The sequence below is a fragment of the Rhinoderma darwinii genome, chromosome 1 (genome assembly GCF_050947455.1).
Source record: "Rhinoderma darwinii isolate aRhiDar2 chromosome 1, aRhiDar2.hap1, whole genome shotgun sequence".
NCBI lineage: Eukaryota > Metazoa > Chordata > Amphibia > Anura > Rhinodermatidae > Rhinoderma > Rhinoderma darwinii.
The window spans coordinates 636,614,381-636,758,559 of record NC_134687.1 but is presented as its reverse complement, the minus strand read 5'-3'; the positions used below and the strand labels follow the sequence as shown (position 1 = coordinate 636,758,559).

General features: G+C 40.9%; 1 protein-coding gene and 1 non-coding gene across 2 annotated transcripts; one reads left to right on the top strand and one right to left on the bottom strand.

The window, feature by feature from the left end:
- The first annotated feature begins 52,784 nt into the window (after positions 1 to 52,784).
- LOC142658064 (uncharacterized) lies at positions 52,785 to 117,562 on the top strand. Its single transcript, XM_075833803.1, has 10 exons — positions 52,785 to 53,081; positions 58,893 to 59,056; positions 74,636 to 74,809; positions 74,894 to 75,017; positions 86,405 to 86,502; positions 87,295 to 87,468; positions 87,553 to 87,676; positions 113,527 to 113,624; positions 113,771 to 113,885; positions 115,994 to 117,562. Exons 1-10 carry the CDS (start codon positions 53,003 to 53,005, stop codon positions 117,154 to 117,156), a joined length of 2,313 nt encoding a protein of 770 aa, XP_075689918.1. The 5' UTR covers positions 52,785 to 53,002; the 3' UTR covers positions 117,157 to 117,562.
- Positions 117,563 to 135,784: 18,222 nt separating this feature from the next.
- On the bottom strand, positions 135,785 to 135,857 carry TRNAT-UGU (transfer RNA threonine (anticodon UGU)). Its single transcript has one exon. It is a non-coding gene; the product is annotated as a tRNA-Thr (tRNA).
- Between the last annotated feature and the right edge of the window lie 8,322 nt (positions 135,858 to 144,179).

Here is a 144,179-nt window from a genome sequence, read left to right as displayed (position 1 = left end):
CTGTAATATATGATGTATATAATATAATCGTTACAGCCGCAGTAGTCACATGATGGCGGTGGTGAGATGACGTGTTACATGTGGAGTTACTGTAATATATGATGTATAGAATATAATATAATAGTTACAGGCGCAGTAGCCACATGATGGTGGTGGTGAGATGACGTGTTACATGTGGAGTTACTGTAATATATGATGTATAGAATATAATATAATAGTTACAGGAGCAGTAGTCACATGATGGCGGTGGTGAGATGACGTGTTACATGTGGAGTTACTGTAATATATGATGTATATAATATAATCGTTACAGGTGCAGTAGTCACATGATGGCGGTGGTGAGATGATGTTACATGTGGAGTTACTGTAATATATGATGTATAGAATATAATATAATAGTTACAGGTGCAGTAGTCACATGATGGCGGTGGTGAGATGACGTGTTACATGTGGAATTACTGTAATATATGATGTATAGAATATAATATAATAGTTACAGGCGCAGTAGTCACATGATGGTGGTGGTGAGATGAGGTGTTACATTTGGAGTTACTGTAATATATGATGTATAGAATATAATATAATCGTTACAGGCGCAGTAGTCACATGATGGTGGTGGTGAGATGACGTGTTACATGTGGAGTTACTGTAATATATGATGTATAGAATATAATAGTTACAGGCGCAGTAGTCACATGATGGCGGTGGAGAGATGACGTGTTACATGTGGAGTTACTGTAATATATGATGTATATAATAGTTACAGGCGCAGTAGTCACATGATGGCGGTGGTGAGATGACGTGTTACATATGGAGTTACTGTAATATATGATGTATAGAATATAATATAATAGTTACAGGCGCAGTAGTCACATGATGGCGGTGGTGACATGACGTGTTACATGTGGAGTTACTGTAATATATGATGTATAGAATATAATAGTTACAGGCGCAGTAGTCACATGATGGCGGTGGTGAGATGACCTGATACATGTGGAGTTACTGTAATATATGATGTATATAATATAATCGTTACAGGTGCAGTAGTCACATGATGGCGGTGGTGAGATGATGTGTTACATGTGGAGTTACTGTAATATATGATGTATATAATATAATAGTTACAGGCGCAGTAGTCACATGATGGCGGTGGTGAGATGATGTGTTACATGTGGAGTTACTGTAATATATGATGTATATAATATAATAGTTACAGGCGCAGTAGTCACATGATGGTGGTGGTGAGATGACGTGTTACATGTGGAGTTACTGTAATATATGATGTATATAATATAATAGTTACAGGCGCAGTAGTCACATGATGGTGGTGGTGAGATGACCTGTTACATGTGGAGTTACTGTAATATATGATGTGTATATAATATAATAGTTACAGGCGCAGTAGTCACATGATGGTGGTGGTGAGATGATGTTACATGTGGAGTTACTGTAATATATGATGTATAGAATGTAATAGTTACAGGCGCAGTAGTCACATGATGGCGGTGGTGAGATGACGTGTTACATGTGGAGTTACTGTAATATATGATGTATTGAATATAATATAATCGTTACAGGCGCAGTAGTCACATGATGGTGGTGGTGAGATGACGTGTTACATGTGGAGTTACTGTAATATATGATGTATAGAATATAATAGTTACAGGCACAGTAGTCACATGATGGCGGTGGTGAGATGACGTGTTACATGTGGAGTTACTGTAATATATGATGTATAGAATATAATATAATAGTTACAGGTGCAGTAGTCACATGATGGGGGTGGTGAGATGACATGTTACATGTGGAGTTACTGTAATATATGATGTATAGAATATAATAGTTACAGGCGCAGTAGTCCCATGATGGCGGTGGTGAGATGACATGTTACATGTGGAGTTACTGTAATATATGATGTATAGAATATAATATAATAATTACAGGCGCAGTAGTCACATGATGGCGGTGGTGAGATGATGTGTTACATGTGGAGTTACTGTAATACATGATGTATAGAATATAATAGTTACAGGCGCAGTAGTCACATGATGGTGGTGGTGAGAGGACGTGTTACATGTGGAGTTACTGTAATATATGATGTATAGAATATAATATAATCGTTACAGGCGCAGTAGTCACATAATGGCGGTGGTGAGGTGACGTGTTACATGTGGAGTTACTGTAATATATGATGTATATAATATAATAGTTACAGGTGCAGTAGTCACATGATGGCGGTGGTGAGATGATGTGTTACATGTGGAGTTACTGTAATATATGATGTATATAATATAATAGTTACAGGTGCAGTAGTCACATGATGGCGGTGATGAGATGACGTGTTACATGTGGAGTTACTGTAATATATGATGTATAGAATATAATAGTTACAGGCGCAGTAGTCACATGATGGTGGTGGTGAGATGACGTGTTACATGTGGAGTTACTGTAATATATGTTGTATAGAATATAATATAATAGTTACAGGTGCAGTAGTCACATGATTGCGGTGGTGAGATGACGTGTTACATGTGGAGTTACTGTAATATATGATGTATAGAATATAATAGTTACAGGCGCAGTAGTCACATGATGGCGGAGGTGAGATGACGTGTTACATGTGGAGTTACTGTAATATATGATGTATAGAATATAATCGTTACAGGAGCAGTAGTCACATGATGGTGGTGGTGAGAGGACGTGTTACATGTGGAGTTACTGTAATATATGATGTATAGAATATAATATAATAGTTACAGGCGCAGTAGTCTCATGATGGAGGTGGTGAGATGACGTGTTACATTTGGTGTTACGGTAATATATGATGTATAGAATATAATATAATCGTTACAGGCGCAGTAGTCACATGATGGTGGTGGTGAGATGACGTGTTACATGTGGAGTTACTGTAATATATGATGTATATAATATAATAGTTACAGGCGCAGTAGTCACATGATGGCGGTGGTGAGATGATGTGTTACATGTGGAGTTACTGTAATATATGATGTATAGAATATAATAGTTACAGGCGCAGTAGTCACATGATGGCGGTGGTGAGATGACGTGTTACATGTGGAGTTACTGTAATATATGATGTATATAATATAATAGTTACAGGTGCAGTAGTCACATGATGGCGGTGGTGAGATGACGTGTTACATGTGGAGTTACTGTAATATATGATGTATAGAATATAATATAATAGTTACAGGTGCAGTAGTCACATGATGGCGGTGGTGAGATGACATGTTACATGTGGAGTTACTGTAATATATGATGTATAGAATATAATCGTTACAGGCGCAGTAGTCACATGATGGCGGTGGTGAGATGACGTGTTACATGTGGAGTTACTGTAATATGTGATGTGTAGAATATAATATAATCGTTACAGGCGCAGTAGTCACATGATGGTGGTGGTGAGATGACGTGTTACATGTGGAGTTACTGTAATATATGATGTATAGAATATAATGGTTACAGGTGCAGTAGTCACATGATGGCGGTGGTGAGATGACATGTTACATGTGGAGTTACTGTAATATATGATGTATATAATATAATAGTTACAGGAGCAGTAGTCACATGATGGCGGTGGTGAGATGACGTGTTACATGTGGAGTTACTGTAATATATGATGTATAGAATATAATATAATAGTTACAGGCGCAGTAGTCACATGATGGCGGTGGTGAGATGACGTGTTACATGTGGAGTTGCTGTAATATATGATGTATAGAATATAATATAATAGTTACAGGTGCAGTAGTCACATGATGGCGGTGGTGAGATGATGTGTTACATGTGGAGTTACTGTAATATATGATGTATAGAATATAATATAATAGTTACAGGCGCAGTAGTCACATGATGGCGGTGGTGAGATGACGTGTTACATGTGGAGTTACTGTAATATATGATGTATATAATATAATAGTTACAGGCGCAGTAGTCACATGATGGCGGTGGTGAGATGACATGTTACATGTGGAGTTACTGTAATATATGATGTATATAATATAATAGTTACAGGCGCAGTAGTCACATGATGGAGGTGATGAGATGACGTGTTACGTGTGGAGATACTGTAATATATGATGTATATAATATAATAGTTACAGGCGCAGTAGTCACATGATGGCGGTGGTGAGATGACGTGTTACATGTGGAGTTACTGTAATATATGATGTATAGAATATAATAGTTACAGGCGCAGTAGTCACATGATGGCGGCGGTGAGATGACGTGTTACATGTGGAATTACTTTAATATATGATGTATGGAAAATAATATAATAGCTACAGGTGCAGTAGTCACATGATGGTGGTGGTGAGATGACGTGTTACATGTGGAGTTACTGTAATATATGATGTATAGAATATAATAGTTACAGGCGCAGTAGTCACATGATGGCGGTGGTGAGATGACGTGTTACATGTGGAGTTACTGTAATATATGATGTATAGAATATAATATAATAGTTACAGGCGCAGTAGTCACATGATGGCGGTGGTGAGATGACGTGTTACATGTGGAGTTACTGTAATATATGATGTATAGAATATAATAGTTACAGGCGCAGTAGTCACATGATGGTGGTGGTGAGATGACGTGTTACATGTGGAGTTACTGTAATATATGATGTATAGAATATAATATAATAGTTACAGGCGCAGTAGTCACATGATGGCGGTGGTGAGATGACGTTACATGTGGAGTTACTGTAATATATGATGTATAGAATATAATAGTTACAGGCGCAGTAGTCACATGATGGCGGTGGTGAGATGACCTGATACATGTGGAGTTACTGTAATATATGATGTATATAATATAATCGTTACAGCCGCAGTAGTCACATGATGGCGGTGGTGAGATGACGTGTTACATGTGGAGTTACTGTAATATATGATGTATAGAATATAATATAATAGTTACAGGCGCAGTAGTCACATGATGGCGGTGGTGAGATCACGTGTTACATGTGGAGTTACTGTAATATATGATGTATAGAATATAATAGTTACAGGCGCAGTAGTCACATGATGGCGGTGGTGAGATGACGTGTTACATGTGGAGTTACTGTAATATATGATGTATAGAATATAATATAGTTACAGGTGCAGTAGTCACATGATGGCGGTGGTGAGATGACGTGTTACATGTGGAGTTACTGAAATATATGATGTATAGAATATAATAGTTACAGGCGCAGTAGTCACATGATGGTGGTGGTGAGATGACGTGTTACATGTGGAGTTACTGTAATATATGATGTATAGAATATAATATAATAGTTACAGGTGCAGTAGTCACATGATGGAGGTGGTGAGATGACGTGTTACATGTGGAGTTACTGTAATATATGATGTATAGAATATAATATAATCGTTACAGGCGCAGTAGTCACATGATGGTGGTGGTGAGATGATGTGTTACATGTGGAGTTACTGTAATATATGATGTATAGAATATAATATAATAGTTACAGGCGCAGTAGTCACATGATGGTGGTGAGATGACGTGTTACATGTGGAGTTACTGTAATATATGATGTATAGAATATAATATAGTTACAGGCGCAGTAGTCACATGATGGTGGTGGTGAGATGACGTGTTACATGTGGAGTTACTGTAATATATGATGTATAGAATATAATATAATAGTTACAGGCGCAGTAGTCACATGATGGTGGTGGTGGTGAGATGACGTGTTACATGTGAGTTACTGTAATATATGATGTATAGAATATAATATAATAGTTACAGGTGCAGTAGTCACATGATGGTGGTGGTGAGATGACGTGTTACATGTGGAGTTACTGTAATATATGATGTATATAATATAATCGTTACAGGCGCAGTAGTCACATGATGGCGGTGGTGAGATGATGTGTTACATGTGGAGTTACTTTAATATATGATGTATATAATAGTTACAGGCGCAGTAGTCACATGATGGCAGTGGTGAGATGACATGTTACATGTGGAGTTACTGTAATATATGATGTATATAATATAATATAATAGTTACAGGTGCAGTAGTCACATGATGGCGGTGGTGAGATGACATGTTACATGTGGAGTTACTGTAATATATGATGTATAGAATATAATAGTTACAGGCGCAGTAGTCACATGATGGTGGTGGTGAGATGACCTGTTACATGTGGAGTTACTGTAATATATGATGTATATAATATAATCGTTACAGGCGCAGTAGTCACATGATGGTGGTGGTGAGATGATGTTACATGTGGAGTTACTGTAATGTATGATGTATAGAATATAATAGTTACAGGCGCAGTAGTCACATGATGGCGGTGGTGAGATCACGTGTTACATGTGGAGTTACTGTAATATATGATGTATATAATATAATCGTTACAGGTGCAGTAGTCACATGATGGTGGTGGTGAGATGACCTGTTACATGTGGAGTTACTGTAATATATGATGTATAGAATATAATATAATAGTTACAGGTGCAGTAGTCACATGATGGCGGTGGTGAGATGATGTTACATGTGGAGTTACTGTAATATATGATGTATAGAATATAATATAATAGTTACAGGTGCAGTAGTCACATGATGGTGGTGGTGAGATGACGTGTTACATGTGGGGTTACTGTAATATATGATGTATAGAATATAATATAATAGTTACAGGCGCAGTAGTCACATGATGGCGGTGGTGAGATGACGTGTTACATGTGGGGTTACTGTAATATATGATGTATATAATATAATATAATAGTTACAGGCGCAGTAGTCACATGATGGCGGTGGTGAGATGACGTGTTACATGTGGAGTTACTGTAATATATGATGTATAGAATATAACAGTTACAGGCGCAGTAGTCACATGATGGCGGTGGTGAGATGACGTGTTACATGTGGAGTTACTGTAATATATGATGTATAGAATATAATATAATAGTTACAGGTGCAGTAGTCACATGATGGAGGTGGTGAGATGACGTGTTACATGTGGAGTTACTGTAATATATGATGTATATAATATAATAGTTACAGGTGCAGTAGTCACATGATGGTGGTGGTGAGATGACGTGTTACATGTGGAGTTACTGTAATATATGATGTATAGAAAATAATAGTTACAGGTGTAATAGTCACATGATGGCGGTGGTGAGATGACGTGTTACATGTGGAGTTACTGTAATATATGATGTATAGAATATAATAGTTACAGGCGCAGTAGTCACATGATGGTGGTGGTGAGATGACATGTTACATGTGGAGTTACTGTAATATATGATGTATAGAATATAATATAATCGTTACAGGCGCAGTAGTCACATGATGGTGGTGGTGAGATGATGTGTTACATGTGGAGTTACTGTAATATATGATGTATAGAATATAATAGTTACAGGCGCAGTAGTCACATGATGGTGGTGGTGAGATGACGTGTTACATGTGGAGTTACTGTAATATATGATGTATATAATATAATAGTTACAGGCGCAGTAGTCACATGATGGTGGTGGTGAGATGATGTGTTACATGTGGCGTTACTGTAATATATGATGTATAGAATATAATAGTTACAGGCGCAGTAGTCACATGATGGTGGTGGTGAGATGACGTGTTACATGTGGAGTTACTGTAATATATGATGTATATAATATAATAGTTACAGGTGCAGTAGTCACATGATGGTGGTGGTGAGATGACATGTTACATGTGGAGTTACTGTAATATATGATGTATAGAATATAATATAATCGTTACAGGCGCAGTAGTCACATGATGGTGGTGGTGAGATGATGTGTTACATGTGGAGTTACTGTAATATATGATGTATAGAATATAATAGTTACAGGCGCAGTAGTCACATGATGGTGGTGGTGAGATGACGTGTTACATGTGGAGTTACTGTAATATATGATGTATATAATATAATAGTTACAGGCGCAGTAGTCACATGATGGTGGTGAGATGACGTGTTAGATGTGGAGTTACTGCAATATATGATGTATAAAATATAATATAGTTACAGGCGCAGTAGTCACATGATGGTGGTGGTGAGATGACGTGTTACATGTGGAGTTACTGTAATATATGATGTATAGAATATAATATAATAGTTACAGGCGCAGTAGTCACATGATGGTGGTGGTCAGATGACGTGTTACATGTGGAGTTACTGTAATATATGATGTATATAATATAATCGTTACTGGCGCAGTAGTCACATGATGGCGGTGGTGAGATGATGTGTTACATGTGGAGTTACTGTAATATATGATGTATATAATAGTTACAGGCGCAGTAGTCACATGATGGCAGTGGTGAGATGACATGTTACATGTGGAGTTACTGTAATATATGATGTATATAATATAATCGTTACAGGCGCAGTAGTCACATGATGGCGGTGGTGAGATGACGTGTTACATGTGGAGTTACTGTAATATATGATGTATATAATATAATAGTTACAGGCGCAGTAGTCACATGATGGTGGTGGTGAGATGACCTGTTACATGTGGAGTTACTGTAATATATGATGTATATAATATAATCGTTACAGGCGCAGTAGTCACATGATGGTGGTGGTGAGATGATGTTACATGTGGAGTTACTGTAATATATGATGTATAGAATGTAATAGTTACAGGCGCAGTAGTCACATGAATGCAGTGGTGAGATGACGTGTTACATGTGGAGTTACTGTAATATATGATGTATAGAATATAATATAATCGTTACAGGCGCAGTAGTCACATGATGGTGGTGGTGAGATGACGTGTTACATGTGGAGTTACTGTAATATATGATGTATAGAATATAATAGTTACAGGCGCAGTAGTCACATGATGGTGGTGGTGAGATGACGTGTTACATGTGGAGTTACTGTAATATATGATGTATAGAATATAATAGTTACAGGCGCAGTAGTCACATGATGGCGGTGATGAGATGACGTGTTACATGTGGAGTTACTGTAATATATTATGTATAGAATATAATATAATAGTTACAGGCGCAGTAGTCACATGATGGAGGTGGTGAGATGACGTGTTACATGTGGAGTTACTGTAATATATGATGTATAGAATATAATAGTTACAGGCGCAGTAGTCACATGATGGCGGCGGTGAGATGACGTGTTACATGTGGAATTACTTTAATATATGATGTATAGAAAATAATATAATAGGTACAGGTGCAGTAGTCACATGATGGCGGTGGTGAGATGACGTGTTACATGTGGAGTTACTGTAATATATGATGTATAGAATATAATAGTTACAGGCGCAGTAGTCACATGATGGCGGTGGTGAGATGACGTGTTACATGTGGTGTTACTGTAATATATGATGTATAGAATATAATATAATCGTTACAGGCACAGTAGTCACATGATGGCGGTGGTGAGATGACGTGTTACATGTGGAGTTACTGTAATATATGATGTATAGAATATAATCGTTACAGGCGCAGTAGTCACATGATGGCGGTGGTGAGATGACATGTTACATGTGGAGTTACTGTAATATATGATGTATAGAATATAATATAGTTACAGGCGCAGTAGTCTCATGATGGCAGTGGTGAGATGACGTGTTACATTTGGTGTTACGGTAATATATGATGTATAGAATATAATATAATCGTTACAGGCGCAGTAGTCACATGATGGTGGTGGTGAGATGACGTGTTACATGTGGAGTTACTGTAATATATGATGTATATAATATAATAGTTACAGGCGCAGTAGTCACATGATGGCGGTGGTGAGATGATGTGTTACATGTGGAGTTACTGTAATATATGATGTATAGAATATAATAGTTACAGGCGCAGTAGTCACATGATGGCGGTGGTGAGATGACGTGTTACATGTGGAGTTACTGTAATATATGATGTATATAATATAATAGTTACAGGTGCAGTAGTCACATGATGGCGGTGGTGAGATGACGTGTTACATGTGGAGTTACTGTAATATATGATGTATAGAATATAATATAATAGTTACAGGTGCAGTAGTCACATGATGGCGGTGGTGAGATGACATGTTACATGTGGAGTTACTGTAATATATGATGTATAGAATATAATATAATCGTTACAGGCGCAGTAGTCACATGATGGCGGTGGTGAGATGACGTGTTACATGTGGAGTTACTGTAATATGTGATGTGTAGAATATAATATAATCGTTACAGGTGCAGTAGTCACATGATGGCGGTGGTGAGATGACGTGTTACATGTGGAGTTACTGTAATATATGATGTATAGAATATAATATAATAGTTACAGGCGCAGTAGTCACATGATGGCGGTGGTGAGATGACGTGTTACATGTGGAGTTGCTGTAATATATGATGTATAGAATATAATATAATAGTTACAGGTGCAGTAGTCACATGATGGCGGTGGTGAGATGATGTGTTACATGTGGAGTTACTGTAATATATGATGTATAGAATATAATATAATAGTTACAGGCGCAGTAGTCACATGATGGCGGTCGTGAGATGACGTGTTACATGTGGAGTTACTGTAATATATGATGTATATAATATAATAGTTACAGGCGCAGTAGTCACATGATGGCGGTGGTGAGATGACATGTTACATGTGGAGTTACTGTAATATATGATGTATATAATATAATAGTTACAGGCGCAGTAGTCACATGATGGAGGTGATGAGATGACGTGTTACGTGTGGAGATACTGTAATATATGATGTATATAATATAATAGTTACAGGCGCAGTAGTCACATGATGGCGGTGGTGAGATGACGTGTTACATGTGGAGTTACTGTAATATATGATGTATAGAATATAATAGTTACAGGCGCAGTAGTCACATGATGGCGGCGGTGAGATGACGTGTTACATGTGGAATTACTTTAATATATGATGTATGGAAAATAATATAATAGCTACAGGTGCAGTAGTCACATGATGGTGGTGGTGAGATGACGTGTTACATGTGGAGTTACTGTAATATATGATGTATAGAATATAATAGTTACAGGCGCAGTAGTCACATGATGGCGGTGGTGAGATGACGTGTTACATGTGGTGTTACTGTAATATATGATGTATAGAATATAATATAATCGTTACAGGCACAGTAGTCACATGATGGCGGTGGTGAGATGACGTGTTACATGTGGAGTTACTGTAATATATGATGTATAGAATATAATAGTTACAGGCGCAGTAGTCACATGATGGTGGTGGTGAGATGACGTGTTACATGTGGAGTTACTGTAATATATGATGTATAGAATATAATATAATAGTTACAGGCGCAGTAGTCTCATGATGGAGGTGGTGAGATGACGTGTTACATGTGGAGTTACTGTAATATATGATGTATAGAATATAATAGTTACAGGCGCAGTAGTCACATGATGGCGGTGGTGAGATGACGTGTTACATGTGGAGTTACTGTAATATATGATGTATAGAATATAATCGTTACAGGAGCAGTAGTCACATGATGGCGGTGGTGAGATGACGTGTTACATGTGGAGTTACTATAATATATGATGTATAGAATATAATATAATAGTTACAGGCGCAGTAGTCACATGATGGCGGTGGTGAGATGACGTGTTACATGTGGAGTTACTGTAATATATGATGTATATAATATAATATAATATAGTTACAGGTGCAGTAGTCACATGATGGTGGTGGTGAGATGACATGTTACATGTGGAGTTACTGTAATATATGATATATAGAATATAATAGTTACAGGCGCAGTAGTCACATGATGGCGGTGGTGAGATGACGTGTTACATGTGGAGTTACTGTAATATATGATGTATATAATATAATAGTTACAGGTGCAGTAGTCACATGATGGTGGTGGTGAGATGACGTGTTACATGTGGAGTTACTGTAATATATGATGTATAGAAAATAATAGTTACAGGTGTAATAGTCACATGATGGCGGTGGTGAGATGACATGTTACATGTGGAGTTACTGTAATATATGATGTATAGAATATAATATAATCGTTACAGGCGCAGTAGTCACATGATGGCGGTGGTGAGATGACCTGTTACATGTGGAGTTACTGTAATATATGATGTATAGAATATAATAGTTACAGGCGCAGTAGTCACATGATGGCGGTGGTGAGATGACGTGTTACATGTGGAGTTACTGTAATATATGATGTATAGAATATAATAGTTACAGGCGCAGTAGTCACATGATGGTGGTGGTGAGATGACGTGTTACATGTGGAGTTACTGTAATATATGATGTATAGAATATAATATAATAGTTACAGGCGCAGTAGTCACATGATGGCGGTGGTGAGATGACGTTACATGTGGAGTTACTGTAATATATGATGTATAGAATATAATAGTTACAGGTGCAGTAGTCACATGATGGCGGAGGTGAGATGACGTGTTGCATGTGGAGTTACTGTAATATATGATGTATATAATATAATAGTTACAGGCGCAGTAGTGACATGATGGAGGTGGTGAGATGACGTGTTACATGTGGAGTTACTGTAATATATGATGTATAGAATATAATATAATCGTTACAGGCGCAGTAGTCACATGATGGTGGCGGTGAGATGACGTGTTACATGTGGAGTTACTGTAATATATGATGTATAGAATATAATAGTTACAGGCGCAGTAGTCACATGATGGCGGTGGAGAGATGACCTGTTACATGTGGAGTTACTGTAATATATGATGTATAGAATATAATATAATAGTTACAGGCGCAGTAGTCACATGATGGCGGTGGTGAGATGACGTGTTACATGTGGAGTTACTGTAATATATGATGTATATAATATAATAGTTACAGGCGCAGTAGTCACATGATGGTGGTGGTGAGATGACGTGTTACATGTGGAGTTACTGTAATATATGATGTATAGAATATAATATAATAGTTACAGGCGCAGTAGTCACATGATGGCGGTGGTGAGATGATGTGTTACATGTGGAGTTACTGTAATATGTGATGTGTAGAATATAATATAATCGTTACAGGCGCAGTAGTCACATGATGGTGGTGGTGAGATGACGTGTTACATGTGGAGTTACTGTAATATATGATGTATATAATATAATCGTTACAGGCGCAGTAGTCACATGATGGCGGTGGTGAGATGACGTGTTACATGTGGAGTTACTGTAATATATGATGTATATAATATAATATAATAGTTACAGGCGCAGTAGTCACATGATGGCGGTGGTGAGATGACATGTTACATGTGGAGTTACTGTAATATATGATGTATAGAATATAATAGTTACAGGCGCAGTAGTCACATGATGGCGGTGGTGAGATGACATGTTACATGTGGAGTTACTGTAATATATGATGTATAGAATATAATATAATAGTTACAGGCGCAGTAGTCACATGATGGCGGTGGTGAGATGACGTGTTACATGTGGAGTTACTGTAATATATGATGTATAGAATATAATAGTTACAGGCGCAGTAGTCACATGATGGCGGTGGTGAGATGACATGTTACATGTGGAGTTACTGTAATATATGATGTATAGAATATAATATAATAGTTACAGGCGCAGTAGTCACATGATGGCGGTGGTGAGATGACGTGTTACATGTGGAGTTACTGTAATATATGATGTATAGAATATAATAGTTACAGGCGCAGTAGTCACATGATGGCGGTGGTGAGATGACATGTTACATGTGGAGTTACTGTAATATATGATGTATAGAATATAATATAATAGTTACAGGCGCAGTAGTCACATGATGGCGGTGGTGAGATGACGTGTTACATGTGGAGTTACTGTAATATATGATGTATATAATATAATAGTTACAGGCGCAGTAGTCACATGATGGCGGTGGTGAGATGACGTGTTACATGTGGAGTTACTGTAATATATGATGTATAGAATATAATAGTTACAGGCGCAGTAGTCACATGATGGCGGTGGTGACATGACGTGTTACATGTGGAGTTACTGTAATATATGATGTATAGAATATAATAGATACAGGCGCAGTAGTCACATGATGGCGGTGGTGAGATGACCTGATACATGTGGAGTTACTGTAATATATGATGTATATAATATAATCGTTACAGCCGCAGTAGTCACATGATGGCGGTGGTGAGATGACGTGTTACATGTGGAGTTACTGTAATATATGATGTATAGAATATAATATAATAGTTACAGGCGCAGTAGCCACATGATGGCGGTGGTGAGATGACGTGTTACATGTGGAGTTACTGTAATATATGATGTATATAATATAATCGTTACAGGTGCAGTAGTCACATGATGGCGGTGGTGAGATGATGTTACATGTGGAGTTACTGTAATATATGATGTATAGAATATAATATAATAGTTACAGGCGCAGTAGTCACATGATGGCGGTGGTGAGATGACGTGTTACATGTGGAGTTACTGTAATATATGATGTATATAATATAATAGTTACAGGTGTAGTAGTCACATGATGGCGGTGGTGAGATGACGTGTTACATGTGGAGTTACTGTAATATATGATGTATATAATATAATATAATCGTTACAGGCGCAGTAGTCACATGATGGTGGTGGTGAGATGACGTGTTACATGTGGAGTTACTGTAATATATGATGTATATAATATAATAGTTACAGGTGTAGTAGTCACATGATGGCGGTGGTGAGATGACGTGTTACATGTGGAGTTACTGTAATATATGATGTATATAATATAATAGTTACAGGTGCAGTAGTCACATGATGGCGGTGGTGAGATGACATGTTACATGTGGAGTTACTGTAATATATGATGTATAGAATATAATAGTTACAGGCGCAGTAGTCACATGATGGTGGTGGTGAGATGACTTGTTACATGTGGAGTTACTGTAATATATGATGTATATAATATAATAGTTACAGGTGCAGTAGTCACATGATGGCGGTGGTGAGATGACGTGTTACATGTGGAGTTACTGTAATATATGATGTATATAATAGTTACAGGTGCAGTAGTCACATGATGGTGGTGGTGAGATGACGTGTTACATGTGGAGTTACTGTAATATATGATGTATATAATATAATAGTTACAGGTGCAGTAGTCACATGATGGTGGTGGTGAGATGACGTGTTACATGTGGAGTTACTGTAATATATGATATATAGAATATAATAGTTACAGGCGCAGTAGTCACATGATGGAGGTGGTGAGATGACGTGTTACATGTGGAGTTACTGTAATATATGATGTATAGAATATAATATAATCGTTACAGGCGCAGTAGTCACATGATGGTGGTGGTGAGATGATGTGTTACATGTGGAGTTACTGTAATATATGATGTATAGAATATAATATAATAGTTACAGGCGCATTAGTCACATGATGGAGGTGGTGAGATGACGTGTTACATGTGGAGTTACTGTAATATATGATGTATATAATATAATAGTTACAGGCGCAGTAGTCACATGATGGTGGTGGTGAGATGACGTGTTACATGTGGAGTTACTGTAATATATGATGTATAGAATATAATATAGTTACAGGCGCAGTAGTCACATGATAGTGGTGGTGAGATGACGTGTTACATGTGGAGTTACTGTAATATATGATGTATATAATATAATAGTTACAGGCGCAGTAGTCACATGATGGTGGTGGTGAGATGACGTGTTACATGTGGAGTTACTGTAATATATGATGTATATAATATAATCGTTACAGGCGCAGTAGTCACATGATGGTGGTGGTGAGATGACGTGTTACATGTGGAGTTACTGTAATATATGATGTATATAATAGTTACAGGCGCAGTAGTCACATGATGGCAGTGGTGAGATGACATGTTACATGTGTAGTTACTGTAATATATGATGTATAGAATATAATAGTTACAGGCGCAGTAGTCACATGATGGCGGTGGTGAGATGATGTTACATGTGGAGTTACTGTAATATATGATGTATAGAATATAATAGTTACAGGCGCAGTAGTCACATGATGGTGGTGGTGAGATGACCTGTTACATGTGGAGTTACTGTAATATATGATGTATATAATATAATCGTTACAGGCGCAGTAGTCACATGATGGTGGTGGTGAGATGACGTGTTACATGTGGAGTTACTGTAATATATGATGTATATAATATAATAGTTACAGGCGCAGTAGTCACATGATGGTGGTGAGATGACGTGTTACATGTGGAGTTACTGTAATATATGATGTATAGAATATAATATAATAGTTACAGGCGCATTAGTCACATGATGGCGGTGGTGAGATGACGTGTTACATGTGGAGTTACTGTAATATATGATGTATATAATATAATATAATAGTTACAGGCGCAGTAGTCACATGATGGCGGTGGTGAGATGACGTGTTACATGTGGAGTTACTGTAATATATGATGTATATAATATAATAGTTACAGGCGCAGTAGCCACATGATGGTGGTGAGATGACGTGTTACATGTGGAGTTACTGTAATATATGATGTATAGAATATAATATAGTTACAGGCGCAGTAATCACATGATAGTGGTGGTGAGATGACGTGTTACATGTGGAGTTACTGTAATATATGATGTATAGAATGTAATAGTTACAGGCGCAGTAGTCACATGATGGCGGTGGTGAGATGACGTGTTACATGTGGAGTTACTTTAATATATGATGTATAGAATAGAATATAATAGTTACAGGTGCAGTAGTCACATGAATGCAGTGGTGAGATGACGTGTTACATGTGGAGTTACTGTAATATATGATGTATTGAATATAATATAATCGTTACAGGCGCAGTAGTCACATGATGGTGGTGGTGAGATGACGTGTTACATGTGGAGTTACTGTAATATATGATGTATATAATATAATAGTTACAGGCGCAGTAGTCACATGATGGCGGTGGTGAGATGATGTGTTACATTTGGAGTTACTGTAATATATGATGTATAGAATATAATATAATAGTTACAGGTGCAGTAGTCACATGATGGCGGTGGTGAGATGACATGTTACATGTGGAGTTACTGTAATATATGATGTATAGAATATAATAGTTACAGGCGCAGTAGTCCCATGATGGCGGTGGTGAGATGACATGTTACATGTGGAGTCACTGTAATATATGATGTATATAATATAATATAATAGTTACAGGTGTAATAGTCACATGATGGCGGTGGTGAGATGATGTGTTACATGTGGAGTTACTGTAATACATGATGTATAGAATATAATAGTTACAGGCGCAGTAGTCACATGATGGTGGTGGTGAGAGGACGTGTTACATGTGGAGTTACTGTATTATATGATGTATATAATATAATCGTTAGAGGCGCAGTAGTCACATGATGGCGGTGGTGAGGTGACGTGTTACATGTGGAGTTACTGTAATATATGATGTATATAATATAATAGTTACAGGTGCAGTAGTCACATGATGGTGGTGGTGAGATGACGTGTTACATGTGGAGTTACTGTAATATATGATGTATATAATATAATAGTTACAGGCGCAGTAGTCACATGATGGCGGTGGTGAGATGACGTGTTACATGTGGAGTTACTGTAATATATGATGTATATAATATAATATAATAGTTACAGGCGCAGTAGTCACATGATGGTGGTGGTGAGATGACGTGTTACATGTGGAGTTACTGTAATATATGATGTATAGAATATAATATAATAGTTACAGGCGCAGTAGTCACATGATGGCGGTGGTGAGATGATGTGTTACATGTGGAGTTACTGTAATATATGATGTATAGAATATAATATAATAGTTACAGGTGCAGTAGTCACATGATGGCGGTGGTGAGATGATGTGTTACATGTGGAGTTACTGTAATATATGATGTATATAATATAATAGTTACAGGTGCAGTAGTCACATGATGGCGGTGATGAGATGACGTGTTACATGTGGAGTTACTGTAATATATGATGTATAGAATATAATATAATCGTTACAGGCGCAGTAGTCACATGATGGCGGTGGTGAGATAATGTGTTACATGTGGAGTTACTGTAATATATGATGTATAGAATATAATATAATAGTTACAGGCGCAGTAGTCACATGATGGCGGTGGTGAGATGACGTGTAACATGTGGAGTTACTGTAATATATGATGTATAGAATATAATAGTTACAGGCGCAGTAGTCACATGATGGCGGAGGTGAGATGACGTGTTACATGTGGAGTTACTGTAATATATGATGTATAGAATATAATCGTTACAGGAGCAGTAGTCACATGATGGTGGTGGTGAGAGGACGTGTTACATGTGGAGTTACTGTAATATATGTTGTATAGAATATAATATAATAGTTACAGGCGCAGTAGTCACATGATGGCGGTGGTGAGATGATGTGTTACATGTGGAGTTACTGTAATATATGATGTATATAATATAATAGTTACAGGTGCAGTAGTCACATGATGGCGGTGGTGAGATGACGTGTTACATGTGGAGTTACTGTAATATATGATGTATAGAATATAATATAATAGTTACAGGTGCAGTAGTCACATGATGGTGGTGGTGAGATGACGTGTTACATGTGGAGTTACTGTAATATATGATGTATATAATATAATATAATAGTTACAGGCGCAGTAGTCACATGATGGTGGTGGTGAGATGATGTGTTACATGTGGAGTTACTGTAATATGTGATGTATATAATATAATAGTTACAGGCGCAGTAGTCACATGATGGCGGTGGTGAGATGACGTGTTACATGTGGAGTTACTGTAATATATGATGTATAGAATATAATATAATAGTTACAGGTGCAGTAGTCACATGATGGCGGTGGTGAGATGACGTGTTACATGTGGAGTTACTGTAATATATGATGTATAGAATATAATAGTTACAGGCGCAGTAGTCACATGATGGCGGTGGTGAGATGACATGTTACATGTGGAGTTACTGTAATATATGATGTATATAATATAATAGTTACAGGCGCAGTAGTCACATGATGGTGGTGGTGAGATGACGTGTTACATGTGGAGTTACTGTAATATATGATGTATATAATATAATAGTTACAGGCGCAGTAGTCACATGATGGTGGTGGTGAGATGACGTGTTATATGTGGAGTTACTGTAATATATGATGTATAGAATATAATATAATAGTTACAGGTGCAGTAGTCACATGATGGCGGTGGTGAGATGACGTGTTACATGTGGAGTTACTGTAATATATGATGTATAGAATATAATAGTTACAGGTGCAGTAGTCACATGATGGCGGTGGTGAGATGACGTGTTACATGTGGAGTTACTGTAATATATGATGTATAGAATATAATAGTTACAGGTGCAGTAGTCACATGATGGTGGTGGTGAGATGACGTGTTACATGTGGAGTTACTGTAATATATGATGTATAGAATATAATAGTTACAGGCGCAGTAGTCACATGATGGTGGTGGTGAGAGGACATGTTACATGTGGAGTTACTGTAATATATGATGTATAGAATATAATATAATCGTTACAGGCGCAGTAGTCACATGATGGCGGTGGTGAGGTGACGTGTTACATGTGGAGTTACTGTAATATATGATGTATATAATATAATAGTTACAGGTGCAGTAGTCACATGATGGTGGTGGTGAGATGACGTGTTACATGTGGAGTTACTGTAATATATGATGTATAGAATATAATATAATAGTTACAGGCGCAGTAGTCACATGATGGTGGTGGTGAGATGACATGTTACATGTGGAGTTACTGTAATATATGATGTATATAATATAATAGTTACAGGCGCAGTAGTCACATGATGGTGGTGGTGAGATGACGTGTTACATGTGGAGTTACTGTAATATATGATGTATAGAATATAATATAATAGTTACAGGCGCAGTAGTCACATGATGGTGGTGGTGAGATGACGTGTTACATGTGGAGTTACTGTAATATATGATGTATAGAATATAATATAATAGTTACAGGTGCAGTAGTCACATGATGGCGGTGATGAGATGACGTGTTACATGTGGAGTTACTGTAATATATGATGTATATAATATAATAGTTACAGGTGCAGTAGTCACATGATGGCGGTGATGAGATGACGTGTTACATGTGGAGTTACTGTAATATATGATGTATAGAATAGAATATAATCGTTACAGGCGCAGTAGTCACATGATGGCGGTGGTGAGATAATGTGTTACATGTGGAGTTACTGTAATATATGATGTATAGAATATAATATAATAGTTACAGGCGCAGTAGTCACATGATGGCGGTGGTGAGATGACCTATTACATGTGGAGTTACTGTAATATATGATGTATATAATATAATAGTTACAGGCGCAGTAGTCACATGATGGAGGTGGTGAGATGACGTGTTACATGTGGAGTTACTGTAATATATGATGTATATAATATAAAAGTTACAGGAGCAGTAGTCACATGATGGCGGTGGTGAGATGACGTGTTACATGTGGAGTTACTGTAATATGTGATGTATATAATATAATAGTTACAGGCGCAGTAGTCACATGATGGCGGTGGTGAGATGACGTGTTACATGTGGAGTTACTGTAATATCTGATGTATATAATATAATATAATAGTTACAGGCGCAGTAGTCACATGATGGTGGTGGTGAGATGACGTGTTACATGTGGAGTTACTGTAATATATGATGTATAGAATATAATATAATAGTTACAGGCGCAGTAGTCACATGATGGCAGTGGTGAGATGACATGTTACATGTGGAGTTACTGTAATATATGATGTATAGAATATAATAGTTACAGGTGTAATAGTCACATGATGGCGGTGGTGAGATGACGTGTTACATGTGGGGTTACTGTAATATATGATGTATAGAATATAATAGTTACAGGTGTAATAGTCACATGATGGCGGTGGTGAGATGACGTGTTACATGTGGGGTTACTGTAATATATGATGTACATAATATAATAGTTACAGGTGCAGTAGTCACATGGTGGTGGTGAGATGACGTGTTACATGTGGAGTTACTGTAATATATGATGTATAGAATATAATATAATAGTTACAGGCGCAGTAGTCACATGATGGCGGTGGTGAGATGACATGTTACATGTGGAGTTACTGTAATATATGATGTATTTAATATAATAGTTACAGGCGCAGTAGTCACATGATGGAGGTGGTGAGATGACGTTACATGTGGAGTTACTGTAATATATAATGTATAGAATATAATATAGTTACAGGCGCAGTAGTCACATGATGGTGGTGGTGAGATGACATGTTACATGTGGAGTTACTGTAATATATGATGTATAGAATATAATAGTTACAGGCGCAGTAGTCACATGATGGCGGTGGTGAGATGACGTGTTACATGTTGAGTTACTGTAATATATGATGTATAGTATATAATATAATAGTTACAGGCGCAGTAGTCACATGATGGCGGTGGTGAGATGACGTGTTACATGTGGAGTTACTGTAATATATGATGTATAGAATATAATATAATCGTTACAGGCGCAGTAGTCACATGATGGCGGTGGTGAGATGACGTGTTACATGTGGAGTTACTGTAATATATGATGTATAGAATATAATATAATCGTTACAGGCGCAGTAGTCACATGATGGCGGTGGTGAGATGATGTGTTACATGTGGAGTTACTGTAATATATGATGTATAGAATATAATATAATAGTTACAGGTGCTGTAGTCACATGATGGCGGTGGTGAGATGACGTGTTACATGTGGAGTTACTGTAATATATGATGTATAGAATATAATAGTTACAGGTGCAGTAGTCACATGATGATGGTGGTGAGATGATGTGTTACATGTGGAGTTACTGTAATATATGATGTATAGAATATAATAGTTACAGGTGCAGTAGTCACATGATGGCGGTGGTGAGATGACGTGTTACATGTGAAGTTACTGTAATATATGATGTATATAATATAGTTACAGGCACAGTAGTCACATGATGGCGGTGGTGAGATAACGTGTTACATGTGGAGTTACTGTAATATATGATGTATAGAATATAATATAATAGTTACAGGTGCAGTAGTCACATGATGGCGGTGGTGAGATGACGTGTTACATGTGGAGTTACTGTAATATATGATGTATAGAATATAATAGTTACAGGCGCAGTAGTGACATGATGGTGGTGGTGAGATGATGTTACATGTGGAGTTACTGTAATATATGATGTATATAATATAGTTACAGGCGCAGTAGTCACATGATGGCGGTGGTGAGATGACGTGTTACATGTGGAGTTACTGTAATATATGATGTATAGAATATAATATAATAGTTACAGGCGCAGTAGTCACATGATGGCGGTGGTGAGATTACGTGTTACATGTGGAGTTACTCTAATATATGATGTATAGAATATAATATAGTTACAGGTGCAATAGTCACATGATGGCGGTGATGAGATGACGTGTTACATGTGGAGTTACTGTAATATATGATGTATAGAGTATAATATAATAGTTACAGGCGCAGTAGTCACATGATGGTGGTGGTGAGATGACATGTTACATGTGGAGTTACTGTAATATATGATGTATATAATATAATAGTTACAGGCGCAGTAGTCACATGATGGCGGTGGTGAGATGATGTGTTACATGTGGAGTTACTGTAATATATGATGTATAGAATATAATATAATAGTTACAGGCGCAGTAGTCACATGATGGTGGTGGTGAGATGACGTGTTACATGTGGAGATACTGTAATATATGATGTATAGAATATAATAGTTACAGGCGCAGTAGTCACATGATGGCGGTGATGAGATGACGTGTTACATGTGGAGTTACTGTAATATATGATGTATAGAGTATAATATAATCGTTACAGGTGCAGTAGTCACATGATGGCGGTGGTGAGATGACGTGTTACATGTGGAGTTACTGTAATATATGATGTATAGAATATAATATAATAGTTACAGGTGCAGTAGTCACATGATGGTGGTGGTGAGATGACGTTACATGTGGAGTTACTGTAATATATGATGTATAGAATATAATAAACCGAATAATGCCCCGAATGATACTAGTGGTCCTAGTGACTAATTAAAACTAAACCAGAACAAGAAACAAGTCACGACCAGGAGTTTGAAAAAATACAAATAATCTTTATTAAAGTCAATTAGACACATGGAGACAACATATAACACTTAGACATAATAAAATGCCATGGACCCTCGAACACAAACGGAATCCGAACGTAAAAGCAGAGTAGCCCCCCAGATGTAAAAATGGTCTGACACAACCTATATATGGCTAAAGTGCATAAGTACATATTGATAAGCAGGTACTAGGCATGGTACGCTTTGCACAGATGAACACATAAATAAGTATAGAGAATATATATAAGGTACAATCTAAGTAAAAACGACATGTAAAGTAGTATACCTACACCTGCGTATAAGAGGATAAATAGGAGATCAAGACCAGAAGGGGGACCTCTGCTTAACCCAACGCGCGTTTCGCTGGTGCTTCGTCAGGGGTTGATGTCCAAATGCCCCAGTTACCCCATGATATACCTTCCTCAATGATGTTTTACCGGTAAAATCACAGCTGTTTCCTATCGGGTGGTTAGGTGTTCAGCGTCGGTCACCAATGACAGACGGCGATACATCCCGCCCACCCACGATAGCGTCCTATCGTGTAGTCTTGTGTCAAAACAGTCCTCCTCCCAGAACCGCCTCCATCGGCATAACCACACCAGGCCGGCGGGGGAATGAAATCAGCCCGCCGGCTCGATGTGGAATCACCGAAGGTCAGAAGCAGGGATATAAAGAGGAATGAAATTAGAAGTTTTAGTGGCAATCCAGTTTTGGCCCAAGGTAGAACTATCTATCCTGATCATTAAGGTGAAACAATAGGTTAAAAAAGGTTAAAAGAAGGGCCCAGCCGATCTCATTAAACAGCAGCAGCGGGACAAGGCGTCCCGTTGCTAGGTGACAGTCCAGCGTGAGAGCAGCAGTTGCTGTTAAACACGCTGGAGAGCATAGCAAAGCATTAAGAGCCGAGGTCGCTGTCCAACGTGCTGAAATACTCAGCACAGCCGTCAAAGCTAAATAACCGAGAGAGTTGGAGCAGTCACTGTCCAAGGTGCTGAAGCTGACTATCCAAGTCCATATCACACTTCAGAGCTGAAACACAGTACCGGAACTAACCAGTAATGCTGTGAAAAGTAAAAAATGAAAAGAGGAAAGAAAGTAAAAGTGACCGAGGATATACCTACATATACCTACACACACATACATGAACACACATATATATATATATATATACATACACATACATACACATATATACACATATACACACACACATATGTACCAACATATACACAAAATACATATGATCACAGTGAGCGGTTGTGAATGTGAGAGAAGTGAAGAAACGTGAAAAAATATCAACACAAATGATTAGAAAGTAGAATAACACAACAAGTGTATATTGATTAATGCTGAAGAGGAACAGAACAATATAATTAGTATTGATGCAGCACAACAAACCGTACATCTAGCCCGAAAATTGTGAATATGCGGTAAATAAAACCAAAAGTGAGTCAAATGACAATTTCTTTATATCCAAAATTAGTATACATAAAAATATACATAAATCTAATTAATTTTAATCCAGTAGTGCAGGAATAAGAGCAAAGTGCACAAGTATGTGCTAAGACTATAGTTGCCAACCACACAATTGATGTCAGTAATATTAAACGTGATAGGTGAGGCAAGAAAAATGGAGGGGGAAACAAAAAAGGGGGGGGGGGGGGAAATAGGGAAGGAGAGAATGAGGAAGGGGGGAGGAGAGGGGAAGGAAAAGGGGGAAAGGGAAGAGGGATGTGGACAAACACAAATTATATTACAATGAGTGACCAAGAAAATTTAGTGATGGGAAGATGATTAAAACTACCAAATGACTGAACGTGACAGTGACTACTGCTATAAACATTTAGTAAACCAAACCTCAATTACTAGGTTAAATAATACATGGTGACTGTAATAAACAAGAAAAATAAAAAAAAAAAAAGGCTGAGAGCCTGACTAACTCAATACAATTTATTGTGTCAATCTGTGCAAAAGTACCTATGACGAAAAAGCCAAAAGTACAGACTTGATCGTAAACCAAAAACCAATGTAACAATGATCAAATGTTAAAGGGTCGATGTGAAAAGGATTTGACTGTAAATATATATACACAAGTGATCAGAAAATCCGAAAATTTGGCCCACCAATGGCCACAGGACGAATCTGCCGGATGTCACTCTAAATTCATAACGGGGTCATCACGGAGATTTGAACTGGATCCAAAAACTTCATGCTGAATAGTATGGCAGGAATCATGCTGTAAAACAACAGAGATCTTATAACAAGATAATAATTTCTTATCAAGTTGTGAACAACTGGGATAATAGTTGACCTCAAAAATAAAGATCAATATCCACGTATGTCTAGATAGAAGAACAGGGCATAAGGGGAATGGCAAGTAGAAAACCCAATGTACAAACACATAAACATAAAATTAAAAAGATAAAAACAATGACAACAAGTTAAAAAAAACAGGGATAAAATATTGGTGGACACCAATAGGAGAGTGGCAATGCTCAAACCAAAGAAAGTAACCATGACTTAACTATGGCGATTTCAAAGAAATGGTGCGAAGCTGTTGTACTCATTAAGACCATATGGATGTAAGGATCCCAACCTCATAATCCAGGTAGTTTCTTTCTGTCCCAAGGCCTTCTTCCAATTACCACCCCTTGGACCAATCAGTACGCGATCGATAGCTCTCACTTTCAAAAGTGATGCGTCACAGTTGTGAAATAACCTGAAATGACGAGGGATCGTATTAAGTTGTGATACATCTTCAATTCCCATAGCCGCTTGAATGCCCAACACATGCTCTCGTACTCTCCTACGGAGTTGTCTAGTCGTCATTCCTACATAAATTTTGTCACAAGGACAGATGGCAAAGTAGATGACACCCATAGTGGTACAGTCAATGTGATGGGTAATCTTGAATTCGTGTGTATGGTCAAAATCAAAAAATGTAGTTGCCTGTTCGATGTTTGGACAAGCTACACAGCGTCCGCATTTAAAGCAACCCCATTTTGGACCTTTAGATCCAAAAGCATACTGGGGTTGTGAGCCCCGGTGGTAACTATGTACTAAAAGATCCTTCAGGTTTTGGGCTCTCCTAAATGTAATGGAAGGGACAGATGGTAACAGTTTGCCTAGCGTATGGTCCTGCTGGAGTATTGGCCAAAATTTTTTCATTATCACCAAAATTTCCTCGGATTTACAATTAAAATTCGTAATCATGCGGACCTTATTATCAGTGGCGGTTTGTCGAACAGAGCCCTGTAACAGCGTCGTTCTTTGACTGCTTTTTGCCCTATCATAGGCTCGCTGGATAGACCGATTGCTGTATCCCCTTTCCTTGAAGCGCTTTTTAAGATCTTGAGCCTGCACTTCAAAAGTGTGTTGGTCTGAACACAAGCGTCTTGCTCGTAAGTATTGGCCAACGGGGATATTTTTAATAAGGTGTCTAGGGTGGGCTGATGAAGCGTGTAATATCGAATTGACCGCAGTCTTCTTTCTATATAGGTCCGTGTGTATCAATCCCTGATCGTCCACCCGAATTTGAATGTCGAGGAACTCAACTGCAGTTCTACTATATTGATATGTAAGTTTGATATTGATGTTGTTGTGGTTCAAATGGTTAATGAAAGTTTTGAGTTCAGCTGGTGTTCCCTGCCAGATAAACACAACGTCATCAATATATCTAGCCCAAAGGTGTACTCTATCAATCAAAGGGACAGGATTAGACAGAAAGATATCCCTCTCCCACAGCCCCAGGAAAAGATTGGCATAGGAAGGTGCGCATGCTGCCCCCATAGCCGTTCCCTGGAGCTGTAGGTAGAAGGACTCTTTAAAAATAAAAAAATTATGAGTCAAGACAAATTGGAGGGCTTTCAATAGAAAGTCTTGATGACTCCTATCCAGATTTCCCATTGCCAGAAACAACTGCGTTGCAGTAAGACCATCCCCGTGTCGAATCGAAGTGTACAAAGATTCAACATCACACGTAACTAAGTACATGTCTTGTTGGAGATGTATCCCCTCAATTTTTCTCAGGATATCGTTGGTATCCTGGACAAAAGATGGAAGAGTTTCAACCATGGGTTTCAGAAAGTGATCGATATACTTACATAATGGTTCTAAAATGCTGTTGGATCCGGACACAATTGGACGTCCTGGGGGGTTACGGGCATCCTTATGTATCTTTGGCAGCAAATAAATTGTTGCTACTGTAGGTTCCAAAATCAGTAATCCATCCGCTTGTTTCTTAGTGACAATGCCATCTTCACATGCCTGTCCAATGAAGGTAGACAATTCCTGTTGGTATTTGGATAACGGATTAAATGTAAGCTTTTTATAACATTCAGGCATGCGTAGCTGACGAAACACTTCTCTCTCGTAAGACACAGTGGGCCAAAGCACTATATTCCCCCCTTTGTCCGAGGGTTTGAAGACTATCTCTTTCATGGAAGTCAATTCCCTGATAGCCCTTCTTTGATTGTAAGTGAGGTTGTCATTCTTAATGTAGTCAGAAATCCTCTTGAACTCCTGGGACACTACATTAACAAATAAGGATATTTCTGGGAATAGACTAAGAGAGGGAAATTTGGTGGATTTAGGTAAGAGGTGTTGTGGGTACCCACCTTGAGAAGGTTCATTTTGTTCATCCAACAAGTCTTGAAGGGCATTCAAAGCTTCCAACTCCAACGCCGAAAGGGAAGAAAACATAGGGTCTTTTTTGGCATAAATCTTTTTAAAAACCAATTTCCTGGCAAACAAGTGAAGGTCTTTTACTGCGGAAAAAACGTTAAACTTAGCAACAGGTGAGAAAGTCAGGCCTAATTGTAAAACCTCAATTTGGGCAGATGTTAAGACTTTATCGGAAAGGTTAATTACCTTGAGAGGATTAGTAGAACTGGATTCTGATCCAGATGCAAAGGTCCGCTTATTGGCATGTTGACGAAAGTCTTGTCCTCGATCCTGATCGCCTTTACGTTTACCGTGTCGTTGTGGGTATCTTCCTGGTCTGGGGTTGGAGGTGTTAGAGGTAGTACTGGCCGAAGATCGTGAAGTGATGGAGGCCGACCGTGCCCGTTCACCACCCATCTTCCACTGCCATTTATAGATACGTTTGTTTTGGAAATCGTCCACATCTCGTTGGTACTTCTTCATTTTAATAGAGGAGATTTCTTTCTCCCAGGTGGTGAACGACTCATTCAGTTGTTTATTCAAGTTATCCAGTTCATCCTTGGAGAACTCAGTATGTACCCGTGTCTGTATTTCCTCGATCTCTTTATCCAGAGATTCCAACGACACCCCATTATGGCTCACCAGGAGCTCCATAAAATTTTTAGAACACATCGCACATGACTCTTCCCATTTAGTAGTAAAGGCATCATCTTCGATGGGAAAAGATGGAAAGACTTGAACCCGTAGCCCACGTGGAATTAACCCCTTACTCAGATATTGCTGCATATAGGTTTTGTTCCACCATATTCGAGTACGCCGATGTAATAAATTAAATAAGGTTTTCTTTATTGCCACCCTCTGAACGGATTCCGTCAGATACGAAGGTTGGTTAGAGAATACATTTGCAGCCTGTGCTGACCAGGAGATCTCTCTGCTCCTGTAGTCCATGATATGGAAGGGGTTATTTTGAAACTGCTGTAATAAATACAGAAAAGACAATTTAACAAACCGAATAATGCCCCGAATGATACTAGTGGTCCTAGTGACTAATTAAAACTAAACCAGAACAAGAAACAAGTCACGACCAGGAGTTTGAAAAAATACAAATAATCTTTATTAAAGTCAATTAGACACATGGAGACAACATATAACACTTAGACATAATAAAATGCCATGGACCCTCGAACACAAACGGAATCCGAACGTAAATAGTTAGAATATAATAGTTACAGGCGCAGTAGTCACATGATGGCGGTGGTGAGATGACGTGTTACATGTTGAGTTACTGTAATATATGATGTATAGAATATAATATAATAGTTACAGGCGCAGTAGTCACATGATGGCGGTGGTGAGATGACGTGTTACATGTGGAGTTACTGTAATATGATAGAATATAATATAATCGTTACAGGCGCAGTAGTCACATGATGGCGGTGGTGAGATGTGTTACATGTGGAGTTACTGTAATATATGATGTATATAATATAATAGTTACAGGCGCAGTAGTCACATGATGGCGGTGGTGAGATGACGTGTTACATGTGGAGTTACTGTAATATATGATGTATAGAATATAATATAATCGTTACAGGCGCAGTAGTCACATGATGGCGGTGGTGAGATGACCTGTTACATGTGGAGTTACTGTAATATATGATGTATAGAATATAATAGTTACAGGCGCAGTAGTCACATGATGGCGGTGGTGAGATGACGTGTTACATGTGGAGTTACTGTAATATATGATGTATAGAATATAATAGTTACAGGCGCAGTAGTCACATGATGGCGGTGGTGAGATGACGTGTTACATGTGGAGTTACTGTAATATATGATGTATAGAATATAATAGTTACAGGCGCAGTAGTCACATGATGGCGGTGGTGAGATGACGTTACATGTGGAGTTACTGTAATATATGATGTATAGAATATAATAGTTACAGGTGCAGTAGTCACATGATGGTGGTGGTGAGATGACGTGTTACATGTGGAGTTACTGTAATATATGATGTATAGAATATAATAGTTACAGGCGCAGTAGTCACATGATGGAGGTGGTGAGATGACGTGTTACATGTGGAGTTACTGTAATATATGATGTATAGAATATAATATAATAGTTACAGGTGCAGTAGTCACATGATGGCGGTGGTGAGATGACGTGTTGCATGTGGAGTTACTGTAATATATGATGTATATAATATAATCGTTACAGGCGCAGTAGTCACATGATGGTGGTGGTGAGATGTGTTACATGTGGAGTTACTGTAATATATGATGTATATAATATAATAGTTACAGGCGCAGTAGTCACATGATGGCGGTGGTGAGATGACGTGTTACATGTGGAGTTACTGTAATATATGATGTATAGAATATAATATAATCGTTACAGGCGCAGTAGTCACATGATGGCGGTGGTGAGATGACGTTACATGTGGAGTTACTGTAATATATGATGTATAGAATATAATAGTTACAGGCGCAGTAGTCACATGATGGTGGTGGTGAGATGATGTGTTACATGTGGAGTTACTGTAATATATGATGTATAGAATATAATATAATAGTTACAGGTGCAGTAGTCACATGATGGCGGTGGTGAGATGACGTGTTGCATGTGGAGTTACTGTAATATATGATGTATATAATATAATAGTTACAGGCGCAGTAGTGACATGATGGAGGTGGTGAGATGACGTGTTACATGTGGTGTTACTGTAATATATAATGTATAGAATATAATATAGTTACAGGCGCAGTAGTCACATGATGGTGGTGGTGAGATGACGTGTTACATGTGGAGTTACTGTAATATATGATGTATAGAATATAATATAATCGTTACAGTCGCAGTAGTCACATGATGGCGGTGGTGAGATGACGTGTTACATGTGGAGTTACTGTAATATATGATGTGTATAATATAATAGTTACAGGCGCAGTAGTCACATGATGGTGGTGGTGAGATGACGTGTTACATTTGGAGTTACTGTAATATATGATGTATAGAATATAATATAATCGTTACAGGCGCAGTAGTCACATGATGGTGGTGGTGAGATGACGTGTTACATGTGGAGTTACTGTAATATATGATGTATAGAATATAATAGTTACAGGCGCAGTAGTCACATGATGGCGGTGGAGAGATGACGTGTTACATGTGGAGTTACTGTAATATATGATGTATAGAATATAATATAATAGTTACAGGCGCAGTAGTCACATGATGGCGGTGGTGACATGACGTGTTACATGTGGAGTTACTGTAATATATGATGTATAGAATATAATAGTTACAGGCGCAGTAGTCACATGATGGCGGTGGTGAGATGACCTGATACATGTGGAGTTACTGTAATATATGATGTATATAATATAATCGTTACAGCCGCAGTAGTCACATGATGGCGGTGGTGAGATGACGTGTTACATGTGGAGTTACTGTAATATATGATGTATAGAATATAATATAATAGTTACAGGAGCAGTAGTCACATGATGGCGGTGGTGAGATGACGTGTTACATGTGGAGTTACTGTAATATATGATGTATAGAATATAATATAATAGTTACAGGCGCAGTAGTCACATGATGGTGGTGGTGAGATGACGTGTTACATGTGGAGTTACTGTAATATATGATGTATAGAATATAATATAATGGTTACAGGTGCAGTAGTCACATGATGGCGGTGGTGAGATGATGTGTTACATGTGGAGTTACTGTAATATATGATGTATATAATATAATCGTTACAGGTGCAGTAGTCACATGATGGTGGTGGTGAGATGATGTTACATGTGGAGTTACTGTAATATATGATGTATAGAATATAATAGTTACAGGCGCAGTAGTCACATGATGGCGGTGGTGAGATGACGTGTTACATGTGGAGTTACTGTAATATATGATGTATAGAATATAATATAATAGTTACAGGCGCAGTAGTCACATGATGGTGGTGGTGAGATGACGTGTTACATGTGGAGTTACTGTAATATATGATGTATAGAATATAATATAATGGTTACAGGTGCAGTAGTCACATGATGGCGGTGGTGAGATGATGTGTTACATGTGGAGTTACTGTAATATATGATGTATAGAATATAATAGTTACAGGCGCAGTAGTCACATGATGGTGGTGGTGAGATGACTTGTTACATGTGGAGTTACTGTAATATATGATGTATATAATATAATAGTTACAGGTGCAGTAGTCACATGATGGCGGTGGTGAGATGACGTGTTACATGTGGAGTTACTGTAATATATGATGTATATAATAGTTACAGGTGCAGTAGTCACATGATGGTGGTGGTGAGATGACGTGTTACATGTGGAGTTACTGTAATATATGATGTATAGAATATAATATAATAGTTACAGGAGCAGTAGTCACATGATGGTGGTGGTGAGATGACGTGTTACATGTGGAGTTACTGTAATATATGATGTATAGAATATAATAGTTACAGGCGCAGTAGTCACATGATGGTGGTGGTGAGATGACTTGTTACATGTGGAGTTACTGTAATATATGATGTATATAATATAATAGTTACAGGTGCAGTAGTCACATGATGGCGGTGGTGAGATGACGTGTTACATGTGGAGTTACTGTAATATATGATGTATATAATAGTTACAGGTGCAGTAGTCACATGATGGTGGTGGTGAGATGACGTGTTACATGTGGAGTTACTGTAATATATGATGTATAGAATATAATATAATAGTTACAGGCGCAGTAGTCACATGATGGTGGTGGTGAGATGACGTGTTACATGTGGAGTTACTGTAATATATGATGTATAGAATATAATAGTTACAGGCGCAGTAGTCACATGATGGAGGTGGTGAGATGACGTGTTACATGTGGAGTTACTGTAATATATGATGTATAGAATATAATATAATAGTTACAGGCGCAGTAGTCACATGATGGCGGTGGTGAGATGATGTGTTACATGTGGAGTTACTGTAATATATGATGTATAGAATATAATAGTTACAGGCGCAGTAGTCACATGATGGTGGTGGTGAGATGATGTGTTACATGTGGAGTTACTGTAATATATGATGTATATAATATAATAGTTACAGGCGCAGTAGTCACATGATGGCGGTGGTGAGATGATGTGTTACATGTGGAGTTACTGTAATATATGATGTATATAATATAATAGTTACAGGTGCAGTAGTCACATGATGGCGGTGGTGAGATTACGTGTTACATGTGGAGTTACTGTAATATATGATGTATAGAATATAATATAGTTACAGGCGCAGTAGTCACATGATAGTGGTGGTGAGATGACGTGTTACATGTGGAGTTACTGTAATATATGATGTATATAATATAATAGTTACAGGCGCAGTAGTCACATGATGGTGGTGGTGAGATGACGTGTTACATGTGGAGTTACTGTAATATATGATGTATATAATAGTTACAGGCGCAGTAGTCACATGATGGCAGTGGTGAGATGACATGTTACATGTGTAGTTACTGTAATATATGATGTATATAATATAATAGTTACAGGCGCAGTAGTCACATGATGGCGGTGGTGAGATGATGTTACATGTGGAGTTACTGTAATATATGATGTATAGAATATAATAGTTACAGGCGCAGTAGTCACATGATGGTGGTGGTGAGATGACGTGTTACATGTGGAGTTACTGTAATATATAATGTATAGAATATAATATAATAGTTACAGGTGCAGTAGTCACATGATGGAGGTGGTGAGATGACATGTTACATGTGGAGTTACTGTAATATATGATGTATAGAATATAATAGTTACAGGTGCAGTAGTCACATGATGGCGGTGGTGAGATGACGTGTTACATGTGGAGTTACTGTAATATATGATGTATAGAATATAATAGTTACAGGCGCAGTAGTCACATGATGGTGGTGGTGAGATGACCTGTTACATGTGGAGTTACTGTAATATATGATGTGTATATAATATAATCGTTACAGGCGCAGTAGTCACATGATGGTGGTGGTGAGATGATGTTACATGTGGAGTTACTGTAATATATGATGTATATAATATAATCGTTACAGGCGCAGTAGTCACATGATGGCGGTGGTGAGATGACGTGTTACATGTGGAGTTACTGTAATATATGATGTATTGAATATAATATAATCGTTACAGGCGCAGTAGTCACATGATGGTGGTGGTGAGATGACGTGTTACATGTGGAGTTACTGTAATATATGATGTATAGAATATAATAGTTACAGGCACAGTAGTCACATGATGGCGGTGGTGAGATGACGTGTTACATGTGGAGTTACTGTAATATATGATGTATAGAATATAATATAATAGTTACAGGTGCAGTAGTCACATGATGGGGGTGGTGAGATGACATGTTACATGTGGAGTTACTGTAATATATGATGTATAGAATATAATAGTTACAGGCGCAGTAGTCCCATGATGGCGGTGGTGAGATGACATGTTACATGTGGAGTTACTGTAATATATGATGTATAGAATATAATATAATAATTACAGGCGCAGTAGTCACATGATGGCGGTGGTGAGATGATGTGTTACATGTGGAGTTACTGTAATACATGATGTATAGAATATAATAGTTACAGGCGCAGTAGTCACATGATGGTGGTGGTGAGAGGACGTGTTACATGTGGAGTTACTGTAATATATGATGTATAGAATATAATATAATCGTTACAGGCGCAGTAGTCACATAATGGCGGTGGTGAGGTGACGTGTTACATGTGGAGTTACTGTAATATATGATGTATATAATATAATAGTTACAGGTGCAGTAGTCACATGATGGCGGTGGTGAGATGATGTGTTACATGTGGAGTTACTGTAATATATGATGTATATAATATAATAGTTACAGGTGCAGTAGTCACATGATGGCGGTGGTGAGATGATGTGTTACATGTGGAGTTACTGTAATATATGATGTATAGAATATAATATAATAGTTACAGGAGCAGTAGTCACATGATGATGGTGGTGGTGAGATGACGTGTTACATGTGGAGTTACTGTAATATATGATGTATAGAATATAATAGTTACAGGCGCAGTAGTCACATGATGGTGGTGGTGAGATGACGTGTTACATGTGGAGTTACTGTAATATATGATGTATAGAATATAATAGTTACAGGCGCAGTAGTCACATGATGGCGGTGGTGAGATGACGTGTTACATGTGGAGTTACTGTAATATATGTTGTATAGAATATAATATAATAGTTACAGGTGCAGTAGTCACATGATGGCGGTGGTGAGATGACGTGTTACATGTGGAGTTACTGTAATATATGATGTATAGAATATAATAGTTACAGGCGCAGTAGTCACATGATGGCGGAGGTGAGATGACGTGTTACATGTGGAGTTACTGTAATATATGATGTATAGAATATAATCGTTACAGGAGCAGTAGTCACATGATGGTGGTGGTGAGAGGACGTGTTACATGTGGAGTTACTGTAATATATGATGTATAGAATATAATATAATAGTTAAAGGCGCAGTAGTCACATGATGGCGGTGGTGAGATGAGGTGTTACATGTGGAGTTACTGTAATATATGATGTATATAATATAATAGTTACAGGTGCAGTAGTCACATGATGGCGGTGGTGAGATGACGTGTTACATGTGGAGTTACTGTAATATATGATGTATATAATATAATAGTTACAGGCGCAGTAGTCACATGATGGTGGTGGTGAGATGACGTGTTACATGTGGTGTTACTGTAATATATGATGTATAGAATATAATATAATAGTTACAGGTGCAGTAGTCACATGATGGTGGTGGTGAGATGACGTGTTACATGTGGAGTTACTGTAATATATGATGTATAGAATATAATATAATAGTTACAGGAGCAGTAGTCACATGATGGTGGTGGTGAGATGACGTGTTACATGTGGAGTTACTGTAATATATGATGTATAGAATATAATAGTTACAGGCGCAGTAGTCACATGATGGAGGTGGTGAGATGACGTGTTACATGTGGAGTTACTGTAATATATGATGTATATAATATAATAGTTACAGGCGCAGTAGTCACATGATGGCGGTGGTGAGATGACGTGTTACATGTGGAGTTACTGTAATATATGATGTATATAATATAATCGTTACAGGTGCAGTAGTCACATGATGGTGGTGGTGAGATGACGTGTTACATGTGGAGTTACTGTAATATATGATGTATAGAATATAATAGTTACAGGTGCAGTAGTCACATGATGGGGGTGGTGAGATGATGTTACATGTGGAGTTACTGTAATATATGATGTATAGAATATAATAGTTACAGGCGCAGTAGTCACATGATGGCGGTGGTGAGATGACGTGTTACATGTGGAGTTACTGTAATATATGATGTATATAATATAATAGTTACAGGTGCAGTAGTCACATGATGGTGGTGGTGAGATGACGTGTTACATGTGGAGTTACTGTAATATATGATGTATAGAATATAATAGTTACAGGCGCAGTAGTCACATGATGGAGGTGGTGAGATGACGTGTTACATGTGGAGTTACTGTAATATATGATGTATATAATATAATAGTTACAGGCGCAGTAGTCACATGATGGCGGTGGTGAGATGACGTGTTACATGTGGAGTTACTGTAATATATGATGTATATAATATAATCGTTACAGGTGCAGTAGTCACATGATGGTGGTGGTGAGATGATGTTACATGTGGAGTTACTGTAATATATGATGTATAGAATATAATAGTTACAGGCGCAGTAGTCACATGATGGCGGTGGTGAGATGACGTGTTACATGTGGAGTTACTGTAATATATGATGTATAGAATATAATATAATAGTTACAGGCGCAGTAGTCACATGATGGTGGTGGTGAGATGATGTGTTACATGTGGAGTTACTGTAATATATGATGTATAGAATATAATAGTTACAGGCGCAGTAGTCACATGATGGTGGTGGTGAGATGACTTGTTACATGTGGAGTTACTGTAATATATGATGTATATAATATAATAGTTACAGGTGCAGTAGTCACATGATGGTGGTGGTGAGATGACGTGTTACATGTGGAGTTACTGTAATATATGATGTATAGAATATAATAGTTACAGGCACAGTAGTCACATGATGGTGGTGGTGAGATGACGTGTTACATGTGGAGTTACTGTAATATATGATGTATAGAATATAATATAATAGTTACAGGAGCAGTAGTCACATGATGGTGGTGGTGAGATGACGTGTTACATGTGGAGTTACTGTAATATATGATGTATAGAATATAATAGTTACAGGCGCAGTAGTCACATGGTGGTGGTGAGATGACTTGTTACATGTGGAGTTACTGTAATATATGATGTATATAATATAATAGTTACAGGTGCAGTAGTCACATGATGGCGGTGGTGAGATGACGTGTTACATGTGGAGTTACTGTAATATATGATGTATATAATAGTTACAGGTGCAGTAGTCACATGATGGTGGTGGTGAGATGACGTGTTACATGTGGAGTTACTGTAATATATGATGTATAGAATATAATATAATAGTTACAGGAGCAGTAGTCACATGATGGTGGTGGTGAGATGACGTGTTACATGTGGAGTTACTGTAATATATGATGTATAGAATATAATAGTTACAGGCGCAGTAGTCACATGATGGAGGTGGTGAGATGACGTGTTACATGTGGAGTTACTGTAATATATGATGTATAGAATATAATATAATAGTTACAGGCGCAGTAGTCACATGATGGCGGTGGTGAGATGATGTGTTACATGTGGAGTTACTGTAATATATGATGTATAGAATATAATAGTTACAGGCGCAGTAGTCACATGATGGTGGTGGTGAGATGATGTGTTACATGTGGAGTTACTGTAATATATGATGTATATAATATAATAGTTACAGGCGCAGTAGTCACATGATGGCGGTGGTGAGATGATGTGTTACATGTGGAGTTACTGTAATATATGATGTATATAATATAATAGTTACAGGCGCAGTAGTCACATGATGGTGGTGAGATGACGTGTTACATGTGGAGTTACTGTAATATATGATGTATAGAATATAATATAGTTACAGGCGCAGTAGTCACATGATAGTGGTGGTGAGATGACGTGTTACATGTGGAGTTACTGTAATATATGATGTATATAATATAATAGTTACAGGCGCAGTAGTCACATGATGGTGGTGGTGAGATGACGTGTTACATGTGGAGTTACTGTAATATATGATGTATATAATAGTTACAGGCGCAGTAGTCACATGATGGCAGTGGTGAGATGACATGTTACATGTGTAGTTACTGTAATATATGATGTATATAATATAATCGTTACAGGTGCAGTAGTCACATGATGGCGGTGGTGAGATGATGTTACATGTGGAGTTACTGTAATATATGATGTATAGAATATAATAGTTACAGGCGCAGTAGTCACATGATGGTGGTGGTGAGATGACCTGTTACATGTGGAGTTACTGTAATATATGATGTGTATATAATATAATCGTTACAGGCGCAGTAGTCACATGATGGTGGTGGTGAGATGATGTTACATGTGGAGTTACTGTAATATATGATGTATATAATATAATCGTTACAGGCGCAGTAGTCACATGATGGCGGTGGTGAGATGACGTGTTACATGTGGAGTTACTGTAATATATGATGTATAGAATGTAATAGTTACAGGCGCAGTAGTCACATGATGGCGGTGGTGAGATGACGTGTTACATGTGGAGTTACTGTAATATATGATGTATTGAATATAATATAATCGTTACAGGCGCAGTAGTCACATGATGGCGGTGGTGAGATGACGTGTTACATGTGGAGTTACTGTAATATATGATGTATAGAATATAATATAATAGTTACAGGTGCAGTAGTCACATGATGGCGGTGGTGAGATGACGTGTTACATGTGGAGTTACTGTAATATATGATGTATAGAATATAATAGTTACAGGCACAGTAGTCACATGATGGCGGTGGTGAGATGACGTGTTACATGTGGAGTTACTGTAATATATGATGTATAGAATATAATATAATAGTTACAGGTGCAGTAGTCACATGATGGCGGTGGTGAGATGACGTGTTACATGTGGAGTTACTGTAATATATGATGTATATAATATAATAGTTACAGGCGCAGTAGTCACATGATGGAGGTGGTGAGATGACCTGTTACATGTGGAGTTACTGTAATATATGATGTATAGAATATAATATAATAGTTACAGGCGCAGTAGTCACATGATGGCGGTGGTGAGATGACGTCTTACATGTGGAGTTACTGTAATATATGATGTATAGAATATAATATAATAGTTACAGGCGCAGTAGTCACATGATGGTGGTGGTGAGATGACGTGTTACATGTGGAGTTACTGTAATATATGATGTATAGAATATAATATAATAGTTACAGGCGCAGTAGTCTCATGATGGAGGTGGTGAGATGACATGTTACATGTGGAGTTACTGTAATATATGATGTATAGAATATAATAGTTACAGGAGCAGTAGTCACATGATGGTGGTGGTGAGATGACGTGTTACATGTGGGGTTACTGTAATATATGATGTATAGAATATAATAGTTACAGGAGCAGTAGTCCCATGATGGCGGTGGTGAGATGACATGTTACATGTGGAGTTACTGTAATATATGATGTATAGAATATAATATAATAATTACAGGCGCAGTAGTCACATGATGGCGGTGGTGAGATGATGTGTTACATGTGGAGTTACTGTAATACATGATGTATAGAATATAATAGTTACAGGCGCAGTAGTCACATGATGGTGGTGGTGAGATGACGTGTTACATGTGGGGTTACTGTAATATATGATGTATAGAATATAATAGTTACAGGAGCAGTAGTCCCATGATGGCGGTGGTGAGATGACATGTTACATGTGGAGTTACTGTAATATATGATGTATAGAATATAATATAATAATTACAGGCGCAGTAGTCACATGATGGCGGTGGTGAGATGATGTGTTACATGTGGAGTTACTGTAATACATGATGTATAGAATATAATAGTTACAGGCGCAGTAGTCACATGATGGTGGTGGTGAGAGGACGTGTTACATGTGGAGTTACTGTAATATATGATGTATAGAATATAATATAATCGTTACAGGCGCAGTAGTCACATAATGGCGGTGGTGAGGTGACGTGTTACATGTGGAGTTACTGTAATATATGATGTATATAATTATAATATAATAGTTACAGGCGCAGTAGTCACATGATGGCGGTGGTGAGATGACATGTTACATGTGGAGTTACTGTAATATATGATGTATATAATTATAATATAATAGTTACAGGCGCAGTAGTCACATGATGGCGGTGGTGAGATGACGTGTTACATGTGGAGTTACTGTAATATATGATGTATAGAATATAATATAATAGTTACAGGTGCAGTAGTCACATGATGGCGGTGGTGAGATGACTTGTTACATGTGGAGTTACTGTAATATATGATGTATAGAATATAATAGTTACAGGTGCAGTAGTCACATGATGGCGGTGGTGAGATGATGTGTTACATGTGGAGTTACTGTAATATATGATGTATATAATATAATAGTTACAGGTGCAGTAGTCACATGATGGCGGTGGTGAGATGACGTGTTACATGTGGAGTTACTGTAATATATGATGTATAGAATATAATATAATAGTTACAGGAGCAGTAGTCACATGATGGTGGTGGTGAGATGACGTGTTACATGTGGAGTTACTGTAATATATGATGTATAGAATATAATAGTTACAGGCGCAGTAGTCACATGATGGTGGTGGTGAGATGACGTGTTACATGTGGAGTTACTGTAATATATGTTGTATAGAATATAATATAATAGTTACAGGAGCAGTAGTCACATGATGGTGGTGGTGAGATGACGTGTTACATGTGGAGTTACTGTAATATATGATGTATAGAATATAATAGTTACAGGTGCAGTAGTCACATGATGGCGGTGGTGAGATGACGTGTTACATGTGGAGTTACTGTAATATATGATGTATAGAATATAATAGTTACAGGCGCAGTAGTCACATGATGGCGGAGGTGAGATGACGTGTTACATGTGGAGTTACTGTAATATATGATGTATAGAATATAATCGTTACAGGAGCAGTAGTCACATGATGGTGGTGGTGAGAGGACGTGTTACATGTGGAGTTACTGTAATATATGATGTATAGAATATAATATAATAGTTAAAGGCGCAGTAGTCACATGATGGCGGTGGTGAGATGAGGTGTTACATGTGGAGTTACTGTAATATATGATGTATATAATATAATAGTTACAGGTGCAGTAGTCACATGATGGCGGTGGTGAGATGACGTGTTACATGTGGAGTTACTGTAATATATGATGTATATAATATAATAGTTACAGGAGCAGTAGTCACATGATGGCGGTGGTGAGATGACGTGTTACATGTGGAGTTACTGTAATATGTGATGTATATAATATAATCGTTACAGGCGCAGTAGTCACATGATGGCGGTGGTGAGATGACGTGTTACATGTGGAGTTACTGTAATATATGATGTATAGAATATAATATAATAGTTACAGGTGCAGTAGTCACATGATGGCGGTGGTGAGATGACGTGTTACATGTGGAGTTACTGTAATATATGATGTATAGAATATAATAGTTACAGGTGCAGTAGTCACATGATGGTGGTGGTGAGATGACGTGTTATATGTGGAGTTACTGTAATATATGATGTATAGAATATAATATAATAGTTACAGGCGCAGTAGTCACATGATGGCAGTGGTGAGATGACATGTTACATGTGGAGTTACTGTAATATATGATGTATAGAATATAATAGTTACAGGTGTAATAGTCACATGATGGCGGTGGTGAGATGACATGTTACATGTGGAGTTACTGTAATATATGATGTATAGAATATAATAGTTACAGGTGTAATAGTCACATGATGGCGGTGGTGAGATGACGTGTTACATGTGGAGTTACTGTAATATATGATGTATAGAATATAATATAATCGTTACAGGCGCAGTAGTCACATGATGGCGGTGGTGAGATGACGTGTTACATGTGGTGTTACTGTAATATATGATGTATAGAATATAATATAATAGTTACAGGCACAGTAGTCACATGATGGCGGTGGTGAGATGACCTGTTACATGTGGAGTTACTGTAATATATGATGTATAGAATATAATAGTTACAGGTGCAGTAGTCACATGATGGTGGTGGTGAGATGACGTGTTACATGTGGAGTTACTGTAATATATGATGTATAGAATATAATAGTTACAGGCGCAGTAGTCACATGATGGCGGTGGTGAGATGACCTGTTACATGTGGAGTTACTGTAATATATGATGTATAGAATATAATAGTTACAGGCGCAGTAGTCACATGATGGCGGTGGTGAGATGACGTGTTACATGTGGAGTTACTGTAATATATGATGTATAGAATATAATATAATAGTTACAGGCGCAGTAGTCACATGATGTCGGTGGTGAGATGACATGTTACATGTGGAGTTACTGTAATATATGATGTATAGAATATAATAGTTACAGGTGCAGTAGTCACATGATGGCAGTGGTGAGATGACGTGTTGCATGTGGAGTTACTGTAATACATGATGTATAGAATATAATAGTTACAGGCGCAGTAGTCACATGATGGCGGTGGTGAGATGACGTGTTACATGTGGAGTTACTGTAATATATGATGTATAGAATATAATATAATAGTTACAGGTGCAGTAGTCACATGATGGTGGTGGTGAGAGGACATGTTACATGTGGAGTTACTGTAATATATGATATAATCGTTACAGGCGCAGTAGTCACATCATGGCGGTGGTGAGGTGACGTGTTACATGTGGAGTTACTGTAATATATGATGTATATAATATAATAGTTACAGGTGCAGTAGTCACATGATGGCGGTGGTGAGATGATGTGTTACATGTGGAGTTACTGTAATATATGATGTATATAATATAATAGTTACAGGTGCAGTAGTCACATGATGGCGGTGATGAGATGACGTGTTACATGTGGAGTTACTGTAATATATGATGTATAGAATATAATAGTTACAGGCGCAGTAGTCACATGATGGTGGTGGTGAGATGACGTGTTATATGTGGAGTTACTGTAATATATGATGTATAGAATATAATATAATAGTTACAGGCGCAGTAGTCACATGGTGGTGGTGAGATGACGTGTTACATGTGGAGTTACTGTAATATATGATGTATAGAATATAATATAATAGTTACAGGCGCAGTAGTCACATGATGGTGGTGGTGAGATGATGTGTAACATGTGGAGTTACTGTAATATATGATGTATAGAATATAATAGTTACAGGCGCAGTAGTCACATGATGGCGGTGGTGAGATGACGTGTTACATGTGGAGTTACTGTAATATATGATGTATAGAATATAATAGTTACAGGTGCAGTAGTCACATGGTGGTGGTGAGATGACGTGTTACATGTGGAGTTACTGTAATATATGATGTATAGAATATAATATAATAGTTACAGGTGTAATAGTCACATGATGGCGGTGGTGAGATGACGTGTTACATGTGGAGTTACTGTAATATATGATGTACATAATATAATAGTTACAGGTGCAGTAGTCACATGGTGGTGGTGAGATGACGTGTTACATGTGGAGTTACTGTAATATATGATGTATAGAATATAATAGTTACAGGTGTAATAGTCACATGATGGCGGTGGTGAGATGACATGTTACATGTGGAGTTACTGTAATATATGATGTATAGAATATAATATAATCGTTACAGGCGCAGTAGTCACATGATGCCGGTGGTGAGATGACCTGTTACATGTGGAGTTACTGTAATATATGATGTATAGAATATAATAGTTACAGCCGCAGTAGTCACATGATGGCGGTGGTGAGATGACGTGTTACATGTGGAGTTACTGTAATATATGATGTATAGAATATAATATAATAGTTACAGGCGCAGTAGTCACATGATGGCGGTGGTGAGATGACGTGTTATATGTGGAGTTACTGTAATATATGATGTATAGAATATAATAGTTACAGGTGCAGTAGTCACATGATGGCGGTGGTGAGATGACGTGTTACATGTGGAGTTACTGTAATATATGATGTATATAATAGTTACAGGTGCAGTAGTCACATGATGGCGGTGGTGAGATGACTTGTTACATGTGGAGTTACTGTAATATATGATGTATAGAATATAATAGTTACAGGTGCAGTAGTCACATGATGGCAGTGGTGAGATGACGTGTTGCATGTGGAGTTACTGTAATATATGATGTATATAATATAATAGTTACAGGCGCAGTAGTCACATGATGGAGGTGGTGAGATGACGTGTTACATGTGGTGTTACTGTAATATATAATGTATAGAATATAATATAGTTACAGGCGCAGTAGTCACATGATGGTGGTGGTGAGATGACATGTTACATGTGGAGTTACTGTAATATATGATGTATATAATATAATCTAATCGTTACAGGCGCAGTAGTCACATGATGGCGGTGGTGAGATGACGTATTACAGTAATATATGATGTATATAATATAATAGTTACAGGCGCAGTAGTCACATGATGGCGGTGGTGAGATGACGTGTTACATGTGGAGTTACTGTAATATATGATGTATAGAATATAATGGTTACAGGCGCAGTAGTTACATGATGGTGGTGGTGGTGAGAGGACATGTTACATGTGGAGTTACTGTAATATATGATGTATAGAATATAATATAATCGTTACAGGAGCAGTAGTCACATGATGGCGGTGGTGAGATGACGTGTTACATGTGGAGTTACTGTAATATATGATGTATATAATATAGTTACAGGCACAGTAGTCACATGATGGCGGTGGTGAGATGATGTGTTACATGTGGAGTTACTGTAATATATGATGTATAGAATATAATATAATAGTTACAGGTGCTGTAGTCGCATGATGGCGGTGGTGAGATAACGTGTTACATGTGAAGTTACTGTAATATATGATGTATAGAATATAATATAATCGTTACAGGCGCAGTAGTCACATGATGGCGGTGGTGAGATAACGTGTTACATGTGAAGTTACTGTAATATATGATGTATATAATATAGTTACAGGCACAGTAGTCACATGATGGCGGTGGTGAGATAACGTGTTACATGTGGAGTTACTGTAATATATGATGTATAGAATATAATATAATCGTTACAGGCGCAGTAGTCACATGATGGCGGTGGTGAGATAACGTGTTACATGTGAAGTTACTGTAATATATGATGTATAGAATATAATATAATCGTTACAGGCGCAGTAGTCACATGATGGCGGTGGTGAGATGACATGTTACATGTGGAGTTACTGTAATATATGATGTATAGAATTTAATATAATAGTTACAGGTGCTGTAGTCGCATGATGGCGGTGGTGAGATTACGTGTTACATGTGGAGTTACTCTAATATATGATGTATAGAATATAATATAGTTACAGGTGCAATAGTCACATGATGGCGGTGATGAGATGACGTGTTACATGTGGAGTTACTGTAATATATGATGTATAGAGTATAATATAATCGTTACAGGAGCAGTAGTCACATGATGGCGGTGGTGAGATGACGTGTTACATGTGAAGTTACTGTAATATATGATGTATATAATATAGTTACAGGCACAGTAGTCACATGATGGCGGTGGTGAGATGACATGTTACATGTGGAGTTACTGTAATATATGATGTATAGAATTTAATATAATAGTTACAGGTGCTGTAGTCGCATGATGGCGGTGGTGAGATTACGTGTTACATGTGGAGTTACTCTAATATATGATGTATAGAATATAATATAGTTACAGGTGCAATAGTCACATGATGGCGGTGATGAGATGACGTGTTACATGTGGAGTTACTGTAATATATGATGTATAGAGTATAATATAATCGTTACAGGAGCAGTAGTCACATGATGGCGGTGGTGAGATGACGTGTTACATGTGAAGTTACTGTAATATATGATGTATATAATATAGTTACAGGCACAGTAGTCACATGATGGCGGTGGTGAGATGACGTGTTACATGTGGAGTTACTGTAATATATGATGTATAGAATATAATATAATAGTTACAGGCGCAGTAGTCACATGATGGCGGTGGTTTGATGACATGTTACATGTGGAGTTACTGTAATATATGATATATAGAATATAATATAATAGTTACAGGCGCAGTAGTCACATGATGGTGGTGGTGAGATGACGTGTTACATGTGGAGATACTGTAATATATGATGTATAGAATATAATAGTTACAGGCGCAGTAGTCACATGATGGCGGTGATGAGATGACGTGTTACATGTGGAGTTACTGTAATATATGATGTATAGAGTATAATATAATCGTTACAGGCGCAGTAGTCACATGATGGCGGTGGTGAGATGACGTGTTACATGTGGAGTTACTGTAATATGATAAAATATAATATAATCGTTACAGGCACTGTAGTCACATGGTAGTGAGATGACGTTACATGTGGAGTTACTGTAATATATGATGTATAGAATATAATAGTTACAGGCGCAGTAGTCACATGATGGCGGTGGTGAGATGACGTGTTACATGTTGAGTTACTGTAATATATGATGTATAGTATATAATATAATAGTTACAGGCGCAGTAGTCACATGATGGCGGTGGTGAGATGACGTGTTACATGTGGAGTTACTGTAATATGATAGAATATAATATAATCGTTACAGGCGCAGTAGTCACATGATGGTGGTGGTGAGATGTGTTACATGTGGAGTTACTGTAATATATGATGTATATAATATAATAGTTACAGGCGCAGTAGTCACATGATGGCGGTGGTGAGATGACGTGTTACATGTGGAGTTACTGTAATATATGATGTATAGATTATAATAGTTACAGGTGCAGTAGTCACATGATGGTGGTGGTGAGATGACATGTTACATGTGGAGTTACTGTAATATATGATGTATAGAATATAATATAATAGTTACAGGTGCAGTAGTCACATGATGGCGGTGGTGATGACGTTACATGTGAAGTTACTGATATATATGATGTATATAATATAATCGTTACAGGCGCAGTAGTCACATGATGGCGTTGGTGAGATGACGTTTTACATGTGGAGTTACTGTAATATATGATGTTGTGAAGGATGGTTTATTTGCTTATATTCTCTGTATGAAATTACATTGTGAATTATCATTATGTTGTGAAGGAAGGTCTCCTCCCCCCCCCCCCATCTCCACGGTAACATTCTGTCCAAAAGAGATAAGGCCTGCAAATCTAATGTGTGAAGAATTATAATGATGTATCTGGGATGTATTTTATTGTATGCTTTTTACTGAATAACAAATATTGTCACATTGTCTCTGATTGGTTAAACTCAAGCCTACACCCCTTCTGAATTTCAGTTTAACAGTTTGAGTCTGGTAATAAATCCTTCAGAGGAGTATTTTTGAGCATATTAGCAGCACCGGTGTGTTTTCTTCTCCTCTCTCGATATATATCGGTGAAATATCCTAATTAGGATACTGACTAATGGGGTCTGGCCTTGAGAGTCTGTTTGGACTAGTCTAAATTTCAGTCTAATATATTTTGAGCCATTGATTTCCACGACCGTAATGGTGCCGATAAAACCTGGGAGATTGCACGTCTGATAAGCTGTCACTGGAGAGGTCTGGCTTTGCATCTGTGAATTACAAAAAAACGCGGTAGGTAAGGAGCTTATTCTTACACCATTCACACATGTATTGCGTAATCCTTGGAATCTAGCTGTCAAACATCACATCTTTTGGACGATGCCCCCTTAATCAGCAGTGGGTTGAAAGATGGATCCAAAAAGGTATGTTGAAGCTTTTTGTGTGATGAAGGATTGCAGTTGTGTACTTGATTTTAAACTGTTGATATGAAAGACATGAGAGAATTTTTGCAAGCAATTTGCCAGAGAAAATTGTGAGAAGTGTAAGACCTTCGCTTTTGGAATGCAGTGACGTAGCGCATGGCGGAGAGAAGTCGTAACTGACATGTGAAGTATTTGAAATGAAAAGATTGTAGTCTGGACTGTGAGGAAAAAACAAAACTTGTGCTTGCTGCTCTGTTGTAGCGTAATTTGTTATTTAGTTGTGTAAAATTGTTGAGGACTAATAGTTGTTTTGTTACCCGTTTGTCTGGGATTATAGTTGGGAGGTATTGACTGTTTGTAGGTGAGAGAAAAGTTGGATAGTTGTGAGTAATTCCTGTAGTACCACAAGGGCTTCAATGGTTAAGTCCTGATAATGGAGAAGCAATTGTGTCTATATTGAATTTGCACTCAATACCATTACCCAGTGCAACAGGGAAAACTTTGAATACTGTATTAGAAAATCATTTATATTTTCCTAACTCATTGCCAGACAGTGATATTGTGTGTAAGGGTCCATAAACCAGTTGTATGCATTGCCAGACTGGCATAAGGTGGGAATCAGTACAGACTGATTTCTAGCACATGTGATAATCCGGCATATACACTTTGATGTAAAATAACATCCAAGTAATTAAGTCTGTAGTAGAATAACATCAGACCTCTGGATTGAATACCGTTGTAATATAACATCCTGTATTCAATGAATGACCCTGACACTTATCCCAGGTGCCACCTGTGTCGTATTAGTAATTACCGTGAAGGACATTGGTATTGGCTCAGACCCAGAGCCCCTAAAGAAATCATCACCAACATAGATAACAGCCCCCTAAACTACAACACACAGGGTGAACAGCTGAGCGGGGAGGTTAATATATATATATGTTACCAAATATAATTTGCATGTGAAACCATTGCAAAGTGCTAGAGGAAAGAGTTTGGGACATATGCTACATCACGGGCTGTATTAAAGAGGCTCTGTCACCAGATTTTGAAACCCCTGTCTGCTATTGCAGCAGATCGGCGCTGCAATGTAGATTACAGTAACGTTTTTATTTTTAAAAAACGAGCATTTTTGGCCAAGTTATGACCATTTTTGTATTTATGCAAATGAGGCTTGCAAAAGTCCAACTGGGCGTGTATTATGTGTGTTACATCGGGCGTTTTTACTTTTTTTACTAGCTGGGCGTTCTGACGAAAAGTATCATCCACTTCTCTTCAGAACGCCCAGCTTCTGGCAGTGCAGACACACAGCGTGTTCTCGAGAGATCACGCTGTGTCGTCACCCACTTCCTGCCCCAGGTCCTGCATCGTGTCGGCCACATCGGCACCAGAGGCTACAGTTGATTCTGCCGCAGCATCAGCGTTTGCAGTTAAGTAGCTACATCGACTTACCTGCAAACGCCGATGCTGCTGCAGAATCAACTGTAGCCTCTGGTGCCGATGTGTCCTCGCTCGTCCGACACGATGCAGGACCTGGGTCAGGAAGTGAGTGACGACACAGCGTGATCTCTCGAGAACACGCTGTGTGTCTGCACTGCCAGAAGCTGGGCGTTCTGAAGAGAAGTGGATGATACTTCTCGTCAGAACGCCCAGCTAGTAAAAAAAGTAAAAACGCCCCGATGTAACATACATAATACACTCCCAGTTGGACTTTTACTTTAAACACGCCCAGTTGGACTTTATCAAGCCTCATTTGCATAAATACAAAAATGGTCATAACTTGGCCAAAATTCTCGTTTTTTAAAAATAAAAACGTTACTCTTCTCTACATTGCAGCGCCGATCTGCTGCAATAGCAGATAGGGGTTGCAAAATCTGGTGACAGAGCCTCTTTAACTGAAAGACACCGGCAGCAAGTGTTACCAACTCCTGCTTGAATCAATGGAGGTTCATGAATGTCGATAGTGTTTTAGAATTTGCTCTTGTAGTTGTTGATTGGCAGCATTTTGTCTGTTCTTGATGTTCAAAACAGTGAGGGATCAGAGGATCCTACTGCTAGAATGTCTGGAGGAACGACTTTTGATATCGTATTGGTAAGACAGTCTAGGAGATAGACTGGTCTGAGATATCTGTCGGCAAACGTGGCCTCTTTGCCTAGAGGTGGGGGATTTACCGGAAATCACCCTACTTCTCTCCGACCATGGGGTCAGGAGGAAGTTGGACAAAGATGCTTTGGGGCACTGGTCCCGGCCAACATTAGAATGAGCAAAAGGAGCTGGGGCTTTAATTGTAAAGTATGTGAAGGCAAAATAACACACTGTAAAAAATTGTTGAAGAGGCTGGCAGCTGTAAGATGGATGTCTGCATGTGATAAATAGAATGGTTTGTGGAATGTTGAGAAAGGGAGTTGAGTGGCCAGGACAAGGCATAAGTTAAAAGGACAAAGCAGGTGATTACAGGTGGTTACAAGTAAGATGATGTGTGAGAGAACAATTTAAATACAGGTGTAAATTTTCATTGGAAGAGTGAAGAAAACAGAGCAGTCGGGTACATTGCAGTAACTAATGTGGGTCAGAAGGGGGGGGGGAGTGTAATGTGAACATGTGTGATGTGATGAGACATCTGTGTGATGTGTGCAATGTAACATGTCTGAAGTTTGAAACTAATGGCCACAATAAAAGCAGAACTATATTGTATGTTTCCTATTTTTAACAGCAGTAATGTCTAAAAAATGTTACTGTTTTGTGTATGGGGTTAAAATCAGTTCCACTTTTTTTTTAATGGAATGTGTCTTATCTTTGCTCACGCACAGTCGTCTGTAACTACACCAAGCGAGAAAAATATTACAGCCGGCTGGATATGTTTGTAGAAAGATAAAAGCTATACTGCAGATTAATGTGTTATAATGTGATAAGATTTAATGTTGGGATGTTTTGATGTTGATTCAAATTAATTAAAATACAGATACTGTGAGACACGGGGTCTTGAAAATTTATGTGCCCCCACTGTTCCCTATTTTTATGTATAGTTTATTGGTTTGCAGTAATTAATATTACCAGATATATTATTTTCCGTGTTATTGAATAACTAATTACATTTGTCTTGTTTTTTTGTTTTCACACATGAGGCACGTGCTATGGTGCTGCCTAAATGTTATTTTTGAAAATGTGAGATGTTTTACAGGTTAATGGTTGCAGGTCATTTTAAAGATAAAATGTATTTTTGTCAGGAGAAAGTAATTTTTTTGTTCCAGGCTGTTGTGTATTACAGGGGGTTAAACTAGTGCCCCCCCCCCGATAGAGTGCCCAATCTCATTATGTTGACCTGTAGTTTTGAACCCTGCTACATTACTTTCGCAGAGTCCAAATAGGAGGGAATGGTGAAGGGACTGATCAGGTAGTTTTTGTTTTGTGTTTTATTCTGTTTTGAATTAATGAATTTGGTTCTGGGAGATCTACAAAATGTGTATGAGCTTCAATGAGTAATCCAGATTAAATGTGTATGACAGTAACCTACATTTTGAGGTTTTTCTGTGTAGATGGTTCCAGATCTTTCCAGAACGGTGAATATGGCACTGGGTATGCTGTGCTGTAGTCTCCACCCAATATGAGGTATTGTGTAAGAGACCATCCCCCTCCAGCAAATTTACACAGGAGGCAGAGGTGACGTCACCCACAGATGAGTCTTTATAGATTTAGATGGGGAGAAGGCAAAACAAACAAAAAATAGTTTGAATATTGTTTCTTTTATTCCAGATTTCAGTAACATATTTTTTGTTTGTTTTTGTATTAATCAGGTATTTACGGGACCTGGTGGGTGGGATTTACAAGTGTTCTGGATTATCAGATGAATGTGGAACAATAAAACTCCACCCTTTTGAAATGTTCTATCTATATGTGATATGGGTTTCCAATGTAAATTTGTAATAAAGAGATATTTTATTATACAGTATGTACAATACAGGATACGAGGCACAAGGTAAATTACCCAGAAACCACTCTCACCTTCTTGTTCATCTCAAGGAGCGGAGCTGGAGGTGCTCACTGAGGCTTGTAACCTGGCAGAAGGTAAGACGGCCGACATTTACACTGACTCTAGGTACGCTGTTGGCATCGCCCACAATTATGGGCCCATTGGTAGTAGGAATTTTATTGGATCATCGGGTAAGCCAATTGAGAGAGCAAGAGAAGACAGAACTGACAACAAGGGTATGTGCAGCCAGGTATCAGTAAATTGGCTTGTCCCTGGATACAATAATGCCACCACTAGGTTTGTAGCAGCCTGCACGATGTGCGCACGGCGTGATATAGGTAAAACAGCAAAGGTACCTGTGAAAAGTGCAGCCCGGCCAGATTACCCGTCCCAGCGACTGCAGAACATACAACTACCCAAGGTAGAAGTGTATGACAATGTGCTCGTGTGTGTAGATCTGTTCTCAGGGGGGCCTGAAGCCCGGCCGGTATCTTCCCCACTGCAGAAGTTGTGTGTAAGTGACAGGGGAACAGTGTTATCCCAAGTATTGACCTGGTGTTTGTACAATGATAAGATGTCAGCAGTTCTCCCAGATGTTATTCCAAAGTTAGTTTGTTTTTAATAATTGTATTTAAGAAGTGTTGTGGGAATATTAAATACTGAAGTTAAGTTTTATGTAAAGTTCTGGACCAGCCTTAGCATCGGACTGTTGGAGGCATCAGATAAAGGTACAGAAGTGGAATATTCCCATTTGAAAACATTTTTAGTTATTTGTTTTTGTTGTTGTTGTGAAAGGAAAATTTTGTGCAGTGTGTGTATGTATGTGTATATATATATATATATATATATATATATATATATATATATAAAGAAGAAAAATTAGTTTGCATGTATCATTTTTAGTCATTGCTCAATGTGAACGTTTGATGTAAAGATGTTATTTGTTAATGTTTTTCTTCAAATTAATTATTTGATTAAGATCAATTAATGTTTATACAATGAAAAAGCTTGTTCTCCACAGGAAGAGTCCAACTCTGAATGGAGGCGTGAGAACCAGATTCTAACAGAATGTGGACGGATAAGGGAAGGTGAACCGGTAACACCCAAGGCTCTCATGATGGCACTTGCATTGATGGTGTATGACCTCACATATGCCCCAAGACTGCAAGGATCGATTTGGAAAGATCGAATTGGTATGTTTCAGGCTTTACAGCTGTTGCTGCTAGATTCTGTTAGAGCTGTTTGATCTGCTTACAGAACAGTCCTGGCAGACCGGTGCCAACCTTATCATACCCGCCTCTCACAAAGAGAACCGACCTTGAGAGGCCTCCCCTTGCAATTCGAGTAAGACCAATTTGGTTTGCGACATTTGTCAGATAAACATGTGGAATCTGTGTATATTTTTGTGAGCTGGAGATGTTCCAGGCAATCAGCTCAGATCAAGGTACAAATCCTGCTGGAAAGTTGTAAACACCAAGTTCAAATATAATGTACCCAGTAATTACAAATCATCTAGGTGCCATGTCCATTGGAACAGAGAAGTTTTTCTTATATAAAGGTTTTTGTTTGATTTAGTTTAAGGGCCTGATATTGTTATTGTATGTACTTAGAACAACTTTTATAGTACGTAGATGTTATCACCAGATTAGTATTTATTTTAACAATTGACAAGGGTTGGGGGTCCCCAGCAAATGCCAGTAAATATGAACTAAAAGATTTTTAATATGATGAACTCCATCACTGAGGTTCGGCAGGCGCAGCCGGAGCCAGTACAACGCGTTTGTCATAAACTGACGGCAGTGTCACAATTCCAAGCATCCGCCCAGACAAGTAACATACCGGAAGAAGACGACAGATGAGCGGAGGGTTTGTGGTAGTCACAATAAAACTCCACTAATCCACCTACGTGGGATCTCACACCAGGCTCACAGCATGAGGTGCTGTGTACAGCCTGGTGACGTATACTAAAAGAGACGGGGTCTGAAAGATGAGAAGGACCAAACCAAGTCCTGATGACATCAGCAAAGTTCAAAGTAAAGACCAAAGACCTGAGTGAATCTGTCAGCAGTATCAAGTGTTTTAATCAGAAGACAGGAGAAGAAGAGGACGATGATGTACAGGACTTGTCAATACACTGGTGGGACCCCATACCCAAACTGGACATTGGTGATGGCATCATATTAGTTGTGGCCCTATTGATATATTTTTTGAGTTTTATAATCACAATATATAATTTTTGTAATTTAATATGAGAAAAAGGGGGGTTTGTGAAGGATGGTTTATTTGCTTTTATTCTCTGTATGAAATTACATTGTGAACTATCAAGCAGGATGCCAAATTACTAAGATGTATTATGTTAAAGTGATTATGACAATGTTTAAATGATTTTGTTTCGTGCAGCAGCCATCTTGTCTGGAGTTCCCATCTTGGTTCTTTTGTAGTGAATAGAAAAGTCATTGTTCCTTTAATACAAGTAATGTCGATTTCGTATGTTTTATCTTTGACATTGGTTCCCATGCGAAGTTTGTAGAGAATGGACAGGGAGTGAGAAGGGAGGGTGGCAAGTGGCAAGTATGCGTGAAGGAAGGTCCCCCCCCCCTCCCCCATCTCCACGAAAACATTCTGTCCAAAAGAGAAAAGGCCACCTGCAAATCTAATGTGTGAAGAATTATAATGATGTATCTGGGATGTATTTTATTGTATGCTTTTTACTGAATAACAAATATTGTCTGTGGTTAACCTCAAGCCTAAACCCCTTCTGTATTTCAGTTTAACAGTTTGAGTCTGGTAATAAATCCTTCAGAGGAGTATTTTTGATCATATCAGCAGCACCGGTCTGTTTTCTTCTCCTCTCTTGATATATATCGGTGAAATATCCTAATTAGGATACTGACTAATGGGGTCTGGCCTTGAGAGTCTGTTTGGACTTGTCTAAATTTCAGTCTAATATATTTTGAGCCATTGATTTCCACGACAGATGTATAGAATATAATCGTTACAGGCGCAGTAGTCACATGATGGTGCTGGTGAGATGACGTGTTACATGTGGAGTTACTGTAATATATGATGTATAGAATATAATATAGTTACAGGCGCAGTAGTCACATGATGATGGTGGTGGTAAGATGACGTGTAACCTGTGGATTGGAAGAAGTATTCGGCACACAGACGTCAAAATCAAATTTCTTGAAATTTTTATTATGATAGATGCCAAAACGAGCGGAAATCCGCCATTACAAGCAGCGCCACTCTTCTGGACACTCCAGCAACCAGGGTTATCAGTGCCCGACGAAGGTCCTTTGACCGAAACGTTACGTTCCACGCACCAAACCCTTGGCATCTATCATAATAAAAATTTCAAGAAATTTGATTTTGACGTCTGTGTGCCGAATACTTCTTCCTACCCTGATCTTGTGTATTCCGAACCTACCTCTACCAGTGTAACCTGTGGAGTTACTGTAATATATGATGTATAGAATATAATCGTTACAGGCGCAGTAGTCACATGATGGTGGTGAGATGACGTGTTACATGTGGAGTTACTGTAATATATGATGTATAGACTATAATATAATCGTTACAGCCGCAGTAGTCACGTGATTGTGAGATGAAGTCTTGTAAATCAGGAAGAACTGGTATAAAGATGGTGACCAGGAGTGTGATATAAATTGTGGTGTAAAGGGTTAATGACACTATCCCTGCTTTTGTGCTTAGCTCTTTAACCCCTAAAGGCCCGGGCCTATTTTGGGCATTGTTTTTTCCTCTCCGCCTTCCAAGAGTCGTCTCTGTTTTTTATTTTTTCGCCATTTGTGGGCTTGTTTTTTACGAGATGCAGCAGTCATGGATACTATTTTGGAGTACATGGGAGTTATTGATTAACTTTTGTTTTATGTTTTGGTGGGGGGAATAAGAAAAAAAAGCATTTTTGCAGTTTCATTAGTATTTTGTATCGGTTATGTACGGCATTCACTTGGCGGTTTAATGAATGCGTTGTCTATATTGTTTGGGTCGTTATGATCACGGCGATACCAGATATATCTTTGTGTGTGTGTGCATGTATATGCGTGTTTATATAAACCACAGTTTTATAATTTTAACTTGAACTTTTTAATTTTTTTTTATTTATTATTATAGTATATTGTGATTCATAGGAGTACAAAGATGGCGGACTTGGGGGCCTTCATCAGGACACCCGGCTGCCAAGCCAACCGACTGCATCCCCTGATCGCGCCCCAGTGCGACCGTTGTAACGTTACAGGGGGTCGCCCCCCCTGTCTCTAGTCATTTAAATGCTGCGGTCGCTATTGACCGCGGAATTGAACGGGTTGAACGAGCGGGATTGCACTCGAGCGGGATCCGGCTCGCTGCTCTGAAGTGTCGGCTGTAACACAGAGCCAACATGCTCGTTCTATGGAGCGGGCTCTGCCTGTGATCCCGCTCCATATTCCTCCACCCGACGTGCGCCGTGTATATACGGCGGATGTTGGGAAGGGGTTAATTATTCTCATAGAAAATACAATTTAACCTGTATACCTATTATTATATTTATATTTATTTACCTATTATTGATATTTTACATATTATATTTACCTATTATATTTACCTATTATATTTACCTAATTATTATTATATTTACCTATTATTTTTTTTTTAACTTATTATATTTACCTAATTATTATTACTTTTAGCTATTATTATAATTTTTATTATATTTAGGCATCATTTACACGAGCGTAATATACTCGCGTGCGACGCGTGTGCTTTTCACGCGTGTCGTACGCACCTATATTAGTCTATGGGGCAGTGCAGACAGTGCGTGAAATTTGCGCAGCGCGAGTGCGTTGCGTAAAACTCATGACATGTCCTATCTTTGTGCGCTGTTCGCGCATCACGCACCCATTGAAGTCAATGGGTGCGTGAAAGCCACGCATGCCGCATGGAAGCACTTCCGGGCGAACTGCGTGATTCGCGCAACAGCTGTCAAAAGGATAAATGAAAACAGAAAAGCACCACGTGCTTTTCTGTTTACAAACATCCAAACGGAGTGTCATAATGATGGCGGCTGCGCGAAAATCACGCAGCCACGCATCATACGCTGATGACACACGAATCTGTTAAGTGCCTTTTGCGCACGCAAATCTCAGCGTTTTTTGCATGCGCAAAATGCACACACTCCTGTGAATCCGGCCTTGGTGTATTGTAAATATTAGTTAATGCCATTGGCACGGCCTAGCAGACCTATAGCCAGGGCAGGCCTGGGGTCTTTGTTAGGCCAACGGCTGCAATGGTAACCCATAGGGCCCCCTCCATTTGTCAAACCGCTTAAATGCCACAATCACTATTGACTGCGGCATTTAAGGGGTTAAACGGCTGGGATTTGAGGTTTCTCCAATCCTTGCTGTTGCAGCGTGACCCCGGCTGTCATTCACAGAGAGGCGCCCGCGGTGATCGTACGGGCAAAGCTTTTGTGTCTGCATGGTCACAATCACATTATCATGTACGTGATTATGTGCTAAGACGTTCTAGTTGCTATGAATGATTTGCCACCGTCTCCAGGCACTCGCTGTCCGGATATCCTCGTGTTATTCCAGCATGGAGCTGTACGTGTGTGAGACCTCGATTTTTCTTCGTGTAGTCGGCAGAATTTTCTCTGCCAGTTGCTAATACTTCTTCTGTAGTCAGGACATTCCCGCTACGAGGTATAGACGTGTGCTGAATTACTACTTATTGAATGGCGTTAAGGCTTCGTTCACATCTGCATTCAGTGATTCCGTTATTCAGGTCCATCACAGGAGCAGAGCAACAAAATACCGGAAACGCCAAATCAGTTACATGACGGACACCAACGGCGCCTGGCAGAACCTATTGACTTTAATGGTTTGTGTCATGGTGTCAGTATGCTGCCCTATTATATCCGCCATTTGTGATCCTATCTGCGACAGCGCCTCGGATTCAGATATGAACAAAGTAATTCAATACAATCTCGCGTCATCCAGTAAATAAACGTATACGTTAAATGTAGAAGTAATTTTATCATGTGAGTCTATTGGCGATGGATGACTGACGGATTACTAGAGAAAGTAATGGAGGACACGTGTAGGTAACGGATATAAGTCATCAGCGGCGAGGAAGAAGGTCCACGGGAGAACACCGTTCTTTGTCTATATATAAATGGGGGCAGAGTGTTAGGTCAGTGGCCCAGTCATTAACCCTTTATATCACGCTCCTGGTCACCATCTTTATTCCCGTTCTTCCTGTTTTCGGGCTGCTCTCGTCTATATTCTGCTCAGTCCCAGGGCGTAGTAATCTAATAATATAATAAGTTCTTCATAGTCACTGAACCGGGAAATAATAATACTATCACCATGAGTAAGAAACCAGCGTCATCCTGGCAGTAGAGGCATCGTACGGAAGTTTGGGGATATAATAACACCGGAGATTTATATGTCTGCCTTATGGAGATCGCTGGACTAAAATACGACTCCAAATAAATTAGGCGCTTCTGACAGTTCACACGCTGCATAGTGGCATGTACGAGGAGCCAGCGTAGATTTCCACTATAATGTATATACGTCTGATTCTAATTATAGTAATTTTGTCCTCCGGGGCCCCATCATATACTAAGCGCCACCTACTTTTTAGAGAATTAGTATAAGCGACAGTTAGTAAATGTGGAGAACGGGGTCCCCTGACCCGACCTGGTGATTTGATGAATGCATCCAGGTGGAGAATGAATGGAGAGGTGACCACACATGTGCACGACTCTCTCCATTTAACTGTATAGGAGTTCCAGAAACAGCCGAGCACGGCCAGAGGTGAAGCCGCATCTACCAGACATGTCTGGCATATCCTGGGGAGAAATGTCTGTGTTGGGATTAGCCCTTTATTCCATTTGGTGACGGCTCTGAGAAGATGTTTCTGTCAGTGATCAATAAGTGAGGCTCTGTATGTCACACATGATGTTGTCCCCTGTATGATTTCCATCTTCTCCTTTCTTCATAAAGTCGTCTGCAATACTAGATCCTCCCGTTCCTCCAGTTTTCTCATCTTCTCCTGCACAACGTTCCTTCTCCTGAATGACCCACCAAGGATGGACAAAGACAGGGATGAGATGAGCAGAAGAATATTAGACTTCACCTTGGAGATCATCTACCTGTTGAGCGGAGAGGTAAACTTTTCTACATTATAGAACAAGTCACACATAGGGAAGGGACAATACATAATGGGAAGTAATAGGAAGAATCCAGTGTCCTGTATAACAGCGTCCAGACCTTCCAAGTGACGTCAAGAAGCTGAAGATCAGCCACCAATATTGTCAGTTATGTGTCATGTCACCAATGCAGCAATAGTAATGTTGTAGAGTGATGAGTATAACAAGTAGGAGCAACCAGGAGGAACAGGATGACATCTATATCGAAACATAGAAGATGTCGGCAGGAGGAGAACACATGGTCTTACTAGATCACTATGTGCAGCCACATACACACACACACATTTACGTTACTCAAGTGTCCTGACAGTGAATATACAGTACCTCCAGCCAGGACGTAATGTCTATTCAGAATCCTAACACTTCGCTAACGTTTCTGTGAGATTTACAGCAAGGCAAGCGTAATCTCGTTTTCAATGACCGTTTACAGCATAATCTCGCGAGATTACGCTTGCCTTGCTGTAAATCTCACACAAACGTTACCGAAGTGTCAGGATTCTGAATAGACATCCCGTCCTGGCTGGAGGTGATGCCTATTCACGGTCAGGACACTAGAGTAACGTTAATATGTGTGTATGTGGCTGCACATAGTGAACTAGTAAGAACACTATGTGCTGTGTAAATGAATTGGGAGAAGTGTATGACGCTGATTGGTCACTTACAGGGGCGTAGCTAAATGCTCATGGGCCCTGGTGCAAGAATTCAGCTTGGGCCTCCCAAACACCACAAGAACCCTGCAGCGCCTATGCCCAGCCGCCTTACCCAACAGCCCCCACTGTATAATGCCCCCATACTGTATAATGCTACCCCTAGCTGCCCTCATACAGTATAATGCTCCCTATAGCTGCCCCCATACAGTATAATCCCCCCAATAGCTGCCCCACACAATATTATGACCGCATAGCAGACCCCATATGTTATAATACCCCCCATAGCAGAACCCACACAGTATAATCCCCCCATAAAGTATAATGTCCTCATAGCAGCCCCATACAGTATAATACCCCCATAGCAGCCCCCACAGTATAATGCAACCCATAGAAGCCCCCACAGAATAATACCCCACACAGTAGAATGCCCCCCATAGCTGCCCCCACACAGTATAATGCCACCACTGTATAATGCACCCCCCACAACTGCCACCACTGTATAATGTATAATGCAACCCGCACAACTGCCCCCAATGTATAATGCACCCCCACAACTGCCCCCACTGTATAAGGCACCGCCATAGCTGCCCCCACACAGTATAATGCACTGCCATAGCTGCCCCCACACCGTATAATGCACCCCCGTAGCTGCCCCCACACAGTATAATGCACCCCCATAGTTGCCTCCACGGTATAATGCACGCTCATAGCTGTCCCCACTGTATAATGCACCCCCATAGTATAATGCACCCCTACAGATAACCCCATAGTATAAGACAGCCCCCCTCCCATACCCAGTATTATGCCTCATATGTGCCGAATAGAAAAATACTTACATATCCCCGTTCCCCCGACGGGTGGAGGAGATCTTTCTTCTCAGGTCTGTTATGTCAGTGACATCGCGCCTGCCTACGCTGAGCCGCTAATGGCACAGTGAATGATGGAGCAAGGAGCCGTCAGCTCCTTGCTCCAGCCCTGAATTCAACTGTATCTGAATCCTGACGAAGCAGATACAGTTGGAACAGGAACCTCGGTGGCTGGCTCGCGACCCCCCCCCCGGAGGTCTTCACGCGACCCCCCAGGGAGTCGCGACCCACAGTTTGTAATGTATTGTACTCTCCTCTCTCCACTCAATACATCAAATCACGGGCCCCCTCTGTGGCTCACCAGGTCTCGTTTCCTGAGGAGTCGGATGATCGGCTCCAACTTCCAGGGCATCCAGGCTCTCTCTCACCGTCCGCACTTCGTTGCGTTCTCTTCATGAATGGCTGGAACTAACCTCACGTGATGTCACATGGCACACTGAGTGTACTATGTGATCGTGACGTCACGTGAGGGGCCCTCAGCTCGGCCAGTAAAGCATTAAAAAAATCGATTGTACAGTTAATGACGTGTGGCAACGGGGGGCCCATGGCCCCCCAGGCTAAGAGGCCCGGTCATGGCTGCGACCCCTATAGCTACGCCACTGGTCACTGATTGGTCAGCGCCATACACTCCTCTGTACGACACCCACTTGGTCAAAAAGTAAAACACGCCCAGTTGTCCATTAAAGTAATTAGCATAAATCTAATATAGGTCATAACTCAGTCAAAAATGATCGATTTTCTAAATAAAAAACACTGCTGTAATCTACATTACAGCGCCGATCACATCATGTACAAGATAGGCCACTTATAGAGTCTCTGTCACCAGATTATAAGATCACTGCTCACACGCTATTCAAGTGCTGTGAGCAGCTGTGCTGATATTCAGCTGTGAGCTGGAGTCACTCCTATATCTGTGCATGGAGCTCAGCAACAGTATGGACCGCTTCAAAAAGAGCCTTTCTCTCCACTACATGTAAGCAGCTGTGCTGGTATTCAGCTGGAACTTGGAATCACTCCTGTGTCTGTGCATGTAGCTCCGCAATAGTAGGAACAGCTTGGGAGAAAGCTGCCCCTCTCTCCACTACACGTGGAGAGCACGTTGACAAGCAACAAGCCAGATGCCGGAGACTGAGACAGCAGGTCTGCTGTGCGAGCTCTGAGCAGCTGAGCTGATATTCAGCTGTGACTCAAGATCGCTGTTGTCTGAGCATGTAGCTCCGTGAGCGGCGTCTAGCAGTGCCAGTAAGTATTACCCTGCTTGGTGAACGCTCACCGGCAGGTATTACTAGTAACTTTCCCTTCAAGTTGATATTGTCTTTCCCTGATCTAAGACTGGATGTGTCCCGACGCACGTTTCGCTGAAGTCAGTCAGCTTCATCTAGGGGCAGGGGCGCTCAGTTTCTCGCATCCTTTATGTGAGGAGTTATGATTGACAGCTATCACAGGCAATCACAACTCCGTAAAATAAAGATAGTGTTTAATTGATAAACTCTTACAGGTTGGAACTAATAGTGACAAAAATAAAAAAGGAGGATCATTATCTTATAGTACAGAGACCTATCCACATTAGGTACTAAAAATTAATTATTAATTTTTCACAAAGTTTTATCAACAAATTGTATTTTAATTTATATACATATATTCTAATTTTAAATTTTTATTTGTTATTCTTTTATTGAATTTAGTTTAGCTAGCATTCTTATTCATCATATTTTTGTATTGCTATTGAGAATTGTATTGTGACAACATCTCAAATGTCACAACATTTTAAATTTTATTACTTTTTATACAAGTTTTGTTTTATTAAATGCGTGTTACCTACACCAAGCAAACATGATGTTTAGATTAATTTTTATTATTATTTTTATTTCATTTATAATATAATTTTTGTTTTTATTTTAATTTTGTTGCCCAATGTTTCCGCCTATATGAGTAAAATATTATACCATAAATATGGGACAGGTTACCGTTTGTATTACCAATTGGAGAAACAGTAAGATTTTGGCTATATGCAGCTACAGTAGAAAGGGAAAATGAGAGAAAGCATCCAAAATTGAATGACTCATTTAGTCCGTTAGGACTCACGGATTGCATCCTATAAATCCATCTACTCTCCTCTCTTAGTAGGAAATGGTCCACATCTCCTCCTCTAATCCCCATGGAAAGATGGCAAATAGCCCAGCCCATGAGCTCCCCAACATTAAGATTGTGTTTGAGTTTAAAATGTCGGGCTACAGGGGTGGGTTGAAAGGGCTTGTTTTTCTGAATTTTCTAACTCTATTCTGTCATAATTTTTTATGCTGTTGAGATTTTCATCTCTCTCTTGGTTTTTCCAACATAGTGTAGGTTACATTTACATTTTAACATGTAGATAACCCCCTTAGTGGAGCAACAGATATGTTGTCTAATGGTATAGGGCTTCCCTGAACCATCCTCAAAGGTCTTTTTTTTCCACTAAGATCTGACATGCAGTGCATGTCCCTCATGGGAAAAACCCCAGAAATTTCTGAGGTTTTCTCTGGATACAGTCCCTTGTGAAATGGCTCTTGACTATATGTTGACCGATTTTGTGTTATTCTTCCTATAGCCTATAGAGGCTTTACGGCCCAGATGCTTTCGTATATCTGGGTCAATTAGCAAAATCTTCCAATGATTATAAACGATTCTACTCATCCCTTCCCATTTATCATGTAGGGTTGTGATGAATCTCACTTCATTTGGTTATTAATAACGTATCCCTATCTGTACGGAGTGCTTGATTATAAGCATATTTTATTTGGCGGTTTGAGTAGTTCCTTTCTCTCAAACGGTTTTTTAAAGAGGCAACACCAAGTTTGAATTTCTCAAAGGTTGAGCAATTTTTTCTCAAGCTCAGAAATTCGCCCTTGGGGATACCTCTTATTATTCTCAACAAATGGGAACTTCCAGCATCCAATAGGCTATTGGTAGCCGTCTCTTTCCTATATATATCTGTCTTAATCTGCCGCTCTTGGTTGATGCAAATTTTAATGTCCAAGTAGGGAATTTCTACTTTACTGTAACTCAATGACAATTTGATATTTAGTTGATTGTTATGAAGACCATTCACAAATTCTAACAGCCTTTGTTCCTCCCCCCCGCCATATAAAAATGACATCATCAATGTTACGAAGGCCAAGTCGTTACACTGTTGATGTATTTTTGTTGCTGCTCGCAGAAGACAAATTATTCTTCCCACCACCCAAGGAACAGGTTGGCAAACGTGGGCACACATACTGTGCCCATAGCCGTTCCTTGGGTCTGTAGGAAGAAGCGGGCATCGAATAGGAAATAATTCCAGGTCAGGATAAATTTGAGAGTATTCATCACAAATTTCAACCTTTTGGGATTGTAATTAGGCTCTCGTTGTAGTAAAAATTCTACCACCTGACACCCTAGGTCATGCCCAATGGAGGTGTATAGGCTCTCAACGTCACAAGTAACAAGGATCCAAGTCCAAGTTGGCACCATTAAGTTCTTTCAGAACCTGCATGGTTTCACGAGTACATGATGGCAATTTGTGCACTAAATGGAGAAGTTCATTGTCCAGCCACTGACCGCATCTCTGTCAGACATCCAATGCCTGACACTATTGGCCTACCAGGAGGCTGCTCAAGGTTTTTGTGTACCTTGGGCAACATAGCAACATTTTATATCTTGGGATGTCTGACTGACAGAAACTTGGATTCAGTCAGTGTGATGGCCCGTTCCCTTAGACCAAATTCAATCAATTCCTCATATTCTTTTAAAAATTGTACTGGTGGGTCACCCCAAAGGCTTTTGTAACTGTTTTTATTATGGAGTTGTCTCCTAGCTTCCTTTATATACAAATCCTTTGGCCAGATGACCACGTTGCCCCCTTTATCGGACTGTTTGAACAAAACATCAGTCCATGTCTTGAACTCATCTAGCGCAGCGTGTTTATCTGTCGACATATTTTGGAAGGAGGATGACTCGCACAATTGGTTAATGTCACTGGATGCAAGTTCAATAAATATTTTAACTGCTGGACAGATATCAAAACTTGGCATTTAGGTTTGAGTTTATTTTTCATCTCAACAGTTCCAATTGTTGCATCCATTGAATTAGTTGTACCATCCCCTTCTTCCATTAGACTTTCTAAAATTCCAATGGCTTGTAGTTCTTCCTCATCAAAAGGAGTAATTTGATTTAAACTTGTTTCTCCTCTCTGACTGAAGATTTTTTTTATAGATTAATTTCCGTCCAAATAAATGAAGGTCTTTGATGACCTGAAATTTATTAAGCCTAGGTGTCCTACAAAAATTGAAACCCTTCTTTAGGATTCTGGTCTGAGCACTTATAACGGTCCTCACCAGTTTGTTCGTAGATCCTCGGTGTCGTCTGGGAGATGGTGCTTGGAACCCGGGCAACGCTTGGCACAGCGGGTAGAGGTGGTCAGATGGAAAGGCAGCAGTCAGGACAGGCAGCACACGTCGTAACGGGTATGGAAGCAATAGGTCAAGGCAGGCGGCAGGCAAGGATAGTCAAGTTCAGGCAGAGGTCCGCAACGGGAAATCCAGACAAAGGCACAAGGGAAGGAAACAGAGAACCAGGGCACAGTGAAACTCACGGGGGAACTTGGTTGAACAAGCATGGATGAACGGAAGGAGGAACCTTAAATAGGAAGTCTTTAGAATTAAGGTGCGCGCTGGCCCTTTAAGACAACGAATCAGGGTGCGCACCCTCTAGTGACTGCAGCCGCACATCGAGAATGACGGCCACAGAGGGAGGTAAGGGATGCACTTACCTGACGCCGCTCAGGGCCAGCAGAGCGTCCAGATCGGGTAAGTGGAGCTCGGGATGAACATGCGTTAATGGAGGGCGCAGGAACCGGAGCAGAAGCCGTGGGGAAGGCGGGGAACGGCGCGACAGCCGTTACAGTACCCCCCCTTTACGCCCCCTCTTTTTTGGCTTGCTTGGAAACCTTCGCTCAAAGTCCTTGATGAGAGCTGGGGCATTGATATTCTCCACGGGAAGGCCACCAGTACTGACGGCCAATCAAATTGAGAGTCTTTTTGATGCCAGGGTGCCCAGAAACCCTAGAGACATGATCCCAACGATGAACACAATCCCTTTGTTTAGGGGGTACATAGGTATTTCCTCCGGGAACGTGTACCACTTAAGCTGGAGCAGCGATCACAATACGTTTAGGATCTATAATAAACTGCGTGCTGGGCTCTTGGTCTGTGGGGTCAAAACAGAAAGATAAAGCGTCAGCCTTGGTATTCTTTCCAGCGGGTCTGTAGTGAAGCTGAAAATTGAATCTGGAGAAGAATAATGCCACCGAGCTTGACGAGAGTATAGGCGTTGAGCAGTCTGCAAGTATATAGGAGGTTCTTATGATCTGTGTAAATGATGATGGGATGTCATGCACCCTCAAGCAAATGTCTCCATTCCTCCAGGGCCAATTTAATAGCTAAAAGTTCTTTATCTCCAATACCATAATTTTTTTTCAGCGGATGTGAATGATTTGGAGAAAAAAAACACAGGCCACCAGTCTCCCTCTACAATTTGTTTGTGAAAGAATAGCTCCGACTCCCACAGATGAAGCATCGACCTCCAGAACAAAGGGTTTGGTAGAATCCGGTCTATGTAGGACTGAAGCAGAAGAGAAGGCAATTTTAAGGGCTTGGAATGCGGCTTCAACCTCCGTGGTCCAGTCTTTGGCATTAACCCCCTTTTTGGTCAGTGCAGAAATAGGAGCTGTCATAGAGGAGAAATGAGGAATAAACTGGCGGTAATTACTTGCAAATCCAAGCAGGCGTTGGACAGCTTTGAGTCCTTGTGGACGAGGCCAGTTGAGAATAGAAGATAGTTTGGCTGGATCCATTTGAAGTCCCTGGTTGGAAATGACATACCCCAAGAAAGGCAGGCTGGTTTTCTCGAAGAGGCATTTCTCTAGTTTGGCAAACAGTGTTCTCTCGTAGACGCTGTAACACTTGGCGCACATGCACACGATGAGTTTGAATATTGGGAGAAAAGAAAATGTCATCTAGGTATACCACCACACAGCTGTACAACAGATCCTGAAAAATGTCATTAACAAAAGCCTGGAAAACCGCAGGAGCATTACAAAGTCCAAAGGGCATGACGAGGTATTCGAAATGCCCATCACGAGTGTTGAATGCGGTTTTCCATTCGTCTCCCTCGTGGATACGGATGAGTTGATAAGCTCCACGAAGGTCTAGTTTGGTGAAAATTTTCTCCCCCTGTAGGCGGTCAAAGAGTTCTGAGATCAATGATAACGGGTACCTTTTCTTTAGCGTGATATTATTCAATCCTCGGTAATCAATACAAGGACGCAGGGGCCGTCTTTTTTCCCCACAAAGAAAAACCCTGCGCCGGCAGGAGAGGAGGACTTACGGATGAATCCTCTCAAGATTTTCTTGGCTATACCGAGACATGGCCTCCGTCTCGGGCAAGGACAAAGGGTAGACTGTACCTCTGGGAGGCGTGGCGTTGGGGACCTGATCTATGGCACAGCCATATGGCCTGTGAGTAGGCAGCGATTCAGCTTGTTTACAGAAAACATCCGAGAAGCTTTTATATGGAGTAGGAAGTCCTGCTGAGTTAGGTGCTGTAGACTGAGGCATGGGTGGGCGAATAGATTGTAGACAATGTTGGTGACAGAAGTCACTCCAGCGGGTAATTTGACCTCCAGTCCAGTCAATAACAAGAGTGCTAATGAATACCTATATTGAACCAGACCTAACGATAAACGTTATAATAAACGTCCACACATCTCAAAGAAGAACAGACAATAAATACCTATAACTGTATGTGAGGACAGATCATATCTCCCCGAAGGGAAAAAATACCACCAAGTACAATCAGTAACTTGCAGAAAATATACATTCTTTATTACAATATACATAAGAACATGTTGGCCATCAGGACCTAAAAACCACAAACAATGAAAATATACAATGTGGAGAGCATACGGCTACTCAGAATGGCATATATTCAACATTCAATAATGCCATACAGGGTCGCTCTGATAGTCATGCCATAAGTGTAAGTTCCAAGGATAACAGACACCACAAAATGTGTCTCCAAAAAGCATGCTAAAACAGAACAATATAATACAGGCCCTGTAAAGAATGGTATGCAGGAAAAGCAAGTAGCCAGCACTGAATAGTCAGTGTAAATAGAGTGGTATAGAGACCAGGGTATCACCAAAAATCAGAATAGGTCCCAGAAGCCATACCAACCCGAGTGTTGCATATCAAGCCAAAAAAATGAACTCCACAACGAGAGCCCCAACGCACGTTTCGCGGTAGCTTTTTCAAGGGGTACTAACTAGTAAGGTGACCGGCGTTGTATTTGTACTCCGTGGTAGGAGAGGTATGTTTAAAAATAGCCAATAGCAGCACGATATTCATAAATCCCTAATGCTGAACACCTAAAATATACCAGGTGTTTTGCATTGGTGAGTCAATCGGTTTACAATTACCTGAATTCTGGTCAGTGGGCAGCAACCGACGCCATTGCCGATGTCGAGTGTACATCTCAAAGATGAGAGTGCGCATGCGTGTGCGCAACAATCCAAAAGCGCAGCTAACAACAAATGTCGTCGCACATAAATGACGTATCGCGCCATAGTAGCCATGTTAGGTATGGGCAAGGACAGGGATGAAAAAACGCGCGTTCACATCAGCCCACCAGCGCCGCAAACAACAAATGTCATAACATATATATGGCGTATCGCGCCATAGTGGCCATCTTAGGTATAGGCAAGGACAATTAAAGATCTAGTTATAGGGCAAGGAACGAATGTAGGGCATATGCATCACAATCCAAATTTTCATATAGAGAAAACAATACAGTGAGGCTGTAATATCTATAAATATAAACAGTGATGCACATATAAAAATATATACATAGTTTAATAATACATTCAACATAGTGTCATGATATAAATCCATCAATGCAACAAAGACCACATATTAGACTATGTATATACATGAATATATATAACACATAATAAAAAAAGGGGGAGCAATTTATGAAAGAAAAAAAAAATATATATTATTTCATAAAAAAATATAATAAATAATAAGTGAAGGTTAGAAATGTGTGACCACGCGTGCAAAGTGAGGTGATGAAAAAAAATATATAGATAAAGTGAAACACACGTGACAAAAGCACATTTGAAAAAATACAATTCTGTTTATTAAAAATATTCATACATACAATGATTAAATGAATATATAATATAGTATGATCTAATATACCCAAGCTATAGTGGTAAAAAATATATATATATATGTTTTAGTATTAGCATATATATACAAATGACAAACGTGTAGAAAAAGATTTTATATATATATATTAAGAATAAATATGTGTAGGCGTGAGTGTGAATAAATAAATATAAGAATATACAATGTAAACAGTGTGCTAACAATATCATATAAAATATATGAAATGTATAAAGAATGCGTGCAGGGTGTACGCAAACACACATATATAACAGTAGGTACCCCATGAAAAAGCTGAAAAATGATCCAAATTAAAGTATATTAAAAACGCATTGAACGAAGTCCAACCAAAAACTTTATTCAGAGATATAATATGGGATACTTGATATTCTATTTGGCCCAATAAATACAAATCGAAACGAAAGTATGTGTAGCCCCTATAAAAAGACAAAAAATAATAATATTAAAAATGCCACCAAATATGGATACAGGGCACAGGACTACTTCACCGCATCAATGGGAGAATGGATGGAGCCATGTACCGTCAAATCCTGAGTGACAACCTCCTTCCCTCCACCAGGACATTAAAAATGGCTCGTGGCTGGGTCTTCCAGCACGACAATGACCCAAAACATACAGCCAAGGCAACAAAGGAGTGGCTCAAAAAGAAGCACATTAAGGTCATGGAGTGGCCTAGCCAGTCTTCAGACCTTAATCCCATCGAAAACTTATGGAGGGAGCTGAAGATCCGAGTTGCCAAGCGACAGCCTCGAAATCTTAATGATTTACAGATGATCTGCAAAGAGGAGTGGGCCAAAATTCCATCTAACATGTGCAAACCTCATCATCAACTACAAAAAACGTCTGACTGCTGGGCTTGCCAACAAGGGTTTTGCCACCAAGTATTAAGTCTTGTTTGCCAAAGGGATCAAATACTTATTTCTCTGTGCACAATGCAAATAAATATATATATATAATTTTGACAATGTGATTTTCTGTTTTTTTTTTTTTTATATAATCTATCTCTCACTGGTAAAATTAAACTAGCCTAAAAATTCTAGACTGTTCATGTCTTTGACAGTGGGCAAACTTACAAAATCAGCAAGGGATCAAATACTTATTTCCTTCACTGTATATAAAAGTAGTTACCCCATGAAAAAGCTGAAAAATGATCCAAATTAAAAGTATATTAAAAGCACATTGATGAACGAAGTCCAACCAAAAAACTTTATTCAGAGATATAGTATGAGATACTTGATATTCTATTCGGCCCAATAAATACAAATCGAAACGAAAGTATGTGTAGCCCCTATAAAAAGACAAAAAAATAATAATATTAAAAATGCCACCAAATATGGATACAGCCAAACCGCACAAATGCTTAGGCCGAAAACCCACCAAATATTACCTAAACAACATAGTCAACCAAACCAGTCAAATATATGCAGATTTAAAAAGTTAAAAAACTAATGATGCTATAAGACCCAAAAAGGAATAATTATTATAGGAAGGAAGCGAAGGACATTTTCTCATTGAGCCCCAGAGGCGAGCTGGTCTTCAGTTTTGTGACCCATTTGCATTCGATCCGTTCCAATTTACGGAAAGTATCTCCTACACGTGATGCCATTCTGAGTAGCCGTATGCTCTCCACATTGTATATTTTAATTGTTTGTGGTTTTTAGGTCCTGATGGCCAACATGTTCTTATGTATATTGTAATAAAGAATGTATATTTTCTGCAAGTTACTGATTGTACTTGGTGGTATTTTTTCCCTTCGGGGAGATATGATCTGTCCTCACATACAGTTATAGGTATTTATTATTAATAACAAGAGTGCTTCTGCAACCATGGTAGACCCAGTAGCAACGGGTTTAAAGAGTTCTTTAAAACATAGAAGGAGATACGTTCCCTGTGCAGCGCCCCTGTTAAGAGAATGGGCTCGGTGACCAGATAGTTTCCTGTAGAAGCCTCCCATCTACAGGAGCAATGGACAATGGTTTGGTTAGTTTTTGCACTGGGATATGGTAGCGATTTACCAAGGACTGGCACAGAAAATTCCCAGCGGATCCGGAATCTAGGAAGGCTTGAACGCAGAAAGTGGTTCCTGCAAAGGACCGTTTTGCTGGGATGGTCATCTTCTGAGAGGAAGGTATTCCACCAAGGTTAGCCTCTCCTACTTTCCCTAGGCGTTGGCGTTTTCCGGCCTGACTGGACAGTCCTTGAGGAAGTGCGTTTTAACACCACAATACAAACATAAATTCAACTTGCGTCTATTTTGGAGCTCCTCAGGCGTGAGTCTTGTTCTCTCCACCTGCATGGGTTCATCCGACTGAGAGAAAGATGAGGCCAGAAGAGGTCTTTGGAAGGTTGGTGCCAACCGTGATGTCCGATTGCCTCGAGCAGATTCTTGTTGTCGCTCACGGAAACGTATATCTATGCGATTAGCAAGAGTAATCAAGTCCTCCAAGGACGGTGGAAGGTATCGGCCAGCAAGTTCATCCCGCCAGACCCTCCCAGAAGGTAGATACCAAAGCCTCGTTATTCCACTGGAGTTCTGTAGCCAGGGTGCGAAATTGAATGGCGTATTGGCCTTCTGTGGAGGTTCCTTGCCGGAGCTTGAGTAGAGAGGAAGCTGCAGAAAAGGCTCGACCCGGTTCTTCAAACACCCTTTTAAAAGTGGAGAGAAAGTTCTGAATGTTGTACATGATGGGGTCGTTTATCTCCCACAAGGGCGATGCCCAAGCGAGCACTTCACCAGACAGCAGGGACGGGATCTAGGCCACCTTAGCCCGGTCTGAGGAAAAATGATGCGCCATGACTTTGAAGTGGATGGTGCATTGGTTAACAAATCCCCTGCAGGTCTTGGGGTCTCCCTCATAGCGGGCAGGTGTAGGTAAATGTAGTCCAGGACTTTAGACAGGAACTTGCTTTGGTGGTGGTGGTATTGGAGGCGCAAGTTCGTTCAAACAAGAGGACACATTTTGCAGAAGCTAAAACCACTGATCTTGGCGTACTCATTGTCTAGAAAGCTCCTGAGCCATATCAGTCGTGTCAGGCAGGGCTGTGTCAAGGGGATCCATGGCTTGTTCAACCTATAACGGTTCTCACCGGTTTGTTTGTGGATCCTCGGTGTCTGGGAGATGGTGCTTGGAACCCAGGCAACGCTTGGCACAGTGGGTAAAGGCGGTCGGATGGAAAGGCAGAAGTCAGGACAGGCAGCAGACGTCGTAACGGGTAAGGAAGCAATAGGTCAAGGCAGGCGGCGTAACTGGTGTGGATAACAATAGGTCAAGGCAGGTGGCAGGCAAGCATAGTCAAGTTCAGGCAGAGGTCAGCAACGGGAAATCCAGACAAAGGCAGAAGGGAAGGAAACAGAGAACTGGGGCACAGGGAAACTCACGGGGAACTTGGTTGAACAAACATGGATGAACGGAAGGAGGAACCTTAAATAGGAAGTCTTTAGAATTAAGGCGCGCGCTGGCCCTTTACGACAACGAATCAGGGTGCGCACCCTCTAGTGACTGCAGCCGCACATCGAGGATGACGGCCGTGGAGGGAGGTAAGGGATGCACTTGCCTGACACCGCCCAAGGCCAGCAGAGCGTCCAGATCTTGTAAGTGGAGCTCGGGATGAGCATGCGTTAATGGAGGGCGCAGGAACTGGAGCAGTAGCCGTGAGAAAGGCAGGGAACGGAGCGGCAGCTGTTACAGCACTGGTGATGATGTGATGAGAAAGGTTAAGAATTTGCATACTGTTATAGGTGGTTGGAGGGTCACTCAATGTGTCCTTTTCCCCCTGAAGGGTCTCCTCCCCCTCGGTTGCGTTATGTATCCGCATCTTGACCTGTGCCTCAGAAAAACCTACTCCGTTGGATAAGTATATTGGGCCGTAGAAAAAAGGCCTGAATTGCCTGGTTTGGGAGATCTATTGGGATTTGTTAGTTGATAAACCTGGTTCTCCCTCTGCTTCAGAGGAGTCCGTAATATCTGATTCACTAACTTCCGAGTGAGAGCCTGTTATTACAGAATTAACTTTCTTCTGGACTTGTTGCCCCAAAGATAAAAAAAAAATTTTTGATAATGTTTTTGATCGTAAATATTTGCGTCTTTTTTTTCTCTTTAATTTAAATTTTATCCAATTGTACTAAAGTTTTTTCAAATGCATCGTCAAATTCTTGATGATTCTTGTGACTTTCAAGTGCCTCAACTGTTTTATGTAAATCTGGTGCAATTTGTCCCAAATGTAATTCATCCTCAATGAGGACATTCATTAAGGTCCTGGAGCAATCTGTTAAGGCTTGTTCCCATTGGGCTTTGAGCCCTGGTTTGCTCAATTCGTAACTGGGAAAGAGTGGAACTCTCAGAATACTGAGGAGGGATACTGTGATCAGTTTTGGAGACCACACGAACTAAAAGACAAAAATGGTGTAAGGTCTCAAGCATAAGACCTAAAGTGTACGTCCGATTTATAAAAGTATTTCCATAAATCAATAAAGCAAGCAAAAATAAGAAAATATAATATATCTTATTACATAAAAATGCCTCTTTCTCCACTTATCTCCCCCCCCCCCCGCACCACCTTCTTAAATGTTCACTTACTCCGTTTTCACTCATAGGCTGGGTTCACACTACCTATTTTCAGGCGTAAACGAGGCGTATTATGCCTCAATTTACGCCTGAAAATATGGCTACAATACGTCGGCAAACATCTGCCCATTCATTTGAATGGTTTGCCGACGTACTGTGCCGACGACCTGTAATTTACGCGTCGTCGTTTGACAGCTGTCAAACGACGACTCGTAAAATGACTGCCTCGTCAAAGAAGTGCAGGACACTTCTTTGGACGTAATTTGAGCCGTTTTTCATTGAATTCAATGAAGAACAGCTCAAATTTACGGCCGTCAAAGACGCCTCGCATAATGCGAGGAGGAGCAATTACGTCTGAAACGATGGCGCTGTTTTCTCCTGAAAACAGTCTGTAATTTCAGACTTAAAAGACAGCTATCGTGTGCACATACCCATAGAATGTGTAGAGTAGAGAGGAACTTGTTAGCTTCACTGTGGGATCAGGTAACAGCTGCACACAGGAGTCTATGGATGGGGGAGGAGGAAGGCAGAGAAACACGGTACATGTTAACATTTAGGATGCTAGGAGTCCCTGCTTCACTATGAAACTGCTATTCTGTACTCCACAAATTAAAACAGTACAGAACAGCAGTTCCGTGGGGAGACAGGGACTCCTAGCATCATATGTACTGTGGTCGGACTGGGAAAACCTACCGACAGACCGTTTTTCACAGCCCGAGCACATTCGTGTGCAAGAGCTGTTAAGTGTGTGTGTAGGGGATAGATACATTTTTCTGTAAAAAAGATAAATTACAGTTTCTGATCTTCGCTTGTACTTTTGATTTATGTAAAGTTGTTTTATAAACAGAGGTACAAAATTATTTAGTATATCCTGCGGGAAAGGGGGGACATATTACACTGTAACTATGAGAAGGGGGCATCCACTACATCTAGAGGTAAGGTTTCTACAACAACATAGAACAGGGTTCTTTACTGTAAGAGCAGACACACTATAGAACGCTCCGTCTGAGGAAGTTGTCAGGGTAAATTCACTAATAGAGTTCCGAAGGTCCCTGGATGTCTTTCGTGAGTGTAATAATACAGGTTATTTGTACTAGATTTCGGGAGATGGGTTGTTAATCCAGGGATTTATTGTGATCACCAGATTTGGAGTCTGGAAGGAATTTTTCCCCTAAATGTCTCTCTACATACACAGGAGTACACAATAGTGAAGAAGACATCGGGTGACTGTACGACTCCCATCATCCATGAGTCAGGAGGATGGAGCAGTAGTCACAGCCCCATCACAGAGCCTCCCCCTCACTTCCGGATACATGAGAAGAAGATCTTAGAACTGATCTACAAGATGACGGAGCTGCTGACTGGAGAGGTGACACTGCTGGGAATGCTGGTAAATTCTACAGTAACAGCACTGGAGGTGTCTGGGTGATGACTGTATCATTGTGTGTGTCAGGTTCCTATAAGATGTCAGGATGTCACTGTCTATTTCTCCATGGAGGAGTGGGAGTATCTAGAAGGACACAAGGATCTGTACCAGGAGGTCATGATGGAGAACTACCGGCCGCACTCATCACAAGGTGAGAAGCTATAGATATATATTTGTACCATCCTTAATACCGTTATGTGGAGTATATACACACGTGATTCCTGATCTCCGATCACATGCTCCTTGCTTTGCTGCAGTGCTGTACTAGGGAATGTTCACACGCGGCAGATTTGTTGTAAAAATTTCCAGATATCTGAATGTGGTTGTTTGTGTTCTTGGATTTGAGATGAGTGGGACAGTCATTTCTGTGTGTGAACATTCTCTTATATAACCAGTGACTGATCTGCGCTGCTCTTATAATCTCTCCAACACGAGAAGTGTAAAGTTCTACCATGTGGGAACAGCAGGCATGACAATTGTGTGGAAAGATGTTCTGTAGGTTCAGTGTGAGATCTACTAATACTAGAGTCTACTCTTCTGCACCTGGAGAAGACGTTCTGCTAGTAGAAACTTAAATAAATAATAACCACTCTCCACATGTCCTATAAGTATAGATTCATGGCAGACAGGGGGTCCCCGGTTTGGTACCCCACTCTTTTAGTCTGAGCATTAAAAAGAAAAGTAAAATTATTTGTCGCACACAACCCAACCTCCCTCCCCTGAATTAGGTTGGACATAACTTTGATTCTTCATGATGGTAGTCGTGTTCTCTTGTTTTCTGCAGGACGAGCTATAGATGTTTTAGGAACCATTTACAAGGAATGTGTGTGTAACATCAATTTATTTATGTAATAATTTGTGTAATTTTATTTTTTGACGTTCCAGTCATCAATCTCCATTAGTATGTAAGGCTAGAAGGTCACAAAACTAAGATCTACACCGATCAGCCATAACATTAAAACCACATGCCTAATATTGTGTAGTCGCCCTCGTGCCACCAAAACAGATCTTACCCATTGAGGCCTGGACTCCAGAAGACCTCTGAAAGATCCTATGGTTTCTGGCACGTCTTTTGCCAGATACCAGCAGATCCTTTAAGGTCACGTAAGATGTGAGGTGCGGCCTCCATTGATCGGAGTTGTTTTTGCCTATTCCCATGACAGCACCCTGAGTGAACGGCTCCAATCCAGGACAGGAAACCTCCAGAAATGCTTGAAAAGGCAAAATGCCCCCAACCAACTCCGTTCCTGTTTCCTGTCTTTTGAACATAATGAAATAAATAAATAAATATATATGTATGTACACATATAAGTGGGATAGGCTTGACCCGATGCTGCCCTGTGAATAACTTCCGCTTGGACAGACCCAATAGAACCTGTAGTGTAAGTAGTAGATGTTACCTCCTCCCCTCCACACCAGCAGAGCAGTATATATCGTCGTCGTCCCCTGCCCATGCTCGATCATGTCCAGCCAGCTCTGCTCATGCCGCAGTCAAGAACACATCCCACTTCCAGCCCGCACCTCATAGCTGGGCACAATAAATGCTCTCCCTCCGTGACAGGAACTCATTGAACGAAGTGGCTGCAAGACCGGAACAATCTACGTGCAGGATGACCGGCAGTTCTGTGAACTATACATAGTATATGGGGAACAAGGAGGTTTATGGAATAGGAGGATGGAGGTGGGGTCATCACTCTGTACTTCTGTTACACTGACTGCTTCCTCCTGATGGGAATAGTATAAAGTACTGCTCCTTGTTCCTCTATACTGTGTATCCTTTATTGAAGAGCTGCCTTTGAGGGGGAAGGGTCTGTATAGGCAACATATTCCACGGTTTGTCTATACAGTGGGATTTGTTGCAGCTTTTCATCGTATATCTCCGACGGAAAGGCTAAAACGGTGTTGTGCACAGAACATACGATTTGTGGGATTTGTTGCAGCTTTTCAACGTATATCTCCGACGGAAAGGCTCAAACGGTGTTGTGCACAGAACATACGATTTGTGGGATTTGTTGCAGCTTTTCAACGTATATCTCCGACGGAAAGGCTCAAACGGTGTTGTGCACAGAACATAAGATCTACAGTGATCAGCCATAACATTAAAACTACCTACCTAATATTGTGTAGGCCCCCTTCATGCCGACTACCATCATCTTTGTCCCATTGAGGTGTGGAACTCCACAAGACCTCTGAAGGTTCCTGTGGCAGAAGACGTTAGCAGCAGATCCTGTAAATTGTAAGGTGCGGGCCCCGCGGATCGGATTTGTGTTTCCAGCACATACCACAGATGATCGATCGGATTAAGATCTGGGAAATTTAGAGTTGAAGTCAACATTTTGAACTCTTTAACCGGTTAAGAACTAGGCGGTTTTACAGCTAAATGACCAGAGCTTTAGATGACTATAACTCTGCAGGTGCAAGTTCATCTTTTGAATTTTACACTCTTTTTAAAGGACAGATAGGGCTTTGTTTTAGTGGCATTTGTCAGTATATATCATTTTTTTTCTTTTCTCTAAAGTGGGCAAAATTGGAAAACAATGCAAGAATTTAGCAATTGCGTTTAGTTTATGCTAGCATTTTTCACACATAGTATGGACCACGGACAAAATTCATCTCCTTTCACATTCTTCCACTTCTCCCGTGCATGGGGATACCAAATATGTGTGCTTTATTCACTGTGCGGGCATGTGCCAGGGCTTGGTATAACAGAGGCTTTTTGGCCTTTTCGATCCAGGAATTCTGCATTTAATTTTATAGCACCATACTGATTTCTGGGGGGTCTAATGCTGCTGAAACATTAGAAACACCCCATAAATGACTTCATTCACACACGTATACCCCACAAGGTTTTCTTCAAGGGGTTTATCGTATTTTTAGAAAGTCCAGTTTTCTTCTATAAGTTTCTTGAATAAGAAGGAACAAAATAAAATTAGCAATATTTTAGCAAATGCATCAGTTTATGCTAGCATTTTTCAAACACGGTATAGACCACGGACAAAATTAATCTCCTTTCACATTCTGCCACTTCTCCTGTGCTTGGGGATACCAAATATGTGAGCCTTATTTATCACGTAGAGATGTAGGAGGGCGGACGATAGAAGAAGCTTATTTCACAAATTGCCTTTTTTCAAAGCTGGTTTTACAAAACTCAACAGAGTTTCTAGAACACTTCCAAAATATCTGCTCTTGAAGCAGAGATCTCAAAATATTAATCTAGGGGTATAATGGGAATTTATTTTTTTGGGTTTTCTAAAATAAGGAATTGCAGGTTTATGCAAGTGGAGCTCTCCAGAAGATGAACTTTAGAAAATATACAAACATGACATCCACCCCCCACCCGTTCACTCCCTCCCCCTTGGAGTAAAATCGGGGGAAAAATAAAAATGTAATGTAGGGCAAATTATATTTTTAACGAATTAACTAAAATCTAATAATTCAGAACAGTGTGGTATTTTTTTAAAACATGGATCAATGCACAGGCCTGGTTGCGAGGGACATGAGGGACAGAAATATCGGGAATCTTTGCGGTGCCCGTCTTTTCTGCAGACTGCACTTTTTCTGGGGGTAGAGCACAAATGAATTGTGGATTGCAACATGTAACAGATAAATGGCCACTTTTTTGTACCAGGTTTTTGTTTTGCGTTTTACTAAATACAGCTGTAAAACCTGGTCGCTTAAATCCAACCCCCCCCCCCCCATGTACTTGTTATATTCGGACATGCTCACTGGTTTGTGCTTGTCCGATGTTGTCCCTCTTTCCCTCACTGCCACTGTTCCTGCGGTATGAATCGTGCTTGGCACAAACACATCTTTGCGATCCCTGTACTTGACCGCCAGCAATTCCTCAGATACATAAGCACACGAGTCCCCCTTTACCAATTCGTTTTTTGCGCATGGTACCACATGCCCCAGTCCTTGCAGCATGCAAATGACTAAACAGGGGCACACTGGAATAAAAATCATCGCAGTACAGGTGGTATCCCTTTTGAAGCAGAGGCTGCATTATCTCCCACATGATCTTACTGCTGGTGGAAAGATCAGGGGGGTATCCAGGAACATTTATTGAGCGGTCCCGCGCTTCATACATTCTGAAGACGGTGTATATCCTGACCCGCTTTCACACAATTTTTAGAGCTTAACGCCATATCTTGCCCTTTTGGAAGGTAGATAGTGGCGACAGCTAAGTCTTCCATGGAAGTTGAGGAGGGATTCGTCCACGCTTACGTTCTGCTCAGGGGTGTAAAGTTGCAGGAATAAATTATTGAGGGAATTTATTAGCGGTCTTATTTTGAACAACCGATCCCGGTTTGCATCGGTACTTGGGGGGACCTGTGCGTTTTCATTGAAGTGGAGGAACCTCATTATTGTCTCATAACGAGACTTGGGCATAACTGCAGAATACACTGGGGTGGCTTGGGTGGGTCTTGTTGACCAGTAAGACCTAATGGAGGGCTTTTTGACAATACCCATATTTAGGGTGAGCCCTAAAAAAATATTTTATTCCTGCAAATTGGTGGGCGTCCAATCCCTGGCATGGGTGGATGAAGGTTTCTGCCTTATACTGAGCGCCATATAAATTAGTTTAGTGGACAGTCATATTTAGGATGTCGTCAGTAATAAATAAATGGAAGTAATCCATTTGGACTAAATTTGTATTGTCCATGGTTATGCCATGAGTGGCAGTCAATCCGTGTATTCTAGGCCCAAATGATGGAGCAGGTGCCCATACAAGAGCCTGAACTGGAGGGGCCAGGCGGTCCCATGCTACAGTGCTAATAGGCCCTGCGCTTCCAAGTTCTGCAGTTTCAACTGTGTCAGGGACCACGTCCCCTGAAGATGAACCTGAAGTGACGGCTATCATCGTCACTGCCTACAACCGGTTCCATCTCTGATGCGGTCTCAGACTCAGACCACAGCATGGCGTATACCTCCTCAGCACTAAAAAAACTTCCTCGCCATAACAACATGAACACTAACTAAACAAACTTTTTTTTTTTATAAACGCACATACTAACTGGTGTGTATATATATATATCTACACTACCGCTAACAAAAAAATAAACCGCTATTGCTATATATATATATATATATATATATATATATATATATATATATAATTCTAATATAATAAAAGATAGAAACATAGATAGAAAAAAAGATAGATTGTATAGATAGATAGAGATCTATCTATACAAAGATGTAGAAAAAAAGACCGCACGGCACTCAGGATGTCTCGATAAAGCGTCTGAAGGACGTGAAACAGTCGTCTCTTCTGTCTTTTGAATCCCGTGTTGCCTGCCTCACTCTTGGAATAAAGAGAAACCTTTTGCAAATGGTGAGTGCCGTGCTGTCTTCTTTTCTACATGTTGTCATTTGCTGAAACTAACTTCAACACGCACTGAGCACCGCCAGACAAAGGCTGTCGAACCACAGGTCCCAGCGAGCTGAAGCACAGAGTCTGTGACATTGCAAGCTAAGGCAGTGCCAACCATTTTTCATTTCTACATGTTGCACACTATCTATACAAAGAGTGTATTGGTGTGTAACACTGTATTTTTTTTCACAGTATTATTCTGGCAGCAATTCTCTCAAGTATCTTCTTCTCCTCGCACTGAAACAATGTGTGAGGAGAAGAAAAAAGGCAGGAGATTTGCTGGCAGAAATTCCAAAATAAAAAAACAATGTGATCGCTGTGATAGGTTTTCACAGCGATCACATGTTCAGGGACCAAAAGATTGGCCCCTGACACTCTGCCCAGTAACCATGGCTGTTGGCAACAGCCAGGGCACAGGGGTGTGTGCACGCGATTGCGTGCACACTGTATTTTACATAGAAATGCATGTGATCGCTGTGATTTGGTTGTCACAGTAATCACATGTTCAGGGACCAAAAGATTGGCCCCTGACACTACCTAGTGCCCATAGCTTTTGGCAACAGCCAGGGCACAGAGCTGTGTGCACGCGATCGCGCGTGCACAGTCTCTGAAGTGCCGCCGTAATTAGTCAATACGGCGGACTTTAGGGACCCTGACCGCTGGCCGTAAAAACAAAGCCAGTGGTCGGGAACCTGTTAAACTCTGTCATGTTCCTCAAATTGTTCCTGAATAATCTGTGCGATGTGGCAGGGCACATTATCCAGCTGAAAGAGGGCACTGCTGTTTGACAATACTGCTGCCAGGAAGGGGTGTACTTGATCTGTAACAATGTTTAGGTAGGTGGTTTGTGTCATAGTAACATCCACATGATTGTCCACAAGTTTTCCCAGCAGAACATTGCCCAGAGCACCTCACTGCCTCCGCCACCAGCCACTCTGCCACCAGCATCACGTTTCTCAGCAATTTGCTCTACAGTAGTTCTTCCCATCTCTTCCCCAATAAAGCGGTACACACGCACTCTGCATCATTCATCAGACCAGGCCTCCTTCCAGTTCTGAGGCTCCCGCGCCCATTTTGGAAGCTTTCGGCAATGGACAGGGGTCAGCATGGACGCCCTGACTAGTCTGCGGCGACACAGCCCTAAATGCAGCAAGCTGTGATTTTCTGCATGTTTGGACTCCTTTCTATCATAGCCAGCATTACGTTTTTCAGCCACGTGTTCTACAATAGATCTCCTGTTGGATGAGATCAAACGGGATAGCCTTTGCTCCCCATGCACATCAGTGAACTTGTCGCTGGTTCCTCAGTTGTCCTTCCTACCTTATACTAACCACTGCATACCAGGAAAACCCTTCAAAGCCTACCGTTTTGGAGATGCTTTAACCCAGGCGTCTAGACATCACAATTTGGCCCTTGTCAAAGTCCCTTCGATCCTTATGCTTGTCCATGTTTCCAACACATCAACTTTAAAAACTCAGACTCCTGAGGAAGCAATCAGTGTATTGCGAAATGTTGAACTCTTTTATATCTTTTAACCCCTTGCGTACCTTCGACGTAATAGTACGTCGCTGGCCGCTTATGCCAGCGTACCTTCGACGTACTATTACGGCGCAGGAATAAACTGTCACTATGTGAAATCACATAGTGACAGAACAGCGGCGGCAGCTGTCATTGACAGCCAACCGTCTCTGCTACCGGCCTGGGGACCAATTAGCAGTCCCCAATGCCGGCGATTGCTGTGATTGGTCAGTCTCTGAAGACTAACCAATCACAGCCGTCTGTGACGTTTTCTGCAGGAGAAAGCTCCTGTCACTTTCTCTGATCTCCTAACTTCTGTGAGATACGTGAGGAGATCAGAGAAAGCGGTGTAAAAAAAAAACACACTATTTTTATTAACCCCTTCCCGAAAATGGGCGTATAGTAACGCCCTGAGGATGAAGCAGGCACAGGAGCTGTGCTCGCTCCATCTTCATCGGATGTCGGCTGTAATATACAGCCGACATCCCACTGCAACTACAGCGATCACTGTCCTCTCCGATCGCTGTAGTTTAACCCCTTAAATGCCGCTGTCAATAGCGACAGCGGCATTTAAGTGATTGATACAGAGGGAGGGGGCTCCCTCTGCACCTCATTGCCCCCCCGCGAAAAATCGCGGGGTTCTGATGGTTGCAATGGCAACCAGGAAGCCTAGCAACAGCTTCCTGGTTGCCAGGTACGGGAGCCTATTAGGTCCTGCCCAAGGCAGGACATAATAGGCTCAACTGTCAGTTGTAAAGTGACAGTTACAATACACTGCACTACATCAGTACATACAGAAGTAGTGCAGTGTATTGTGCAGGGGATCAGAAGATCAGATCTTCCAGTCCCCTAGTATGTGTAAAATAAAAAGTGAAAAAAAAGTTAAAAAAAAGTTTTAGATAAATAAATACAAGTTTTACGTAATAAAAACAATAATCGCCTTGTTTCCCTGACCAAGCCCTTTATAATTAGGAAAAAAAAGACAAAAACTAGACATAATAGGTATTGCCGCATTCGTATCGGCCTGACCTAAAAAAATATCATATTATTTATCCCGCACGGTGAACACCGTAAAAAAAATACCATAAAAAAACAATGGCAGAATTTCCTTTTTTGGTCACGTTGTTTCCAAAAAAATGGAATAAAAAGTCGCGCGTAGCCAAACATGGTACCAATAAAAACGACAGTGTGTCACGCAAAAAATGTATGTACTCCGCACAGATTACATATGCCCCCACATTATAAACTGAAACACCAGTAAAACACTAAACAAAACTACTACCAAGCAAAATCTGCGCTCCAAAAGCCAAATGGCGGTTCTTCTGGGCCTGGCAGTGTGCCCAAACAGCGGTTTATGACCACATATGGGGTATTACCGTACTCTGGAGAACCGCTTAACAATTTATGGGGCGTATGTCTCCGGTGGTACAAGCTGGGCCCAACGCATTGGGCACTGAAATAGCATATATGTGGAAAATGTCAATTTTATATCTGCAACATCCACTGTGCACTAATTTCTGCAAAACCTTTGGGGGTCAAAATGCTCACTACACTTCTAGATGAATTCCTTGAGGGGTGTAGTTTCCTAAATGGTGTCACTTCTCAGGAGTTTTCACTGTACTGGTACCTCAGCGCAATGCAACATGGCGTCAAAAACAAATTTAGTAAAATCTCCACTCCAAAAACGAAATTGCACTTTTTCCGTTTAGACCCTTGCCGTATGTCCAAATAGCCGTTTACAACCACATATGGGGTATTTCCGTAATCGGGAGAAATTGTGTAACACATTTTGGGGTGTCTTTTCTCCTGTATTCCTTGTGGAAATGAAAAATTCTGAGCTAAAGCTACAGGTTATTGGAAAAAAAAAATGTTTTCATTTTCTCGGACCAATTCTAATAAAATCTATAAAACACCTGAGGGTTCAAAATGCTCACTACACCTCTAATTTAATTCTTTGAGGGATATAGTCTCCAAATTGGGATCACATCTGCGGAATTTCTACTGTACTGGTACTTCAGGGACTCTGCAAATGCGACATGGCCCCCAGAAACCAATTCAGCAAAATCTGAGCTACAAAATCCAAATGGTGCTCCGTCCCTTCTGAGCCCTGCCATGGGTCCAAACAGCAGTTTATTACCACATATGGGGTATTTCCGTAATCAGGAGAAATTGCTTTACAAATGTTGAGGTGCTTTTTCTCCTTTATTCCTTATAAAAATTAGAAAATTCTGTGTTTTTTCCAAAAAAAAAGTCTCTTTTCATCTTCACAGACTAATTCCAATAAATTCAGCAAAAAACCTGTGGGGTCAAAATGATAACTATACCACTAGAAAAATTCCTTGAGGGGTATAGTTTCCAAAATGGGGTCACTTTTGGGGGGATTCCACTGTTTAGGTCCCTCCAGGGCGTTGCAAACGTGACACGGCACTGAAAACCATTCCAGTAAAATCAGACCTCCAAAATCCAAATGGGGGTCCTTCCCTTCTGAGCCCTGCTGTGGGTCCAAACAGCAGTTTATTACCACATATGGGGTATTTCCGTAATCGCGAGAAATTGCTTTACAAATGTTGGGGTGCTGTCTCTCCTTTATTTCTTGCAAAAATTAGAAATTTTTACGTTTTTCCAGAAAAAAAGTAGATTTTCATTTTCACAGACTAACTCCAGAAAATATAGCAAAATACCTGTGGGGTCAAAATGCTAACTATACCCCTAGATAAATTCCCTGAGGGGTGTAGTTTAAAAAATGGGGGTCACTTTTGGGGGTTTCCACTGTTTTGGCACCACAAGACCTCTTCAAACCTGACATGGTGCCTAAAATATATTCTGAAAAAAGGAGGCCCCAAAATGCAAGAGGTGCTCCTTTGCTTCTGAGGCCTGTGTTTCAGTCCATTAGCGCACTAGGGCCACGTGTGGGATATTTCTAAAAACTGCAGAATCTGGGCAATAAATATTGAGTTGCGTTTCTCAGGTAAAAGCTTCTGTGGTACAGAAGAAAATGTATTACATATGAATTTTGTAAAAAAAAATGAAATTTGAAAATTTCAGCTCTACTTTCCTTCAATTCCTGTAAAACGCCTAAAGGGTTGAAACACTTTCTGAATGCTGTTTTGGATACTTCGAGGGGTGCAGTTTTCAAAATGGGGTGTTTTATGGGGGTTTCTAATATATAGGGCCCTCAAAACCACTTCAGAACTGAACTCGTCCCTGAAAAAATCGCTTTTTGAAATTTTCTTAAAAATATGAGAAATTGCTGCTAAAGTTCTAAGCCTTGTGAGGTCATAGAAAAATAAAAGGATGTTCAAAAAACGATGCAATCATAAAGTAGACATATGGGAGATGTTAATTGGTAACTATTTTGTGTGGTATTACCATCTGTTTTACAAGCAGATGCATTTAAAATTGGAAAAATCATAATTTCTTCATATTTTCGCTAAATGTTGGTGTTTTTCACAAATAAGCAATGAATTTATCGACCAAATTTTTGCACTAAACTAAAGTACAATATGTCACGAGAAAACAATCTCAGAATCAATTGGATAGGTAAAAGCATTCCGGAGTTATTACCACATAAAGTGATACATGTCAGATTTGAAAAAATGGGTCTGGTCCTCAAGGCCAAAATGAGCTGGGTACTCAAGGGGTTAAGTACCGCTAAAAAATTTAAGATAAACATTTTTTAATTTACTATGGAGAAACTTTGGATTTCTTTCTGGTAATCTCCAACCACACCTAGAGGAGAATGTGAACCAGCAAGGCCCAGGAGAACCAGACGAGATTTTTTTTCTTCCATATGGGAAGTACTGACTTTTTATCTGGCCAATTGCATAAACTATTACGCTTCTTTTTTTAATTTGCTTGCGGTCTAATATCTCTCACCCCTTGTCGGGCACCTTTGTATTGAGATCATCCATGTTCTTCACTTCACCTGTCAGTGGTTTTAATGTTATGGCTGATTATTGTATAAATTAAGGAGGAGGACAGTGTGGGTCGTCTTCACTCAAGAATTTATATATATATATATATATATATATATATATATATATATATATATATATATATACATATTTGAGTAATTGTCCTAAGAGGTCCATGCATCTTGCTACAGTGGATGATGGGGGCATTCCCTTTCTTTATAGAGATCTTCTGTTTCCTGTCCAGGAGGGACGCCGTGTCTCTTTCTCTCTCTCTTGTAGTGCTGTCTTGGGCTCACAGAAAACCAACTACCAGTAAATGTAATCATATATTTATCCCCCCCCCCCACCTCAATTCTACATAACCTCACCAGGGAAAGGAAACTTGGGTATATAAATGTAGAGCTTCCTCCAACACCGCAGTGATTTCCCATCCCTTGTAGAGAGGAAACTTGGCGTAGTTGTATCTTGTCTGACCATGGGTTCCCTCCCATGAAATTTAGAATTCCCTAATAAGCAGAGGTGTTATTGTTCCAGGGCACATTTTTTGGGTTGACAGGGGACCCTTTAAAAATGCCCCCTGCACCCGACCACTTTCACTTTATCCGCAATTCCCAGGACGTGCCATGTTAGGCTTTGTTAAATAAACCTACAATTGAAGGTATTGAGAGAAGTATGTGATATATAGGCAGATATACAGTAGTCATGTATTCAGTCACTGTGTGTTTCCTACAGACGGATCCAGTGAGAGAAATCCACCAGAGAGATGTCCCAGTCTTCTGTATTCCCAGGACAGTCCAGAGGAAAATCACAATGTCCCAGAGAATCATCAGGTAGATGAAGCTGAGCCCTATACCAGATCTATATACTTCACTGTGGGATCAGATAACAGCTTCCCACAGAAGTCTGTGGAGGGGGGAGGAGGAGGAAGGCAGAGAAACACGGTACATGTTTACGGGACTCCTGCCATCATAAACATTTATGATGCTAGGAGCCCCTTCTTCACTATGAAACTGCTATTCTGTACTCAACAAACTGATACAGTACAGAACAGCAGTTCCGTGGGGAGGCAGGGACTCCTAGCATCATATGTACCGTGGTTGGGCCGGGAAATCCGACCGACAGACCGTTTTTCACAGCCCGAACGCGTTCGAGTGCAAGAGCTGTTAAGTGTGTGTGTGGGGGGGTAGATACATTTTTCTGTAAAAAAGATAAATTACAGTTTCTGATCTTAGCTTGTACTTTTGATTTATGTAAAGTTGTTTTATAAACGGAGGTACAAAATTATTTTGTATATCCTGCAGAAAAGGGGGGACAAATTAAACTGTAACTATAAGAAGGGGGCATCCACTACATCTAGAGGTAAGAAGGTTTCTACAACAACATAGAACAGGGTTCTTTACTGTAAGAGCAGACACACTATAGAACGCTCTGTCTAAGGAAGTTGTTACGGTGAATTCACTAATAGATTTCAGATGGTCCCTGGATGTCTTTCGTGCGTGTAATAATACAGGTTATTTGTACTAGATTTCTGAAGATGGGTTGTTGATCCAGGGATTTATTGTGATCGCCAGATTTGGAGTCTGGAAGGAATTTTTCCCTTAAATGTCTCTCTACATACACAGGAGTACACAATAGTGAAGAAGACATCGGGTGACTGTACGACTCCCATCATCCATGAGTCAGGAGGCTGGAGCAGTAGTCCGAGCCCCATCACAGAGCCTCCCCCTCACTCTCTGATACATGAGAAGAAGATCTTAGAATTGATCTACAAGATGACGGAGCTGCTGACTGGAGAGGTGACACTGCTGGGAATGCTGGTAAATTCTACAGTAACAGCACTGGAGGTGTCTGGGTGATGACTGTATCATTGTGTGTGTCAGGTTCCTATAAGGTGTCAGGATGTCACTGTCTATTTCTCCATGGAGGAGTGGGAGTATCTAGAAGGACACAAGGATCTGTACCAGGAGGTCATGATGGAGAACTACCAGCCGCACTCATCACAAGGTGAGAAGATATAGATATATTTTTGTTCCATCCTTAATACCGTTATGTGGAGTATATACACACATGATTCCTGATCTCCGATCACATTCCTTGCTTTGCTGCAGTGCTGCACTAGGGAATGTTCACATGCGGCAGATTTGTTGTAAAAATTTCCAGATATCTCAATGTGGTTGTTTGTGTTCTTGGATTTGAGATGAGTGGGACAGTCATTTCTGTGTGTGAACATTCTCTTATATAACCAGTGACTGATCTGCGCTGCTCTTATAATCTCTCCAACATGAGGAGTGTAAAGTTCTACCATGTGGGAACAGCAGACATGACAAATGTGTGGAAAGATGTTCTGCAGGTTCAGTGTGAGATCTACAGGGTGGGCCATTTATATGGATACACCTAAATAAAATGGGAATGGTTGGTGATATTAACTTCTTGTTTGTGGCACATTAGTATATGGGAGGGGGGAAACTTTTCAAGCTGGGTGTTGACCATGGCGGCCATTTTGAAGGGTTCATTTTGTATCCAACTTTAGTTTTTTCAATGGGAAGAGGGTCATGTGACACATCAAACTTATCGAGAATTTCACAAGAAAAACAATGGTGTGCTTGGTTTTAACGTTACTTTATTCTTTCATGAGTTATTTACAAGTTTCTGACCACTTATAAAATGTGTTCAAAGTGCTGCCGATTGTGTTGGATTGTCAATGCAACCCTCTTCTCCCACTCTTCACACTGATAGCTACACCGCAGAAGAAATGCCTCCCGATTTGACCCCCTTAGACTTTTATCTTTGGGGTCATCTGAAGGCAATTGTCTATGCTGTGAAGATACGAGATGTTCAGCAACTGAAACTATGGATACTGGAAGCATGTGCTAGCATTTCTTCTGCGGTGTTGCTATCAGTGTGTGAAGAGTGGGAGAAGAGGGTTGCATTGACAATCCAACACAATGGGCAGCACTTTGAACACATTTTATAAGTGGTCAGAAACTTGTAAATAACTCATGAAAGAATAAAGTAATGTTAAAACCAAGCACACCATTGTTTTTCTTGTGAAATTCTCGATAAGTTTGATGTGTCACATGACCCTCTTCCCATTAAAAAAAACTAAAGTTGGATACAAAATGGCCGACTTCAAAATGGCCGCCATGGTCAACACCCAGCTTGAAAAGTTTCCCCCCTCCCATATACTAATGTGCCACAAACAGGAAGATAATATCACCAACCATTCCCATTTTATTTAGGTGTATCCATATAAATGGCCCACCCTGTACTAATACTGGAGTCTACTCTTCTGCACATGGAGAAGACGTTCTGCTAGTAGGCACTTAAATAAATAATAACCACTGTCCACATGTCCTTTAAATATAGATTAATGGCAGACAGGGGGCCCCTGGCTCGGTACCCCACTCTTTTAGTCTGAGCATTAAATAGAAAAGTAAAATGATTTGCCGCACACAACCCAACCTCCCTCACCCGAATTAGGTTTGACATGTGAGTGCAATTTAGCATCCCACTACGCCTTGAGTTCCATCCAGCTCCAAATTAGCTTTTAAAAAATCAATTTATGAGTACGAGCAGCTCGGAGTAGCAAAAACACACAGACCCGTTACTGTATGAAAATGCTTCTACTTTATTCTTATCAGCACGAATATTTATAGTCCGACAATAACAAAATTGCAACAACAAATGAGTCCGAAAGTTTAGATAAAGTTCCACAACTTAATTGGCTCTTAGAGGGGCCGTTCCCTCATCTTCCCTATTATTGCTGCGTAGTGCTTTGCACACAGCACTATGATTCTCAATTTTAATTATTATTATTGCTGCGTAGTGTTTTGCACACGGCACTACTGCCTTAAAGTCCCGGAGCATCTACCTTCTAATGTAGCTAACTTGTACAAACATATTAGGATATGAGTACATAAGGTATACAGTAAGTATAAAACACTTTGGAAAAATATATTTCCTTTCACATTTCCCCCCTTTTGTGATTTTATAGGTCTGGTAATCATTACCTGCCTCTAATTTCACAACAACCTCTCACTTATTTCCAGAGGCCTCGCTGTCAGAGCTCTCCGTATCTTATAAAACACATAACAATTAAAACAAGTCATAATAACAAAAACAATCATAATACATATTAGTGGTTGGAATAAGTAGCTTAACACTGAACTGGCAGTCGGCGAAAAACCTGTGTACAGTATATATATATATATATCATACCAGTGATGAGCCGTGTCATCCTTAATCTGGGATCCTAAATGTTTTGCCACTTATAACAGCATTCATTTTGACTGTTTGTAGTGTAACATTATGTCTCCTAACCATCTCTTTTACCTCTTCTGCGTCTTTTAGAACTTTGTTCAACTCCTCTAAGGGGAGACTAATATTAGGTGTTGGCAATGTGTCCGGTACCCATACTGTGCTTACAATCTCATCCAAATTCAGGGAAAATAAAATAGTCTGGATCTTCCATTCTATATAACTAACATTAAATATACATCCAGAAAAGGGTACCTGTAATAAAAAGGTTTTAGTGTGTTGGGTCATCCGTAACTATACATACACTCTGTGGTTTTATCTGTATATACAAAAAAAATTCTGTAAGATAGGGTAGGCAGGCTCTCCCACAAGCATATTTGCATCTCTCCCTTCTCACTCCCTGTGCCTTCTCTGCAGGCTTCATATGGGAGCCAAGGTCAAAGATAAAACATATGAAATCAACATAACCTGTGTTAAAGGAAATGAATTTCTTATTCACTATAAAAGAACCAAGATGGGAACTCCAGACAAGATGGCTGCTGCACAAAATAAAATCATTTAAACATTATTATAATCACTTTCACATAATACATATCTTAGTAATTCAGCATCCTGCTTGATAATTCATAATATAATTTCATACAGAGAATATAAGCAAATAAACCGTCGTTTACAAACCCCCCCCCTTTTCTCATATTTTAATTACAGAAATTATATATTATGATTATAAAACTCAAACAATATATCATTAGGGCCACAACTAATATGATGCCATCACCAATGTCCAGTTTGGGTATTGGGTCCCACCAGTGTATTGACAAGTCCTGTACATCATCATCATCATCATCCTCTTCTATCTTCTGTTCTTCACCGACTGTCGCCCTCAGGGTAACCCACACAATTGTGGACTCAGACTGCACAGTGGTGTCCAATGGGGGATTTATGATTACCCCCTCCTAGTCACTTACTTATTAAAACACTTGTATGCTGCTAACGGGTTCACTCAGGTCTTTGGTCTTTACTTTGATCTTTGCTGATGTCATCAGGACTTGGTTTGGTCCTTCTCGTCTGTCAGACACCGTCTCTCTTAGTATACGTCACCGGGCTGTACACAACACCTCATGCTGTGAGCCTGGGGTGAGATCCCACGTAGACGGATTAGTGGAGTTTTATTGTGACTAGGACAAACCCTCCGTATATATTCTCTTCCTCCGGTAAGTTACTTGTCTGGGCGGCTGCTTAGAATTGTGACACTGCCGTCAGTTCATGACAAACGCGTTGTATTGGCTCCGGCTGCGCCTGCCGCATCTCAGTGATGGAGTTCATCGTGTTAAAAGTCTTTTAGTTCATATTTACTGGCACTTGCTGGGGACCCCCAACCCTTGTCAATTGTTAAAATAAATACTGATCTGGTGATATCATCTACATATATAAAAGTTGTTCTAAGTAAATACAATAACTATGGCAGGCCCTTAAACTAAATCAAACAAACACCTTTATATAAGAAAAACTTCTCTGTTCCAATGGACAGGGCACCTAGAAGATGTGTAATTATTGGGTACATTTCATTTGCACTTGGTGTTACACTTTCCAGTAGGATTTGTAACTTGATCTCAGCCGATTACCTGGAACAGCTCCTACCCACAGAAATATACACAGATTCCACATGTTTATCTGACAAATACCGAAAACCAATTTCTCTTACTCTAATTTGTATTGTATGGGAAGGCCTCTCAAGGTCTGTTCTCTTTGTGGGAGGCGGGTATGATAAGGTTGGCACCGCTCTGCCAGGACTGTTCTGTAGGCAAATCAAACCGCTCTAACAGAATTTAACAGCAACAGCCGTAAAGCCTGGGACTTACCAATTAGATCTTACCACATGGATCCTTGCAGTCTTGGGGCATATGTGAGGTCACGCTGTCAATGCAAGTGCCATTAAGAGTGCCTTGGGTGCTACCGGTTCACCTTCCCTTATCCGTCCACATTCTGTTAGAATCTGGTTCTCACGCCTTCCGCTCCCAGTTAGACTCTTCCTGTGGAGAACAAGCTTTTACATCGCATAATCATTAATTGATCTTAATCAGATAATTCAATTAGAAAAAAACATTAACAAATAACATCTTTACATTAAACTTTCACATTGAGCAATAACTAGAAGTGATACATGCAAACTCATTTTTCTTCTCATATATATATATATATATATATATATATACATACATACATACATACATACACACATACTGCACATCATTTTCTGCTCTAAAATTTTCCTTTCAAACAACAAAAAAGAGATAAATAAAAATCCATATACAGGAAGGTGTTTTCAAACGGGAATATACCTCTGTACCTTTTTATCTGACGCCTCCAATAGTCCAATACTGAGGCATGCTGGTCTAGAACTTAACATAAAACTTAACCACAGTTTTTACTTCTTGAATACAGTTATTAAACAAACTAACTTTGGGATAACATCTGGAGAACTGCTGATATCTTATCATTGTACAAATATCAGTTAAATATTTTGGAGAACACTATTCCCCTGTCACTAAACACAAGTTCTGCAGTGGGGAAGATACAGGCCGGGCTTCAGACCACCCTGAGAACAGGTCTACACACACGAGCACATTGTCATACACTTCTACCTCGGATAGTTGTATGTTCTGCAGTCGCTGGGACGGGTAATCTGGCCAGGCTGCTCTTTTCACAGGTACCTTTGCTGTTTTACCTATGTCATGCCGTGCGCACATCATGCCGGCTGCTACAAACCTAGTGGTGGCATTATTGTATCCAGGGACAAGCCAATTTACTGATACCTGGCTGCACATACTCTTGTTGTCAGGTCTGTCTTATCTTGCTCTCTCAATTGGCTTACCCGATGATCCAATAAAGTTCCTACTACCAATGGGCCCATAATTGTGGGCGTTGCCAAAAGCGTACCTAGAGTCAGTGTAAATGTCGGCCGTCTTACCTTCTGCCAGGTTACAGCCTCAGCGAGCACCTCCAGCTCCGCTCCTTGAGATGAACAAGAAGATGAGAGTGGTTTCTGGATGATTTACCTTGTGCCTTGTATCCTGTCTTGTACATACTGTATATGGTCAAATATTTCTACATTACAAATTTACATTGGAAACCCACGTCACATATAGATAGAACATTTCAAAAGGGTGGAGTTTTATTGTTCCACATTCATGTGATGATTCAGAACACTTGTAAATCCCACCCACCAGGTCCTGTAAATACCTGATTAATACAAAACAAACAAAATATGTTACTGAAATCTGGCATAAAAGAAACCATGTTCAGACAAAAAAAAAATTTTTTTTTTTATTTTTCCTTCTTCCCATCTAAATCTGTAAAGACTCATCTGTGAGTGACGTCACCTCGCCTCCTGTGTAAATTTGCTGGAGGGGGATGGTCTTTTACACAATACCTCATATTGGGTGGAGACTACAGCACAACATACCCAGTGCCATATTTACCGTTCTGGAAGGATCTGGAACCATCTATACAGAAATACCTCAAAATATAGGTTACTCTCATACACATTTAATCTGGATTACTCATTGGGGTCTCATACACATTTTATAGACCTCCTAGGAACAAATTCATTAATTCAAAATAAAACACAAAACAAAACAAAATTGTACCTTATCAGTAATGTAGCAGGGTGTTCAAAACTACATATCTCAACATAATAAGGTCTGGCACTCTATCTGGGGGGCACTAGTTTGGCCCCCTGTAATACACAACAGCCTGGAACAAAAATGACTTTCTCCTGACAAAAATACATTTTATCTTTCAAATGACTTGCAACCATTTACCTGTAAAACATCTCACATTTTCCAAAATAACATTTAGGCAGCACTAGCACGTGCCTCATGTGTGAAAACAAAACAATTGTAATTAGTTATCCAATAAAACAGAAAATGATATATCTGGTAATATTAATTACTGCAAATAAACTGTATATAAGAATAGGGAACAGTGGGGGCACATACATTTTCAAGACCCCGTGTCTCACAATATCTGTTTTTTAATTTATTTGAATTAACATCAAAACATTCCAACATGAAATCTTATATCATAACGCATAAATCTGCAGTGTAAATTTTATCTTTTTAATCCGATCCAGCCGGCTGTTATATTTTTCTCGCTTGGTGTAGTTACAGAGGACCGCGCGTGCGCAAAGATAAGAAACATTCCATTACGGATTTTAACCCCATACACAAATCACTAAGAATTTTAGACATTACTGCTGTTCAAGATAAGAACATACAATTTAAATCTGCTTTATTGTGGCAACTAATTTCAAACTTCAGACATGTTACATAACACACATCACACATCGCACCCGTTCACATTACACTCCCCCCGTTCTAAGCCACGTTAGTCACTGCAATGTACCCGGCTGCTCCGTTTTCTTCACTCTTCCTATCAAAATTTACACCTTTTTCCAAATTGTTCTTTCTCACATCAACTCTCTTGTAACCACCTGTAATCACCTGCTTTGTCATTTTAACTTTTAACTTATGCCTTGTCATGGCCACTCCCAGTGGCGGATTAAGTGTACCATGGGCCCTGGGCTGTTGATACAACTTGGGCCCCCCTCACACAGAGTTCACAGCAGCACAGAATCTGCACGCTCCTCTCCTGAAATACTCTGTGCTGCTGTGAACTCTGCTCTTACCATTACGTGGTGACTTGCCAATCATTTGAAGGTGTTATTGAGGACAGGAGTGGAGGAGTGGTAACAGACTGAGCTACGTAATGGTAAGAGCAGTGTTTACAGCAGCACTGAATCTGCACGCTCATCTCCTGAAATACTCTGTGCTGCCTTAAACTCTGTGGACAGGTCAGGATCCTGTTTTTTTTTAAATGCTGCACTGTAGCGCAGCCTTATATAATGGATCGAGCGGGTTCCCCAGCAGCATTTAAAAGAAACAGGATCCTGACCTGTCCACAGAGTTTAAGGCAGCACAGAGTATTTCAGGAGAGGAGCCTGTGATTGGCTGCAGAGGCCGCTGCAGCCTGTGATTGGTTGCAGAGGCCGCTGCAGCCTGTGATTGGCTGCAGAGGCCGTCACGTGGGATGAAGCGTCATCCCTGGAGGCCGGCCTTCTGACGTCATCCTGACGTGCGTGACCGCCACTACAGCCTGTGATTGGCTGCAGCGGCGACATGGATGACACGTCACCGCTGGAGGCCGGACAGGAGGAATGTAAGTATGAACGTATTTTTTTTTTTTTTTTATTACATTAAAATTGTATTTTCCGTGCGCCGAGCATGTACTGTCAAGGTTGTTGAAAGAGTTAGTGCAGCCCATTAACTCTATCAGCACCCTGGACAGTACCATGCTCGGCGCACGGAAATTACAGGTTCGGTCCGAAACAAACTTTTTCGTGAAATTCGGCGAACTAGCCGAACCGAACTTTTCAGAAGTTCGCTCATCTCTAGTCATAATGATGGCGGCTGCGCGAAAATCTCGCAGCCGCGCATCATACACTGATGACACATGGAGCCGTTAAGTGCCTTTTGCGCACGGAAAACGCCACAGTTTTTGCGTGAGCAAAACGCACACGCTCGTGTAAATGAGGCCTAAAGGGTAAGTCAATTTTTAACAAACTTCTAACATGTCATAGTGACATGTCAGAACTTTTGATGGGTGGGGGTCCGGGTGCGGAGACTAAGCGGCAGAAGCGCTCATGTGAGCAAAGAGCCACTTCATTTCTGTTTGGCTCTTTCCGGAAAGCCAAAGTAGCGGTGTACGGGCTCATTGACTTTCTATGAGACCGTACATAAGCTGCTCAGCTTTCCGGAAACAGAAACCAAGTGGCTCAGCGCTCACACGAGTGCTTCCGCCGCTTAGTTTTAGTGATCAGAGGGAGTCGGCGAGAGACACTGCTTACGTAACCATCATTCAGTTTTATGGGACTTACGGATGGTGGATATGTCATACATTTTTCTTATGGGAAAACTGAGGGCTGTATGGGGGGATTATATTGCAAGGGGAGGTGAGTTTGTCTGACTTCTGGGGGCTCTATAGGGAGGTCTGAGTGTCTGATTCTGACATCTCTGTGGGGGGGTTAGCCCCCCCCCCATAGAGCCCGTCGCTCAGACCCCCCTATACAGCCCCCAGAAGTCAGACAATTTGACTTACCCTTGTAATATATTAGTAACTAGTGAGGGCTCTATGGGAAGGGGGGATTATACTGAATGGGGGAGGGGGGTTCTAACCATCTAAGTGACTCCAGAGGACTCCATGAAGGGGGAATAACCCCCCATCCCATCCCCCATAGAGCCCTCAGTATTTCAGTATTTATTATACAGCAGGGAGATTTGAGCGTGTAACTCACTGCTGAGTGTCTATGGAGGGAAATTATTGTCCCCCCCATAGAGTCCTCTGCAGTGAGTTACACTGCTCAGACCCCCCTGCTGTATAATAAATACTGAAATCCTGAGAGCTCTATGGGGGATGGGATGGGGGGTTATTCCCCCCTTCATGGAGTCCTCTGGAGTCACTTAGATGTAAATTAAGATGGAGACGAACATGAACACTAACCTCCTCGTTGCTCGACCACCGCCCTTCTCGTCTGTTCCTCACTGGCGGTACGTGAAGCGTCAGAGGGGCGTGTTCTACCACGGCTAGCAGACGCACGTCTGCTAGTCCTATCCAGCAATTGATATCCATCCCCCTCCTCCTCATCAGCACTGCGCTGCCCTCTGCTGCAGTCCGCCCGCCCCTCCCTCTCAACGGCCATTAGCGGCGCTTCTTGTGAACGGCCATTAGTGAGTCCGACCGGATTTAAAATGATGTGCGTTTCGGGTTGCGATGGGCCCCCTAAAAGCTTGGGCCCCGGGCGGCCGCCCGAAACGCCTATATTATAATCCGCCACTGGCCACTCCACTCACTTTCTCAACATTCCACAAACCATTCTATTTATCACATGCAAGCTTCCATCTTAAGGCTGCCAGCTTCTTCAACAATTTTGGTTACAGTGTATTATTTTGCCTTCACATACTTTACAAACCTCCACTGAATCAACAGGAGTTGGTCACATTCATTTCAAACATCTACAAACCCCTCACTGCCGGGATATAGCTTTTGGTACTACAATCCTTTCATTTCAAATACTTCACATGTGAGTTACAACTTCTCTCCGCCATGCGCTACGTCACTGCATTCCAAGGGGGGAGGTCTTACACTTCTCACAATTTTTCTCTGGTTAACAATATAATTGCTGGCAAAAATTCTCTCATGTGTTTCATATCAACACTTCAAGATCACGTACGCACCTGCAATCTTTCATTACACAAAAAGTTTCAACATACCTTTTTGGATTCATCTTTCATACCACTGCTGGATAAAGTGCCAGCTAAATTTTGAGGCTTACGCAATACATGTGTGAATGGTGTAAGAATAAGCTCCTTACCTACCGCGGTTTTTTTGTAATTCACAGATGCAAAGCCAGACCTCTCCATCAGACCAGCAAACTCCCGGGTTTCTTTATCTTTTATTTTTATTATTCTGAAATTTAGACAAGTCCAACAGACACGCACGCTCATGCAAACAACTTCTAATACTACTCTTCTGGGTCTCTTTTCAACTCCAAAAATCAAACAACTAAACTGGGTATCTTTTCAACCCTAAACAACTAAACTGGCTTCTAACAGGAGTTTCCTCTTTGAGCAGCACTTTCCAACATTCACACACACACACACACAAAATAGATTAGAAGTATAACTATATCCCTGCACAAAGCAATCCCCCTGTAACATGGTCAATGCCGTTTCTCTTTCACACAAACTGAGATGGAAGTCCGGCACTTACTTTCTAAGGGAGTACAGGGTTCTGGAACTGCGGCTTCATACCTTACTCCCTAAGGTGGAGCCTTAGTCATCCGAAAATAGGGGGGGGGCAAGACTGGGAGATGCAAAGCAAAATATGAGAATCAAATCTTCTTACATTATGATGCAGCTTTTGGTCTACACGTTCCCGTCCGGTCTCCTCTGCCTGGTTCGGGTGGTCTCTGGGTCCTAGTGCCGCAGTCCCTGTTCGGGCGCCATAATCTGGGAGTGCAATTTAGCATCCCACTACGCCTTGAGTTCCATCATGCTCCAAATTAGCTTTTAAAAATCAATTTATGAGTACGAGCAGCTCAGAGTAGCAAAAACACAGACACGTTACTGTATGAAAATGCTTCTACTTTATTCTTATCAGCACGAATATTTATAGTCTGAAAATAACAAAATTGCAACAACAAATGAGTCAGAAAGTTTAGATAAAGTTCCACAACTTAATTGGCTCTTAGAGGGGCCATTCCCTCATCTTCCCTATTATTGCTGCGTAGTGCTTTGCACACAGCACTATGATTCTCCATTTTAATTATTATTATTGCTGCGTAGTGTTTTGCACACGGCACTACTGCCTTAAAGTCCCAGAGCATCTACCTTCTAATGTAACTAACTTGTACAAACATATTAGGATATGAGTATATAAGGTATACAGTAAGTATAAAACACTTTGGAAAAATATATTTCCTTTCACAAACACAACGTTATTCCTCATGATGGTAGTCTTGTTTTCTGCAGGACGAGCTATAGATTTTTTTAGGAACCATTTACAAGGAATGTGTGTTTAGCATCAATTTATTTATGTAATAATCTCCATCAGTGTGTAAGGCTAGAAGTTCACAAAATTAAGATCTACACCGATCAGCCATATCATTAAAACCACATGCCTAATATTGTGTAGTCGCCCTCGTGCCGCCCAAATAGATCTGACCCATCGAGGCCTGGACTCCACAAGACATCTGAATGTTCCTGTTGTATCTGTCACGTCTTGTGCCAGATACCAGCAGATCCTTTAAGGTCACGTAAGATGCGAGGTGCGGCCTCCATTGATTGGACTTGTTTTTTGGCTATTCCCATGACAGCACCGTGAGTGAACGGCTCCAATCCAGGACAGGAAACCTCCAGAAATGCTTGAAAAGGCAAAATGCCCCCAACCAACTCCGTTCCTGTTTCCGGTCTTTTTGAACATAATGAAATAAATATATATGTATGTACATGTATAAGTGGGATAGGCTTGACCCGATGCTGCCCTGTGAATAACTTCCGCTTGGACAGACACAATAGAGCCTGCAGTGTAAGTAGTAGATGTGACCCCCTCCTCCCCTCCACACCAGCAGAGCAGTATATATCGTCGTCCCCCCCCGCCCATGCTCAATCATGTCCAGCCAGCTCTGCTCATGCCGCAGTCAAGAACACACCCCACTTCCAGCCCGCACCTCATAGCTGGGCACAATAAATGCTCTCCCTCCCTGACAGGAACTCATTGAACGAAGTGGCTGCAAGAGGGGAAGAATCTACATGCAGCATGACAGGCAGTTCTTCTGTGAACTATACATAGTATATGGGGAACAAGGAGGAGTATGGAATAGGAGGATGGAGGTGGGGTCATCACTCTGTATCTCTGTTACACTGACTGCTTCCTCCTGATGGAATTAGTATAAAGTACTTCTCCTTGTTCCTCTATACTGTGTGTGCTTTAGTGAATCGCTGCCTGCGAGGTGGAAGGGTCTGTATAGGCAATGTATTCCACTGTTTGTCCATACAGTGGGATTTGTTGCAGCTTTCCGTCGGAGGTATAAATCGGGAGTCCTCCCAACGTATATCTCCGACGGAAAGGCTCAAAAGGTGTTGTGTAGAGATGAGCGAACCGGGACAACCGAACCCGGTTTCGGTCCGAACTTCCGGAAAAGTTCGGTTCGCAGCGAATCCGAACTTCACCGCGTTCGGCCGAACCCGTTTTGACCGAACCCGGTCAAAAATATTATACAAATCGGCAGCCACTTATCTCTATCAATCACTGATAGAGAAAAGAGGCTGCTGATATAAAATAAAAAGCATTTCATACGTACCTGGTCGTTGTCTTGTGGACGAGTCTCTCTTCTTCCTCCAGTCCGACCTTCTTTTCTGACGCGGCAGCCTGTGATTGGCTGCAGAGGCCTCTGCAGCCTGTGATTGGCTGCAGAGGCCTCTGCAGCCCGTGATTGGCTGCAGCGCTCACATGGGCTGCATCGTCATCAAGGAATGTCGGGCCGGATGTCGCGAGGGACGCGTCACCAAGGCAACGGCCAGGAGACCGGACTGGAGGAAGTAGGGAGTTCCCGCTAGGTATGAACGTCTTTTTTTTTTTTTTTACAGGTACTCTATATTGTGATCGGTAGTCACTGTCCAGGGTGCTGAAACAGTTACTGCCGATCAGTTAACTCTTTCAGCACCCTGAAGAGTGACTATTTACTGACGTCGCCTAGCAACGCTGCCGTAATGACGGGTGCACACATGTAGCCACCCGTCATTACGGGGCCTCATGCACACGACCGTAAAAACACCCGTTATTAAGGGTCGTAATTACGACCCGAAATAGCGGGCCCATAGACTTCTGTTAGCCACGGGTACCTTCCCGTTTTCTCACGGGAAGGTGCCCGTACCGTTAAAAAGATAGAACATGTTCTATTTTTTTATTTTACGGGTCGTGCTCGAAATTACGACTCGTAATTACGAGCACGGCCGGCCACGGGCAGCCGGCCGCTTTTACGAGCCGTGCTGTCATTATAAGGGTATGTTCACACGACAGCATCCGTTACGGCTGAAATTACGGGGATGTTTCCGCCTGAAAACATCCCCGTAATTTCAGCCGTTACGGCATATGCAGGCGCTTGAACGCCGCGTCCATTACGGACGTAATTGGCGCTGCTATTCATTGGAGTCAATGAATAACGGCTCCAATTACGGCCAAAGAAGTGACAGGTCACTTCTTTGACGCGGGCGTCTATTTACGCGCCGTCATTTGACAGCGGCGCGTAAATTACGCCTCGTGTGAACAGAGAAACGTCTGCCCATTGCTTTCAATGGGCAGATGTTTGTCAGCGATATCGAGGCGCTATTTTTGGACGTAATTCGGGGCAAAAACGCCCGAATTACGTCCGTAATTAGTGCGTGTGAACATACCCTGTGTTCACACGCACTAATTACGGATGTAATTCGGGATTTTTTGCCCCGAATTACGCCCGAAAATAGCGCCTCGATAGCTCTGACAGACATCTGCCCATTGAAAGCAATGGGCAGACGTTTGTCTGTTCACACGAGGCGTATATTTACGCGCCGCTGTCAAATGACGGCGCGTAAATAGACGCCCGCGTCAAAGAAGTGACCTGTCACTTCTTTGGCCGTAATTGGAGCCGTTATTCTTTGACTCCAATGAATAGCAGCGCCAATTACGTCCGTAATGGACGCGGCGTTCAAGCGCCTGCACATGCCGTTACGGCTGAAATTACGGGGATGTTTTCAGGCGGAAACATCCCCGTAATTTCAGCCGTTACGGACGCTGTCGTGTGAACATACCCTAAATTTTATAGCAGCACGGCCCGTAAAATAGAAAAATAGAACATGTTCTATTTTTTTAACGGCACGGGCACCTTCCCGTGAGAAAACGGGAAGGTACCCGTGGGTAACAGAAGTCTATGAGCCCGTTATTGCGGGTCGTAATTACGACCCGCAATAACGGGTGTTTTTACGGTCGTGTGCATAATGGGAGCACGGCTTGGAAAAACGACCGGCTGCCTGTGGCCGGCCGTGCTCATCTCCTGAAATACTCTGTGCTGCCTTAAACTCTGTGGACAGGTCAGGATCCTGTTTCTTTTAAATGCTGCTAGGGAACCCGCTCGATCCACTATATAAGGCTGCGCTACAGTGCAGCATTTAAAAGAAACAGGATCCTGACCTGTCCACAGAGTTTAAGGCAGCACAGAGTATTTCAGGAGATGAGCGTGCAGATTCAGTGCTGCTGTGAACTCTGCTCTTACCATTACGTAGCTCTCAGTCTGTTACCTCTCCTCCTCTACTGTCCTCAATAACACCTTCATGATTGGCAAGTCACCACGTAACAGTAAGAGCAGAGTTCACAGCAGCACAGAGTATTTCAGGAGATGAGCGTGCGGATCTTGTGCGCAGTGGTGACTTGCCAATCATGTGAAGGTGTTCTTGAGGACAGGAGTGGAGGAGACGTAACAGACTGAGAGCTACGTAATGGTAAGAGCAGAGTTCACAGCAGCACAGAATATTTCAGGAGAGGAGCGTGCAGATTCTGTGCTGTTGTGAACTTTGCTCTTACCATTACATAGCTCAGTCTGTTACCTCTCCTCCACTCCTGTCCTCAATAACACCTTCACATGATTGGCAAGTCACCACCCCGCACAAGATCCGCACGCTCATCTCCTGAAATACTCTGTGCTGCTGTGAACTCTGCTCTTACCATTACGTGGTGACTTGGCAATCATGTGAAGGTGTTCTTGAGGACAGGAGTGGAGGAGAGGTAACAGACTGAGAGCTACGTAATGGTAAGAGCAGAGTTCACAGCAGCACTGAATCTGCACGCTCATCTCCTGAAATACTCTGTGCTGCCTTAAACTCTATGGACAGGTCAGGATCCTGTTTCTTTTAAATGCTGCACTATAGCGCAGCCTTATATAGTGGATCGAGCAGGTTCCCCAGCAGCATTTAAAAGAAACAGTGTGTGTGTTTGGGTATGTGTCTTTGTCTGTTTTTATATGTGTATATGTGTGTTTTTGTGTGTTTGTGTATATATGGGTGTGTTTGTGTATATATTTGTGTATATATGTGTGTGTGTATATATGGGTGTATGTGTATATGTTTGTGTGTAGATGTTTGTGTGTGTGTGTTTTTGTATATGTGTGTGTTTGTGTATATGGGTGTGTGTTTATGTGTGTGTTTGTGTATATATGGGTGTGTTTGTGTATGTATATATATGGGTGTATTTGTATATATGTTTGTGTGTAAATGTGTGTGTGTGTGTTTTTGTATATGTGTGTGTTTGTGTATATGGGTGTGTGTTTATGTGTGTGTGTTTGTGTATATGGGTGTGTGTTTATGTGTGTGTGTTTGTGTATATATGGGTGTGTTTGTGTATATGTGTGTTTGTGTATGGTTGTGTGTAGGTGAGTAGAAGTATTGTTATTGTTCACATTGATAACTGTTTTTTTATGTTGTTGCAGATTTTGATGTACCGATTGGACTACATCTTCGATTCGTTGGACTACTGCGTAGATCTACGTTTTTTCAAATTGTAATAAAATGGTTAACGAGGGTTTTGTTGGGGATTTCTTATTTCAATAAAAAAGAATTGTCTTTGTGTTTTTTTTTTTTACTTTATTAGTGCCTAGATAATGGCAGTTGGCTGATTGACAGCGTCCATTATTAAGGCGGTACTTAGTGTTAGCCGGTGCAGAGGCTAGCACTAACCACCCATTATTACCCCGGTACCCACCACCACCAGGGGTGCCGGGAAGAGCTTGGTACGATCCAGTACCCGACCATCTGTTGTGATGGTCGGGTACTGGGGCGGCCGTAGGCTGGTATTATGAGGCTGGGAAGGGCCAAAAACAGTGGACCTTCCCACCCTTGTAATGCTAGGCTGCTGCTGCTGCTGTGTTGTAGCGGGCTGGTTATAAAAATGGGGGGGACCCCACGTCGTTTTTTTTTTGTTTTTTTTGAATTTAACAAATTTAACAATAGACGTTGGGTCCCCCACATTTTTAATAACCAGCCATATACAAGGCCGCAGCAGTCTGGCATTACATGGGTGGGAAGGGCCACTGGTTTTGTCCATTCCCAGGCTAATAACACTGTGTTGTATGTGGCTGGTTATGATAAATTGGGTGGAACCCCATGTCTTTTTTTTTTTTTTTTTAAATGGCGTGGGGTCCCCTCCACTTTTATAACCAGCCAGATACAACACAGCAGCAGCAGCCTAGCATTACAAGGGTGGGAAGGTCCACTGTTTTTGGTCCTTCCCAGCCTCATAATACCAGCCTGCGGCCGCCCCAGAGCCCGACCATCACAACAGATGGTCCGGTACTGGATCGTACCTGGCTCTTCCCGGCACCCCTGGTGGTGGTGGGTACCGGGGTAATAATGGTGGTTAGTGTTAGCCTCTGCACCGGCTAACACTAAGCCTCGCCTTAGTAATGGATGTTGTCACTCAGACAGCGGCCATTACTAAAGTGGTAGTAATAAAATTTGAAAAGAAAAAGACAAAGATATAGATAAAATATTTTATTGAAATAAAGCACACCCAACACAACCCTCATTAACCATTTTATTGTAGAAAAAAAACCGCCATCGAAGTAGTCCTCGAAACCGACGTAGTCCAAACACCAAACCTGTAAAAAAAAAAAAATTATGAAATAAAACATGTCGTAGGCTTAGATTCAGTTTAATGTGTGATACTGACTGTTATACCATGTATAGAAGCCTGCTGCGAAGTTGACTTAGATACAGGGCGCCAGCAGACAGTATCATACATGGCCATACAGACATATATACAAACAAACATACATACATACATATATACAAACATACACACATACATACATGCATACACACACACATGAAACCATACATACAAACATGCAAAGATACATACATACATATATACAAGCATGCACAAATATACATGCAAACATAAATACATGCAAACGTAATTACATACATGCACATATATATAAACATACATGCAAACATACATGCAAAAATAAAAACATGCAAACATACATGACAACATACATACATACATACATACATGCAAACATACATACATACAAATATATACATGTATACATACATGCCAACATACATGACAACATACATACATGACAACATACATACATACATACATACATACATACATGCAAATATACATGCATGCAAATATACATTCATGCAAACATACATACATGCAAATATACATACAAACATGCACATATATACATACATGCAAACATACAAACATACATACATGCAAACATACATAAAATGCAAACATACATACATTCATGCAAACATACATACATACATGCAAATATATACATGCAAATATACATGCACATATATACATACACACATGCAAACATACATACATGCAAATATATACATGCAAATATACATACAAACATACATGCACATATATTTCTAATCCACAATGGAAGGTAAATATAGGCTTATCTGGATAGAGGAATGTATCCAATCGAATTATATATCTGAGCAACTGAATGCTATTTGAGGTTTGAAGTCCAGGGCTAATAGGCTGATTAAATGCGGTATTTCCGTACAATCGGGCTGGTTGCTAGGACAACCAGACGCTAATACTCGGCCTGCAATGCTAGGTCTGCATTTTTTATATTTCGCTGGATAAGAAAACTACATTTGATATAGTCAAGTTGTGAACGCAATGATGCTCATTGCAATGATTGCTCCTGGTAATCCAGTGTATGATCCCCCTTTGAACAATGTATCCGCTTTTCGGATCTCCTATGTTACTAAGGACGCTGTGCATCTAGACTATACTACATTGGCTGCTGAGAGAAGGAGGCGTGCCGCGGTCCTGACAGGTCACTTGTGACGTGTCATATCTGGATTGGCGGCAGGCGTGGGCATGGCAGTGTAGGAGGTGGGCGTGAGCCATTTAAAAGACCGGCACCTCGCCGGCTCGTGTGCGACCATTATACCTGAGTCGTGCACGGGCCGGGAGGCTATACAAGAGCACACAAATGTGCGATCCGGCAATATTGTTAAACAACAATCTATAACACTAAAAATCCCTGATGATGCACCATAGTTATTGGTGGTGCAGAAACTCGTAGCATGAGCGCGATATTTCACATTAAATATTGAATGCATGTGGGGCAGCAATTGTGGAACAAGGTGTGCAACTTACCAACGGAGGTTGTTAGTGTCAATTGCTGACCATATTGGTGTACTTGGCTTAAAAAGCCGGACTAGCGCGGTATAGCGCATGGTATAGCGTGGTACGGCGCAATTGCCTTTCAATTATTGTGGTTCAGCAATTATAATATAATTGGAGAGACTGGTCTGGGGTGAATACTACTATTGCCTTCTAGGTTGTGTCTCTGCTGCTGACCCTATGATTGAGCCTGTTAATTTGGCTTTAAGGGCCCATCCTAATATTGTGTAGGCCCCCTTCATGCCGACTGCCATCATCTTTGTCCCATTGAGGCGTGGAACTCCAAAAGACCTCTGAAGGTTCCTGTGGCAGAAGACGTTAGCAGCAAATCCTGTAAATTGTAAGGTGCGGCCCCCACGGATCGGATTTGTGTTTCCAGCACATGCCACAGATGATCGATCGGATTAAGATCTGGGAAATTTGGAGTTGAAGTCAACATTTTGAACTGTTTAAACTCTTTGTCGTGTTCCTCAAATTGTTCCTGAATAATCTTTGCGGTGTGGCATGGCACATTATCCTGCTGAAAGAGGGCACTGCCATTTGACAGTACTGCTGCCAGGAAGGGGTTTACTTGATCTGTAACAATGTTTAGGTACGTGGTTTGTGTCATAGTAACATCCACATGATTGTCCACAAGTTTTCCCAGCAGAACATTGCCCAGAGCACCTCACTGCCTCCGCCACCAGCCACTGTGCCTCCAGCATCCCGTTTCTCAGCAATTTGCTCTACAGTTGTTCTTCCCTCTCTTCCCCAATAAAGCGGCGCACACGCACTCTGCGTCATTCATCAGACCAGGCCACCTTTTTCCATTATTCTATGGTCCAGTACTGATGCTCCCTTGCCCATTGTAGAAGCTTTCGGCAATGGACAGGGCTCAGCATGGACGCCCTGACTAGTCTGTGGTGACGCAGCCCTAAATGCAGCAAGCTGCGATTTTCTGCGTGTTCGGACTCCTTTCTATAATAGCCAGCATTACGTTTTTCAGCCACGTGTCCTACAATAGTTCTCCTGTTGGATGAGATCAAACGGGATAGCCTTTGCTCCCTATGCACATCAGTGACCTTGTCGCTGGTTCCTCAGTTGTCCTTCCTACCTTATACTAACCACTGCATACCAGGAAAACCCTTCAAGACCTACCGTTTTGGCGATGCTTTAACCCAGGCATCTAGACATCACGATTTGGCCCTTGTCAAAGTCCCTTCGATCCCTATGCTTGTCCATGTTTCCAACACATCAACTTTAAAAACTCAGACTCCTGAGGAAGCAATCAGTGTATATGCGAAACGTTGAACTCTTTTATATCTTTTAATTACCTCTAAAAAAAATAAATATTTAACTTTTTTAAATTTACTATGGAGAAACTTTGGATTTATTTCTGGTAATCTCCAACCACACCTAGAGGAGAATGTGAACCAGCAAGGTCCAGGAGAACCAGACAAGCTTTCTTTCTTCCATATGGGAAGTACTGACTTTTTAGCTGGCCAATTGCATAAACTACTACACTTTTTTTTTCATTTGCTTGCTGCCTAATATCTCTCACCCCTTGTTGGGCACCATTGTATTGAGATCATCAATGTTCTTCACTTCACCTGTCAGTGGTTTTAATGTTATGGCTGATTATTGTATAAATTAACGAGGACAGTGTGGGTCATCTTCACTTAGGAAATTTATATATATACACTACCGTTCAAAAGTTTAGGGTCACTTAGAAATTTCCTTATTTTTGAAAGAAAAGCACAGTTTTTTTCAATGAAGATAACAATTAAATTAATCAGAAATACACTCTATACATTGTTAATGTGCTAAATGACTATTCTAGCTGCAAATGTCTGTTTTTTTAATGCAATATCTACATAGGTGTATAGAGGCCCATTCACAGCAACCATCACTCCAGTGTTCTAATGGTACATTGTGTTTGCTAACTGTGTTAGAAGGCTAATGGATGATTAGAAAACACTTGAAAACCCTTGTGCAATTATGTTAGCACTGCTGTAAACAGTTTTGCTGTTTAGAGGAGCTATAAAACTGACCTTCCTTTGAGCTAGTTGAGAATCTGGAGCATTACATTTGTGGGTTCGATTAAACTCTCAAAATGGCTAGAAAAAGAGAGCTTTCATGTGAAACTCGACAGTCTATTCTTGTTCTTAGAAATGAAGGCTATTCCATGCGAGAAATTGCCAAGAAACTGAAGGGAGTAGTACACACCGTTGTAGAAATTCTTCAGAGGACAGCACAAACAGGCTCTAACCAGAGTAGAAAGAGAATTTGGAGTACCCGCTGCACAACTGAGCAACAAGACAAGTACATTAGAGTCTCTAGTTTGAGAAATAGACGCCTCACAGGTCCTCAACTGGCAGCTTCATTAAATAGTACCCGCAAAACGCCAGTGTCAACGTCTACAGTGAAGAGGCGACTCCGGGATGCTGGCCTTCAGGGCAGAGTGGCTAAAAAAAAGCCATATCTGAGACTGGCTAATAAAAGGAAAAGATTAATATGGGCAAAAGCACACCGCATTCGACAGAGGAAGATTGGAAAAAAGTGTTATGGACAGACGAATCGAAGTTTGAGGTGTTTGGATCACACAGAAGAACATTTGTGAGACGCAGAACAACTGAAAAGATGCTGGAAGAGTGCCTGACGCCATCTGTCAAGCATGGTGGAGGTAATGTGATGGACTGGGGTTGCTTTGGTGCTGGTAAAGTGGGAGATTTGTACAAGGTAAAAGGGATTTTGAATAAGGAAGGCTATCACTCCATTTTGCAATGCCATGCCATACCCTGTGTGCAGCGCTTGATTGGAGCCAATTTCATCCTACAACAGGACAATGACCCAAAGCACACCTCCAAATTATGCAAGAACTATTTAGGGAAGAAGCAGGCAGCTGGTATTCTATCTGTGATGGAGTGGCCAGCGCAGTCACCAGATCTCAACCCCATAGAGCTGTTGTGGGAGCAGCTTGACCGTATGGTACGCGAGAAGTGCCCATCAAGCCAATCCAACTTGTGGGAGGGGCTTCTGGAAGCATGGGGTGAAATTTCTCCCGATTATCTCAGCAAATTAACAGCTAGAATGCCAAAGATCTGCAATGCTGTAATTGCGTTCGTAAAGAATGCTCCATTTGCAGCAAAGTTTGAAGGAGAAAATTATTATTTCAAATAAAAATCATTATTTCTAACCTTGTCAATGTCTTGACTATATTTTCTAGTCATTTTGCAACTCATTTGCTAAATATAAGTGTGAGTTTTCATGGAAAACACAAAATTGTCTGGGTGACCCCAAACTTTTGAACGGTAGTGTATATATGTATGTATGTAATATATATATATATATATATATATATATATATATATATATATATAATATATATTACATAGTTTACATATATAGTTACATAGTTAGTACGGCTGAAAAAAGACACGTGTCCATCAAGTTCAACCAAGGGACGGGAAAAGGGATGGGATACATTTTTACACATAGGAGCTAATATTTTTTTTCTTCTAGGAAATTATCTAAGCCTTTTTTGCAGCCATCTACTGTCCCTGCTGTGACCAGTTCCTGAGGTAGACTATTCCATAGATTCACAGTTCTCACAGTAAAGAAGGTTTGTCGCCTGCAGGTTGAACATTTTTTTCTCCAGACGGAGGGAGTGCCGCCTTGTTTTTTGAGGGGTTTTATAAGGAACAGGATTTCACCATATTTTTTTGTATGGGCCATTAATATATTTATATAAATGAATCATGTTCCTCCTTAGTCGTCTTTTTTCAAGGCTAAATTGGTTTAATTCTTTTAATCTTTCCTAATAACTTAGATTCTCCATGCCCCTTATTAGCTTCGTCGCTCTTCTTTGTATTTTTTCCAACTCCAGGGCATCCTTTTTATGAACTGGAGCCCAGAACTGAACTGCATATTCTGGACGAGCCCTCACTAATGCTTTGTAAAGTGGTAATATTACATCCCTGTCCCGCGAGTCCATGCCTCTTTTAATACACGACAATCTCTTGCTGGCCTTTGAAGCAGGTGATTTGACACTGCATACTGTTATTTAGTTTATGATTTACAAGTACACCCAGATCCTTCTCAACAAGTGACACCCCTTGTGTAGCGCCCCCTAGGACATATAATGCAAGCAGATTGTTGGTACCCAGATGCATAACTTTACATTTATCTACATTAAACCTCATTTGCCAAGTGGACGCCCAAACACTTAGTGTGTTCAAATCGGCTTGTAATTTATGAACATCTTCCATAGACAGAACATTACTACATAGCTTGATGTCATCTGCAAAAATAGAAATAGTGCTATTCATCCCATCCTCTATATCACTAATAAATAAATTGAATAATAATGGTCCCAGCACTGAACCCTGTGGTACACCACTTATAACCGGGGACCATTCAGAGCAGGAATGATTGTCCACAACTCTCTGGATACGGTCCTTGAGCCAATTCTCAATCCAATTACAAACTACTGTATATTTTCTAAACCTATAGTCCTTAATTTACCCATTAGACGTCTATGAGGGACAGTGTCAAATGCCTTTGCAAAGTCCAAAAACACTATATCCACAGCGGACCCTCTGTCTAGGCTTCTGCTCACCTCTCATATAAACACTATATCCACAGCGGCCCCTCTGTCTAGGCTTCTGCTCACCTCTCGTATAAACACTATATCCACAGCGGCCCCTCTGTCTAGGCTTCTACTCACCTCTTCATAAAAACAGATCAGGTTAGTTTGACAGCTTCTGTCCTTAGTAAAACCGTGCTGGCTGTCACTTATAATACTATTTATTGTCACATAATTCTGTATATAGTCCTTCAATAGCCCCTCAAACATTTTCCCCACTATTTTGAAAATAGGCACCACATTTACCCTGCGCCAATCCCTTGGCACTATACCAGTCACTAGAGAAACTCTAAATATTAAGAAGAGGGGGACAGAAATAACTGAACTAAGCTCTTTAATTCTAGGGTGTATCCCATCTGGTCCCGGGGCCTTGTGTACTTTTATTTAATTTAGCTTGCACCATGTCTACATTCATCCAATTCAGTATATCAACTGATATATTAACATCACTGGCACCGGCTACATCAGCTGCTCTTTCTTCTGTTGTATATACAGAGCTGGAGAACTCATTTACTAACTCTGCCTTCTCTTGATCCCCTGTGACCAACTCCCCATTACCGCTATCTAGGGGTCCTACATGTTTAGACCTTGGCTTTTTTGCATTTATATACTTGAATAATTTTTTGGGATTTGTTTTACTATCCTTGGCCACCTGCCTTTCATTTTGTATTTTTGCTGATTTTATTACATTTTTACAGATTTTATTAAGCTCTTTATATTTTACAAAGGCTACAGCTGTACCCTCAGATTTGTATTTTTCAAATGCCCTTCTTTTGTCATGTATTGCCCCTTTCACAGAAGGTGTTACCCATGTGGGATTTAATTTTAGTAATTTATACTTGTTACCTATAGGAATACATTTTGCACTATAACTACCCAAAGTAGATTTGAAAATCTCCCATTTATCATTTGTCCCATTATTTAACATTAGTTCTTCCCAGTCTATATCTTGAATTGCAGCCCTCATCCTGGGGAAATTGGCCTTCTTGAAATTAAAAGCCTGCGTTTTGTTTTTTACAGTATAGGTAAAATGTAACTATATTGTGATCACTGTTACCGAGGTTTTCACGAACATTGACGTTCCCAACAAGCTCTACATTATTAGAAATGACCAGATCCAACAGAGCGTAGCCTCTAGTCGGGTCTTCCACAAACTGGCACATAAAGTTTTCCGGCAACAGGTTGAGGAAATGTCTCCTCTTTGCAGTTGAAGCCGAACCATGACACCAATTAATATCCCGGTAATTAAACTCTCCCATTATCACTACTGTACCCGCCTGTGCAGCCCGCTCCCTCTGTTTATATAGCTGACCTTCCATCTCCTCAGTTATATTGGGGGGTCTATAGATTACACCAAAAGTAATTTTTTCAGTGTTTACCTCCCTTTGTAATTCCATCCACAAAGTTTCAACCTCCTCACAATGTTCACCCACTATTGTCTCTTTCACACTCGCCTTCATATCACTTCTCACATGCAGACATACACCACTGCCTTCATATCACTTCTCACATAAGACATACACCACCGCCTTCATATCACTTCTCACAGGCATACACCACCACCTTCATATCCCTTCTCACATGCAGACGTACACCACCACCTTCATATCACTCCTCACATCGAGACATACACCACCACCTTCATATCACTTCTCACATACAGACATACACCACCGCCTTCATATCACTTCTCAGATACGGACATACAACACCGCCTTTCCTATTTGTCCTGTCTTTTCTAAACAGTGTAAAACCCTGTAGATTTACAGCCCAGTCATGTGAAGAGTCCGGCCATGTTTCAGCAACACCAACTATATCTATATGTTCCTCCAGTACCAAGGCCTCCAGCTCCCCCATTTTGCTTGCCTGACTTCTGGCATTTGTGAACATACACTTTAACTTGCCTTTCAGTTTTTCACTTTTATTATCAGAAATGTGATTTGACATTATTTGGGCATTTTTATTTATCCCCCAACCAATATAGTGTGACCCCTCTCTAACCTGACTACCCCTTTTTTTTTTCTACATTCACCTCCCTTCTCAGCCCTAGTTTTAATACTCCACCACTCCAGCTAGAATTCTCTCCCCCAGCACAGCGGACCCCCTTCCATTTAGGTGCAAATCATCTGCAGAATACAGTTTGTACCCCAATGAAAAGTCAGCCCAGTGCTCTAGGAACCCAAAGCCTTCTCCTCTACACCAAGACTTAAGCCATGCATTTAACTCCCTGAGCTCCCGCTCTCTTTCCTGTGATGTGCATGGCACAGGCAGTATTCCTGAGAATACAACCTTGGAGGTCCTTCCCTTCAGCTTGTAGCCCAGTTCTTTCAAATTATTCTTAAGGCTCCTCCACCTACCATTTATTCTGTCGTTGGTACCCACATGGACACGACAGCTGCATCATCACCAGCCCCTCCCAGTAATTTATCCACCCGTTCCCCCACATGCGGAACCCTGGCACCAGGGAGACCGCAAACCATTCGGCTGAGGCGGTCTTGGCAACAAATTATTCTATCCGTCTTCCTGATTATAGAATTTCCTACAACTACCAATTGTCTTGGCTTACCTGCATTACCATCCCACCGACTACTATATATATATATATATATATATATATATATATATATATATATATATACACACGTTATAGAGATCTTTTGTTTCCTGTCAAGGAGGGAGGCCTTCTCTCTTTCTCTCTCTTGTAGTTCTGTCTTGGGCTCACAGAAAACCAACTACCAGTAAATTTAATCATGTATTTATCCCACCCCCCTATTCTCCATAACCTCACCAGGGAAAGGAAACTTGGGTGTATATAAATGTAGAGCTTCCACCAACGCCTCAGTGGTTTCCCATCCCTTGTGGAGAGGAAACTTGGCGTAGTTGTATCTTGTCTGACCATGGGTTTCCTCCCATGAAATTTAGAATTCCCTAATAAGCAGAGGTGTTATTGTTCCAGGGCACTTTTTTTTTGGTTGACCGGGAACGCTTTAAAAATGCCCTCTGCACTTTGAACTGTATCTGCAATTCCCAGGACGCGTCCTTTTAGGCTTTAATAAATAAACAGAGAATTGAAGGTATTGAGAGAAGTGTCTGATATATAGACAGGTATACAGTAGTCATGTATTCAGTCACTGTGTGTTTCCTACAGATGGATCCAGTATGAGAAATCTACCAGAGAGATGTCCCAGTCCTCTGTATTCCCAGGACTGTCCAGAGGAAAATCACAATGTCCCAGAGAATCATCAGGTAGATGAAGCTGAGCCCTATACCAGATCTATATAAGGGGGTGTGGAGATTTTTGGTCATAGATTTTGGCGGTTTCTTATGTTGATCTGTTAGATTATTCGCACTCTCTGCTGTATTGTACTGAATTGTTACATATGTGAAATCAGGGGGAAGATCTGACTAATATTAAAGCAAAGGATGAAGCAGAAGAAGAGCGGGTGAGGGGAGATCAACTGTGTAAGAGTAAAGTGGAGGAGGAAATTCCAGGAGGTGTTACCACAGGTAAGTAATGGTGAATTGGGAGGTTTGTTAAGGTGAGGTTCCTCCTTCGTTCTGCATTACAGTAACACTTCAGACAATGTGTTATACATAGTGCAGGACCTGAGGCAACTGTGACTGCACATAGAAGTTCTCTACAAGGTGTTCTATGAATCCGGTCATGCACTGGGCTTAGTGTCACTTTTATGGGGGAACTGCGATTAACATCTGCACTAACGGCCGGGATCTGGGAAAACTCAGTTTAACCACTTAAGTACCACTATCAATGCTGATAGAGGCTCCTTGACACTTCCACTCTTGACATTGCAAGGCTGACTTCACACCGTGTTTTTTGTGGCATTTTTCTGACCTTTTAGTGTGTTTTCTGGGTCCATGTTGTTTTTTTTACGTTTTTTTCAGAGAGCAGAAATCTCTGGTTTAGCGTCCCCTTTTTTTTGTTTTTTATTTTTTTAGATGGGGTGGGGCGTTTTTCTATTGACTTCTCTTTCAGACATGAAAAATGACAGAAAAAATGTATGTTACAAATGTATGAAAAAAACGCTAGAAAGAAACGTGTGTAAATAAGCCTAAAATTTATAGTGTTTTTTTTTTACAAGCCCAAAATAAGACTGTGAGGGAGGTATAAGTGTGAATTCACACTGATTTGCAGCAGAAATTTCTGTGACTGTTCCATTTATCTGAATGAGGCCGAAATCCGTGCACAGAAACAGCCGTATCCGCATGTATAGAGCGAAGTGCATGTAAGTGCAGGAAAGGGTTAAGCATGATTTTGGGAAAGTCAATAGGAATAAAAACCACATACATTTTGGTAATTTCCTTTGTACTTTGTAATTTATTTGGCTCTTCCATTACAAATCCCCTAATAATAACAGCTGAAAAGAAAGATCCTCATTATAGTTCTATATTTAATATGCGGCTGGGACAAGAATTGAGGAACTATTCGAAAACACACAAGGTCCCCATGACAACTCTGCACACAAGTCACAGGGGGACATGTTGTCTTCAGGATATGTCCATAGTACAACTTTAGGCTTCAATATAAAGCACTCAGATCTCCCCTATAATCTACTGTATACTAAATAGCTCTTCTGGAACATGTCTTCTGGCAGCTCTCCTTATAGGGTCTTTACAGGGGTAGTCCACTACTGGACAACTGATAGGTCATCAGTACATGATCTGTGGGGGTCTGACGCCCGGACCCCGCACAATTAAGCCGCTCCGGCTGCCTCCAAGCGCCGGACGTACACGCCGGAAGCAGTTGGCTCCGGCCACTGAATAGCCACCGAGCTGCTGCACTGCTCCTATTCAAGTTCGGAGCAGAGCTCATTGTCATGTGCGTGAATTCAGCCTAAGATGTGTGTTTTGTCTCATGGATCATTATCTTGTTAAATGCAGACTGTGGACATGATTTTACATGATATAGTTGCGTTGCATGTCCAGCGAGGCAGGGCTTGAGTCCAATGATATGCATGCTTCCTCCTTCCCTCTAGGCGCTGTTTGACACATTTTCTCCCCATAGGCTGGAGTGCATATTATCAAGCCATTTAGTGCTATCATGTACAATCTTCTAAACTACTGCACATTACTAAGTGACAGACTGCTGAGATCCGCGTATCTCATTACTTTATGTTGCTCTCAGACTGCGCAGCATAAATATCTGACAGATCCGCTTTGTTTTTTTTATAATAGTGATGCCCAATTGGTAGTGAAGGGCTAAATGTTTAAGCAAAGAACAGGCCTGATTGCCAGATATGGTTGTGCTTCCCAAATGTTTGAGTTTCAAGTCAAGTAATTTATGTAATAAAAATGGGCTGACTCTGTGTAGACCAGAATCATGGACTTGATATATTTTAAAATATTCCAAAGCTTTAGTAAGGCTAGAATCCCACATATAGTTTTTGTGGCAGTACTTTTTTTGAGCCAAAGCTAGGGGTGGATTGATAAGGAATGGCTTATACTTTTCCTTCCTGCTGGATCCACTTTTTGCTTTAGCTAAAAAAAATAAAACTGCATGTGAGTTTTCAGCCCAATAGAAATGTTATAAATTTGCCTACTTTGTGGTTTGAAAAAAAAAATATGTAAATCACGAAATCCATTTTTAATCCTAACAGAAAATCCCAGCATGAACTCTGAGGGAAACTTCGTGTTATCGCTAAATTATAAAGTAGAAGATATCATGCAGCGCTCTTCAGGACAATACCTCATTACACTTAATTTACATCCAGGACTTCACAGTACGGATCTATCCTATAATTCCCCTAATCACGAGGAACCTTCTCCTGACCAATCACATTTTGTTACCACAAATATAGCTCAGAATGGGGGTAAAAGATTTCAATGTGGTGAACAGTTCACAAAAAGCTTAGGTCGTTTTACACACAGACGAAGTTACAGAGGGAAGAAACTATACTCTTGTTCAGAGTGTGGGAAGAGCTTTACAGGTAAATCAAATCTTGTTATACATGAGAGAATTCACACAGGAGAGAAACCATATTCATGTTCAGAATGTGGGAAATGTTTTACAAACGATTCAGGTCTTGTTACGCATCAGAGAATTCACACAGGAGAGAAGCCGTATTCATGTTCAGAGTGTGGGGAATGTTTTAGATATAAATCAAGTCTTGTTATGCATCAGAGAATTCACACAGGAGTGAAACCATATTCATGTTCAGAATGCGGGAAGTGTTTTACAAACGATTCAGGTCTTGTTACGCATCAGAGAATTCACACAGGAGAGAAGCCGTATTTATGTTCAGAGTGTGGGGAATGTTTTAGATATAAATCAAGTCTTGTTATGCATCAGAGAATTCACACAGGAGAGAAACCATATTCATGTTCAGAATGCGGGAAATGTTTTACAAACGATTCAGGTCTTGTTACGCATCAGAGAATTCACACAAGAGAGAAGACGTATTCATGTTCAGAGTGTGGGGAATGTTTTAGATATAAATCAGGTCTTGTTACACATCAGAGAATTCACACAGGAGAGAAGACGTATTCATGTTCAGAGTGTGGGGAATGTTTTAGATATAAATCAGGTCTTGTTACACATCAGAGAATTCACACAGGAGAGAAGCCGTATTCATGTTCAGAGTGTGGCAAATGTTTTAGATATAAAGCAAGTCTTGTTATGCATCGGAGAATTCACACAGGAGAGAAACCTTATTTATGTTCAGAATGCGGGAAATGTTTTACATATAAATCACAACTTGATAAACATCAGACAATTCACACAGAAGAGAAACCATATTCATGTTCAGAATGCAGGAAATAGTTTACATATAAATCACATCGTTATACATCAGAGAATTCACACGGGGGAGAAGCCATATTGATTTCCAGCGTGTAGGAAATGTTTTACACAAAAATCAAGTCTAGTTATACATCAGAGAATTCACACAAGGAGAAGTCTTTGTAATGCTCAGAATGTGGGAAATGTTTTATTAATAAAGGAAAACTTGGGATAAACATAAGCGAAATCGCCCATGAAGAAAGCCATTTTGATATCTCCTATGTAAAGAATGTTTTATAAGGAAATTACATTTTTAAACTCATCAGAAGATTTATATAGAGAAGAAACCATACTCTCGTTTGGAATGTTGGTAATATTGTAAGAGAAAACATTTTTTGTTCATACATCTGGATATTCAAAGACATTAAACAGCCAATAAGCGTGTTAATTCTTTTGGTGGAATTAGCCTGGATCTGCCAAACACCCAAATTATATTTCCCTGAGGGCAACTGTGACCAGAATCTATGTAAGAAAAGTATTGTGGATGTAAGGAAGAACAGAAGAGTCTTGTTTACTTACAAAGCCGAGAATCTGAATTGTTACAATAAACCTTGTGGCTTATTACTGTATTCATAAATTCCCCCCACATTGCAGGAGAATGCAGACTGACCGTATGGGTGCCCCATGTGAATATTTTTGTTTAACATATATTTACATATTCATTTTTGATCTTCATTCAAACGGTATGGAAATCAACTAAAAATACTAATTAATTTTAGTAAAAGAAAAATTCAAAGATCATTTTTTCACAGAAGGAAATGTTATAAGTATATTTATCACTACCTTAAAGACCTAAAATTAGATTCAAGTTGTTCAGATTTGGTACAAATGTTTAGAAGATTGTTAGGGTGGATTTGCATGCGACAGATTTGTAGCAGAAATTTCTGCAACTAAATATTGTTCCATATATTTGAGTGGGGGTGTTTTTGCAGCATGCGCATGGATTCAGCAAGCTCCATTGAGATGAAGGGAACAGTCCCAGACATTTCGGTAATAAATTTGCAGTGTGTGACTATATCCTTTAGACTGGAGACACACATGCATTTGTTTTATTTGCAGTGGTCTTTTTAATTAATAAGTTGTAGACTTATAATATAACGACAAGAGAGCAGCATCAATCATAGTTGGTGTTTCATAAAGTACAGATTCTGTATGTATAGTATTGCAAAAATAAACTGCATACAAAATACATTTCTTGTTACATTGGGGGACATAGTCCGTGGGTATATGCTGTTGCCACTAGGAGGCTTGACACTATAAAATAAAAAAGTGGCTCCTCCAACACGATATACCCTGCCCACGTACACTGAGCTATTCAGTCTTTGCCTCCTACGACACTAAGCTGAAACTTCTGCTGATGGCAGCAGAGTCTCTACAAAGAATTTTATTTATTTTATTTTCATCATGAAGAACTAGAGTCAGAGGGTTTCCCTATGTCTCCCTTTTGGTGGGTGCACAGTGTCCTATGCTAATGCATGTCCTATGTTCATGCCTATGAAGACAAATTGGACAAGAGCACCAGCCTAAGGAGCACCTCAACACCCCTCCCACAGTGCCCCCTTCGTAAAGGGGGAAACACTGAGGGGGTGCTCCTGCTGGTCAGTACATCCAGGAGACAGAGAGTTGGATAACTGTTACTTAACCCCCCACACTCCCCCATACCGGGCCACCGCTTGCGCACTGTAGTGGTCTACTGTACCAAGCTATTCCCTGGGGATTTTCCCTAGACCTCCTGCGCTTCCTAAACACTTCTGGGCCGTCAGCGCAAACGCGGAACTCCCTTGGTGGGGATTCAGCGTTTTCCTCTGCTTGGACAGATGCTGCTGGGGACACAGGACCTCTTGAACAGAGCTGCTGCTTCTTGCCGCAGGAGAACTTCTGACAAAGCGGGTAGAATCGGCCTTTGCTTCTCTGTTCTGCCACAGGTGCCCTAGCCAACAGGCGGTCAGTTTCCTAAGGGATTATACTTCTTTTCTCACTGTGCTAGTTTTCAGTCAGTTACACTACTCTTGCAGTGCTAGGTGAAGCAGCCATTACACCCTAATTAGGAGTGATCCTGCCTACGCAGTTTGAGTGATTTTTTTTTTTTCTGTTTCTTTCGTCTCTGTACTTCAGTGTGAAGTTAAGCAACTCTACTGCCATGTTTGACCCTAAAAGTGTACCCTTACGCCAGACATTCTTTTCTATTTATTATTCCTGCTGAAAGTGCAGTTCTAAATTTCCTTGTGGTTAGTCTACTTCCTTATGTGATGCATTCTGACGACCTAGACAAATTCCTAGACTGCACCCCTGCCACCCCCAGTGATGTTCACCCCTGGTGTGATCGGTGCGATTCCAAAATATGCTAATTCTAATTTCCGGCTGGTTGATAACTTGGTGAATGTTACAGTCCATCTTAAGTGGCATGTCTGCCCATCTGCCAGACTCTTGTTATTCCTGTCCTCATATGGACTCCCCATCCAAGTCTTTCCCTCGTCGCTGACCCCAAAAGCGAACTACAGCTTCTTGCTTGCCCTCATTTTCACCGTCCTCTTCTATTTTACCTCCCCATGTGGGAAAATTGTTTCTGGCCCTGAAGTCAGGTCTGGTTCCTCCTATCCTAGTGAGGTTTTGTCTGTCAGTGAATTATCTGATTCAGAATCAATTGTTAAGCGTTCTACGCCGCTTCCCACCTCGGAGATGCTAATTTGAGCTGTCCGTGACACGCTTCAGGGCTTTGATTCTGCACCTTCTACTATCTCTGCGTTTTCGCGTCTTCCGTGGTTTCTCCAACACCACTTCATCCAGTCTGCAGACTCGCCAGGATCAGTAAGCCAAACCTTCCTTCAAGACCCAGTCCTCCTGGTGTACCTGAACTTCACCTGCATAGGTTAGAATCGGCAAGGCCACTTCCGCCTGAATGTGCACCCCTACTCAACTTGCCCAGGGTGGTGGAGGCAGGCTTCTGAACTTCAAGGATGTCCTGCCCTCTCGCATTTCGGACACCTGGGTTAAGGAAGTGGTATCTTCGGGATACAAAATCAAATTTGCCAGTCCCTGCTTCTTTCAGTCTGCTGTTCCTCAGTCGCCATCCAGGGCGGCACCCTTTTTTCAAGCAATCGACTCTCTGCTTGTTCAGAGGATCATCGTTCCGGTACCCTTGAACCAAAGATTCCGTGGATTTGTATTCTAACCTTTTTGTCATCTTTGGGACAGTTTAGCCCATACTGGTTCTCAATAGCCTCAACACGCATGTTCGGGTCAATCATCTTCCGATGAAATTTTTCCGATGTGTTATCACTTTTATATGGAAAAGGGTACATTTCTTTCCTCTGTGGACATCAAGGTTGTATAGCCACACCTGCCTATCTGCACTTCCCACGAGTGCTTCCTGCGTTTGCAGTACTGCCTCGTCCCAACCAATTTTATTGCCCTTCACTTTGACCTGACCACATCCCCTGCGAGTGCTCATGAAACTTCTCTTTGTCGTGATGGCATTTCTTCATGCCAGGAGGATGTCGGTCACCCTGTACCTGGATGACATCCTAATCAAATCCCCCTCCTAAGGGGGCAAAGAGATGGCAGTCCAGATCACTCTGGACACTCTCTGTGTTGGTTCGGTTGGATCATCAACCGGTCCAAGTATTGCCCATCTTGTTCACAGCAGTTTTTATGGGAGTTGCCTTTGACCCTCACATGGCCAAGGTGTCTCTTCCTCCTGAACGTCATCTTATTCTTTAGCCTGGGCTTGGTACCTTACAGACGACTGTGCTGACCTCACTTCACCTCTGCATGCTATTTCTTGGGACCATGATGGCTTTCTAATGAAACTATTCTGTTTGCGCAGTTCCGCATGCATCCTCTGCAGCGGGCGATCCTCTCCCAGTGGCACAGATCCTTGCAATTGCTGGATCTGAAATTCCTCCTTCCCCCTCTCGGTCCATCGCTGTCTTCAGTGGGGGAGCCTGGCTTTGGCTTTACACCGTCTCCCTTTTGAGAGTGGATGCACACTCGGCGTACACACGTAGCCATCTTTTTCTCGATCTTCAACACATTAAATACACTGTGTCAGCAAGTTATAAGTCAAGATAAACTTGGCTACACCTGTATGGGCGATTGGGAGGAATATCTATTGGCCGAACGATCGTTCGGCCAACAGCTATCTGAGATGTGTTTAATTTCATGTGCAGGCGTGTCACTGTGTAACGACCAGCGGGATGGCGGCTGGCAACGAATCACAGGACACAGGCGGCTAGCTGGTCACAAGCAAGTAGCTGGATACAGGCTGGCAGCGGATTACTGGAAGCAGTCTGATAGTGGATAGTAATAGCAGAAGGATACAGGCTGATAACTGGTAGCAATAGCAGACTGGATCGGGTGCGTACAGGAACCTTTGCTGGATAACTCTAGGTTGTTCCAATATTGCTCAGGCAGGGTGTTTCCAGTGAAGCAGACTAATATACCTGGTGACTGACAGGGAGAGGTGCACGCCAGCCCTATAGTCAGACCCAGCAACACCAGCAGCAGTAGGAAGTGCACGTACACGACCGTGTGAAGATCCAGGAGCCATACAGCGTGTACCAAAGGTAACCTGGCAGTTGTGCTTGCTGGGAGAGGTAGTAGGCTAATGAGCGCAGAGCGCCAGCGTTACACACTATTATAAAAATGACAGTCTGTCCCCATATATTAAATCTCTTCTGAACTATATCTACACCTTATTGTTAATGTCTTTAATTATAATTAATAAATAAATAATTTGGGCAGGATCAAAAGCACATATTTATTTTCTAACCATGTCCTATCCTTCTAAAATAGGACAGAGTGACCCTGAGATTAATTGGTATTACTATGCTACTATAAAGGATCTGCCAGGCACAGCTTCTGTGTCAACGCCTATAGGTAATCAGTCTGCACCTGCTTCTATATCTGTGAGACTGACTCCATCTTCCACCACTCAGGATGGCAGGCTTAGGAGTGGGAGAGCCTATCGCAGCCTGGCCAGACAGAGCTAGCTCCCGCCCTCTGTCTATTTGTACCTGCCTTTCCTGTTCCTCCTTGCTTGTGATTCTTCTCGTTTGGTTTCCTGGCCCTGCTGCATCTTCTTGAACTATTTGACCCTGCTTCATATTGACCCTGGCTTACTGACTACTCTCCTGCTCTGCGTTTGGTCCCTCGTACACTCCTGGTTTGACTCTGCTTGTTCACTACTCTCCTGCTCTGCGTTTGGTACCTCGTACACTCCTGGTTTGACTCGGCTTGTTCACTACTCTCCTGCTCTGCGTTTGGTACCTCGTACACTCCTGGTTTGACTCGGCTCGTTCACCACTATTGTTGCTCACGGTGTTGCCGTGGGTAACTGCCCTATCTCCCTTAGCTTCTGTGTACCCTTGTCTGTTTGTCTGTCGTGCACTTATTGAGCGTAGGGACCGTCGCCCAGTTGTACCCCATCGCCTAGGGCGGGTCGTTGCAAGTAGGCAGGGACTGAGTGGCGGGTAGATTAGGGCTCACTTCTCTGTTTCCCTACCCCCACCATTACATAATCACAAGCCCATATACCTAGTCTACCCTTTTTATTATGGACCCCCTTGAGACCCTGGCTCAGCAAATTCAGGGTCTCTCCCTACAGGTCCAGGCCCTGGCTCAGAGGGTCAACCAGCCTGATGCTACCATGGTAGTGCCCCTCACCTCTTGAACCCCACCTCAAGTTGCCTGACCGGTTCTCAGGGGACCGGAAGACTTTTCTCTCCTTTCGGGAGAGTTGTAGGCTCTATTTTAGCTTAAAGCCCCACTCCTCAGGTTCTGAGAGCCAGCGGGTGGGTATAATTATGTCCCGGCTCCAGGAAGGGCCCCAAGAATGGGCCTTCTCCTTGGCTCCTGACGCCCCTGAACTTTCCTCCGTTGATCTTTTCTTTTCTGCTCTCGGACTCATTTATGACGAAACTGACAGGACTGCCTTTGCCGAGAGTCAGCTGGTGACCTTACATCAGGGTAAGAGACCTGTTGAGGAGTATTGTTCTGACTTTAGGAAGTGGTGCGTAGCTTCTCGGTGGAATGACCCTGCCTTAAGGTGCCAGTTTACGTTGGGTCTGTCGAACGCCCTGAAAGACCTGCTAGTTAGCTATCCTTTTTCTGACTCCCTAAACCAGGTTATGGCTTTAGCGGTACGACTTGACCGACGTCTAAGAGAACGACAACTTGAACGTTTTGGTGTTTTCTCCTCTGACTCCCCCATGATGCCTCCCGAGGTTCCGTTGCTTCGTTCTTCCACGGAAGACTCGGAGGTACCTATGCAACTCGGGGCCTCCCTGTCCCCCCAAAAACGTAGAGAGTTTCGCAGGAAGAATGGTCTCTGCTTCTATTGTGGGGATGACAAGCATCAAGTGAACAACTGTCCTAGGCGTAAGAGTAAGCAGCTGGAAAACTTCCGCGCCTAAGTGATCATCGGGGAGGTCACTTGGGCGCACAGGTATTTCCCGTAAATATGAAACGTAATAAAATCTTGCTTCCTTTTCAGGTCTCTTTTGGTGGTAGGTCTGCTACCGGCAGTGCCTTCGTGGATTCAGGGTCTTCTGCTTATTTCTCCCCCTGAGGAGGTGAACACGCTACCTGAGTTTGTTCAGGACTTTGCTGATGTTTTCAACTGAAGGAGGCCTCTGAAGTGTTACCTCCTCATAGAGAATACGATTGCGCTATCGATTTGGTACCATGAGCTAAGCTCCCTAAGGGTAGGATATTTAATCTCTCTTGTCCCAAACGTGAAGCCATGAGAGAGTATATCCAGGAATGCCTGGCCAAGGGTTACATTCGCCCCTCTACTTCTCCGGTAGGTGCTGGCTTCTTCTTCGTAGGGAAAAAGGATGGTGGTCTTAGGCCATGTATTGACTACCGTAACTTGAATAAGGTCACTGTAAGGAACCAGTATCCCCTTCCTTTGATTCCTGATCTCTTTAATCAGGTTCAGGGGGCCCAATGGTTCTCTAAATTTGATCTACGGGGGGCGTATAACCTTATCCGCATCAAAGAGGGGGATGAGTGGAAGACTGCGTTTAACACGCCCGAAGGTCATTTCGAATACCTCGTCATGCCCTTTGGGTTGTGTAATGCTCCCGCGGTCTTCCAGAATTTCATAAATGAGATTTTAAGAGATTACCTGGGGGTATTTCTTGTAGTGTACCTTGATGACCTACTTGTGTTTTCCAAGGACTGGTCCTCCCACATTGAGCATGTCAGGAAGGTGCTCCAGGTCCTTCGGGAAAACAAACTGTTTGCGAAGACCGAAAAATGTGTGTTTGGGGTGCAGGAGATACCATTTTTGGGTCAAATCCTCACTCATGAATTCCGCATGGACCCCGCCAAGGTCCAGGCTGTGGTGGAATGGGTCCAACCTGCCTCCCTGAAGGCGTTACAGTACTTCCTGGGGTTCGCTAATTATTACAGGAGATTTATTGCTAACTTCTCGGTCATCGCTAAGCCTCTTACAGATCTCACTCGCAAAGGTGCTGATCTCCTCTACTGGCCTCCTGAGGCTGTCCAGGCTTTTGAGGTCCTTAAGAAGTGCTTTATCTCGGCCCCAGTGCTGGTTCAGCCCAACCAAATGGAGCCATTTATCGTAGAGGTTGACGCATCCGAGATGGGAGTGGGGGCTGTCTTGTCCCAGGGTACCAGGTCCCTCACCCATCTCCGTCCCTGTGCCTACTTCTCCAGGAAGTTTTCGCCCACTGAGTCTAACTATGATATTGGCAACCGCGAACTCTTAACCATTAAATGGGAATTTGAAGAGTGACACCACTTCCTGGAGGGGGCTAGGCACCAGGTAATGGTCCTTACCGACCACAAGAATCTGGTTTTCCTAGAATCTGCCCGGAGGCTAAACCCGAGACAAGCTTGATGGGCGTTGTTTTTTACCAGATTCAACTTTTTGGTTACCTATAGGGCTGGGTCTAAAAATATTAAGGCTGATGCACTGTCGCGTAGCTTCATGGCCAGCCCTCCTTCGGAGGAAGATCCTGCTTGTATTTTGCCTCCAGGTATAATCATTTCCTCTATTGATTCTGATTTAGTCTCTGAAATTGCGGCTGATCAAGGTTCAGCTCCCGGGAACCTTCCTGAGAACAAGCTGTTTGTTCCCCTGCAATTCCGGCTAAGGGTACTTCGGGAAAATCATGACTCCGCACTATCTGGTCATCTAGGCATCCTGGGTACCAAGCACCTCATTGCCAGAAACTATTGGTGTCCTGGGTTGCCTAAAGACGTTAAGGCCTACGTCGCCGCTTGTGAGGTTTGTGCTAGGTCCATGACTCCCAGGTCCCGACCAGTGGGCTTACTACGTTCTTTGCCCATTCCCCAGAGACCTTGGACCCATATCTCCATGGATTTTATCACCAATTTGCCTCCATCTCAAGGCAAGTCGGTGGTGTAGTAGACCACTTCAGTAAGATGTGCCACTTTGTGCCCCTCAAGAAACTACCCAATGCTAAGACGTTAGCTACCTTGTTTGTCAAACACATCCTGCGTCTCCATGGGGTCCCTGTCAATATTGTTTCTGACAGAGGGGTACAATTAGTTTCATTGTTTTGGAGAGCCTTCTGTAAAAAGTTGGAGATTGATCTGTCCTTCTCCTCTGCCTTCCATCCTGAAACTAATGGCCAAACTGAGAGGACTAATCAGTCTCTAGAACAATATTTAAGGTGTTTTATCTCTGACTGTCAATATGATTGGGTCTCATTCATTCCCCTCGCCGAATTTTCCCTTAATAACCGGGTCAGTAACTCGTCAGGGGTCTCCCCCTTTTTCTGTAATTTTGGGTTTAATCCACGGTTCTCCTCCGTTTCACCTGGTAGTTCCAACAATCCCGAGGTAGAGGTCGTTCATCGGGAACTGTGCACAGTCTGGGCCCAGGTTCAGAAGAACCTAGAGGCATCCCAGAGCATACAAAAAACTCAGGCAGATAGAAGACGTTCTGCTAACCCCTTGTTTATGGTCGGGGATCTGGTGTGGCTATCGTCTAAGAACTTGCGCCTTAAAGTCCCGTCCAAGAAGTTGGCTCCCCGGTTTATAGGGCCGTACTAGGTCATTGAAGTCCTCAATCCTGTCTCCTTCCGACTGGAGATGCCCCCATCCTTTCGAGTACATGACGTGTTTCATGCCTCGCTCCTTAAACGCTGCTCCCTGTCCTTGGCTCCCTCGAGGAAACCTCCTGTCCCCATTCTCACCCCTGAGGGGGTAGAATTCGAGGTGGCCAAGATTTTGGACAGCAAGATGGTCCAAGGCTCCCTCCAGTACCTGGTCCATTGGAGAGGATACGGGCCTGAGCAGAGGACTTGGGTACCCGCCCGGGATGTTCACGCTGGGGTATTGGTCAGGAGGTTCCACCTTCGTTTCCCCAATAAACCAGGTCCACCTAGAAAGGGTCCGGTGGCCCCTCATAAAAGGGGGGGTACTGTAAAGGATCTGCCAGGCACAGCTTCTGTGTCAACACCCATAGGTAATCAGTCTGCACCTGCTTCTATGTCTGTGAGACTGACTCCTTCTTCCACCACTCAGGATGGCAGGCTTAGGAGTGGGAGAGCCTATCGCAGCCTGGCCAGATGGAGCTAGCTCCCGCCCTCTGTCTATTTGTACCTGCCTTTCCTGTTCCTCCTTGCTTGTGATTCTTCTCGTTTGGTTTCCTGGCCCTGCTGCATCTTCTTGAACTATTTGACCCTGCTTCATATTGACCCTGGCTTACTGACTACTCTCATTCTCTGCGTTTGGTACCTCGTACGCTCCTGGTTTGACTCGGCTCGTTCACCACTCTTGTTGCTCATGGTGTTGCCGTGGGTAACTGCCCTATCTCCCTTAGCTTCTGTGTACCCTTGTCTGTTTGTCTGTCATGCACTTATTGAGCGTAGGAACCGTCGCCCAGTTGTACCCCGTCGCCTAGGGCAGGTCGTTGCAAGTAGGCAGGGACTGAGTGGCGGGTAGATTAGGGCTCACTTGTCTGTTTCCCTACCCCCACCATTACAGCTACATTATTGGATCATGTCAAATACTGATGGAAAGAAAAATCCTGCAAACTTTGGATTCCCATAGACACTTGTGGGTACCCTATTAGTCTCTTTACTGAACCCACCCCATCAAATTGTAAGCAATCCCTTCCTAAAGTCAAAGGGATTTTAGCCACAGTATCAGCATGGTCTAGAACAGAGTTTATAGGAAAAGGTAGTTGATAGACCTTGTTTAACATAGGTGTGCAATGGGCCAATGAGACACTTTTCGTAATCTCAAATAGTCAAAGTATACAATTTCAGGCACATATATGAATGAGAAACTACAACTTTTAAAGTAGAAAAGGTATAATCTTTGTATAAATATTGTGATATACAAGGCACTATAAAATAGTGTAAAACATGTGATAAAGTATCACCGCATATGTTGAAGTCCTTTGTTTCAGACAACCCAGTTAGGCATCACTTAGTTCGGATTAGAATCTGAATGACTTCTGCAGTGGAGGATCAGTCGGCGTTTGATTACACGTGGTGCGACATTTCGTGGGTCTTCCCCCTTTCTCAAGGGCGTAAAATTCCATCTGTTGCCGGTTTAAATTAGTGAAAGTGGAAGCAAGAGGTTTATAACAACAACTGTAAGTGAGAATTACGTGATTTAAAAATGATGATAAAAAGTGGCTTGATAATAATCTGAGGCATGCAAAACATTATATAGTATATTAACCCCTTCCCGACATTTGTCGTAAGTATACGTTATGGAAAGCCAGTGCTTACTGCAAAATGTTGTATACTTACGGCAAATGGATGGCACCGGCTCTGATGATGAGTCAGTGCCTTCATCCCCGGATATCAGTGGTGTATTGCAGCTGACACCCTGCTGTAATGACGGGGACCAACGTTAGCTTCGATCCCCGCCATTAACCTCTTAAATGCAGCGATCACTGCATTTAAGATGTTTGCAGCTCATCGGCACCCCGGCAATGAAATCGCTGGGGTGTCGGGGGCTACAATGGCAACCGGAGGCCTAATAGTGGCCTCCCGGTTTGCCTAGTATGGAAAACTTCTAGCCCTCGCCTAAAAGGCTTCCATGGCCGCAGGCAAGGTGGCGTCAGCTCAGAAGGTGAGCCGGCGTCATCAGCGGTGGATGTCATCTGTATGTTACAGCTGACATTCACCTGTATCGACAGGAACCGGAGCTAGCCCCGATCCCTGCAGTTATCCCCCTAGATACAGCGATCGCTGCATCTTTGTGGCTGTCAGCAAATCGGCAGCTCTTCCCTGCAATCGCAGGCTGCCGACTGCTACTATGGCAACAGGAGACCTAACAATGGCCTCCTGCTCTGCCATTACGGAAGCCGAATGACTGACAGATCTAATACATAGCACTACATAGGAAGTGCATTGTATTAGAAAAAAAAATCTGTCAGTTGGACCTTCAAGTCCCCTAGTGGGACTAAAGAAAAGTGTAAAAAAAAAAAAAAAGTTGTAAATAATATGAGTTTCAAGTTTTCCCTTATCAAGTGCTTTATTATTGAGAAAAATAAACCATACATATTTGGTATTGCCGCGACCGTAACGGCCTATGTTATTTAGTCCACGCGGTGAACGGCGTAAAAAACTGTCAGAATTTCTGTTTTTTGGTCACTTTCCCTACAAAAATTTAAATAAAAAGTGATTAAGAAGTCGCGTGTATCCAAAAATGGTACCTATAAAAACTACAGCTCGTCATGCAAAAAACAAGCCCTCATACAGCTCTGTTGACTAATTAAAACATTATGGTTCTCACGACATGGCGACAGAAAAAATACATTCTTTTTACAAAAGTAATTTTATTGTGCAAAAAGTTGTAAAACATAAAAAAGTTCTATAAATTTGGCATCACCGGAATCGTACTGACGCGCAGAATAAAGTTAACATGTCGTTTATAATGCATGGTGAACGCTGTATAAAAAAAACTTAAAAAAACATGACAGAATTGCTGTTTTTTAGTCACCTTGCCTCCCAAAAAATAGGATAAAAATTGATCAAAAAGTCGCATGTGCCCCAAAATGGTACTAATAATAACTACAGCTCGTCCTGCAAAAAAACAGACCTCATACCACTACGTTTATGAAAAAATAAAATTAGTTAAGGCTTCAATAAGTCAGGAAATAAAAATATGCGGTTGTGCAGGCACAAGGGGAACATTTCTTCTGTAGCAAGAGGCAATCTATTGGGGCACTAAAATTAGGGAACCAGGAAGGGGAGGGCCCAAACATATCTGCTGGAAACTAGGGTGCCCGTATTATAGCAAGACCAAACTTCCCAGCAAAATTCCCCAAACTGCAAAGGTGCCGAGTGTGGACCAAAAAAGGATAAGAAAGGACATTTATCAGTGCGACACCGGCCTGTAACATACATGTATGGACTATTTTATTGTGCGTTTTTTTACCCCATTATTATACCACCTGACTATGCCCCTGATGTACTCTGCCGAGCTTACATGTACAACCACGTTATAAACTGAAATACCAGTAAAACTCCAAATAAAACTACTACCAAGCAAAATCTACGCTTCAAAAGCCAAATGGCGCTCCCTCCGTTCTGAGCCCTACACTGTGCCCAAACAGCAGTTTACTTCCACATATATGTCATCGCCATACCCGGGAGAACACTTTTAATAATTTTTGGGGTGTGTGTCTCCAGTGGCATAAGCTGGACATTACATATTTGCTACTGAAATGGCATACCTGGGGAAAAATTAAAATATTTACTTTGCACCATCCGCAGCGCATTCATTTATGGAAAAGACCTGTGGGGTGAAAATGCTCACTACACCCCTTAATAGATGCCTTGAGGGGTGTAGTTTCCAAAATGGGGTTACTTCTCAAGGCTTTATTTTATTATTTCACATCAGAGCCCTGCAATTGTGAACCAATACTTTGCAAGTCGCCAAATTAGACCTCAATTTCGAATAGTACGCTTTCACTCCAGAGCCCTGTCGAATGTTCAGGCAAAAGATTAGTGCCCCATTTAGGGTGATTCTAAAACTGGGAAACAGCATAAGGGTATGTTCACACGGCCATTTCTCGGTCCGTAAACGGCCGAAAAATCGGAAGCGGAACGCCTCCAAACATCTGCCCATTGATTTCAATGGGAAAAACTGTGTTCTGTTCCGACGGGCCATTTTTTGGCTTGGCCGTTTTGAAAAACGACCCGGTAAAAAAACGGCCGCGACGTGGGACGTTTTTGGAGCCGTTTTTCATAGATTCTATTGTAAACCACTCCAAAACGGCCGCGAAAAATTCGAGTGGCTTAAAAAACTTCTGAAAATCAAGGAGCTGTTTTCCCTTGAAAACAGCTCTGTATTTTCAGACATTTTTGAGTTTGCATTTGAACATACCCCAATAATTAGAGAGCTGTCTTGTTATGGTGGCACAAACTGGGCGCCACATATTGGCATATCTATGGAAAAATATCCCATTTTCACTCTGCAACATGCGGTGCTTTTTCTCCTTTAGTCCTTGTGGAAATGAGAAAGAAAACTAGCTAAACCTACATTTTCTTTGAAAGAATGTAGATTTTAATTTTCACGGCCTACTTCCAATAATTTCTGCAATAAACCTGTGGGTCAAAATGCTCACTATACCCCTAGATAATTTCCTTGAGGGGTGTCGTTTCCCAAATGGGGTCACCTTTGGGGGATTTCCACTGTTTTGGCACCGCAAGAGCCCTTCAAACCTGACATGGTGCCTAAAATATATTCTAATAAAAAGGAGGCCTAAAGTCCCCCAGTAGCACACTAGGGCCACATGTGGTATATTTCCTAAAACTGCGGAACCTGGACAATAAATATTGAGTTGCCTTTCTCCGGTAAAACTTTGTGTTACAAAAAAAATTGATTATAAAGGTATTTATGAAAAAAAAAAATGACATTTGTAAATTTCACCTCTACTTTGGCTTAATTCCTGTGAAACGTCTAAAGGGTTAAGAAACTTTCCAAATGCTGTTTTGAATACTTTGAGGGGTGACGTTTTTTAAAATGGGGTGACTTATTGGGGGTTTCTAATATATAAGCCCCTCAAAGCCACTTCACAACTGTGTGGTCCCTGAAAAAAAGATTTGACATTTTCTTGACAATGTGAGAAATTGCTGCCAAAGTTCTAAGCCTTGTAACGTCCTAGAAAAATAAGACGATGTTAAAAAAATGATGTCAATGTGAAGTAGATATATGGGGGATGTTAATTAGCAACTATTTTGTGTGGTATAACTGCCTGTCTTACAAGCAGATACATTTAAATTTAGAAAAATTAAAAGTTTTAAAAAATTTCACAATATTTTGGTGTTTTTCCACGTACCGATCAAATTTTAACAGCAACATAAAGTCCAATGTGTCCAATGAATCGCTTGGATGGGTAAAAGCATTGCGAAGTTATTGCCACATAAAGTGAAACATGTCAGATTTGAAAAATGAGGCTCTGTCAGGAAGGTCAAAAGTGGCCAAAGCGGGAAGGGGTTAATCAAAGCAAAATATTATGTTTATAATTATGTTCGTACAAATATTAATCAAAATGCAAACCATAAGAAAATATAGATGTAACTAGTTAATATTAAATTCTGTCTATTCTGATATGAAAGGTTAAATTAATTAGCAGATATTGTTTGAAAAGGTATATTTATAAATAATCTTTGTAGCAATTGATATCAGACATAATCTTATCATTAATTACATCATAGAAAATTATAATAAATTAAATATGATGTATAATCGATCATAAATAGAATTTGGAAGTTGCGTCGTGATGGAATTATTTACAGAAAAATATTAAAGTTACAAGTTTCATTCATCCCTATCGGGTTAATACTATTAAGGGTATACATCCAAAAAACTTCCCTTTCGAGTAATTTGATTTTAATGTGATCGTTGTCATTTCCTGTAATTTCTTCAAGAATACACCACTTTAAATCATAGACTTTGTTTTATTTCGGATAAATGCTTGGCTACTGTTGTTTCACCATGTTTTCTTTTTGGGGTAACAGTTGGAGTTACTGCTTGCTCTTTTGTTTTTTGTTCAAAAGTTTTAATCTCGGATCGGTGTTCGTTGATGCGTGTTTTGACTAAACGCATTGTATGACCGACGTAGATTTTGCTGCAAGGACACTTCAACATGTAAATTGCATTTTTGCAATTGCAGTTGTAGTATCCTTTATGGTGAATTTTATGGCCTTTTGTAGGATGATTAAAATGATCACCTTTGATGATCGAGCTATAATTGGGGCAGGACATGCAGGGATATGTGCCATTTTTAGGTGTATTTAGAAAAGCTTGTTTATGAATTTATTTTTTCTTAATATCAGCCCGAATGAGCGGATTGGATAAAGATTTTCCTTTACGATAGACAAATCTGGGTTTGTCACGAAACAGGACCAGATATTTGGGGTCGTATTTCATCATGTCCCAGTATTTCTTTATCGTGGTTTTGATAAGATTAGAATGCCTGTTATAGGTAGAGAGGAAAAGTGGTTGTTGTTTATTACTTTTATTTTTATGTTTTTGCAATTTCTCTCTACTGTAAGATGACATTTCTGAACCAATTTTAGTAATCTCATCTCTTTGATAGCCTCTTTCAGTAAATTTAGTAATGATTTTATTTTTATGTGTGTGATATTCATCATCCCTACTGCAAATACGTTGTGCACAAATAAACTGTCCTTTAGGGATTCCTTTAAAGGTTTGTGGAGCATGACAGCTATCTCTTCTCAGAAGGTTGTTCCTATCAGTAGGTTTTGAAAATAATGTAGTCATTTATTTTATTAATTTCTACATCTAGATAGTTTATTTTATTGATGTTATATTCTATGAGACTGTGATATTTATTGATGTAGGACACAAAGTTCTTGAGACTATCTACATTACCATTCCACAATAGGAACACGTCATCGATGTATCAAAGCCATAATTCTATATGATCTTTGTATTGACATTCATATATGAATGAGGATTCAAAGAATATCATAAAAATATTGGCATACCCTGGAGCTGCAGAGGACCCCATCGAGGTACCCTGGAGTTGAAGAAGATAATCATTATCAAATCTGAAATAATTCTTACTCAAGACAAGATCCAATAAGGACATGATGAACTTGATTTTTTGATTGCTAAGAGTAGCATCTTCGCTTCGTTGTAGGGGATATTAGCGTATAAGCTCTAAATGTCTAGTGTGCAGTGTATAGTATGTTCATGGAACGTGGTATTAGTAATTCTATTTATGAAATCAGTAGTATCCCGTAAACAATTTGGTAGCCTAGCAACAATTTTTTGTAAAAAGGAGTCAACGTAGATAGCAAGAGGTTGGAGTATTGAATTAATGCCCGAGACGATTGGTCACCCCGGGGGTTTGTTTATATTTTTATGTACCTTTTGGTAGAAGGTAAAATATAGGTATTCGTGGATTTTTGTTTATTAACCCCTTAATGACCGGGCTATTTTTTTACGTTTTTCCATCGTCGCATTCCAAGAGCTATCATTTTTTTATTTTTGTGTCGACATAGCTGTATAAGGTCTTGTTTTTTGCGGGACAAGTTGTATTTTTTAATAGCACCATTTTGAGGTACATATTATTTATTGATTAACTTTTATTAACTTTTTTTGCGGGGGGATAGAAAAAAATCTGAAATTTCGCCACTCTTTTTTGCGTCCTAAATCTACGCCGTTTACCGTGTCGTATAAATAACACAATAAGTTTATTCAGTGGGTTGTTACGATTGCAACGATACCAAATTTGTATAGTTTTTATATGTTTTACTACTTTTACACAGTAAAAACGCTTTTTTTTCAAAATTATTTGTTTTTGTGTCTCCATATTTGAAGAGCCGTAACGTTTTAATTTTATCGCCGATGCAGTTGTATGAGGGCTTTTTTTTGCGGGAAGACTTGTAGTTTTTATTGGTACCATTTTGGAGTAGATGCGACTTTTTGATCACTTTTTATTCACATATTTTTAAAGTCAGGATTCACAGAAAACAGCAATTTTTCCGTAGTTTTTTATTTAATTTTTTTACGGCGTTCACCGTGCGGGTTAAGTAATGTAATAGCTTTATAGTCGGGGTCGTTACGGACGCGGCGATACCAAATATGTGTAACTTTTTAACTTTATTTTGGTTTTTTTAATAGTAAAGCAGTTTGTAAGGGGAAAAAGTGGGTTTTTAATTTTTTTTTCACATTTTTTTTTTATTAACTTTATTAAACTTTTTTTTTACTAGTCCCACTAGGGGACTTTAATATGCGATTCTCCGATCGCTATTATAATACACTGCAATACTTTTGTATTGCAGTGTATTATGTCTGTCCGTTTAAAATGGACAGGCATCATGACCTAGCAGGCATTCATTACAGGCAGACCTGGGGGCCTTTATTAGGCCCCCGGCTGCCATGGGAGACACTGACACTCGGCGATCTTATCGCCGGGTGTCGGTGGGAGAGAGAGGGAGCTCCCTCCCTCTCTCCAAAACCACTCCGATGCGGTGCTCGCTATTGAGCACCGCATCTGAGGGGTTAAACGGGTGAGATCGATACTTATATTGATCTCACCCGGCAGAGCAGGGACGCTCCCAGCCCTCAGCTGCCTCTGGCAGCTGAGAGCAGGGAGATTTGACAGCTCCCTGCTCTGTTTACTTATTCCGATGCCGCGACATAAAAAGTCTATGGCATCGGAATAAGGCCCGTTAGTGACCGACGTAAAAAGACTATGGGCCGGTCACTAACGGGTTAAAGCTGTTTTCAAATCTTGATCTATAATTTCCAACAGGACCGCATTTTCAATTATTTTGTCGCTTTCCTTTTTAAAATTGCTGGTAGGGTCCCATTTAAATTTTTTATAACTTTTGTAATCTGAAAGTTGGCTCAGGGCTTCATTACGGTACATATTACTGTCCATAACAATGGTAGCTACCCCCTTGTCAGCCCTTATAATTACAATTGAGTAATCATCCTTTAGTTCTTTAATGGCTGCAAATTCTTGTTTCTTCAGATTAAGATGCGGTGCGAGCTTGTATCCCATTTAGATATGATTTCATTTGATACGGCGTCTTGGAAGGAAGTGAATAAATGGTTAATTATTTCAGGGTCGAATTGGCTACGTGTTCTAAGGGAATAAGGAATTTCGTTAGTTTTAGATTCTTTGGACTTGTCCATGAAGTACATGCGTAAATGCATGTTGAGGCAAAATCGGTGGAAGTCAGCAATGAAGTCAAATTGTTTGGTGTCTTGAGTCGGAACTAATCCAAGGCCCTTATCTAAAAGGTTAAGCTGTGATTCTATCAGAGTTTTAAACGAAATATTAATAGTTAATTTGTGACTTTTTGTTTGTTGGTCTTGATTTTTGCTTTTACATGTCTTGATTCTGCGCTGGGGTTTGTAGTCCTCTTGGTGGACGAATATGTTTTGTCCTGAGTGGTGTTGTTCCTCGTGTTCTCTAGAAAAGACGCACTTGCTTATTTAGGTTTTCTTAAAGTAGAACGTAGTGTCATTTTGGCTTCTTTCTTTCAAAATAAATGGTTATCACAATTACCTTTGAAAGTAATAACGTCTAAGTATTTTCAGTGTGAATATTTGACACTTTAGACCAAGCAATTATCTTATTACATGGTCTAAACACAGGCAACAAAGTCCCCAGTGGGAATTGAACCCATGACCCCTGGTTTACAAGATCAGTGCTCTAACCACTGAGCTATGAAGCCAACAGTAGGTGGATGCGGACTGGTAGCATGCAGCTGCATACGAACTGGTAGCACGTAACAGGATACAGACAGGAACTTTTGCAGGAAAAAACTAAGGTTGCAGCAAAGGCATCAGTTGACCAGTGGGGCAGCCTTAAATAAGTACTGCAAAAATAACAGACAGGGCAGCACTTCCAAAATGAATAGCAGCTTTATTCATCCGTGCAACGTTTCAGTCCAGCAGAACCTTTCTCAATGCTTGAGAAGGGTCCTGCTGGACTGAAACGTTGCACGTGTGAATAAAGCTGCTATTCATTTTGGAAGTGATGCTTCTCTGTCTGTTATTTTTGCCTACTCTAATGGGGCTGCGGATCAGGTCCTGTTGAGGCGTGCACCCACTTTTGGTCTAGTGCTGTGGAATCTTTTCCTTTTTAAATAAGTACTGAGCATCAGGGTTTGGTTCGGGATGATTGTGTTGGCCCATTAAGAGACGGCAAAGGAGTGTGTGCTCACCCTGTTACACTACAAGCAGTTTTGCAGTGAGCAGAAGGACAAGGAGGAGAGCGGCGACGGGAAGCGGAGGCAGCAATCCAACAGTAGGGTTTGTAACCCGGCACGGGGACCACCAGCAGTAGCAGCACCAGCAGTAGCGGCACAAGCTGCCAGCATTACACTGTGCACCATAATGAAAATTAAAAATAGCTACTTCTGAGCTATGGTGTCATTATCTGGTGACCATTCAGACACATAAAGGTACTTTTCTGTGTTTTTAATAAGCTAAAAAAAAAAACAAGGCTTTAGACTTGATACCCTATGAGGTTTTCGTGCTCATGTTCAAATACTGTACCCTCTACTGGCTTTGGCTGCAATATACTGACCAAAATACTGTCATGTGAAAGAGATCTGACTCACAGGGCGACCTAGTGAGGGCATGTGCAACTGGAAGGTGTACAAAGAGTGTTTCTTAGCACTATGAAATCTATGAAGCTGCTGCCTGCAGGCTGCTATTGAATGTCTTAGCTCACTGTTGCACTAATGCGCCTTAACCTTTTGCTCCCTCTAGGCAGTTTGAGTTAGCGTCCCTTGGGATATTCCATTCATTGAGATGTAGGCGTTTTCAGCGTTTTTCGGATGAGTTGTCTTGAGGAGATTAGTATTTGTATGAAGAGGAAGCTTCTTTTTTGTTTTATGACTGCATCCTATTCGTTCCAATATTTTCTCAGAAGCAGAGCGGGCCCAATAGCCATCGGGTTTCTTCTGTGTTCCACAGCAGGGACCCAGCGGCAATGCTTGCGATCAGAAACCTCTCTGTTCACAAGCATTTAACCCTTCAGATGCCAGTGTCAGATGTGACCACTAGCATCTGAGGGGTTTTTACTGCCCTTTTCACTTTGGGGCCGGTCACTGGCTCCCGAACGGCGAGATTGAAGGATCCGGTGTACTCCTATAGCAGCTGTGAGCCTTGTGAATGCTGTCTGTGGGTGGCCTCAATAGCGATACGCTAATTTTGCCATAGACTGCAATATTGTGATATTGCAGTCCATGGCATAAACGATCTAATGATCGCAGGATCAAGCCCCCTAGGGGGGGCTAAATAAAAGTAAAAAAAAAAAAAGTTTAGATAAAAAATATCAAAATTCAAATCACCCCCTCTTTCTCTAGATCACATATAAAAATAAACAAACACATTAGGTATCACCGTGTCCCAAATGCCATTACTATAAAAATATTTATCCAATACAGTGAACGTCGTAGAGGGAAAAAAGGTCAAAATGACCGAATCGCAGTTTTTTTGGCCACTTCAACCCCCACAAAAAATTGAATAAAAAGTGATCGAAATTCCAGTCATTCCCCCAAATGGTATTAATAAATTTTTCCACATACAAAAAGACGGCTTACACAGTTCTGTACACAGAAATATGAAAAAGTTATGGGGGTCACAATTTGGTGATGTAAAACCTTTTTGTTTGTCTTAAAATTGTAACTTTTTTACAACAATATCTATATAAATTGGGCATCACCGTGATCGTACTTACCCACAGAATAACGGTAATGTATCATTTTCACCGTACATTGAACACCGTAAAAAAGAAACTGATAGGAAACTGGCGGAACTTGTTTTTTTCTAATTTCACCCCATTCTGAATTTTTTTTCCAGCTTCCCAGTACATCGCACATATTATATAGTACCAATAGAAAGTACAAACGAAAAAATAAGTTCTGACTTTTTGAAGGCGGGGAGGAAAAAACCAAAGCATAAAAACTAAAATTAGTCTGGTCCTGAAAGGGTTAAAGGACACTTTCTATTCTAGTTTTATTTCTCCAAAACACAGAAACCTTCTGTAATTCCATTGGCGAAGTCAAATTTACCATTGGAATGTAATGGTATTTGGCCTCTCTAATTCCCCTTACACATTTACAAGGGTCATGAAAGTACTGGTTTCTCATCTAAGGTCGACGGGCATAACGTGACTCGTATATCTAGACGACCTCTTCTATCCCAATATAGAGATACCACATCGTCTTTGCTAAGGGAAGCAAGATTTTCCTTCAATACAGGAGAAATCAATTCTACTGCCCACTCAAATTCTCACATTACTGGGCTTTCAGTTAAATACGATCTCCTTTACAATAGGAGTTCCAGATGAAAAATGGTCAAAGAAGGGAGCCCATATTTCAGAGATATTGTCCAAAGGAGAGGTGACTGTAAGAGTACTTGCCAATCTTATAGGGAAACCAGTGGCGAAACAACTGGGATTCTACACTGTTCCAACGATTTGTCAGATGCAGTTTTGGCTGATCTCCCTCCTGAGACCGGGCACGAAATGGAACTCGAGTACTTCTCACTCCACAAGTCCGGCTACAAATGACAAAAGTTGTGAAACTAGCTTTTCGGTAACATGGTCCATCCAACACAGAGTAGCGGACTTAACAGTAACATCCAATGCTTCCCTGACTGGATGGGGCGCCTTTTCACACAAGGCAGCAGTTTGAGGAAAATGGAATCCATGGGAGTCCAAACAATGCATCAACATTCTGGAATTTAGAGCTGTTAAGCGGAGTCTCCAGAGGTTATGTACCCAGTCGCCAACATGTCAGATGATAGTAATCCAAATGGACAGCAGGACTGCAGTAGCATACGTGAACAAAATAGGCGGCACAAGATCCAAGACCTTGTGCTTAGAGGCTCCACAGCTATATAATTGGGCTCTAGACAGGGGTTTTGTCCTCTGAGCCCAGTATATTCTGGGTCATTACAATGAAGTTGCGGATGCATTGTCACAACAGAGGATGATATTGTGTTCGGTGGCTCTGAATGAGAAATCCTTTAGAGAATAGAGCACACATTAGGAGTCAAGGAAATAGATATTTTCACTTCGGCCACCTCGGTTCAGACCAAATGGTTTGTTTCCAGGACTTGGTCTCAAGGGACATGGAGAGTGGATGCCTTGTCGTTTTCTCGGACACACCTAAAGAACCTTTATGCTTTCCCTCCCCCAACACTACTACCTCAGGTGTTGCGGAAGATCCAAGAGGATAAAGTGGATGAGATGGTACTAGTCTACCCAGTTTGGCCTTCCAGACCCTGGTACCCAATGATCCACAAACTAATCCAAGGGAAAGCTTTCTGTCAATGGACAATTTTCAGGGATTGGAAGATCTTCTGGTCCAACTTCCACGATTAATGTGGATAGAGGCTCTGATAGGCTCTTCTCCTTCTCGAACTTATCATATGATGTTAACCAGCTAATCAACCACTCTTTGAACCCTAGGACGAGAAATAGATAAAAATTTATTATTGCTGAATTTCATACCTGGTACTCCAACATGTTATCCAGAATTAATCCTCTCTCCCAACTTGAGGCGGCCCTGGAGTTTCTTACACAGAAAATCCTGGCGGGCTTGGCGTCCAACACAATTAAGTCCATGGGCTCTGCATTAAACTTACTAATACTAAATCCTATTAGTAATTCCTGTTACAATTTCTTAGCATCATGACCGAAGGGGGCTGCCACTTTAGGAACAAAGGTATAAAGCTAGCATGTCTCCTTTCCCTAGCCATTGCAGCACGTACATCAGAACTTACTCTTTTTCACATTACGGAACCTTGACTATCTGTCACACCAGAAGGTTTCCATCTCGTTCTTAAGGGCAGAGCTAAAACTTTTAATTTGTTTGAGACGCCTGTAGAACTAGACCTAGTAAAGGATCTATAGGAACCTTCCCTGTGTTTGATTTGATTTAATATTATTCAGCAGTATTCTACCCGGTCTGCCCCTCATAGAGTGGATATTACATATCACTTCAGGACCTCCGTTCTGAAAAGAATCAGCTAATACAGATTTTATTTGCGATGAAAAGCGCAGGCATAGATATCAATTTATTCAAAGCTCATTCTATTAGAGCTGCAGCTTCCTCCAGGGCTGCAGCCAAAGGGATTCCCCTTTCTTCCATACTCAGAGCAGCTAGATGGTCATCTAGCAAAACCTTCATCAAGTTCTATTGGCGTCCTTCTGAGATACGTCTTGAATTTCTAAAAGCTACCACCAGGTGTGTGTTATATTACCCATTAGCTGGTTCTAGGTGGCTGTCTCACAGAAGAAGAAAGAAGAGTTTGCCGGAATCTATGACCTGTAAACGATATTTGTTCTAGGGAAAACGACAGCCACCTAGCAATAGTGGCTCATTCAGATGAGCGTGTATCACGTCTGTCTGACGGTCATTAAAACAATGGCCGTCACACGGACTCATGTATTTCAATGGGGCTGTTCACACGACCGTTGTTTTAACGGAGCGTGTGAAGGGTCTGTGAAAAATTAGGACATGTCCTATTTTACTGCGTGTCACGCATCCCATAGACTCTAGTCTATGGGGGATCCGTGGCAACGCGTCCGTTTTTCACGTCCAAAGTTGACGACGCTCATCTGAATGTGGCTGTCACATTGGGTGTGTGGACCCTCTGGGCCGTACCGCCTTGACGGTATATCAGCTGGCCAGCAGGTCACAGTCTATAGTTCGTATAGTGTACCTCGGACAGTAGCAATGACTGCCTTGGCTGGGACTTAGGCAGCAGGCAGACGTCAGGCGTGGTGTAGCAGGACAGAACAGCATGACTACAGCTCAGCACGGCACTTGACCAGGTAGCACGGGATACAGGTACAGGAACGGGGAACACTGGGAACTGGAAAACACTAGGAGACCATTTGCTCGACAAACTTATGGTATGACAACAACGCTCAGGCATGGGAGGAAGGGGCTGGGCCCTTCTTATAGTCCAGGGTACTCATGGGACAATTTTGACATTTGACTCTGGTGCGCGCGCTGGTCCTTTAAGAGCGGGCACGAGCATGCGCGCGCACCATACGGGACCCGGCCAAGGAAAGCGGAAGTGAGCGCTGGCGTCTTCTGAGGAGACTGGGGCCAGTGTTCGCAGAACCATGCCTGTGGCCGTCAGGAGATGAGTGAGCCTGACGGCCCGCGGTCATGGACATGACAGTGGCCTTAATGTCTCTATCTTCTAGTTCAAAGAAACCAGAGACAAGGGAGCCATCCGCAGGCCAAATCCAAGAAATAGATACGGGTCTTGAGGCTAAATTCCTAGACTGAAGTTTACTTCATACTATCAGGATCGTCCTGTATACTACTGGTTTCAACTCCACGATCGGTTACTTCTTTATCAACCATTCCACATGAGACAGACCTCTGTTGGAACTAATCTTAACCTCTGTTTAAACTTTCATTGTTATTAAAACTTTGAATAATTTTACTGATCATGTTTCCATGCTTTATTTATCTCCCTCTTGGTTATCGGGAATTTGGACTAGCCATCTTGCCTCCTTGGAATAATTCTAAGGAGAGTTCCCGCACTCTCACGGGAACTCCACTGGGATCACGTGACCACGGCTGCTATTGGCTGCCGCAATCGCGTCTAAAACAGCCCAGGGAGGCCTGCACCCATTAGCTGTTGCTAGGTGGCTGTCCTTTTCCCTAGAACAAATACCGTTTGCAGGTCATAGATTCCTGCAAACTCTTCTATATACACTGTGACACAAAACACACACACACCTACCTTCTCTGCTGGATTTCTCTCACAGAGGGGGGTGGTGGGCACAGAAATACAGGACTGCTGCAGCCAGCAATGATGTGGAGACGCGGGAGCTCTTCATCTCCTGCTGTCTGCCATCTTCTGATGAAAGGTGAAAATCTGCTATATAATGTTCATCTTTCACTTGCAGATGGCAGACAGCATTACATTATCTGAGGACAATACAGGGATAGGTATAATAAGAGATGACTACAACTGCCAGCATTCCCCTGTCTTCAGCTCTCGCACAATTGCTGACAATATATATAGAAGAAAACACTGAATCCATCACTTATCTGAAAGCCCAGAAACGTGAGAGCATTAGGGGGCAGTAGAATTGATTTTCCTGTATTGATAGAAATTCCTGCTTCCCTTAGCAAAGCCGATGTGGTATCTCTGTGAGAGAGTAATGTGTCCATGTTTGGATGGAAGAGGAGGAGGTTGTCTAGATAGACGAGGCATGTTATGCCCATTGACCTTAGATTAGAAGCCAGTACTTCCATGACCCTTTTAAATGTGTAAAGGGCATTAGAGAGGCCAAATGCCATCACATTCCAATGGTAAATTTGTCTTCAACAGAATTGCAGAAGGTTTCTATGTTTTGCAGCATTAAAAATAGAATGGAAAGCATCCTTTAAATCTATTTTTACTACATACATGTCCTTTTCTAAAACATATCTTAGTTCTGACATGCTCTCCATGTGGAACATTTTGGGTTTTAGGAACCTGTTTGAGGGTTTCACTTTTAAGACTGGTCTTATGAAGCCGTCTAACTTTTTGAATGTGAAGATGTGGCTTATCCAGTCCTTTTCTACTGGTGCGGCTAGAGATACCTTTCCCTGAGAAATGGATCGTTCAAATATCATATCCAAGGAACTCTTGTTGAAGAACTTTGGGGTGTGACTTTGGAAGGGATAAAAACGAAGTGGTAACATAAGGTCATGTTCATTATATTTGTGACCCAACGTCCATGGAGACTTGCTCCCATATATTGGTATGAACTGAAGCAAGAGAGAGTGTTTGTGTTCTTACCTGACTGGGATTTCTTGGAGGGACCAGGTCTGGAAGGATTTGCTTTCGCCTGGGAAAGTGGTCTGTTGAAGGATCTGTCCCATATTATCATGGGCCTGTCTTCTGGATCTAAGCGGACGGCTCTCTGCACGAAAGGGCTTTTTAGAAATTATAGTTTTTTTCAGTTCAGCAAATGATTTGTGTGCCCTATATCTGGCCTTCACCTCATGTATAAACTCAGGACCAAACCGATTACTATTTTCTAGATTGGAAAACTCATGAGATTTAGAAGCGAGTTCTGCCATGCCGTAGAGGTCAGCCATCTATCTCTTTTCACATTAAAAATGTGATTGATGGTCTGACCTACTAATAACCTACTGGTCTCATTTAGTAATGCTATTTTGGAGGATAATAAAGCCTCAGCATTTAGAGTTGTGAAGATTTATAGCATAAGGCGTAAAGGACCCACAGCATCCGATATTTTAAATTGTCTAAGTGTCTAGTCAAAATTATCAAGAGGGAATGTTGACCCAGTAATAGAAAACAAAGCCGGGTCTATTTCAGGTTCTATTAAGGCCTAAATATGGGGAATTCCCACAAATGTTCCAAGGACTGGGTTATCTTCCTTCACTAGAGATGAACGGAAGGCGAGTTGAGCAAAATCTCTCACCTCTAAGGTGTCTGGTATGGCCCACCTCTGAGTAAACCATTTGGAAGGAGGTGTTCTGCCAGCGAGGCCCATGCTTAACATTTTAAGTTTTGCTCCATTTTTCTTTCTAAGAGGATGCAGAGGAGCAAACAACTGCCTCCAGATCCCAATCTACCTCATACGTGGAACCTGCAGTGTTATGGGCAAACACATTCTTTGGGGACAACTACTCTCTGTGGTGATTAAATACCTATACTGAGACAAGTCAAACGATAAACGTTATAATAAACGTCCGCACATATCAAAAAAAGAATAGACATTGAATACCCATAACTGAATGTGAGGACATATCACACCTCCACTGAGGGAAGAATAACACCAAATACAAATTGTATCTGCAAAAATGTATGAATCCTTTATTACAATAAATCATAAAAACATATTGGCCATCAGTACCTAAAATGAAACAAACAATTAAAATACACTGATATAGAGAGCAGAAAGGCTATTCAAAAAATAACATATACACAAAAGTGCTTTATATATAGCAGCAAAGCGGGTCACTTAGTCAAACAAGCCGTATGTGTATAATATGAGG

What these genes read in the sequence shown, in the direction of transcription:
- LOC142658064 (XM_075833803.1), top strand. Translation starts at nt 53,003, where the DNA reads ATGATGGCACTTGCATTGATGGTGTATGACCTCACATATGCCCCAAGA. An exon ending in TCTACCTGTTGAGCGGAGAG is followed by an intron (nt 59,057 to 74,635) that starts GTAAACTTTTCT and finishes CTACATACACAG; the next exon opens with GAGTACACAATAGTGAAGAA. An exon ending in CGGAGCTGCTGACTGGAGAG is followed by an intron (nt 74,810 to 74,893) that starts GTGACACTGCTG and finishes TGTGTGTGTCAG; the next exon opens with GTTCCTATAAGATGTCAGGA.